This window comes from Thermobia domestica, chromosome 17, assembly GCF_964235325.1.
Source record: "Thermobia domestica chromosome 17, izTheDome1.hap1.1, whole genome shotgun sequence".
Taxonomy (NCBI): Eukaryota; Metazoa; Arthropoda; class Insecta; order Zygentoma; family Lepismatidae; genus Thermobia; species Thermobia domestica.
The window spans coordinates 125,559,467-125,703,645 of record NC_137470.1 but is presented as its reverse complement, the minus strand read 5'-3'; the positions used below and the strand labels follow the sequence as shown (position 1 = coordinate 125,703,645).

The window sequence follows — 144,179 nt, the reverse complement described above, 5'->3', positions numbered from 1 at the left end:
TTTCGAAATAGAGCATCTTAATTGTTGGATGTTATATCAAAGTTTAGTAATGAAATGTTGACATATAGTGTAAACACGTGTTTGTGTTTATGTGTTTACGTCAATAATTTGTATATGCGTTGAATGTTATGTTTTGTTACGGCTAGACGCTAAGTCGTCAGTTTGTATGTTATTGTGAATTGTGATTTGTAATGTTTTGGTTGAAGAATTGAAATGTCATCAAGATGTAATGCTGTAACATTGACACACTTTGACTGTGGCATAACTGTCAGGTTTGCAGAAATTTGTTGGTCTGAGAATTTGATCACGATGTAATTCGGGTGAAACCAATGTTTTACCAATAGCTGAGATATACAAAAAGTCAACAACGTGAATTCCAGAATGTCTGGAAACTGAGTATAAAAACCTATGGTCCGAAAGGATTTGGATCAGAAGTGGATCATCAGAAGTGGATCATCAGAAGTTGAGTATCAACAGAGAGAACGACTTGTACTCTTATCACAGTAGTCATTCAACTGTGAGTCCAGTAAAGGCGTAGATCTAGGGAGATCTAACATTATCCAGTACAACCATTAACTTGGATTATGGTTGAACAGTAGTCGGCTAACATAGACTATTGGCAGCACGAGGTATTCATCTAGAACTTCAACATCAGTCCAGGCGTCATCTACTAGAAGGTATGTGTATCTCAGCTATGTTCGAGTTATTCGTGATTGACTTCTTAGATGCTTAAGATATGTGATCTGACGCGTTATACACAGTCTACGTTAACAACATTAAGCACATGATATTTCATAGAATACAAATATCTAAATGAAAGTTAACTTTATGTGGTTTTCTTCTGTTCCCACTTCTTACCTACTCATTACAGATGGTGAGTAGTAGCGATCTTCAACCGTCACACATTGATTTATCCCCATGCAATTTAGGCACGACGGTTGGAGGTTGTTAATATATATATATATATTTGAAATATGTGGTTTCCTTTTTCTGCATATTTCTAAGAAGACATTTAACCTTTTTTATCATAAGAAAGAGAGTTATTTCTACTTACGTAATTTTGAAAGACATGCGACAGAAATTCTGGAAAGAAGTGTTGTTTCTTCTTTTATTTATACTCTATTTCTAGACACAGACAAAACAACTTTCCTCCATTTTATTGTTTCTTTAAACAAATCACGTAATGACCTGTACCTTTTTTTCGGTCTTACTTGTTTGCCCTAAGCTTCATGCATCTCGATTCGTTTGTTTTTTTTTCTTTTCTACTTGTGCTGAAGAAATAAAATGGTTCTGCGTGCGCGGGAATCCATCCGTGGACTACAAGATCTTCAGACCACCTTGCTATCGCATACTCTACAAGGGAGGATGGCCAGAGCAGAGAAACTATTTCTTTGTTCAAGAGACATACGCACATTACTCTGGCTTCGTCAACTCGATCTGTGTGCGAATTTAAACAAATAACTCGGTCTACAAATTTTACACGTGATTTCGCTAACAAGTTATTATTAGCTTCAATGCTACATGCAACATTGATAAAGCATTAAAGGAATAACACAAATTACAAATAGTGATCGAACTTACAACCCTAGTTACAAGAATAATTCTATTCAAGGTGTCACCTCACCTTCCTATCTAGCAAAGACACGGGCTCGCTTCCCGGCAGGAGCTCATATGTTTCGGATTCCACGTTAATCAGTAGGTCCCATCTCATATAGCCTTGCTGTTGAAAGGGACGTTAAACTCAAAATCAACTCAACCTATCTAGAAGAAGGGCGAAACAAAATTCATTAATGCTACCAGCTAACACACATTTATACTCCATTTTCTGTTGTCATAAAATGTTAATTCTATCTGTCAATCCATAAATGTAATAATATTATTACATTCATGTGTAAACCTAAAAAGAATCTGACATAAAGTATATCTCTTTTGTTCCTATCAGTAGCTTCGACTATGTTTCTCTTTCTTTCCTTCATTTGTCATTCTAATAATAATAATAATAATAATAATAATAATAATAATAATAATAATAATAATAATAATAATAATAATAATAATAATAATAGTGGTAAATGGACATTGTTTTCTTCAGAAACTTGCGACTTTAAGGTCTACAGTGTCGACGACAACACACTGGATATGGTTTATAAAAAGACCGAAAAACGTTAATCGCTAACTTATTGTCTACGGTTTGAACTGCAAGAAATGATCATATTTCTTCGCGATAATGTGAATACAAAATTGAAATGTTATGTTTCTAAACAATTTTCTTTTCCCGAATGACTGGATAGTTTTAAAAAACTTCTATTGTTGTAAAGAAAATAAAAAGTATGTCTTTAGGGGGAATCGATCTGAGAACCCCGTGAACTTCAGTCCACGGTATTACCGATTACACCATCTTTTTTTTTTTTTAAAAGATCAACCGATCATACCTCAGTTTCCTGAGCAACCCGGGTTTCCCCGTATACAAGGTCTCTTCGACCTGTACCATATTCGACAGGGACACGAACACATACATATCCAGGACAGTTAAAATTCCGACCTTGCTCTTCAGAGGGATTCGAACCCCCAGTGGATTGCGCCTCATGATCCGAAGCCGAACGCCCGAGACCACTCGGCTATTGCCACCGGCATCAAGACCTGCATGCAAGGAAAGCGCTACATTGAGTGATTTGTGGAAAGAGTCCAAGCACTTTACATCGTATTGTATTTTTTTCTTGTTTCGTTTTTATTGCGTTCACTCTGTGTTTTCGTTGAATGCACGAAAAAGCAAACACAATTTTCGCCACGATACCCAGGAATACTATTTTTACTGATGAGCAAATAGGAAGCTACTTGTGAAATTATATGGGGCAATGTGTAGTATTTTATTTTCATAGCAGCAAAGGGCAAGATACTATCTTTGAAAGGGCAAGACACTAGCAGCGAAGGCAAGATACTTACAAAATACAAGAAAACAGAAGGAAAAAATGTTACATTATATCCAGGGATGTAATGGAGGGTATACGCGGGTATACGGCGTATACCCATCTCTAATTTCTGGAAACTATCTTATTGCAACCTAAAGTTTAAGAAGTACGCCGGTATACGCTACATTCAATCCATAGTATATTCACTTCATTTCAACAAACGAGAACTGTTTTTCATTTACTGTATTTCAAAACAAAGAATCTCACGGCTGGTCGTCAGGGTGTTGCGGCAAATGATGTCCAAATTGTTTTAAAATGTTTGCGTTTTCGGAATGTGGGAATCTACTTTACCAAGAATCCCTTCTATAATGGAAAAGAGCACTCTGAACCTGCACTGTTTTTTACTCAAGACGTCACATACGCTGTCCTTACCTTCTGAAAGTTGACCTCTGATATTATTATATAAAACCAAGCTGTTTTCAAATGTTTTTCTTGGAAACTCTTAGAAACTCTTTTATTTTTAAAGAGCAGTGGGAGATAAAGTTGAGAGGTGAAGAGGGAGGAGGGTAAGGAGTAGGTACTATATACATGTGGTGATTGAACTTGTTCTGTTTTGAAGCAATGACCACAATGACCACAGTTTTCACGCTTTCCTTGATCCGAATTCAAAGTATGCTGATTGGATACAATTTGAACGAGGCAATACGAAAGGGGATCATTTCCTCTCTAATCGCGGAAGGAGATTCCGAAAAAATGGGGTATTTACTTTAGTTCAAGGATTAAGATGAAATTAAATGATTATGTTTGTGCCAAAAAATTGTTGACCTCCGCAAAAATAAAAAAAAGTGACTTATCGTCGGTCTAGTTTGAAGCATTCACCGTCATTTCCAATACAATGAACTACAAGAGCGAACCTCAGATTAGTTCTGTCTAGTCTACTATCATTTTTCATTGCTCGGTCTATTTTATACTTCTTCAAAAAATAAAATATTTATCAATCACTCATTAAGACAGATATTAATTCTAGTTGAATACTATTTGCTGTGGCAATATCTTTGACAAAAGTAACTTTAGAAAATTTACCCTTCAAAACACATCCATATAAATATTTACTTATCAGGGAAGCAAGTGTAGAATATGTAGAAATTGCTTCGTCAATGAATGGTAAATAGTAACATTTTTTTCATGTGGAACAAAATTGAGAATGTTCCATGAGCATTGCCAGAAAGAATGGAGAGATGGAGCGGGAAGGAAAATTGTCATTGTTCCTAAATGTTAAAGTAAATGTTTTTATCCGCATCTTCTCTCTCTCGCAAAAATTAGTAAAATATTATCTCTCTATGACTTACAGTTCTCGAGATATGGCTGCTTAAATATCTAGATTTGAACTTTTTGGCCAATATCCTGGGAACGGTGGCCAGTTGGCCAGTAGACAGTTAATCAGTGGGCACTCGTTACTATTTGGTATTAAAATGTTCACCATCCTCTTATATATTGATCAACACCAATATGATCTCTCTATAACTTATGGTCCTCAAGCTATGAATCGTTAAATATCTAGAAATTGGTCATTTTTTGGCCAATATCAGGGAAACGAAAAGTCATAGAGAAATGATATTGGTGTTAATCAATACCTAAGAGGATGATAAAAATTTGGTACCAATATTAGTTGGTGGCCACTGGGCAACTGGTTATTGGCCAAACCAGTGGCCAGTGGACAGTGGCCATTGGTTACCATTTGGTACCAAAATGTTCACCATCTTCTTAGGTATTGATCGACATCAATATCATCTCTCTGCAACTTATGGTTCCCGAGCTATGGCTTCCTAAATATCTAAAATTGGCCATTTTTGGCCAATATCACGAGAACGGTAAGTAATAGAGAGCTGATATTGGTGTTAGTCAATACCTAAGAGCATACGCATTTTTGTACCTATATAGGTACGCTTTTTTATACCTATATTAATTTGTGGCCACTATGCAACTGGCCATTGGCCAAAAATGGCCATCGGTTACTATTTGGTTCCAAGATGTTCTACATTCTCTTAGGTAATGAACACCACCAATATGATCTCTCTATGACTTACGGTTCCCGAGATATGGCTCCTTAAATCTTTGAAAGTCGGCTATTTTGGCCAATATCTCAGGAACGTAAAAATGACGCGAAAGATTTAATCACTTTCTCTGATAGTTTTTGAATCTCTATCAAATGCACGGTTCAAAATTGAAAAAAAATGCAAATAACAGACAGATGGACAGGCAAACACACAGATATAGAGAATTCAGTAACGAACTTTTTTAAGTTCGTTGAATATCAATTACAATTCTACTATTATTATCATCTAAACGAATATTCATTAAATTAGCATCGTTATTATTTGCGTCAAGTATTACTCTAGTTTTTTCGCTTAGCACATAGTCAGTTGCATTCTCACCTTCTCCAAATAATCTTTTATATAGATAGAATACGATAAAAACCTCGACCATTCATTAATTGGAAACACAATACACTCTTTAGTAATGTGTAATTTTACAAGTACATAAAAATTACAATCACTGCCGCATTTCAAAAATACACAAAGATCAGTGGAATTTTATCATAGTAAAAACACTTAAAAGCTGTTTTTATTTATAATGTATATTTATCTATTTACACAACTAATTCTTTTTTTTTTACAATAGTTTATTTCTCTTAAAACCATAAGTCACTGTAACGTAACTATCGCCAACTCTTTTACGTTTTGTATGTACCAGTTCTTAGGTTTTCGTTTCCTCCTTACTAATAAATCTGCTGTCTTTTGTACGAGCAATTTTATACCAGTTGGTCACAGTTACCGAAGGGGCATCGTTAAGAATCATATTTCTAATTTGATCAAAATTAACAATTTTCATTCTATCGCTGTTGAGAGTAATTCCACGTACCTTACAGCAGGTTTTTCTAGTGCCCTTACGAAAAGCTTCATAAGCATAATTTTTGTCCCGCCACTATAAAATTCCCTAATATATGCGTCGAGACCCACATTATGTAATTCTTCTTTTAAAACAATAAAATAATCGCCAAGCGGTAACTTTACTCCTCGAGGCCTAAGTACATAAATAAGGCTATCAATGTCTATGTATATGCATCTTTATCTACCTGTTCTAAATAGTTGTATAGTTCTAATCGTGCATGTGTGGTGGTATATGCTGCAATGATTACATATCTATTTTTCATAGGAACACTTGCGTCATCCTATAATTGGTAATTTAATAATAACGCATCCTCGTCAATAGGTATTACTTGTGTTACGTCTACGTTACTGTCAGTTAATCTTTCATACAATTTTGGTGGTTCTCGAATAATTTCGATATGACCCATGTTTTCATTTTGAGCAAACTTGCCTCATAAACAATTCAATGCCAGTTTACAAATCCTTTTCCGTGCTTTGCTTTTCTTACCCATTTTTGTACTGTCTAGCTGCACTGCCTCTCTCTCGTAATATTCCTTAATATTTTTGTTTCTCTCCTCTTCATTTTCGCACCATTTAGGCCAACCATGTGCCTCTGTTTTTAATTTCATAAACATATTTACATATTCTGTGAAAATGAACCCTTCTTTTTTAACAGGATCATGCTGCACTACTTTATACTCCCATACCTCATGCATTTCTAATACTTTATATCCTTTCTCTTGAGCATTACGGACCTCGCCCACTACCCACGTCCGAGTAAAGGCCTTCTCCTCTTCACTATGTGCACATTATTCTGTATTTAACGTTTCGACACACCTGCGACACAGAGGGAAGAAAAGTTTGTCCTTACTATGAAACGGCAAAACAGGATTATACAAATCCGAGGGTGGAAGTACTCTGCATTTAACGATCTCCTCGAATTTACGATTGGTGGACAATCGGCATCCACATAGATTTTTGGGTGACCTATAGAGTATTTTTTACTTTACAACAGTAAGGGTGTAAAGAAATGACATCTACATAGTGTACCTCCTCCTCGGGGTCTATTTTATAATAATATTTGACAGCAGAACACCGCTCTCCGTTTAGAGCATCCCTCGGTTTAATAGAATATTTTCTACACAGGGGATGATGTGCCACAAGTTCTGCAATATTTGCGGTTTCACGTAACTTGTTCTTCATATTACATCTTCACATTTCGTGTACTACAATACCTTATTTTTTAAATGATCTTTTTTTCTAGTAATGATTTCATATCGTACCTCAACTGTTGTATACAGATCGTTATATATGGGGTTATAACACCCCGTTTTATAGCATTTAATACAACCATGATGAAAACATCCTTCATATTCCCTTATATGTACTCGATTATCTACACTTGCGTATCCATCTACCTTAAAAACCCCAATTAGAATCATTTCCGTACCACTTGATGCATGCTGGATTGTAATACCAAGTCTTACTTTCTCGTGAATTAATCGCAGTGCTGCTTCGACGGATTGGAGATCAGCCCAGCGATATCCATTACAGGGAATAATTCCTATAGTTTTCTCTTTCTGAAAATTGCGTCGAAATACTAAATTACGTGCGGAACCTACACTAATTCCTTCGACCAGTGAATTACGGAGATATTTGCTGAAATTCTATCACAAAATTAATACATGCCTTACGTAAAAGTTCACCATCCATGCGACAGTAGCGAATCAATTCTTCTTTAAAATTGAATGTTTGTTTTGAGGAAATTTCATAACAATGCATAATATTGCCCTCCATTTCAATTCAGGTAGAGCAAGTACCATCACCATCTCAGATATTGTTGAAACTTTTTTATAGCAACTAGACATGTTTTTAAGAGACCCATATTTTTGTTTTGTCGAAAAAAAATTCCCGCCAAGTAATGGGCCATCAAAGACGGGGAGTACAATTTATGAACTGTAGAAGACATGGAAAGTGGTCAACTTCGGAGCCTCACCATTTGGCTATGGAGACAGGTAGAGTTATAATTCTTGTTATGGTATGTACATAGGGATATAAATAAACTATATTTTATATATGCGTCCAGAATTATTGGAAACCCGCGCCTGAAGTATTATAGCAAGTCCAAGTGTTGAAGATGATGTGTTTTATTTGTACGCAAACACGCATATTATCGGACTATTAACAAGAGAAAAATTTTATGATGCCTATGTGGAATTACTAAGTGATACAGACTATTTACCGGAATTACTAGAGATTATCATAAGAAAAGACAAACGGAAAGCGAATATTTCAGATTGAAAAAATGATTCGAATAGTGCTAGTGTTTCATGTGTGCTATGTACTGGTGAAAACATTAATGTGAACTGTGTATTAAAAACTATAAAAGTATACTTACACAACAATAATCCAATGGAATGCGTGGAATGCAAGTTAAATCTTTCTCATGAATGTAGACATTTTCATAATACTGGAACATTTGCAGTGAAGTATTTATCTCTTGACAAAACTCTTAGTGAACTCTTTGAAGTGTTTGAACAAGAAGATAGTGAAATCTCATTTCTATGCTTTATGCATAAAACTTGTGATCTTTTACAAAATACAGAATTTGTTGGACAGATAATTCCGTTTTTTATTTTTCATACAAATGAAATTTCACCATGTGGAAATGAATATATTATCGGTATTCAAGGTTTTAAAATGTCCGATAACGAATTTATTATTAGTGAGTTTTGTTTAACTGTATGCGATGATACAGTAAATTTCCATTGCTTGGTAAAATCACCAGTAGAATATAATTTATTATCACTAGGATGTCAAAAACAAATTGACTGGTTAACATTAAATTTACATGGATTGAAATGGAATAGCAAAACTGGATATACCGTATCATGCATACAAAACCTTGTATATCAATTATGCGCAAAGAATTCAACCTTTTATTGTAAAGGTTTAGAGAAATCTCTTTGGACTAAAAGAATATTTGCATTAGATAATGTCATTGATTTAGAAACAAAATATTGTCCTTCATTAAATGAATTATGTGGAAATACATTTAATGAATATTGTTCTTTTCACACAACTATTGTAAAGAAATCAGGATGTGCATATCGTAATGCACAAGAGATGAATTATTGGTTGAAATATGAAAGATCAACAGCATTAAGTAATGCATTATCAAGATTGTAATGAGAAATTGTAAATAAAATGCATGGGTGTAAGTTTTATAAATTTATTGTAAATTTAAAAAAAATTGTAAGTATATAATAAAATAAAAAAATAAAAAAATATTTGTGTTTTCTTTTTAAAATTTTGTTTACATGTTTATAAACGATATCATCATTTTTTCAAATTTTTCTTGTTAAACAAATTTAAACACTTTTCAAATGATTGAGTGCGAATAATATGATGCAGAAAATATAAAACAAAATAGCCACATAACACAGAATTATCATGTTGATATTGTTGAATATTTGTAAAGTACATTTTAGTATTTTTCGACAGAAAGTTTTTTATTTCCTTGGGAATGTCCATAGTAAGACTGTCAAAGTAGAAACCATGTTTTTCCTTAGTGATGTACACTGCAAACCAGTGGGAACCAGCAGAATCAGATGTATCAAGATTAATCACAAGTGCCGCAGGAGGTTTTACCGTTACAGGAAGTTTGTCAATAGGGTAAATTCCAGTAAAACTTGCACCAGTTACTTTATCACTTAGTAACACTTTTAATAATTCGTCACTATACATGATGAAGATTGTTATTATTATTTTTAGTTGTAGTAGGTATGTAATTATCACTGTTATTCACATGTAACACATAATCATAAACTTTCACATATTCACTATACAGCAATGCTTCATGAACAGTACACCTATAATGTCCGAAACGATGCTTATTATGTGCACACCGATGAACGTGAAAACTTAATGCAGTATACTTTGGACAGTTTATTTCTTCCAAATTCGTAACTTCTCTTTGAAGAATTTCTTGAAGAAACACTTTCTATTTATTCCGTATGTGTATATGGTTGTAGTATTTGAACAATATGTTTGAAGTATTTCCTTAAGATGTGAATATTCTACATCCCCTTCCTGGCAGGTTATGCCATACACATTCTCACCTAGATATTTGTTTGTACTTACGATTGGCTCAGCTAACTTATTTAAACGAAATGGTGGTTTAAAAACCCAATTTTGGAAAAAGGGAACGTCAGGATTTACAATGGCTAGCTCTTTTATAAAAAGTCATCTTCGTTATCATGATACGCCGAGAAGTGAACAACAACCCGCATTGTACTCAACTGAATAAATTAGAAGGTGTTATCAGTATAAATATTTCTGTCTTTGTCTACTTGTGCTAAAGAATCGAATTGTGCGTACACAATACATGTAACAGGCTCAGTTAAAGTTTCTGAAAATGATACTTTTAAATTTACAGGATAATCGCGTACTACATCCCACGTGTTATCATCTAAAGTTCCCGTTGGAGATAGAATAAAAGCATATGAGCATATCCGTTTGGATACTCATCAAGAGTAACAGTATATGAATAATTTTGATAATATATACCAGTACCTGAAATCAAAGTATAGTAACTTAGAAGGTATAAATTATTATTAAAATCAGGAGTAAGGGGGTTGGGAGGAAATGATTTTGAACCAACTTGTAATTGCAGTTTGTTAACGTTAAAGTTTCGAAATTCAAAGGGATTAAGATGTGATTTCCCATTGAAGGCTGTTTTGGAGATGAAACCAATAACCAGATCTTGAGGAACATTACCCAGGAAAAGATTATCAATGTTGTAAGACTTTACTTGTGCAGGTATAGTATAAGATCTTTTTTCCACTCTCGTCAGAGGTAACTTGACCTTTTCCGAACCCATTCGTGTATTTAATTGCATAGCTAAATCTGCAACTACATAAATACGTCGTACATGAAGAATAATTTCCTCAAGTGCAACTTTATAACTTGTATTTTCAGGAGACATTAAACAAAAATTATCTTTACTACGATGTAGTTTTACACGTAAACTTACTTTGTTAGGAAGCATACGATCTAAACTTACAATATCACTATGAAGACGTCCATACATTTCAAAAGATTTACTATTTTTCACCATATTAGCACGTTTTTGAAAACCAACATTTGTCTTATCTAATTTATTAAAATTTTTTGCAGTATCTTTATGCCACATGGCACATGCTAAATGTGTTTGAGAAGCATCATAAGAATAATTTAATAATGTTTCAATGTATGCACGATAAGGATAAGATCCTGATGAAGAACTAATTAATTTATCATTTAACGAAATATCAATTTGGCTAAATAAAGAATGTAAGAAATTATTTACGGGTGCAACAAATCGTCATTAGCTCAAGTTGTACCATCAGCTTTAGTAATTTTACAACTTACATAAAGATATAGATATGCGGGATAAAGAAATTCACCTGTTTCTCCCGGAATAACAAATTCAATAGGTTCTTCTGAGCTTAATGTGGAAATAGGACGATATTCAGCATTTGTAGTTGCTTCAATAGCTGTTTGTGTCATTGGTATACAAAAGAAATCAAATTCATTGGTACAACATTCAAAACTACTTGAAATTAGGAGCGCCATTATGAAAAGATATCGCGTATATGTTTACGTTTTGTTGGTAGTCCAAACTTTACAATTACAGGAGCTTTCCTTTTGCGTGACCGTCTCTTGCCGTTACCAGTTAGGAACTGTCCAACTTTATTAATTGGTTTTGTCTTTAAACTATTACCAGCTTCTTTTACACGCGCACGAACCGATTCTTTAAATGGTCGATTTTCTAATACATCGCCCGCAACTTGCATACCGGTTTGTAATGCTTGACGTCCTACAGTTTTTGCACCTTGTTTAAGAAAAGGTAAAGCAAAACGAAATAATCCTTTAAAGAAACTACCTATACCATGTCCCCTTTGATATACAGGTCCTGAAAAATATGGTATTCCACGTCCACGGTGATAAGTAACACATCTTTCTCTCATTTTTTACTATTATTATTATTATTATTATTTAGAAGATGCAGGAGAGCGTTTAAAATGTAGTGTTACGGTCATTGTCCCAGAACGAAATGGCACATTTCGCCCTGCATGATCTTTTAATAGTATTTCAATTGTGTTAAAACAAAATTTTGAAAGTGGCATATAATGAATATCTTCAAATGTAATTGTTTGAACTTTTTCGTATTTAATATCAGAGATTGTTGCTATACGCACTAATGGTGCTTTTGTATCACCTAAAAATTGATATTGTATAACATCTGTATAAATAAAAATTTGATGTGGATATCCGATATCTATGTATGGTTGTTTGAATCCATGAGATTTTTTACAAGATCTGATTTTTCAGAAAAACCTAATTGTAAAGCTAATGTAGGCGACGATGTAACTGATTCTACACGTTCATCGCATTCAGCATCTACAACATTTGAAAAACTAAATCTTATATAACTCGATATTGTATTTAATTCTTCTAGTAAATGATGAATGGATGGATAATATTCAACAAGAATTTTACTCTTCATAGGTTCTGCATTTTTAAATTTGTACCATATAACGTTTTCGCCCGCGGTAACATTATAACATGTTAATGGAATATGTACTTCACTTAATCCTACATGGCAATCGGATTCTGATAAACGAATATTATTTTTTAATTGATTAATAAAATGTGTTGGACTATTTATAGGATATACATCTACTCTAGCATTTGAAACTAATGTAATGTAAAAACTATCATCAATACTTGCAGAAATCATTTTCGTTTAAAGTGAAATGTTAGGTTTGAAGTTCCAAAACGAAATGGTAATTTTAACCCGTGTTCATCTTTTAAATTTGCTTCTATTGTATCAAAATATTTCTTTTCAACTTTAACATAATGTGGTGTGTGAAACACAAAATATTTTACATGACCGTGTTGTACATTATATACACTAAGTTTTCGAACTAACGGACCTATATTTTGTTGATGTTTTACAATATCAATGCAAACATTAATTGTATTGGGAATATTATAATCTAAATCACATGGAAATTTTCCACGTGCTAATATTAAATCAACATTTTTAACTTTTGTGTATATAACATTTTTAACATCAACCGTATTTTCATTAATAAATCCAAAAATCTGTTGTAATCCTGGTGTAACACCATTCATACATCGATCTTCTAATTTTAAAGAGTGTTTAATAACGACTTGATTTTTATATTTTTATTTTGTAAATAGTGTAACATACGAACATTTTCAGGAATTAATTGCAGAATCGGTTCAATTGATGAATAATACCCAGGTGTTATTGGAACATGGTAGCGTTCAACTTTATCATCGATAACAGTAGTAATTATAATTTCTTCATTTTCACCAACATTGTAAAAACTCCACGGAATATTAATTTGTGTTAATGCAACAGCCCATTCCCCATCACTTAAATCAATAGTTTGTGCCAATTTAACTCGAAATGATGATGTATTATTATTAAAAAGATCGCTACTAGCATTTGAAGGAAGAGTAACGTAAAAGTCGTGTGTAAAGTTCGAATTCATTTTGCAGACTGAATAGAATCTGATCGCAGACTGAATAGAATCTGATCTAATCCACGAATTCATACTTGATGGATATCCTAACCATTTTACATACATCCACCCTTTTTTACGTTTTAATAATTTTTCAATGAGATATGTTTTCTTTGAATTTATAATTACTTTTTGTAATTCTTGTGCATAAAATATTCCTTTAATTTCTTCACCGTTCCAATCTTTTAATTTGTAAGTGACAGGATCTGAATTAATACATTTGTCAAAAATAAATATTTCTTGTGACCATTTAGGTAAATATCCTTTTTCTAATATATATTTATACTTACTAACACGTACATAATCACCCGGACTAAATTTACATGCTATATTCTTTTTATTCTTTTTATTCCCGTATAATGCTTCCCACACTTGATTCACATTGGAATCATTTACTTGTGCAGGTGCCATTTTAATACTTGAATGGTATGAATGATTATAATTTTTTACAATGTGATCTAATACATTAATATAACGATAAGTATTTTTGCAGTAAAATAAGGATACAATCTTTCTTTTAATGTACGTATAAAACGTTCTGCTAACGCGCATTTAATTTCGGAATGAACACTATAATGATTAATTTCATATTCTTTAAACAATTGTTTTACATGACGATTATAAAATTCACCGCCTAAATCTGTTTGTACGTTAAACACGGGTAACTTGAAATTTTTAAAAATTTTTGTTATTGCTTTTACCATTTCAGGACCTTTCTTTGTTTTTAACGGAATGCAATATGCATAACGTGAAAAATATCAATACAACATAATATATATTTATAATTATTATTATACTTTGCAATATTTTGCATATCTTCTAAATCCATTTGTAATGTTTCATTTGGTGCACTAACATAATACTTTTTACGTTCAAAAATTTTACAAGCTGGTGCATGTAATGTATAAGCATTTCGAGAAGCTAACCAATTTTTAATTTTCTTTTTAGATAACTGTGTTTTGCGTTGTAATGTTTGTATGCTTGATAAAGAATCAGGATTTGAATAATCATAATATATTTTTGATAATTTTGTCATTTTACATACTATATTCTTTCCACAGTTTAAATAAATTAGCAACTACTGCAGGACTAGGAGATTTTCTTACTTTACGAATACGTTGTCTACTACTACTACTACTACTACTATTCACTTTTGATGCTGGTGTGCTAATAGGTGTACCAATAAATTCTTTAGGAACATTAAGATCTTCTAATAAATTTTTAAATTTATGAATACTTATAGGATTTCTTGAATATTTTCTTTTACGAACAACATCATTTACTAAATCTATGATATTTGAACCTGGTATTGTTTTTCCATGAATACGTACAATGCCAGACTTATCCCACTGAATTTTATCAAAACTTGTCAACTGTTTTAATAATAGATCTGTTTTTCTACGAAGTGTTTTCGGTACTGATTGTAAAATGTCTGATACAAATGATAAAATAGAAGTATTGCTATCTTGTTTGGAACTTGATGATGATTTTTTTCTTCTTCTTCTTCTTGAATAATAGGCAAAATAATAGGTTTATGTGAAGAAGATGTATACTGTAAATAACGATGCAAAGCTTGTTGATATAATTTCTACCTTTGTTGTACACTAAGATTACGACGTTTTAAGATATTATTCATTTCTTCATCTAAACGTGACTGATGTGAATCTATGGATTTAAGATTTGATTGAATTTCATGTACAGCATTTTCAGGAACTAAAATCATTTTACGTAATTCTGACATATTTATCGACTGAACATACTACTTCCTACTGCTGCAAGAAGTGGTCCCAAGATTAACGGTAGAAGCGCACCACCTTTTTGTAGTAACAACTTCTTCTTTTTATTCAATGCAGTACGCTGCTGAGATCTTTTTATTTCTACGTAAACGTTGCTTCTGACGAGAATTTAAAGGAATGTTTCCTTTTATTGTGTTTTTAGCTACTTGAGATATTGTTCTTATTAAATCCCCTGAAGCATTTTGTAAAATTTGTTTTCGTTTTGCATTCTTGCATTTGCACAGACCACGGAGCGTGCTGTAGTGTTTTTTCACCTTCAACATCTTGATGCAGACTAAACAAAAATTTCTGTATGCATGTCTATTACCTTAGCGTATACATGCATAATTTCATTCGGAAAAATATTTGTACGTATTCGCAATGCATCGTTTGTTTTTTGTGTCATGTCAAATAATAAATAAGTGTGAGGCTCCCGTGTTACTTCTTCGAACACAGTCACGACTTCTGTACTATACCGAGGCATAATTTGCCTTGCTAAATATTGTATTTGTAATTTATCACGTGGATTTTTAAATACTATAATTTTAATGTGCATTTAAACTAATATCACGTGCATGTTTTCCTTTTGGAAATAAATTTTGAATAATAAATATTACAGTTAACTTTTCATGATGTGCATACTTTGTAAATAAATTAGCAACATCACCATTAGTTTCCGACATTAAATCATCAAGTATTAATAATGAATTTTATTTAATTTCATATTTATTCATGTCAGGTATTCCCTCTACAAAACGTATTTTTGCATTTGCATCTAATTTTGGTATTACTGTACCATAACACCAAACAATTTCATTAAATTTTATACTAAACATTTGATCACATTTATTAAGTAAACGGTTTACAAAACAAGTTTACCAGCCCTTGAAGGACCAGCAATTAAAATAGAAGAGGGATGTTGAAACTTTAACATCTTGTAATCAAATGAATGCATACAATAGAGACTCTGCTTTATATACACACTCACACTCATACATTAAATATTTTCACAATCTATTTTAACGAGTTTGCACGGCAAACGAAATGAATAAAAAATCACTGGGATATAAAATTAAAGCTTGAAATGACTAGTTTATATATATATATATATATATATATATATATATATATATTGTTTGCACAGGAAACGAAAATATAAAAAATAAATTAGGAATAAATTAGAAATAAATTAAAAAATAAATATTTTTACAATCGATGATTGTTCGGGATTTCATTGCACTAAAGAGACATTCATACAACTCACATTCACTCATTCGTGTGTCTATAACTGTAAGGTACATTTGCGCGGTTTTGTATTGGTTCATCGTCAGTTATGTCAGGTTCGTCAATACGTTTTCGTTGTTTGTTGACCTCACGGTGTGTCTTTGTCTCTCTACAGCTAAAGATACGGAACCCCGGTCTACGAACGATGCTATTTGGGTTTTCTATTACTGTGGACTCTAATTGTCCAGACACTAATTTATAGAAACTCTCAAAGTTAATTTTTTGAGAGGTCCTATCATTTAGTGTTATCCCCCTAATTTTGAATATATCTCGACCATCCCCTTGGGCGTTTGTTAGCCGCATCGCGTAATTTTTACAGCCTAGACCTATAAAGGTTGTAAACTCCCAACCTTCAGAAATTTCATTTGTCAGATCACCCAAATAGTTTCCAAGTTTTAACAAGGGTTCCTCATCTTTTTTCTGTAGGTACATGATACTGTTAGTGTCACAGTAGATTACTCTCTCAGGTTCTACAGTCGTCAGTAGTTCGTAAAGTGTAAGTCTAGCCCACGAAGTAATAAATGAGGCTAGTATCACATTGAAAAACTCTAACGGAACCTTTTCATTTTCAATGTCTCTGTATGTGAGAATGAGATGGTCATCATCAATTGGTACCATACTTTGAATCTCATACCTTGCCGTAGTTAAATACCTAAGAAATGTGACCTCATCACTAACGATTATACTCTGTGACATGTCTGTGCGTTGCCCCCACTTTCCATACAATGAATTGAGGTATAGTTTCGCACATTGCCTCAATCCCGGGTTCATCCTAATATTGTCATAATTCAATCGTATGCCTTCACGGGCATAATATTCATCGATATATTTATGTTTGTCTTCTTCAGTGGTACAGTAAGCAGGAAAACCAGAGGCTTCCTGCTTCATCTGAAGGAAGGAAATCACATAGGTCCCGAACAGCCCACCAGAATTCCCCTCTTCAGGATCTAAGAGTTCAAATTCCCATATTTCATGTGTATCGATTATTTTGTAACCTTTTTTAAGATCAAGGTGTAACACTGTAGTGCAAAATGTTCCTGTGAGAGCACACTCAGCGTCACTATGGGTACATTCGTTAGTGTTTTCTTCTTCCATGTATGTGCGGCAAAGACCGAAAAGTAATCGACCTCCCGCAACATATGGGAGCACCGGAAAATAGAGGTCCTTTGCGGGCAGGATTGTGCATTTAACTACACCGTAAATACTTTCCACATCTGGAACGTCCGGCCCCGTGTAAATCTTAGATGATTTAACCGGCATAGGTTTACGTGCCATTACCCATGGATAAAGACTAGTTACATCGGCGTAATAAATTCGCTCATTACTCGCACAATTGACGTAAGAACGAAAGACCTCCGTGCGACCACCATTGTAACAGTTCTTAGGAATAAGAAAATCAGGTAGATTAGTACAAAGTTCTTGAACAAACTTTTGCACTTCCTTGTCCGTCTTTACCTTATTGTCCCAAGAACATTCCCGTATTTCACATAGGTTTACACCTATACTTTTCAGGTACCTACGACGGCGCATGGTTTGCTCATATCGTTTCTCCATCGTATTATACGAGTCTTGAGCATCGTGCAAAACCGCGTCACGGTTAAAAAGAAAACGAAGTCGACAAGCATGGAAATAGCACCCGTAATAGTCGAAGGCAGCGTTGAGTCCTTCGTGCCATCCATCGACCTTGTACCTACCAATATACTTTTCCCCATCTCTCCTAGCATGCTGGATTTCTATCCCTAATTGGTCTTCCATATACATAAGCCATTGCATAGCTTTTGTACTATACTTGGTCTTATGATGAAATCCCAACGCGGGAATGATAGGAATAGTATTTTCCGGTAAGTGCAAGGTACGATATGTACGCATTGCAAGACTTGCAATGGTGGATGATGTTATGAAACATTGCAAACCCTCCGTTTTCTCTTCAATGATATCGCTAAACTTAATGACCGCTTCTGTTAGAATTCTAACGTCATTTTCACAATAAGCGAGCATATCCTTCTGCAGGTTAAACTCCTCGCCACTTTACACACGTTCTTGGTGCCAGGCTTCCAGTTGTTTTCTTTCTTCCGTGCTTCGTCCCTCAGGGTCATAGTACTTAAGCGGAGGGTAGGGACCGACATAATTTTGATTGTCTTCAGTATTTAACAAATATGGGAAATCTCCCTTCTTTAAATTTTGACTAAGGCCTAAAGTTTTCGTTAATTTAGATAAATTCACACCAATAAAAAGGAAACAGTCACGAAAAAAATACGGTTACCTATGTTAATATTAAAAATTTTTTGACCCTGGATAATAACACTAGGTACAATATTCTGGTCTTCTATAGAGTTCTAAGACAGAAGAGGCCATCGTATCGGGATCCATTATGGGCGATCGCGACGATCTTTTGAAAGACAGGACGTTCTACTAACACGTGGTTAATAAAATCCGTCATTGTCTTAAAAGAAAACGAACGATTTCCAATATTGTCACCGCACGTTTTACAAGGCTCGTCAATACCTTTCCTTATACAGGCGTAACAAACATGATGAAAACACACAACTACAACTTCATGTTCCCTTTCACCGCGCTCATTCGGTGCCTTCAACATCGTCTCTACATCATAGGTGATGTACATAAACCTTTTCGTATGAACAGGTTCCTGTCTCTGAACAAAACATGTATGGTTTGTATCAACATACGCACGGCACGTTGAACAAAATGTTCACCACACATGTGTTCAGATTTTCGTCCCCTCTTATCAAAGATGATACCACAATCGATGCAGAGCTTTACATTATCACATACGGATTTAGCCGCTTTATTACGTGTCACATGATTGTCAAAACATATACCCTCAGCAAACTCTCTATTGCATGCATTACATTTAATTCTGTTTGCAGTTTAGTCCCGTTCGTGAGTATGTTCGCAAAAAGTACAACGAGTTTTACACTTGTGTGCACGTGACCTTTCATCATAAGCTTCCAAACAATAATAACAATACTTCCGTTTGCCAAGAAAACTTGTAATATTACGAATGGGTTCGAAATGACCAATAGTGTTACCTCTTTGATACAGGATAAAAATCTTATTTTCTGCATGTTCTCCCGGGTAACATACTATGTATTCCCCGTTATTCTTTTCAATCTCCTCATAAACTACGATTTGATACTCTCCTTTCAAATATGCTTGAAAGAGGTCAAAATCAGAGAAGTCACAACCTTGCTTACTTTGAACGTTAACTCCTGCCATCTCGCAGAGAACTTCTGCTTTAAAAAGCCACTTATTATACTCTCTTGTTCTTAAATTATTTAAAACTTGACCACTTGAGGTATGCTTTGTTATCCCATATATTATGGCCATGGGGAGGCAATACATATTTTTATTTTCAATGCGAATTAATCGCTTTTCCAAGTAATCTTGGTATTTGCAATATTTTTGAACAGCACTCATTGCATTAGGTCTTCCTTGTCCGTGCAAATTCTCAACTATGTGAAATCGAAACAATACTTCTTCCCCTAAAAGGAACACTTCATTCGAATTTAGTACTCGTTCGATTGAAGTGAGGACTGTTCTAGCAGTGAAATTGACCTTTCTTCTAAACGGCACATACACTGGCTTGTTATTAGTACTCTTACTGCTCTCTATGTATAAACCAATGTAATCCATGGGGCATGCATTGGAGATCACATGTTCCAACGCAAAATCAATTAAACTTTCAATATAAGCCTCTGGGTTATTAATATTCCTTTCATCACCCACAGGTCTGACGGCAATTTCATGGCCCGTAACATGAAACTTACGAAACCTTTGTCTGCTTTGTCTTACAACTTCGAAATTACTATTTCTTTGATTATCCCCGCCATTATTATTATCACTACTACTACCACTTGTACTACCACTATTAGGACTACCAGTAGTACTACTTGTACTATTCTTGTTCATGTTGCTATGTCCAACCATTGGTGGGACACTAGCATATGATGGGCCAGGCTGAGGAGAAAAATCATTTGATTCCCATAATCATGATTATCCTGTACACAGTATTGAGCTGGATTGTATACAGGATTTTCTCCCTGGACCTGTTGCGTGGGTATAACCACAGCATTGTCCTCATTTTCAACCAATCTCCTCATTTCTTCTTCAATTGATATTTCAACGGAATTTAGATTCCCAATCCCATCTGCTTTATCATTTAGAAAAGCTAAATCTTCATTAGTTAACAAATGTACATTATTAGGACTCAAGTTATGAGTTTCTTGAGGGGTCATGACTATGGTATTATTTTCAGATGGGATTAAGCACGGTTCTAAAACAAATCGCGAGCCAAAATCAAAAAACTCAGATAACTCTGTATCATTTATCCTATGCACCTGACCTTCCCCAAAAGCTAATAAATACATAACTTTATCTAGACCAGATTCATACGTTTCTTTAGTACGGAAAAACCCGTACACAAGTAAATCCAGTACGTCAGCACTGCTTACGCAGTGCTGGAGAAGTAGTGTATCATTACCTTCAAAGGCACGAAGGGTCCGCAATATGGCCTCGCATCTCACCGATCCCCTATAGCCAAGCCGGTCCATGATGGCTTTCCAGGTACTATAAAACCCTCGGGGTCGCTGAGACCGCGCAAGACCTCTTACAGGTAGATTTCATCTATCATGTTTAATTCTTCACCTGGGCAGAAGAAATCAATCTAAAAAATAAAACAAAGAAAACTATTTTGAGTAATCACCTCCACTTTAATAAAAAGATCAAATAAATACTTCTTTTTAAGAAACGGTCACATGATAATATCATATAAAAGAAAAAATTAATCATCTTTAGTTAATTATTGATATGTAAATAGAAATCAATCAAGTTACTTTATGAAAAATCAGTAAATATATACACTTATATTGAGTTGTAAACTATTTTATTAAAAATTTCCACACACACAAAAAAGTCTCTCTCTGTTCATTAATATTGGTTAAATTCAACTCAAGTACATTTAGAAAGTATATAATTTCTTTCTTTTTTTTAAAAAAATCACAATAACCATAAGAAATACACACCTTTCAAGGCTTAGTTGTTCGTTCACAAATCCGCAAAAAAAGAAGAAGAAATCTCGACTCTGCGTGGGTACTTTTAATGTCTGGGTGTTTCAATGTGATTGATAGCACCACACAATAATTAGCAAAGCTTCAATGTCTGTAATAAAACAGGCTTCAATAAATATAGTGATAATCCAATATAGTTTATTTAATACTATTAAAATAGGTTTAATAATCAGGAAAGCTTTTTCTGTGATCTTTAACGCACGCCGACGTAAGAAAAAATGATAAGCGTACACATCAAATGCAGGTTATATCATGTTCTACCAAGTGTTGTCCCACCACCACTAACAGTGACACCTGTCGGAAAAATTTTAAATTACAACTTAGTTTAGTTTAGCTCGTGTGCCGTGTTGACGTATTTCGTCGATGGTCCCGAATATATATATATTTGTATATTTTAAAGGTAAAGTATGATATATATTTCTTTTTATCCTTAAAAATACTACTGATACCATTAAATAAGTACCATGAACCCTTCTCGCAATTGTGTTCTGTTAATAAAACATACTTTGTGGGGCATAGCTTCTTCTATCAGTAATCCACCACACGTTCATTATGTTACAAAACCCTAGGGGGACCTACCTAGCTACCAACACATAGGGCCCTTCAGTTGAGCATAATTATCATCATGTTATTACCTATTCAGAAAAAAAACTCGCAATTGTAGGGACCCTAACTAATGGGGAACACGCCATCAGTTGGAAAAAACATGGTAGGGATAGCCATACATAATTTCCTCTTGCTATAATATATGTTCAATTTATTTTAATACTGTTAAAATCTAAGAGGAACCATAACTAAGGGGCAAAACTCCGCAATTGTAGGGGATATGCTACGAATAGCCGTACATAATTTCATTTTGCTCTAATATAATATGTGCTCAATTTATTTATAATATAATATGTGCTAACAGTATTTTTTAATACTGTTAAAATCTAAGGGGTACCATTAGCTACTAGGCAATACCCCTACAGTTGGAGGGACATGTTACGGATACCCCTTCATAACTTCATTTCGCTTTGAAAATGCAATATATATTCAATCCTTTTTTAATACTGTTTAAATCTAGGGAATCTATCTAGCAGGCAAGAGCCCCAAAGTTGGAGGGACATGTTACGGATAGCACTACATAATTCTTTTTTTTCACTTTGAGAATACAATATATGTTCAATCTATTTTTTAATACTGCTAAAATCTATGGAGAGCCTAACTAACTAACAAGCAAAAGCCGCACAATTATAGGGGACATGGTACAAATAGGAATACATAATTCTCTTTTGCTTCGAGAATACACACCAAGATCAAAAAACAGTGTTCAATAACTAGTGTATTTTGGGGAGGGCTTCACCCGTAAAATTTTCATCCTTTCTCTCTCTTTCTTAACATTAAGGCTATTGTTTGCGCTATGTGGCTACCACCCCCGCAAATAACGAACATCCAGTAATATTTAATATTAAAACACGAAAATTAAAAAAAGTACTAGGCATCCACATATAAGTTACAAAAACTCTAGGACAGTGCGCTTCCTCCCCCAAACTGAAACTTTTTTCTTTCTTTCTTTCTGCGAATACTAGTCTTAGTACATATATAAATATGTTCAAACATTTGCTTTCCTAAAAGATTATCAACTATGGTACCAAGCTTACTTGAATGACATCAAAAGTTACAAAATGATCTTACTAAAGCAGTTCAAGTAACATCCGTACGGCGTACATATATATCGGGTATAAGTGATTTTAAAGTGTAAAGTAATCATGTTTCAGTACACAATCGGTGTAACAGTTAAAATTCGTAATAAATCAATCAACATATGTAGTAGAAAATGGATTGATCTGGAACAACCTGGAACAGTATTGGCCAGCATTGGCCAACTCAGGGGCCCCTGGGAAATTGAGCACCTTACACCGTGAACCCACGGTCTTTTACGACCTCCATTTTCGAGGTGAATTTGTTCCCTTTTATGAGCACTTTTTAGGTGGTGTACTCGTTCTCTTTTATGAGCATATTTTAAGGGGTGAACTCGTTCTCTTTTATGAGCATATTTTTCAACCCCTATTTTAACGTAGCAGAACTAGTAAAAGAATATGACTTATTTTTCAACCTTAATTGAAGATAGCAGAGAATAAATAATATTCAACCCCTATTGGAACATAGCAGAGCAAGGGTGAACTCGTTCTCTTTTATGAGCATATTTTCCAACCCCTATTTTAACATAGCAGAACTAGTAAAAGAGATTACGAAACATAGTGAAATTAAAGGGTGTATTCGTTCCCTTTTCCAACCCTTATTTTAACATAGCAGAAATAGCAGAGACTACGTTACATATTAGGGGTGTATTCATTCCAACCCTTATTTCAACATAACAGAGACTATGAACTCGTTCCCTTTTATGAGCATATTTTTCAACCCACAGCAGAGCGGACTCGTTTCCAGCCCTATTTGAACATGGCAGAACATAGCAAATTCGTTTCACCCTCTATTTAAACATAGTCCATTTTAGGGGTGGACTCATTCTCTTTTATGAGCATATTTTAGGGGTGTACTCGTTCTAACCCTCTATAGCAAATAAATATAGTCATTTTAGGAGTGAACTTGTTCCAACCTCTATTTTAACATAGCAGAAATGACATAAGACTACGAACACATAGAAGAGCTAATAAAAGAGTATGGCTTATTTTCCAACCCTTATTTTAACATAGCAGAGAATACATAAGATTCGTTCCACCCCTATTGGAACATAGCAGATAATACATACGACTACGTAACATAGCAGGGTGAACTCGTTCTCTTTTATGACCTCCATTTTAGGGGTGAACTCGTTTCCTTTTTTGAGCATATTTTTCAACCCCTATTTTAACATAACAGAAATGACATAAGAATACGTAACATAGCAGATAACACATAAGACTATGTAACATAGCAGGGGTGTACTCATTCCAAGCCTTATTTTAACATAACAGAAATAGCAGACAATGAGCAAAGATTACAATCGAACACCCACGGTCTACAGATAGTCATTTTAGAGGGTGTATTCATTCATTCTCTTTGATGACCATTTTTTCCACCCCTAATTGAAATTGCCTAGCAGAGCAGATAATACATAAGATTCGTTTCCTTTTATGAGCACTTTTAGGGGTGTATTCGTTCTCTTTTGTGATTATTTTTTCAACCCCTATTTGAACATTTCAACATAGCAGAAATTTATGAACACATTCTCCACCCCTATTTTAACGTAGCACTGATTTCGTTCCCAACCCCTAATTTAACATAACAGAAATGACATAAGCATGTCCTCAAACTACTGACCATCGTGAACAAAGGTCAAACTCAAAAACGGAACAACATATCGAAGTGGTGTTTCCACATTTAGCAATTGATCATCAACTACTGACCATCGAGGTCAAAGGTCGAAATACTTAAAACCCAATAACTCGAAAACGGAGCCACATTTAGTAATTGGTCATCAGATACTACATGTCTCAAAATTAGTGGCCATCAAGGTCAAAGGTCAACATACTTAAAACCTAATAACTCAAAAACGGATCCACATATTGAGGTGGTGTTTCCACATTTAGCAAGAGGTCATCAACTACTGCAAGTTCCAAAAATAATGACCATCGAGGTCAAAGGTCAAAATACTTAAAACCTAATAGCTCGAAAATGGATCCACATACTGAGGTGCTGTTTCCACATTTAGCAAGAGGTCATCAACTACTACAACTTCCAAAAATAGTGGCCATCTAGGTCAAAGGTCAAAATACTTAAAACCTAATAACTCGAAAATGGATCCTCGTATTGAGAAGCTGTTTTCACATTTAGTAATTGGTCATCAACTACTACAAGTTCCAAAAATAATAACCATCGAGGTCAAAGGTCAAAATACTTAAAACCTAATAATTTGAAAATGGATCCATATATTGAGGTGCTGTTTCCAAATCTAGTAATTGGTCATCAACTACTACAAGTTCAAAAATAATGACCATCGAGGTCAAAGGTCAAAATACTTAAAACCCAATAACTCGAAAACGGAGTCACATATTGAGGTGGTGTTTCCACATTTAGTAATTGCTCATCAACTACTACTAGTTCCAAAAATAATGACCATCAAGGTCAAAGGTCAAAATACTTAAAACCTAATAACTCGGAAACGAAGCAACGTATTGAGGTGCTGTTTCCAAATCTAGTAATAGGTCATCAACTACTATAAGTTTCAAAAATAATGGTCATCGAGGTCAAAGGTCCATCTCGTAAACGAAACCACATATTGAGATAACGTTTACTCATTTAGTAAATTTGTGTGATCTATTCAATTTTGTACAAAGCAGAAAAAAGTGAAGGAATAAATTTGAGTGGCTTATTTACTTTTGTATTAATGAGAAAGAAATCAAAGAAACACAATTTTAACTAGCGCAGAATTTCTGTAACGCAAAAATTAATTTGGATGGAGTATTTATTTTTCGACTAACAAGAAAGAAAGCAAAGATATGCCATATTAACTAGCTGAGAATTTTATATCATCTTGTACTATTTAAACAAACGATGGGATAAATTTAAGTGATCTATTCCATTTTGTACGAAGGAGAAATGCCATTTTTATCTAGCTCAGATATTCTAGTGCATGTTGTATTATTTAAACAAAACGAAGGGCTAAATTTGAGAAAGCGAACATGGACCATTTTACTCAAATTTGGATGGGGTATTTAGCTTTTTATGAACCAGAAAAAAGTGAAGAAGGTCCATTTTAACTAGTTCAATATTTCTATACAATTTTGTACTACCCAAATAAACGAAAGAATAAATTTGGATAATTTATTGTTATTTTTTACCAATCAGAACAAAATCAAAGAAGGGTCATTTTAACTAGCCAAGCAGAAAAACGAAAGAATTAACACTTTGTATTAATTAAGTAAACAAAGGTATAAATTTGTACTGACCAGAAAAGGAGAAGGATCAGCATTCTACACTTTTTGTGTCATTTATTGGGGTGTCCTATTTCCTTTTGTATTAACGAGAACCATTTTTAACAGGCTTAGAATTTTATACCTTTTTGTAAAATTTGTACCAAACCGTAAAAAGCAAGGAAATACAATTTTTGTGCTAAGCAGAAAAAGCGAAGAAATGCGTTTTTAACTATCTAAGAATTTCTTGACCATGTTGTACTATTTAAAGAAGCGAAGGGATAAATTCAATTTTTTACCAACGAAAAATGCCATTTTAACTGCCTCATAATTTGAGTGGTCTATTTAGTTTTGTGCCAAGCAGAAAAAGTAAACAAAGGTATAAATTTGTACTGACCAGAAAAGCGAAGACATTTATTGAAGGTGTCCTTTTTCCTTTTGTACCAACGAGAACCATTTTTAACTGGCTTAGAATTTTATACCTTTTCGTAATATTTGTACCAAACAAAAAAGCAAGGAAATACCATTTTAAATAGCTCAGAATTTCTTGACCATGTTGTACTATTTAAAGAAGCGAAGGGATAAATTCAATTTTTCACCAACCAGAAATGCCAGTTTAACTAACTCAGCATTTTATACCATTTAAAAATTTTTAATAAACAAAGGAATATGCTTGTACTAACCAGGAAAAAGCAAAAAAGAACTTTTGTACCACTCCAATTAACGAAATAATAAATTTAGGCGTTCTACGTTTTATACCCACGAGAAAAAATTAACATCCATTTTATTTAAATAAACAAAAGAACAAATTTGTACTAACTAGAAAAAGCGAAAAAGGACCATTTTAACTGACTCAGAAGTTCTATACCATTTTGTACTATTTTCGAAGGGATAACTTTTGAATGAGCATTTTAACTAACTCAGAATTTTATAACATTTTATAATATTCAAATAAACGAAGAAAACAAATTCGGATGGATTATTTAGTTTTGTACCAGGCAGAAAAAGGAATCCAGCAAGGTCTATTTTAACTAACTCAGCATTTTATACCTTTTTGTGCTATTCAAATAATCAAGGGAATAAATTTGAGTAGTCTATTTTATTTTTGTACCAAACCGAAAAAAGCAAGGAAATACCATTTTAACTTGCTCAGCATGTTATAACTTTTTGTGCTACGCATTTGAGTGGTCTACCCAATTTCTTGACCATGTTGTACTTTTAAACAAACAAAGGAATACATTTGTGTGACCTATTCACTTTTGTAGCAAGTAGAAAAATGAAAGAACTAACATTTTGTACTAACTCAAACAAACGAAAGAATAAATTTGAGTGGCTTAAGCAAAGAAGGTCAATTTATAACTTTTTGTGCTATTAAATTTGAGTGACCTATTGAAGAATGAATAAATTTTATTAATGATAAAGCAAAAATGTTTATACCGTTGGATTTATGGTAAAATTTGCTATTAATAAGGTGTCACTGTTATGCGTTTTGTTTAAAACTTTTGTATGATTCAAAATGGCGGATTTCAAGATGGCCGCCGTCAGGTATACCCTTACTATATGACTTTTTCCTAGTCCTAATATGTACCCATACATTTGTTATTCACCTTTTGTCGTTACAGGAGGTCTTACAGGGCTTTTACCTACAACTGTATGCAGACTATTCTGTACTTCCATGTGATGTTCTGCTAGCTGTATCTCCTAAACCCCTGGAGCTTCGCACCCACAACTTCACTGAAATACTGACCACATTTAGTACTACTTTCTCATATGTGTCTCAGTCAGCAACTCGATTCACCCAAACGTAAGGTTTACTTGTAAGTCACTGAAGCACTCAGTGTCGGAACTGTCTCCACCGATATCTTCACGATCCAGGATGAAATCTTCGTCTTCACTCACTGCTGAACCATTATCATCATATTCTGGTGCAGAATCAGATGATAGCTTCCTCAATTCTTCTTCTATTTCAAGTCTCTGTAACTTTTTAGAAGCCATTTTGCCAAAAAATCTTAGAAGCTAAATAATTACTTCTAACAACGTACAGAAACTCTCACAACAACCAACAGCGACTAAGTGAACAGTACGCGCAAAGAGACTGACCGCCAAATTCAGAAAAGGCGGAAAACGGCTATTTATTATAGTGCCATCTGTACATAACAGTTTTAAATATGAGTCACGCCTACTACCAACGGGGGGTACTTTGTGCCCACCAACATAAAAAACGAATTTATGAGACAAACTAACGCTCAATTTTCACCAACGCAAGCCATATGCTTTAGCTAAACATGCTCGATAATAACTTATTTTTCCACAATTTTAAAGTAATAATCAAAATAGTAATTACAAAAAACATAATGTGGTGGGCACAAAATACCCCCCGTTTGTAGTGCGAGGGTTAAAATAGGGGTTGAAAAATATGCTCATAAAAGAGAACGAGTATACCCTTGTTATGTTATGTGTTCGTAGGGATTGGAAAATATGCTCATAAAAGAGAACGAGTATACTCTTGTTATGTTATGTGTTCGTAGGGGTTGGAAAATATGCTCATAAAAGGGAACGAGTTCACCCCTTAAAATATGCTCATAAAAGAGAACGAGTACACCCCCTGAAAAGTGCTCATAAAAGGGAACAAATTCACCCCTAAAATGGAGGTCGTAAAAGACCGTGGGTTCACGGTGTAAAGTGCTCAATTTCCCAGGGACTCCTGAGTTGGCCAATGCTGGCCAATACTGTTCCAGGTTGTTCCAGATCGATCCATTTTCTACTACTAACATATTGTACTTAAGCACACTATAATTAAGCAAATAAAACTCTACATGTAAATGATACGTCTTTAGCACTTGGTAAAATCACAGTAGCGGTTCTTAAGGGATAAAAAATATCTCATCTCCCCCCAAAATATGTACTCCTACAATAATAATAATAATAATAATAATAATAATAATAATAATAATAATAATAATAATAATAATAAAAATAAAAATAAAAATAATAACAACAATAATAATAATAATAATAATAATAATAATAATAATAATAATAATAATAATAATAATAATAATAATAATAATAATAATAATAATAACTTTAGTAATAGAAAATCGTAATTACATTTCCACTGGTCCTGGTCTGTGACAAACCCTAGCCCTCTTGCTTTTATTACAAAATGGTCCTAGGTTTATTTCCCGACAACACAAATAGTCCCGAGCTCAATTTCCTAGTACAGCTACAATGCGATTCAAAAATAATTAGTCAAAAACTTTCATTATAATTAAGTAAATAATACAAGCAAGTTTAGCATTTAAAAAAAATCAGATTACATTTCCACTGGTCCCAATTTGTCACAAACCCTCACCCTCTTGCAATTTATTACAAAATGGTCCTGGATTTATTTCCTGATAGATCTACAATCCAAATAGTCCCGACTTCATTTCCTAGTACAGCTACAATGCGATTCGTGTAGTTCGAAAATAACTAAGTGGGTAATACAAGCAAGTTTAGCATTAAAAAAAAGTTCTCACGTTAAAACTCAAACTTCCTTCTAACTGTCAGAATCAAAGACCGAAAACTTCAATACAAACACAAGAACAAATAAACTTTTTCAATATGCACTCGTGCACTATGTAAATATTAATAATAATCAACTTTATTTGGCTAGTATTTATAAGTCATTTCAATGTGTTCCCCCCTCTATCATCTTTTCATCATGTTTTCAAAAACCGTTTTTTCATTAATTATAAATAAAGTCATCATGTCCGACAACATCGTTCATCATGTTTAAAAATCGATAGGATCAAATTATTCAGTGCTCCACCAGGAAATCTAAAAATTTCTTATTTACAAGTTCATCAACCGAGGTAGGGTTCTTAACATTATATGACCTTTCAAGGGAAAGCTGCCATTTTTTTCCTCAATACGACAGGGTGTCGCCATTGGGTCCTGTAGGGATGTACGGTTCTGAAATATACACACTTTCTCAACTAATTAAGGAAATGGTTACAAGTAAAACTTTCACATTGCTAAAATCAGATATTGCCAAAAATACATTTATGTGTTTATCCATAACATCTTGTAAAAGGGAGGAAACATTAAATTTCTATCTATCTGTCTTCATCACTGCAGATAACTATCTCAGTGTCAATCATAGTTAACGGATGATATTTCAGTACATATTGGAAAGCGTAAATAAAATTAGAAAGTACATCGACACTCTATAATTATGTGTGTCGCCACTCAGACTTCTAACGGAAGCAAGGGAAAGCGTGTATAAGTCAATTACCCGGAAGTCAGTCCATTTGCAAAAATAGAACTAAGTGTTCATTCTAAGATAGTCTCTGTGAGAGACGGAAGAACAATTCAGTCTCTCCGCATTTTCAAAGTTAGAAACATGGTGTAAGAACTGAGTTAACTATAAGCCATGAGCAAATCAATAAAAATGAATATTCACAAATAAATAAACTATTCAATCCACACACATTTCCTATCTCACACATGAATAAATATTTCCCATCCATCATACATCGTTCACCTCTGGTGTTAAGGGTCCCGGGTTCATTCTCAGTACCCACCACATAAATATATATTTCAATACCTTTTATAAAATGGTTTCCTCCCAAAATAAGTTGCTACGACTAATTTATTAGGAGAGTATAAATAATTAGTATAGTCACATATTGTTCGAGTAATTTATTACGAAAGGTTAAATAAATAATGAGTTTGCACAGCAAACGATTTATTTTGCAAGTTCGCAATTTTTAAAATATTTTCGAAACAAGTTTCTCTTTATGAGATTTCATAGAAATCGATCCATAAAATAAGTTGCTCCGACTAATTTATTAGGAGAATATAAAAATAAGAAACGAACAAATAAAATAATCAATCACCCTCTCCTTTAGCCTAACCGGCATAACCGTGGGATTCAAATATTTCATTTTTTCCAAATTATATATATATATATATATATATATATATATATATATATATATATATATATATATATATCAATGTGAGTTTCTATTAGTCAAACCCATTTGTATAATACGAGATTCAAACCGGGGTCTTTATCTCATTGTGAGTTTCTATTAGTCAAAAAACATCTGCATAATACGAGATTCAAACACGGGTCTTCATCTCATTGTAAGATTCTATTACTCGAAAACCATCTGTATAATACGAGATTCGAACGCGGGTCTTCATCTCAATCTCAATAATGTAAATATATTCAATATTATTAATTTAATCACTGCTAGTGAAGTAAGTGATACAGAATAACGTTTCATCATATCTACCAATATTCTAATTAACTAACATATCAACAGATTTAATTCTAATCGAACCAATTAAAATTCAAATTTAAATTTCCATTATTATTTTTAAAAATATCCAGTATACGGCCTGTACATACACGTATACAGACTCAAAAAAGAGGGCACGACCTTTCCAACAATACACACACGTAATCACAGCCAAAAAAAGAAAACACGAACTTTCCAAAGCGAACATACACGTAATCAGATCATCAACCCCTAATGACCTACCCGACCGTCTGCCAACACATCCATTAAAGGAGGACACGCAGTTTCACTAATAAATTTAGAACATAACGGTACCCGTTTAAAATCTTGTCAGTTTCTACTCTGCTTTTGTCATAGGTGTCCAAACTAGCGAACCCTACGGTAGCGAACTCGACACTCGCGCTCAGCCGGGCTCGGGCTGAATAATTGAGCACGAGCCCGAGTGAGCCCAAGCCTCAACGAAATAAGTGAGCGGGAGTCCGAGTGTGAGATCAGTTGAGAGAAGTGACGTGAGCACGATTGAGCATGTGCCACTTAAGAATAGTGAGTTCAAGCTCGTGTGAACGTAAGCACATTTAGGATTAGTAGCGCGAGCTCATTCAAGAGAATTGAATGCGAGCCCGCCCGAGTGCGAACGCAGTTTTTGGAGGTGACCGCAAGCCGAGTGAGCGCGAGTAAAAGTGAACGAAAGCCCACTTAAGATTAGTGAGCGCAAGCCCATTCGAGAGTATTGAGCGCGAGCCCAGTTTGCTGATGTGGTCGAGAGCCCAGTTGAGAGAAGTGATCGCGAGCTCGAGCCATGTTGATGGAAGTGAGCGCGACCCGGAGTGAGTGCGAGCTCAGTTGAGAGAAGTGAGCGTGAGCCATTTAATAATAGTGAGTGCAGGTTAGTATGAGTACATGCCCGAGAGCATACGAGCCAAGTGGAGAGAGGTGAGCGCGAGCCCAAGTTATCGCGATAGCTAATGATTGCGTGAACATTCGAGGGAAGTCGTCGGGAGCCCTAGCCCAATAGCGGTAAGTGACCGCGAGCCCGAGTGAGCGCGAGCCAAGTTGGAATAAGTGAGCTGGAGAGCGAGCGAGCCTAGTGGAAAATGTTCATCTATGTTTTTTGTCCACACTATATTTGCTTACGCTGTTTTTGTATGTGCGTGGTTTTTGTCCATGGCCTGTTTTTGTTCACGCTGTATTTGCATGCGCTGTTTTTGTCCGTGCACGGTTTTTGTTCATGCGCTGTTTTTATCCACGCTGTATTTGCATTCACTGTTTTCGCTCATCGTCGTTGTTGTTTGCGCGGTTTTGACGTAGAACTGTCAAATATATTTACCTGTGTCGAACTTCATTTGAAAATAACGTAAGAAGTATCTAATGCTGCTTGTAGATGATCCAAGAAAGCTTGAACAAAACCATTCAATACCTCAAATTTACACGTTCAAAGGAGTATTGTTCGATACACTTGAACAAGAGTCTCGAATGGACTTGAAACAACTTTTACACGATCATAGAGGTATTGAATCTGTTTTATATTCTTGTTAATAGATGGCAGTCTAAAACAAGAGACTGTAAGTATGAAAACAAATGAAAGTGAAACTGTGTACTGATTTAGTTCAGACCTGAGCATGAATAGCTATAATATTAGCATATTTTTCGTAACTTTCTGCAGACATTTGTAATTTAATAGATATTATTAAATAATTTAGAAAACAAGTCAATTGATTTTGCAGCAATCCCACTGAATTTTCACTAAGTACATTGTCCCTTTTACATTAAATGTGAGTTAGATTAGCTGACGTTAAAAAAGTAAAGTGCTGTTTAGGTATAAAATCGTTCCCTATACTAAGCTTTTTAAAATCTGATTCTTCAAATGGCGTACTGATGACAGAACCACACTCAAAAATTAAAAAAAAAAACGAACTGTTTCCTAAAATTGTGTATATCATGAGGCAATGACTGGCTTTTGATGTTATTTATGCTTTGCCATCGAAGACTGTTTAAAGAAAAGGCTGAAATCACAGAAAACTAAACGAAGCATTGATAATATTTTTCAGCTACTGGACTTACCGCCCATATCTGCATCAAACTTTCTTCACAAATCTATCCCTGTTTTGGTACTGGTTAAGAATAACCCGTCAAACGAATAGTAATTTTACTGGTAAAATGTGTCAGTGTGTATGAAGGAGAATTATCTGAGATACCGTAATAATTCCCACTGTCGAAACATGCCTGTATAATGTAGGAAACCTGTATTTTGTCTTTAGAAGTTTGATGTTACCAGTATCAAATCATTACAAGAGCTATAGTTCAGTTCAAATGAGTGAATACGATGTCATGGGTTTCTTGCATTATTCTCATTTACACATGATTCTTATTATTGTACTATAACCTCCGTCGATAACGTGCCTGCTCCGTACGTACGTACTCTCCCGTGAACCCCCTTCAATTCTCCTGCCCCGACATTGTTAAATAGCATGTCGATTTTATTTATTTATTATTATTTTTGCACAGTCTTGTATGTAGCATATGTTAGGATGCACATTTGTATCTTACGGGATAGCACCGGTAAAAGCAACCTCTACCTTAAGAAATAACTTCTCAAATACTACGTGTGGATTACGTGATAAAATAATTAGATTACAATAGGATAACATGTAATCATTTCTAGGATACTTCAGTTTGCGAGCATATTATCAATCTGTACGCAATTATTTGATATTATCAGAGATTAATAACAGTACAAAACGTCTTATTAAATCAAGAAAAGTCCGTTATATATTTTTTATTTAATGGATTCTTCTTTCTTAATCTACTCCTGGTATTCTTGTATATTAAAATATCAAATTAATACTTATACTTCTCATTGCCTCAAAATTTAACAAAAGTTATGGGCATGTAAGCATTATAACTATATAAATCGTGAATATTATCAACAAAAAATACTAACAATATCTTCCGGCGCAAATATTAGCTTTTGCTCATTATTATAATGCACGTTTGGAATATCAGATAATTATGGAAAAGAGTAACGTAAAGATATTTATTCAACTGCATCTGTCTCACGATGCTATCATACTTGTTTTGTATTTTTCTGCACTCAACTCGAGCGCTGATTAGCTATTGAATGCTCTTGAATTGGATTGTTTAGAACAGGACCGAAACGAAATTTCTAGAACGAAACTATTGAATTCAAGAGAAAAATGACGTCAGTGCTGACATCTTTTTCATCAAATAGTCTTGAATAGTCTTGAACAAGAGTCTTGTTCAAGCTTTCTTGGATCGTCTACAAGCAGTATAAAATCAAGTTGCTAATTGGAAACGCGCTCTTTTGTTCATTTCTTGGTTTTGCTCGCGTCGCATCTCTCCATACGCTGTTTTTCTCTGTGCGCGGTTTTTGTCTATGCGTTGTTTCTGTCTACGCTGTATTTTAAAGCCCTGTTTTTGTGCACGCGGTATTTTAAAGCGCTGTTTTTGTCCTTGCACGGTTTTTGTCCATGCGCTGTTTTCGTCCACACTGTATTTGCATGCGCTGTTTTGACCGGATACTGCTTATAATGTTTCTTGTACAATACTGTGTTAGTATTGGCACCATCGTTGTCCTCTCCGTTCCATATCTCAGTTCTTCCACCACGACTTCCCTCCCTCTTACCTCCATTTTATGAGAGGGTTTAGGATTTAGATTTCTGGGCTTTCGGCATCTATGGACATTTAGCAGTCATGTTTGATGGATGACGTCCTCGGCGAGCACACTATCCGGGGAAAGGGAGGGAAGGAAGCGGCCTGGGACCTAGAAATTAGATACCACCCCAGCATTTGCCTGGTGTGAGTGAGAAAAAACCGGGAAACCCTCATTCAGAATGGCTGGCCTGAAAGCGATTTTTACACTTTTTCGACCGAGTGCCCCCACTTAGAATCGAACCCGGGATCGCTCGCACAAAAGGCGATATCTCTATTTTCTCCTCCACAACAGACTTTATATCCTTTCTACTCCTCAACGCATATTTCTCCTTCGAAAACGCACAACTCCTCTGTGTAATAGTGGTCTTGATGCTGGCACCAACAATCATCTCATTTTTTCGTCGTCTCTACCATAACATCGCTACCCATTTCTCTCCATTGTCCATAAATTTCTTGGTTCTGGCCCCTTTAATGTCGATTCGTTAATTTTCACCCTATCTCCATCTGTTCTCCACACCTATTATCTATATTTACAACGCTCTGCTTTATTTGTATCTTATAACCATTTCTAAAAATAAATCTCGCTCATCCATCTTTCCCTTTTGAATTTACCGCTTATCTTTGCCGGGAGTGCGATTTGGGCTAAGGCAAGATTAAATCGAAGAAGAAGAAGAAGAGGATCAACAGTGTAACGTATTACAACGTATTGAATGGTAATTGTGTACGAAATTACAGGAACATCAAGTATAATGATCACTCTCCGTACAGGAATGTGTTTCTTGTGTATAAAACCAATTGATTGATTAAATGTTTGGATACGATAATGAATCAATATGTAAATATGTTGATTCAGAAAAAGTGCATGTATCAGTCGTGATTGTTCGAGAAAAATCTGCCTGAGCTTTTGGAATGAACAGATAGATACATTTACTCTAGGTAAGATGGTGGAGTTTGTAAACAATTTAGCAGTTTTATTTGCGTACAGTACATTAGAGCTTATCTGGAGTTTGTTGCACAATGTCATAATCATATTTCTGCCATTCTTGCATTTGCCCACTTCCATAGATTTACAATGTTACTGTCTGTAAAGGCATTGTTTTCATTTTCTTAAACAGTTACGAAATCTACAATTAAGAATGGATATATTATTGTTGTGTCTTCCTAAATAAACAATGCAAGATGTGTATATATGTTTTATATAGCTATAATATAACATGTTTTCGTGAAGATTGACGAGCTGTAGGTATTAAATAGCCATACACTTTTTAAAGGTAAAACTTGTTACGCACCTGCAAAATAATATTTTATTAGTGCATACGTCATTGCATTATCATAAAGATAATGAAACAGTTTATATTTTAAGGGAGCGTTTCCGGCATTACTCGAGCAGACGGTTCTACCAAACTATGACACATTTCTTACATTTTCAGGTTAGGTTAGAGCTTTGTATTTCTTTTAGCAGAGCATGCATTGAATGAGTTCCATTACTCTTGCAGATTGACTTTAGGAGGGTTCAGTATAAATACAGTGCGTAAAACACGAATCTACTTCTACTAGGTGGTCACTAAAAAGCACGAATGCTATTTACCTGAGTCGGGGCAGGAGCAGGCGCGTCAGCGACGGAAAGTATATGCATATACGAGGATATGGTAGTGGAAGAGCATACTCACACAATCACTCAAAATTCATTTCAATATGCTGTAATGACAGTAATTATTTATATTCACACTCTCATTCCTTCACAAAAAGAGAAAAGAAAAGAAAAAAATCACACCGTACTTTACCAATTAATTTTCTATTTGGTACAACCGTCTGCCCGTGTGAACCCGCGTTTCCTTTTGTCGTAATAACGTTTATTAAATGTGTTACCTTTAGCTGCTTGTGATAGGTCGAGCAGTAGCGTGAATGGGGATTTTTCTTAAACAAAATGTGGTGCATTTAAATTTAACCTGCATCGCTGAATTTGATATGCCATATAATGAGTTCACTGTCGCAGATGGCAGCCCTAAATATGAAATCTACGAAGAAATTAACAGAATTAAAGGAAATGTCAGCATTAGGGTTAAAAAATTGGTAATAAAGGTCATTAGTGTATGGTGATTAATTAGGGAGAAAAAATAAGTTAAATTCTGGTCTATTATATGACTTCACGTATTGATAAACAGGCAATAGAGCATAATTGGCAGTATTTCAAACTCTTTGTCTTGTTAACTAACCTAGGACATGTATGCTGCAGTAATGGAGGGAAATATAGAAATGTAGATCGGAAACTAATAAGAAGGGAGTTGTATTTGAACGAAATGTAGTGAAATGGGGCAAAATTTTGGGTACTATCCGATTTTATACATAAATTTGTAAAGTCCACGGAAAAAATACGGTAATTGATTTCACAGTAGAATTTTACAAGTAATCGAAATATATTGGGATTTTATCTTTTACAAGGTAAAAATACGACCTGAAAAGTGTGACGTAGTACTCCATAAGAAAGACGTGATGAAGTGAAATGCTATACTGTGTGAAGGCAATGTATAAGATAATCATAGAAGTGTCGCAAAGCTGTACCACACCAAAGCATATGTTCTATGCCGTATAATTATTTTTCCACTGTCCTCTTTTATTCGTATACACATGGTCGCTGACGCGCCTGCTCCCTACGGACGCCCCTCTTCCCATGCTGCATTCTTGCTACGATTCGCTTAGATAGCATTCGTGCTTTTGGTGGCCACCTAGCAGGAGTTGGTTTGTGATTTTCCCAGGGACATGTGTTTGATACGGGGCTCCTCCTCCAATCCACCATCTAAACGTTTATTTACGTACTACTGTAGTAGGGTGTTGTTTATTATGCTGGTTGGAAACTTGAGAGAACAAGGAATCATAGTTTCCGTTGTTTCTAATTCGTGCGTGGTTTGCAACACTTAAAATTTGGATGGTACTAATTTTGCACAGTAATACAGTACAGATGAATACGTATTTAGTGAAGAGCAAAGAAGGCATGAAAATAAGAAAAGAGATATTTGTGATTGGCAGTTACGAGTGAATGACAAAATTGGAAGAGGAGTAATTCTAGGTAAAGTACATGAAAATAACAACAAATAAATAGTAATGCAAGGTTGAAAACATGTTCATGTGGGTCTAAACCGGGCTGCCTTCTGCGAAAGATTAGCCTATTTCAGCATACTTAACTCGTATTTTAAGGTTAGTTTCATGTACATTTCCGACGAAGACATTGAGCATAATATAGCATTTAGCCTTTAGCGTTTTCTTTTTGAATTTTCTTAAATATTTGAGAACAAACCTTTTCATATATCGTGTTTGCTCGCGTAATAGTCGGACTTTTTTGTACCAATTTTTAAATACTGAAATCCAACTGCGACTGTTACGCGAGGAAAGCTGCCATTCAATTATCGAAATTTATGCGGGGATTTTTTTCTGGCGAGCGTTTTCATTTCAAGCTTAAACTGCGACTATTATGCGAGTAAACACGGTATACTGAGAGACTTGGAAGAAGTTAATGGTAAGAGCCACTTCCGGCAAAACTGTGTTATTAGATGGAATGGGTTGGGATTGGACCACATAACATTATGTAGGCAGTTTGGAAAAATACCTGCAAATGGCAGGCAGAGGACGCTTATTTGTTGTGTGTCATTGCGTTGCACTGCATGGGAATGTTAAACTTTGTATTCTAGTTTACCGTACTCGAAAATCAGAGCAACATTGTTTACCATTATTTTCCCCGAACATTACAACACATTATTCTTGTTGTTGAGAAACGTCTTGGAAAGGTTTATAGTGTATTGTGTAGCACAGTTGCCACCGTGGCATTGCGCTTGGGTTGTCATCCGTCCAGCTTGTACACGCGTACCCTGCCTTTTATCGATGTTTGCCATGCTGGTAGGCGTTTAAATTGTTTTTGAATTTTCCTACATTTAATCAGATTTTATATTTGTTTTACACTTTGACTTTAAAAATCACAAGAAAATAGAGAAATTCTTGAACAATTCGCATCATGTGTGAAAGAGTAATCATGCAAATATTAGTGCTGTTCACATTTTATGACATTTTTCTGAAAAATCGAACAGCTGAAAACCGATTTCTTTAACATTACAATTCCCTTACCGAAACAGTCTCTATGTAACCAATGCTTGAAACGGGAAATGTCAAACGCTCATCTCTGTATTTTACATTTATATTTTCAAGTGAACTATCCAGTTAAAAACTTTGCATGAATAGACACAGAATTAATTGGTGTACCCCCTTCCGAAATAAGCACTGAGATGAGTTAGCTACATTGTACCTGCAAAGTTTGACAACGGTGTAGTAGGTTTTGTTACCCTTACATAACCAATATGTGTAGCAGAAGATATGCAGGCTCCATTTAGGTTTATTCTTCAATATATTGAAGTGATGTAATATTTATTGTATCAATATTTATAACTTCAGTTACGAAATGGCTCGTAGCGTAGTGGTTTAAGCGTCAAATTTGTAATTTGTAGATCTGTGTACAAATCCAGGCGGTGACTTTTTAAAATTTTTTACGCTCTTCCAAGGAAATTCAGATTGAATTACCCACGTACGAAAAATTCTATCAAATCTTATCCAGTTTTTTATGTCATGAATTTACTTTAAATACTAGCTGAATATACCCATTCTTTGCATGAGAGCTGTATTTGGAAGTGAACGCCTGTGGGAGTATCACCATTCATTTCAGTGACTGCGAAAACTAAGGATTTGACACTGGATTTGGGCTATTTTAAAATGTCTTGGTTTCCCCCCCCCCCCCCCGGCCCGCATACAATGGTAGCTGAATTTGCAAGTCATCGCTAATGGAAGTGTCACAATTGATCTCAGCGACCGCGAAAACTATGGATTTGATACTAATATCGATCATTTTGGATTACTTTTACATGTCTCAGTATCCCCCCCCCCTTCCGGTGACCCTCGGCCCACAACCGAATAGGGTGAATTGGAAGTTAATGCAATTGGAGTTTCATCATTGATCTCAGTGACCACGAAAACTATGAATTCGACACTAATATCGGTCATTTTCTACTACTTTTACTTGTCCTGGTAAACGCCCCCCTGAGACCCTCCCTGGTTCAAAATTTGAAAAAAAAACCGTCTGGACCAAGGCACCCCTGAGCAAAATTTGGTAACTCTCGGTCCACTCGTCTGGTCCCCAGGCCGTACACAGCAGACAGACAAACAAACACACGAACAAACTGTTTATTTTATTTATATTAGATTAGCAACAAAATCCTAAAATTTCTTTCTAAATATTGATTTTCTTACGTGGGAAATTTTCAATCGACATGTGCGAACAGCAAACTTCTTTGGCAGTTTTCCTGTATAAGCCATCAAATGAGCCCTGACAACAACCAGACAAATAGACCAGTGGTGAAATAATAGGAAAAACAAAACTCTTAAAGCCAAAGATTGGAGGTACAAATCCGCGCCAATGGGGAGTGTTTTCTTTTCTTTCTTCAGCAAAATTAAGAAATAAGTAAAAATATATATATATATATCTGATAGCAACATTTCATAAAAAAAAAGAAAGAAAAGAAATACAACGTTGAAATACTGATAGTGGCATCATGCACACCAAGAAACACCTCCCTTCATGCGAAAATATCACTTGTGTAGGAGAATAGCTATCAGCGTTCGTCAGTAGTTCCAGCGTAGATAATTCTGCGTTAAGAAGCTTTCATGCACCCTAACTTCTTCGTCTTCACTTATTATTTTTCTGTTTTAATATCATCCACCAACTGTAGTCTCTTTTCATGCATGCTACTATTACTTTCTAGCACGTCTATCATGCTTTAAATCATATGATTAATTTCGAATAGTTACAATATATTTGTAGAATAATCAGCATCTATTTATACACAAAGCCACTATGTATTAGCTTGAAGTTTTGAAAATGAAATATTTCAGTTTAACGTCCCACAAATATGCGTGTTAGGCTAAGAGAGACGGTGATTAAGGCAACCAAATAATGATGGAATGAGAAAGTAGGAGGAAACGGGACTACCGCGAGTAAACCACGGACACGATGTTGTCCACAACCTTACTTGGCCAGCTATCAAACCAGAGGAACGCCCAGCCATCCAGTTTGAAGTACTATTGGCTTGTATAAAAATATGCTTTATTTCAATCGAAGGTTTTACAATAAAACGAAACTACATTGCTCGTGGAACAAGAAATGCATTCAAAGGTGTAAATTTCTTAACATAGAATTATCTACGTTTTAACTACTGAGGGGGGGGGGGCGGTGGCTCAGTGGTAGAGCGTTCACCTCCGGTGCTAGGGGTCCCTGGTTCGATCCCAGCTCGCGCCGTGTGGACTTTGTGGTGGACAAACACCGTGCTCGTGGGTTTTCTCGGAATTCTCCCGTTTCCTCCCACTTTCTTCATTCCACTCTTTCACTCATTTCTCATTATCACCGTCTCCTTTAGCCTAACCGGCATAATCGTGGGACGTAAAACTCAAAGATTTCATTTCATTTTTTGAACTACTGATGAATGCTGACAGCTATTTTTTCACACAAGCAGTATTTTCGCATGAAGGGAGGTGTTTCTTGTAGATGATGCCACTTCAGCACTATTTCAGTATTGTGTTTTTTCTAACTTGTTTCACGTATTGCTGGCGTACGACTGTATTGCTATCAGTCGTTATTTATTATTATATTTGCTTATTTTCAAATTTTAGTAAAGAAAGAAAGAAAACTTCTCCCTAGCATGGATTCGAACCTCCAATCTTTGGCTTCATCAATTTTCTTTTTTCCCAGTATTTTATCATTTTTCTCTGTCCGGTTGTTGATAGGCCTCATTTCCTGGCTTATTTAGTCAAACCGTCAAAGAAATTTGCTGTTTACATATTCCGGTTGAAACTTTCCACCGTTTGCTTCATATATATGTAAATCAATGTTTAGAGAAAAATATTGGGATTCTGCTCTTAATAATTTCATGAGTACTAATCTATATTATAAAATTGAAAGTGACTATGTTTGTGACTCTTAATCTCTTGAACCACCCGACCGATCTTGATCAAACATTTATCATAGATGAGGTTCAAGCCTGGGATGTTTTTTATCATTTCTCTTTGTCAGAGCAGCGTAGGGGAGCAGGAGAAGGGGGAGATGTACAAAAAAAAATCAATATAAATAAAAGTAAAACGGTCATTCCATGTGAAATCAACCAATCAGAAACACTTCATGGTGTCAGATTTTAATGAAACGTGGTGTACATGTACCTGTGAGAGGTGATCATGCACTAAATTGTAGCCCTGTTCCCCGTGTAGTTTCATAGTACAGGGTGGTAAAAAATGGATAAATTTGATGTTTTCTGTAGAATCTTGTTAGCTTCAATTGGTCATATCTCCCTTAATATTAAGCTAGATAGAAAAATAATCTACCATTTTGAAGAGGAAAGAATAGACTACAAGTTATGTCAGGAACATTTATTTGAAAATCAAATACGATTTTGTGGGAAATCCCGGGAAAATTTTGGATCAGTGATATTGCAGAAAAAGCTCATTTGATTTCCTTGAAATTGGGTACTAAGATAGTCTCATATGTCCATAAGTGTCCCAAATGTCAACTTGGGCCAAGAATGGGCCTGGAGTCTACAATGATTTTCATGTTATCATGTTGGGAGAGACACCTGGGATGACGTCCGTCAAGCTGGCCCGCACAAATTTCATATTCAAACTAAAACAGTACCAAAAATTTGTACCCAATATGTATCAATTTGTACCGCTAAAATTAGAATTTGTACCCCCACCAATTTCGAAAAAATTGAATTTTTGATGGCGGGTCATCTTGACGTCAAGCTGGCCCGCACAATTTATTTTTCTTTCCAATTCGAACAAAAATGGTGCGAAAAATTTGTACTCAATATGTAACAATTTGTTGCACCAAAATTAGATTTTGTACCCCTATTGATTTCGAAAATATGAATTTTTGAAGGCGAGCCAGCTTGATGTCAATTTGCCCTGCTCAACACATTTTTCTTTCCAATTCGAATGAAAACTGTACCAAAAATTTGTATCCAACATGTACCAATTTGTACCACGAAAAGTAGAATTTGTTCCTTCACCCATTTCGAGAAATTTGAATTTATGTAATTTTTAAAACTATACCTTATCTTGGGCAAACCAGGAGGTAGTGAACAGTACCGAAAGTACAGTTCGAAAGTACAGTGAACATTACAGTTCGAAAAGCCCCCCGGAACAAAATCATAAATACGCCACTGGCCTTGATAATCATTACAGTCGATCTTGTCGCCTTTCTTGTGAATCGGAACAATGATTGATTCGTGGTGGACGAAATCGTATCCGTGGGTTTTCTCGGGATTCTCTCGGTTTTTCCCTGTTTCTCATTCCACCATTTCTTCCATCATTCACTTACAATTTCATCCGTCTCCTTTAGCACTTAGCTTGCATAAACGTGGAACTTTAAGCTAAAGAGTTCATTTCATTTTTTCGATGATTGATCCCTTCTAATCTTGTAGCAATTCCTCCCTTTTTCCAGGTGAGGAAAATGAGTTTCTGTAATTCGTTTCACAATCCCCCCCCCCCAGCTAAAATTAACGCGGAAGGAATTAAGTCTACACCCAGAGATTTGTATTGTTTCAATTCTTTAATCAATCTGTTTAGTAGTTTAGACGTGGTAGATATATTTTCTTTCCCTTTTCCTGATTGGCTTTATATTAGAGCGATATTATTATTTTTAACTTAGTTATTTTCCCAAGTTAAATGATACGTTCAATAGAACATGCGAAGTTATGCACAGAATACATAATTATTAGTATTAGAGACACCAGTCTATGTAAGAACATTCGGACATACTAACAGACACTGAGCAGTGTTTATTTCAGAAAATAATGTTCCGGGGGCAGGCTCAACGGTATTCGGAGGAGCAAATATTATTTTCACATGGTACTGTTCTATTTATTATTATATTATGGACGTATTATTCTGGTCTCCTCCGGAGGCACTCACAGAGCTCCGGGGGGCACTAGCCCCTAAAAACATGTCTGGAAAACATGTCAGCCCTTAAAAACATATCAGAGTTCCGGGGGACACTAAGTATCTAGTTAAAATTATTACAACTATTGTCGATACACTTCAGGTTTTAATTACGGTTAAAAGCAGTCGGGCCCCTGCTAAAAAACCGGCCCTCATAACCATTTCGTCAGGCCTGTTGATCGGTTATAAATTCTTTTTTGTGATATATTATACTAAATTGAAATTTTTCCAACTCTCAATTCTATAGTGTTAAACTACATCAAGCAACTTCCCTCCTACAACTTGACCATGATGATAAGACTTAAATAATGGAAGTTGTTAGCGGAGGTGATGGGAAACGCGTCCCCCCAAATTTTTAGGCAAAATACCAAAAAAGATAACGAACGCAGTAATATGAAATTTAGTGAACTCCATCCATCTCCCCCAGAATTGAAAAGTTAACAAAGAGTATGCTCAGAGGCCAACGTTATCTTTCATTTCACTCCAACTTCTTGCCATTGCACTGGAAACTGCCCTCGACGTTGGTTATCCGACCTGCGACGATAGCACGATCCATATAACTGGTTCGCTCCCTCTTTCGACTTGCTAATGCTAATTCAGAGACCTTTCGCATTTTTATTTAAATGGCTTTTAAGTTGACAGAAATAATTCACGATGCGAGTTTTCAAAACACAACTCTTTTCGCAAGTAAGTTGGTGTTTGTATTAATTAAGAGAATACGTATAATTTCCTCTTCGATATAACGGTTCTCAATAGAGGGTGGTTTGCATCGTTTTGGTTGCATTATGAATTCTTGGTTGATCTACTTCTATTCCTCTAAACAGAAATAAGAACTGGATACAAGATTTTTTTAAAAAAAAAGACAAGAGGGAGGAGAATGAAGTACGCACTTGCTAAGTCATGTGATGTATAGAAGCAATAAAAAGCTAAACTAACCTTATCTCTAAACTAACAATGGAAGACTAAACTAAATATTACACTATAGACGAATTATATTCAGATTGTGAAATCTCACAATGAACCTCAGCGCCGTAAAATTATTCCTCAAGACGGATGGGGAATTAAATCCAGGATGGGAAAATTAAACAAGTAATTGACAAAAAAGAATAAATAATGCTTTATTTTTAAACTAAATGTATAATCACTGAAGAGAAGAATTCAAACTTGTCCAAATTCAAATTTGTGAAAATTGGTGGGGGTACAAATTTTTGGTACCATTTTTGTTCGAATTGAAAAAAATAAATTGTGCGGGCCAGCTTGACGTCAAGCTGGCCCGCCATCGGAAATTAAATTTTTTCGAAATTGGTGGGGGTACAAATTCTAATTTTAGTGGTACAAATTGGTACATATTGGGTACAAATTTTTGGTACCGTTTTTGTTCGAATTGGAAAGAAAAATAAATTGTGCGGTCCAGCTTGACGTCAAGCTGGCCCGCCATCGGAAATTAATTTTTTTCGAAATTGGTGGGGGTACAAATTCTAATTTTAGTGGTACAAATTGGTACATATTGGCTACAAATTTTTCGTATCGTTTTTGTTGGAATTGGAAAGAAAAATAAATTGTGTGGGCCAGCTTGACGTCAAGATGACCCGCCATCAGAAATTCAATTTTTTCGAAATTGGTGGGGATACAAATTCTAATTTTAGTGGTACAAATTGGTACATATTGGGTACAAATTTTTGGTACCATTTTTGTTCGCATTGAAAAGAAAAATAAATTGTGCGGGCCAGCTTGACGTCAAGCTGGCCCGCCGTCAGAAATTCAACTTTTTCGAAATTGGTGGGGGTACAAATTTTAATTTTAGTGGTACAAATTGGTACATATTGGGTACAAATTTTTGGTACTGTTTAAGTTTGAATATGAAATTTGTGCGAGCCAGCTTGACGGACATCTGGGATGCCAATGTGGCAACTTGCCAATTTATCAATACTGGTGAAGCAAGGTGTAAGAAATATTTAGCTATACTGACTTGCTGGAAGTGATCAATTGTCAATGGTGCCTGTGTTGTTGAAACAGTCGACTGGCTTCTTCCATCTCTTTATTGCTGAGCGTGTATGTACGGCTAGTTGCAGTTATGGGATTAACAAGAGGGATGATGTCACAAGCAGGCAGTATAAGAGCTCATCTGGTATATCTGGATATACGAAAGAAGGTGCTGGTCCCTAAGGTTCCCGAAAACACAGTTTTACTGTTTCATGTGTCTCGTCTATTTACACAACACAAGCGAGCCACCATTGGTGCAAATAACAAAACCCCTGATTCTATCAATAGTAATGCCAGCTTGTGAGCCATCTGCTGCAATTACTAACTCTTCCTTAAAGTCTGATTTAGAACAGGATTACCTCATTGTGACCATTGTTTGAGACAGGAACAACAAAGTGAAATTTCCGGGTTCCAGGAGTCTGTCGAGCTGTATCAAATCTGTCCTTTAGGAAGGTGGCTTCCTCTTTATGTTCTCCCTTTGTGCAGTACACATACACCATTTTAGAATCCGTGCAGTCATTCGTGGCCCAGTTGTACAATTGGCGTGGAGTCATGATCTGATTTGTGTACGGTCTTTGAAGGCTTGCTTTTGCAGCATTCCTTTTCAGTGCGCCTGCAATACCATCACACATTCCCTTGCCATGTGAGGTTCCAGAATACTCCAGATGATTCTAGAATTTTCCAGAATGTTCTAGAACGATCTAGAATGTTTACATGTTTACGCAAATGCAATGTACTACGATTGATAATGGAATGTTCCAAAGATCCCCACAGGATTACTGAATTACAGATTGCACCAGAAAAACATTACTGCTAGGTCAGTTACATCTTACTTCACCAGTACTGATAAATTGGCAAGTTGCCACATTGGCGCTCCAGGTGTCTCTCGAGACATAGTCACACAAAACTCGATTGTAGACTCCAAGTTGACATTTGGCACACTTATGCCGAACATATGGGGCTACCTTGGTACCCAATTTCAAGGAAATCAAATGGGCACTTTCTGACATATCACGTATTCAAAATTTTCCCGGAAAATGATATTTGATTTTCAAATAAATGTTCCTGACATATCTTGTAGCCTATTCTCTTCTCTTCAAAATGGTATATTATTTTTCTCTCTAGTTCAATATTTACGGGAGAAATGACCAATTGAATCTAACAAGGTTCTACAAAAAGTATGAAATTTGTCCATTTCCTTACCACCCTTTACTCTGAAACTACAGGGGATACAGGGCTAAAATTTGGTGCATGATCATCTCTCATAGGGGCCTATAGAGGTCCGTCCAATTCTGAGACAGCGAGTTTTTTTTTTTTTTTTTCTGAAAATTTGGTTGATTTCACATGGGATGGCTGTATATGAATTTTCTAATTGACGAATAACGTGCCTTGTTATGAGGTTGAACTTGGAATGTATATGCGTGTTAGTTGTTTTTGTCGTTTCTGACCATAGACGTACTACATTAATATCCATAAAATAAATAAATGAAAAGCATTGTCAGGTGTACACCAAGTAAAGCGGTTTGGTTTACATGGCATGCTATTTTCTCAATATTGAATCTGGAAGTGGTAGTGGATTTCTTTCACTTCTTATTTTTGATAAAGAGTTAAAGATGGAGATAAAATTTATTCTGGAGATCCTCAATCGATTGCAGGAAACTGCTTCCCGCTATCTAGATCACATTCAACGACGAACTGTATCGTAAAATTTCCTTGCTAAAGCAGTAGGAAGAGCAATTAGCACAACAAAATTCTGACCTCCCACACCCTTTTATTATAGAAGTTTTGTTATATACAAATGCAACACAATTCACTATAATAGAAGTCTGAAGACAAATATAATGTTCTTTATGTATAGTCTTGTTGGGTAAACGGGTGTCTCTATGCCCGGGCATCCAAGGGAAGGAAGTGACAGAGCTCTAGGGAAGCTAACTGGTTGACGTTAGAAGATCCCAGTGCTCCACGTAAGCAAAGAGAGTTGTTAAGGTCCCATAGAGCTCTAAGAAGGCAGAGAAACCACAGTCCTCCAGACAAACTTAAGTGCTTGCAGTTAGAATCTCCCAGTGCTCAAGGTAAGCAAGGGGAATAGTTAAAGTCCTATGAAGCTCCAGTTAAGCTAGGTGGGCAAGGAACTTAAGAGCTTAAGCCAAGCTTAGAGGCTTGGGTTAGGTTACACCTCTCAGAGCTCAATCAAGCTAAGAGAAGGGATTTGGCCACCCAGAACTGATACCGATAGAGGTGCTGCAACGTGTTTTATACCATTGGTGGCTGTCGTTTGTTTGCTGGTAGTAGTAGTAAAGGAGCACGTGTTTTGTTTAGAAATAAAGAGCAGGTGTAAGATATAACAGTATTCTTTACTTTTGACTCTTAACATCCTGGACAAAATTGATGGTGATCCATCAAGTGGATCTTGAGATTTGGTTTCTCAGGCGGAGGGACAAATATATGAAAACACAAAGTAAGTGTTTTGGTTTAAAAAAGAGTAAAACCTCATACATCTCAAATATCCACTAAAAATAATGCAGCTAAAATTGCTTTATATCACCTGTGACAATGTAAATAGACCTGTTTCCCTGAATTTGTGCACAAGAGATCTTTGACTATAGTTTCATTTGCTCGGGGTTCAATGTCCATTTGCAGATCAGAAGCAGTGGACCTACGCTTCAGGATGTCGTCCGTTACAAACGGACCCGTAGCCTCCCCAGGGGGACATTTTGCAATCTGGGACTCACTTGGGTACAGGTTCATTATCCTGGAAGGGACTCCCGCTCACCAATCTTAATGAGGTTCGAAACTTCAACTTGTTCGTGCTCCCTCTCCTCAATAGAACTCACATTCTCCAGTGTTTACGCTCATTAACATAATTAAAACTCTAGTTTGCGTGGATGCCGAGTCAACATCTTCAAAGGAGCTCGCGCTAACTCAGATTCACATTTGTTATCCACTTATAACGCTCACGATCAATGATTTTAATTGTGACTATTCATATCCCATTTTCTAATATTGAAACAAAGGTGTTAGAAGGTACATATCGCATCGTGAAATGGCCATCTAGTGGCTGACACCTACCGGACGTAAGTTAAACTTCGTGTAAACCTTGTTAATAACTACCCAAGTTATTATTATTATTATTATTATTATTATTATTATTATTATTATTATTATTATTATTATTATTATTATTATTATATTACTTTAGTATCAACTACATTCAGGTCTATTTATTTTAAATAAAGCAATTTTGAACAAAAAATGATCATCGTATCTCTCGACCTCCGTTAAGTGGAAAATCAAGTGTAATCTATAATTCAGTTGATACAACTTGTCGCTTGTGACAGTTGCTTTCCTCTCTTTATCTTTTTTTTTTCACTTCCTGCACGTGGTCATGACAATCAGCCAAGAAGGACTGTTTCTATGGCAACAAGACGTTCAGCCAATTATAGTGGCTCATTTCTCTCGCTCTGGAGTGGTAAAGTTCAACCCCCTCCGTACGTTGTCAGTTTGTATATAAACAAATGCACATTGTTTTAGTCGAATGTCAAATAGTGGACCTGCTGGTTATTGAGGAGGGGCGGGAAGGTGGCTCAGTGGTAGAGCGTTCACCTCCGGTGCTTGGGATCCCTAGTTCGATTCCAGCACGCGCCGTGTGGATTTGGTGGTGGACAAACACCGTCCTCGTGGGTTTTCTCGGGGTTCTCCCGTTTCCTCCCACTTTCTTCATTCCACCATTTCACTCATCTCATCATCACCGTCTCCTTTAGCCTAACCGGCATAACCGTGGGACGTAAAACTTAAAGATTTCATTTCATTTTCATTTTTTTATTGAGAACATTCCTTTTAGTTTTCTGTTATTTAATTTTATAAAACTGAGATTTACTTGCAGTGAATAATTTCGTGTTTCGTGAATACAGTACTTAAGTGTTTAGTACATTATTTATTTCTGGCTGTTTCTCTCTTAATTTGTGTGTGTGTATATGTCCTCTGAAATTATGAAGCGGCAAAAAGTGCAAATCCTGTTCGTCGAAGACGGGGACGACGAAGAATTCACCCGCCCTTGAAGAAATATTAAAAAATTGGACACGGTATCGCTTTACGAGGCCAAGCTCGCGAGATGGTGTGTTCACTCTTCGAATACTTTGAGTGGGAAAGAGAAAATGGTGGTCCTCTTATCGATGTGAATCGAGTTACAGAAAGGACAGTAGCTGCCCTTAAAATAAGCAGAAAAACAGTGGTACGAATTGGGAAAGAAACAATAAGAAAAGAGGAGGAAATTGAGCAGAAGGAAGAACAAGAAAATGGCGAGCCTGGACCATCTTAGGTATTGCTTGAAACTCCAAGAAAACATCGCTGCTATGAGAAAAAGGTCACAAACTTCGATTCATTCCAGCGGGATGCCTTGCGTCACCATATTTACGCTTATTATATGCGCAAGGAGCATCCTACATTAATCAAGCTCCAAGCCCGCCTTAAAGAAGCGAACTTGTTCCATGGAACTAAGTTCTCGCTTAGAAGCTGTCTCATAGACCTGGGGTTCGAATTTAACAAATTCTCCAAACGCACAGCGCTAATGGAAAAAAGTGACATCGTAGCTTGGCGTTGTCAGTACCCCAGAGCCATGAAGAAATGTGATTTGGTTAGACGGGACATGGGTCAACGCAGGCCACACATTAGGAAAAGGCTGGACCGATCATACTGTGCATAGTACAATGAACGCACCAATAAGGAAGGGAGGAAGAATAATGGTTCTTCATGCTGGCACATCTCATGGTTTTGTCCCAAACTGCCTCCTCATTTTCAGATCTAAAAAAACTGGTGATTATCACGAAAAAATAAACTCTGATACATTTACGAAGTGGTTCCAAGAGTCTCTTTTGGAAAACATATCCCCTAAATCCATCATTGTTATGGACATACCATTCCGTTATGCTCGACAAGCCTCCAACAACTCAGTCACGGAAGTCTGAGGTCTTGAAGTGGTTAAAGCGCAATACCAGTATGCAGTTAGAGCCTGACATGAAGAAGGCAGAACTTCTAGAACTGTCGACCTTATACAAGCCCAAAATCTCTTTGTACAGAATCGACGAATTGGCAAGGGAAAAGGGTCACCAAGTCATGAGATTTCCCCCTTACCATGCCCACTTCAACCCTATAAAAAATATTTGGGCGCGAGTAAAAGGATATGTCGCGAGGGAAAATAAAAAGTTTACAGTGGCAGAAGTGAAAAGATTTACAAGAGAAGCAATTGATAGTGTCACTGCGGAAAATTGGGCTGATCTTCTTCAACATTCCTAGACGAGCAATGGGATAAAGAGGGAATTCTTGAACAGTGTGTGGAGGAAGTGATAATCTCTGTTGCTTCCATCTCCGAAAGCGACAGTGATTTCTCTGTGGTAATATTCCCAATCACACAGTAGACATAAGTGCATTTCTCTTTCTTCTTTACTACTATATATATTAACTTTTAAATTTATCGCAATAGAAGTGTCACGAGTTCAAAATGAAGACTTATTGTTTGTGATATGTGGTATATAACCATAAGTTCAGTAATTATAAACTAGATTTAATATTGATGTTAGTAATTTCGCTACAGCTATAAGGAAATTTCTGTTTCCTCCAGTGAAAGTAAACGTTTCCTTTAGAAATAAAGTGAGAGACATAGAGGAATGGTTGGATTTACCGTACTTTAACATCGTACCAATGTAATTTACAATAATATTTGTCTCTCTCATAAGTGTGATTTTAACCTTTTCAGGACGAACGGCTCAACCCTTGAGCCAGCAATTCAAACCTCTCTAGCTCAGCTCCTAATTAACCTAGAGATATTATTTTGGTATGTATCTCTTCAGAAAGGATGGAACTTTCTAATCCTGTGTATATCATTGATGTAATGGGTCCCTCCGTGAAGGGGAAGGGGGCAAAGTTGGGTGTTTATAGTGTTCCCTCTCTCCCTTCAGAATTTGGGGGGAGGTACCCCCCTGATGGAGCTACAAGGATAAAAAATGGCATCCATAGAGACAAATGAACATACTAACTAGCCATACCCAGTCCATGACTTTTGGGCTTGAGAGGGGTGAATAGGAGGGGTATTGAATTCACCCTTTTTCTTATTGTATATTTTCTTATAAAGACAAAAAAATGTATTTCAAATTTGAGGAACTCTGGCAACATTGTTATTCATCGTACGCAAGAAAAAAAAATCTCACATTTACGACAGATATTTGGGACAATGGTACACAAAAGTCAAACCCATCGGTTCAATACAAATGGAAAAAGAAATTCAGAAGCCCACACCTACGTGACACATCCTGTATATTATTCAATATCCACTGTAATGTACTCTAACGTTGACAGCCCTATCGACATTCCTAATTATCACAGACACACAAACCATACCTCGTTGAAAACCTTATAGATTAGCCATTCCAACAATATAACTTTTGTGTGTCTCGGGCCAAACCAGTAAAAGAAGAAGAAGACGAAAATCAAAATTTTGGGTGGAAAATCAAATTTTTCGAAATTTGTCGGACTATGGCAACTCTGTTATTTTTCGTACGCAAGGAAAAAAATCTCACATTTAGGCCAGACATTGGGAACAACGATATAAAAAAATGAATGGTGTATGTGCAATAGGAGTGAAGAAAAAAATTCGGAACCTCGAACCTACGTGAATCATCCTCTATTTTTTTCGATAGATTGTGGTATACGCTAATATCGGCAGGCTTGACCACGCTCCTAATTATCACAAGCATATCAGCTATACCTCGTTGGAAAGCTTATGGAACAAACATTTGAACAAGGTAACTTTTGTGTGTCTCGGGCCAAACCAGTAAAAGAAGAAGACGACGAAAGTCAAAATTTTGGGTGGAAAATCAAATTTTTCGAAATTTGTCGGACTATGGCAACACTGTTATTTGTCGTACGCAAGGAAAATAATTCTCACATTTGCGCCAGACATTGGAAACAACGATCTAGAAAAATGAAGGGTTTAGGTGGAATAGTAGTGAAGAAAAAAATTCGGAACGCCGACCCTACGTGAATCATCCTGTATGTTTTCGAGAGATTGTGGTATAAGCTAACATTGGCAGACTTGGCCACGCTCCTAATTGTCAAAAACATATCAGCTATACCTCGTTGGAAAGCTTATATAACAGACATTCGAACAAGATAACTTATTGAACAGACATACACACACACACAGAGAGACAGAGAGAGATCGAAAGGAAAACAGTTATCACCTCAGAACGCACCGTTCTATTTTTAGCCTGGTCAGAGTCAGCTGTAGCTATCAGTTGAATCTAAGGGTCGTAAATATGCATTTCTATCAACTCCCTCCTTTGACAAGTTATTTAGTTTTAGAAAAAAATCTTCCTGACGAAGCAAAAGGAAAGAAAAGCAATGATCTTGCGACGAACAATATTAGGTGAACCAATGCGAGTTTATTCTCTGCCGTTAGTAACAGTGCATTCCTACTGCACTTACACGGTTTATTTTTTGCACAATTGTTCACAATAACGGGAGTAAATGTGAGAATTATTTTTCTTGCATACGACAAACAACAGTGTTGCCATAGTCCGACAAATTTCGAAAAACTTGATTTTCCACCCAAAATTTTCATTTTTGTCTTCTTTTTCCTATACTAGTTTGGCCCGACAGACACGAAAGTTATCTTGTTGGAATGTTTGTTCCATAAGCTTTCCAACGAGGTACAGCTGATATGTTTGTGACAATTAGGAGCGTGGCCAAGCCTGCCGATATTAGCGTATACCACAATCTATCGAAAAAAAATACAGGATGATCCACGCAGATTCGGTGCTCCGAATTTTTTCCTCCATTTCTATTGCACCTACACCATTCATTTTTTTTATATCATTGTCCCCAATGTCTGGCGTAAATGTGAGATTTTTTTTTCTTGCGTACGAGAAATAACAGCGTTGCCATAGTACGACAAATTTTTAAAAAATGGATTTTCCACCCAAAATTTTGATTTTCGTCTTCTTCTTCTTTTACTAATTTACGGATTCCAACGGATACTGTTATACGGATTCCAACGAGGTATAGCTGATATGTTTGTGACAATTAGGAGCGTGGCCAATCCTGCCAATGTTAGCGTATACCACAATCTCTCGAACAAAATACAGGATGATTCACGTAGGTTCGGGGTTCCGAATTTTTTCCTCCATTCCTATTGTACCTAAACCCTTCATTTTTTACTATCATTGTTCCCAATGTCTGGCGTAAATGTAAGAATTTTTTTCCTTGCGTACGACAGATACCAGTGTTGCCATAGTCGGACAAATTTGGAAAAAATAGATTTTTTCGCAAAAATTTTGACTTTCGTCTTCTTCTTCTTTTACTAGTTTGGTCCGAGAGACACGAAAGTTACCCTGTTGAAATGGGTGTCTCATAAGGTTTCCAACGAGGTATAGCTGATATGCTTGTGACAATTAGGGGCATCATCAGACTTGCCAATGTTAGCGTATACCACAATCTATCGAAAAAATACAGGATGATTCACGTAGGCTCGGTGTTCAGAATTTTTCCCTCCATTCCTATTGAATCTAAACCCTTCATTTTTCGATATCATTGTTTCCAGTGTCTGGCGTAAATCTGAGATATTTTTTTGCTTGCGTACGGTATATATCAGCGTTGCCACAGTCTGACAAAATCTGAAGAATTGTATTTTTGAAAAAAAAAATGATTTTCGTCTTCTTCTTTTACTAGTTTGGTCCGAGAGACACGAAAGTTATTTTGCTGAAATGTATATTCTATAAGGTTTCCAACAAGGTATGGTTTGTTTATGTGTGACATTTAGGGGCGTCGTCAAGCCTGCCAACGTAAGGGTAGACGAAAATTTCTCGGGAAAATAGGAACAGGATGATTCACCTAGATTCTTCCGATTTTTTTTTTACCTAGCTATTCTACCTTTGCCCTTCATTTTTTGGTATAATTATTATCAATGTCTGGCCTACAGGTCAGAATATTTTTTCTAGCGTACGACTAGAAACAGTGTTGCCAGACTCACAAATTTCGAAAAAAATATTTTTTTCACTTTTTCTCTTTCTTTCTTCTTCTTCTTCTTCTACGGGTTGGGTAGGGTAGCCTCAAAGGTTATCTTACTAGAATCTTTGTTTCATAAGCTTTCCAACAAGGTATAATTCATACCCATGGAAGAATTAGGAGGGGTGCTAGGGCCGCCAAAGCAAAGGTCTAAGATTTTCTTGAAATCCCTGCCCGTCCTGAAAAGGTTAAATAAGCATTGTACATTTAGTAAATGTTAATATGGAACAAGAAACAATTCACTTGTTCTACTCGTGTTGTTTCAATACCCGACGCAAATGCTGGCAACACAGCATTGAGCACCACGTGCGCGCAGCGAGCTGTCACAAGGGACAAGTAGTATCAATTGCAGTGCACATAAGGACAATATATGCTAGATTCCAAACACATGGGTAGCTCTCCCTCATGTTATTGTTGTTTTCTATTTTTTTTCAAATTTTTTGTAATAGAAAATAGCAGAGAAATATTTGGTTCACATTTATATTGTTTGCTTGAACGTGTGATGGTTTAACAAATTACAAAATAATAAAAACTGAAACTCACAGATTTCAATTTTTTATAAAATGGTAAATATATATACCCGATCGAAAAATTCTGTAAATGCACTTCGTGGTTGTCTTCCTCACGTCTTTGTAAGTTGAGGATTTCTTGTGCAGGGGAGTAAGATAGTTACTCCTTTTACGTTTTTCTTTTTTTTTTCTTTCTTTTTTTCTTTCTTTTTTTGTTTTACAGTAATTACTTCGACAAAATCGTAAAATCTTATTCTTTATTACATTTTCTCAAACATTTAAAAGCAATTATTTGTTTTAAGCTAAAATCAATCGTTTGCAACTCTACTCTCTGTGACATCAGAATTGCTTCTCTCATTTTTGGGAAACCAAACGAGCAGAGGAGAAACCTTGCGTTGGCAGGCAAATGGAAAAGTTACTGAAAGAATCAACAAATTTTCAGTTATACTACTTATGATTCCATTATATCTGGTACAATGCAAACACATCTTTACACTACTACTCATACCTGATCTAGTGGCCAGTGGACATGCCTTTTGTTTGTTCCCCGGCGGGATAGCATTGAACGCATTACGGTGGCTAGATATCACTTTAGATTGAAGGTCGACGTCTTATGTAGCCTCGCTGCTGAAAAACGATGTTCAACTTTTCTTCTTCTACACCCAAAATATTTAGGTTCTTCCAGGAGCTTCACAATCTTATAAACATTTTTTGAGGTTCTAGGGTTTGCAGTGTAGCCAACAGAAAAAGTCCAAAATCTTAGGTTTTTGGTATTTAAGAGGGTTAGGGGAGCACTCAAAATGTGAGGTCGCTTGGAGCACCATGTAATATTATTAAATTGACCTAATTTTTTAATCTCTTTGTCTAGGCTTTAAAATTCCTCTATTGAAAGAAAAAAAACTTCTGATCTCACCATTAACTTTTCACAACTTTGCTTCAAGAAATTGAAAGGAATGCCACATAAGAAGAAATGTCCGTGTCTAAACAGCAAAGGGACGGAGGAGACCACAGAGCTCCATGTAAGCTAAGTGGTTGAGGTTAGAAGATCCCAGTGCTCCATTCAAGCAAAACCAGAGATTAAGATCCCGCAGCACTCTAAGTAGGTAGGGAAACCACAGCTCCAGGCAAGACAAGTGCTTGCAATTAGGATCTCTCAGTGCTAAAGGTAGGCAAGGGGAATAATTTAGGTCGTAAGGAGCCCCAGGTTAGCTAAGTGGGCAAGGAACTTCAGAGCTCAAGCCAAGCTAAGAGGTTTGGTTTAGTTTACATCTCTCAGAGTTCTAAGTAACTCTCAGAGTTCTAAGTAAGCTAAGTAAAGGATTTAACCAGCCGGAACGGATACTGGTGCAGATCCTGGAGCGTGTTTTATACCTCTTCATGGATAGCGGCGGAAGTGTTTCTCTTTGTCACGTGTCCTGATAATGGTGCCTGTCGTTTGCTGGCTCGTAGTATTAGTTGCAAAGAAACACGTAATCTTATTTACAAATAAGTTGGGTTAGGTTACATCTCGCAGAGCTCCAATAAAGCTGAGAGAAGGGATTTGATATGCCGGAACTGATACCGATGGAGGTCCTGCACAGGGTTTTAAAAAACCCGTGTTTTTAAAAAGCCCAACCCACCTGGGCCAATAGGGGTTTTTTCGGGTATTTTCAGGTTGTTTTTTTTTTCGAAATATTTCAGTGTCTTTGGGATCAAAGTGTTAAATTCTCTGATGTGATATATATTCCAAGATTATCATTGTCACAGCTTGCAACAATTTTGTATTCACTGCTGTTTGTTTCTAAATAGCCGCCATTTTGAAATTTTACGTTAGCCGCCAAAATGTATACAGCTAATTCAGAGTGTCTCGTGCTCGTACTCTGAAAATTTCAACTTAAAAGACCGTAAATTGCGCTTTGTGGTGTGGGTACCTGCTATTTTGAAAAAATGGCAGCCATTTTGAAATTTTACGTTGGTATGCCGCCAAAATCTATACAGGAAATTGCTGTCTCGTGTTTGTACCCTGAAAATTTAAACATAAAAGACCGAAAGTCGTGTAGTATGTATGATACAGGCAAACGAACGAACAAATGTAGATCGAATCATCGCAGTAGCCTCAGTGCAGGGCCGTAGCTTGTGGGGGAAGGGGGAAATTGTCCCCAAGGAACGTCTTACTCCCAGACGTTCGAGGGGGACCCACTTTAAGACAAAATTTTCCTATTTCCTATACGATACGATCATGAATTTTTAAATGAAGCATCAAACAGGTTCACTACATTACATAAACAGAACAGCACACAAGAGGTAAATAAAACAAAAATGAGTCATGGGCCCATTTCAGTAAAAAAAAAAAAAAAAAAAAAAATGTCTACTATTAGGGACCCTAGAAATAATATTTATTCGTATGGCTTTGAGATTTGTCAATATTGTTCCCTTAATTAATTTGTCATGTATGGAACGGCCCCATGGACGTAACTAACGGCCCCGCAGATCTAATCGTGCGGGAGGGCCCACAGGCTTCGGGGGGCCCATAAGGAGTAAGAGAAAGATGGAAAGAGGGGGGGCCAAGAATAAGTAAAACAACTTTTCCCAGGGGGCCGAAATACACGTATTAATGCTTGACTCCCAGAAAAAAATCTAAGACGGCACTGCCTCAGTGACGTTCGCCAAATATGAACAACAAATATATTAATTTAAAACAAAAATATAATTCATATTTATAAAAAAAAATGATTCAAAATATGATATACGACGTAAATATTTTCCAGCGTAAAATAAATGGTTTTATTGTTGAAGCTCACTTCCGATGCTTTGAGCGTTTTATTACGGGAATTTCCCGATCACTTGTTGCAAGATGGTTCTTTCCAGAAAATTAATTTAAAACAATATTAACGAAGATATAATTCATATTTTATAAAGTAAATGTTTAAAATATCTTGAATGATATTAAATATCTTCCAGCGTAATATAAATGGATTTACTGTGGAAGTATTCAGTTCTGATGCTTTGTGCGTTCAATTGCGGGAATTTCCCTAGCACTGCGTTCAACTGCGGGAATTACCGTAGCATTTCTTTTACGACGTTTTCTTCTTCTTCGAGCTTTTTTTACTGTACATCGAAATTTCCAGTAGTACGGAAATTTCAATTCAGCACTTGAAATATAAGCGTTACTAGTTTTCGAAACTCTGAGCATTCTAAGCTTCTTAAATTTGAATGAATTTTTAGGCTATTGCTGGTGTTGATTCTACAGAATACTTATTGAAAGAGTAGCAAAAAATAACTGAATTAAACTGTTGTCGTTGGAAAACCAAATATTACTGAAGAATACTTGTGTTACCATCAAAGGTAATCAAAAGTAATACTAATAGTTTTACGAATGCACTACATATTTACTGTTAGTACCAGCACCTATGGCCTTAAACCCGTCAAACGTATGAGGAATAACGTCCCGTAAAACCTTTGGGTCAAATAGACCCCCACGCGAGCACTTACGGGTTAAACAGGTGCAGAATATCAACAACAAGACAAAACCAAAAGACATCAATATAAAACCATTCCCTGACACACACAGCCATTAATCTTACCCTTTCACAAAAAAAAAAAAAAAAAAAAAAAAAAAAAAAGCATAGCAACAAACAAGAGATATGTTGTCGTGTGTGCGTGGCACAGACAAGGTGAGCAATACAGTGAGGACAAGAGCGAGCGAGAAATAGATGTAAAAAGGATACAAGAAAAACAGCGAAATGGCGTGCAAGTACAGCATCAAACAACTAACATTGTATCGCCACCATTGTATTTCTGATTAACTTCTAGCCCGAAGTCATCTATTGCATTACTCTATTCCCATTTAATTTTGTGCTGGTTAATGATAAAGCAAAAATGGTTATACCGTTGGATTTATGGTAAAATTTGCTATTAATAAGGTGTCACTGTTATACGTTTTGTTTGAAACTATTGTCTGATTCAAAATGGCGGATTTGAACATGGCCGCCATCAAGGCAACTCTTACCATAGACCTAATATTTATCCACCTGCTTTTTATTTAATTATTATCATTAACACAAAATTTACGAGGTGGGGTAAAGGACTAATACATATGCTGCGACAATTTTTAATTTCCCTGTAACTTTTTACCAGTTGCGCGTAAATCAAAATTAACGTCATCATTGTTCTTCTGATTAAATTTGCGCCTTAAATCATGTATCACATGACCCTATTCCTATTTTAGAAACTTAACCTTAATTCAAAATGGCAGATTTCAAGATGGCCGCCGTCAGGTATACCCTTACTATATGACTTCCCCCTAGTCCTAATATGTACCCATATATTTGTTATTCACCTTTTGTCGTTACAAGAGATCTTACAGAGCTTTTACCTCCAATTGTATGAAGACTATTCTGTACTTCCATGTGATGTTCTGGTAGCTGTATCTCCTAAACCCCTGGAGCTTCGCACCTACAACTTCACTGAAATACTGACCACATTTAGTACTACTTTTTCATGTGTGTCTCAGTCAGCAACTCGATTCACCCAAACGTAAGGTTTACTTGTCAGTTTTGTGAGTAATGCAGAGATTCTGCATAAAATATGTGACCATTGGACAGGTACAGTAGCCATGAGTATGACTTCATCCTTGTCCCAGAACAATGTTGCAAATACTTTCTCAGCCTACTGCTGTGTCTTGAACTTGGAGTGAGAAGGAAATTAGTTACTGACACTCCATTTACTGTTGTTTCATTTTATTATCATAGTGGTACAACCACGTTTCGTCCAAGGTTAGTGTTCGACATTGCGGTCAAAATCGGTGAAGACTTCCTTTGTTGCCGGCACTTTTTCACTCTTTTGATCTCGTAGCAGACTTTCAGGAACCCATTTTGCCGAGAGCTTATGCATGCTCAAGTCGTTATGAAAAACACCACCGACGTGTTCAAGAGAAGTGCTCACAATCTGTTATCTGTGGTAGAAAATTAAAAAAAAAAAATGTATTTTTTACAATAAGAAACAGGATGCCAGCACATTCTGGAAAACGAAATGTCTTCATCACCTAGAGACCTACGCCTTGAAGAATGACGGAACATGTTTCAACATGATGTTTGTCCAGGAGTTACTAAATAGATACTATTTTTCTAAAGCCATCGTAACCTGAGCTCTGACAGATCTAACATCGTGTATGTTGACGACAGTGTTGCGAACTGTCATAGCATAAAGAATCAAAGCGACCACTTATATTTACAAACTAGATATTTAAAAAATAATTGTACTTCACTTTACTCCTCAACATTCCAGCACAACGTAATTCCACTAGGCCTAACGTTATTGCCACAATAATGATTTTTTTTCTGTTTCCACTTATTGACACAACTGCTATTCTTTAGTCCGCCCTCTCTCTCTTCTTTCCTATCCAACTGTCACCTTTTATCCACAGAAGTAACAAGTAAGGTTGGAAGAGAGGCTTAAGCGGGAATCTTGCTTCTTTAGCTCTCTAGGGGTATGTTAACCCTTAACTGTGCTGGTGGGGTATTTAAATACCCCACCGCCTCCTTCCAGCAATGTACATTTTCTTATTGTCGGCAGATGTTTCTGTTTTTCAACGTAATTTCATTTTGTAGTGGACTTGTGCATATGATGCTGTTTGAACGTCCTTATGATTTTATCGATAATAATAACACCTTGCTGGGGTATAAAAATACCCCAGGAGCATAGTTACGGAAGTTTATTTTCTTTATTAAATTTTACTTTTGCTCTCAAAGAAAATTGTTGTTCTTTAAAAAAAAAAAAATAAATAAATAAAAGGTTGTATCTTCACACTGAAAGTACTACAAAAGGTTACGGTAATACTAAGCCTTGAGATGAGGGCGAAATCGCTACCATAAATCAGAACGAGTTAGAGTCAGACGTTGAATCAATACGGATAGTGAGTTTAACATTGAGAGTGACCATTCATGTCACACAGAAAAAAAGTGAACACAGTTCATCATCTGTCCCTTACCTCTGCTTCTAACCCGCGTATTAATAATAATAAGTGAATAAAAAATCTTCAGTAATACATATTAGGCCTAGAGGGAAGTGGTAAGGTAAGGGTAACCTGACAGCAGCCATCTTGAAATCGGCCATTTTTAAATGAAAGTGAAGTTTTGAAAAATGAAAACCATAGCATGTGACACCTCATTTTAATAATAAAAATATCTGTCATGACAAATAGTGCATGCATGCCCTCATCAGAAAAATATAATCATTGAAATCGGAGCCAGACACTTGAGTGATGTCCCTTGTAAGGGGTATTTTTACAAGTGCAAGAATTTGCAAGGAATATCATTTGTAGCTTTGTCCTGATTGTGTGTAATCATGTCTGCAACTATTACAAAAATAAATCTATTACTACAAGATTTAAAGTGTAATTTTTAATGTGGGGTTTTCAGATACCCCACCAGCAGACAAATGTGACTTTTTTTTTACCAGAACAGTTAAGGGTTAAGGTAATAAAAAGTAAAAAAAAGAAGCCAAGATTCATAGATTACAGGAGGAATACTTCCCCCTTCGTCGCCTCTCCAGCCTATCAAGGAAAAAAATGTATTCATAAACTAAGGTCGGCAAAAGAGTATCAGCTTAAATAAAAACCTGAAATTGCCCTGGAATAACTCTTTATTGACTAGTTAAAACAAAATATCTGTCCCGTGTGGTTACTCGCTCTATAACCACAAGCTCTCCTAAAGGCAGAGACCTCCACAGCTCCACTATTAGGCCTACTGTCTCCTAACAAGATCCTCTAATTTTCCTAAAGAACCTTAAATTATTATGGACTCTAATAGGAACTCAAGCCTCACTCCAGCCTTCGTGAATTCCCGAGCCCTTAAAATCATCCGAGAACCTCATTAAAATTCTCATCCCGGCGAGCATCTCATCCCAAAAGGTAACTGCCCAAGTCACTCTCTCAGACAGAACCAGTGCCAGCATTAAATCTAAAGAGAAACCCTCATTTTGGGCTACTCTGGCCTATGTCCCTATTAAAAAAAAAAAAAAAATAAATAAAAAATAAAAATAAAAATAAAAAAATAAATTACGAAGTCGCAGGCTTCATCACTTAGAAACCTGCTTAAAACTATCAGGAGCAGCTCATTCCGCCCGCTCCATCCAAAAATACTTAAAGTAAAAAAAAAAAAAAAAAAAAAGTACTTTATTCACCTATGTCTGGACATAGAGACAACTCTCTTACCGGAACAAGAGAGTCCCCGAAGAAAATCTTAAAGAAGTGAATCCTGGAAGAAGGGGTGGGTTGACTTATATAGTCTCAAGCCTCTCGCCAAGTGGTCAGCTTTCCACACAATTTCCCCCTTCTTCCCTGTAAAAGAAAAAAAAATAGAAAGTGAAGCTTCCCACGGCGTATAGAGGAATCAAGTCCAAGCCCTTTTTGTAACTTTCTAAAACTGCTAAATTAAAAAATATGTTAGAGGCATAACAAGAATTCATTTACACAAAATTTAGAACATTTTAAAATATATAAAAGCAAAGCAAAAAATTAGCACTATATACATAAGTACCTTGGCCAAGGATTTTTTTATACTACTAAAACAATACTAATATTATATTAAATACTAATTTAATTATAAAAAATATACAAATGAAACAGCTATACACCAAAGGTGCTATAGCACAACTCTGTTCTTCTGACAAGTTTGCTACGTAAATAGAAATGGGGTCCACCTCCCTGTCGCCGCAGGGAGTAGGTTATCGTGGAATTGAAAGCGAAGAGGGTAGCGAGTCTGTACGGCTCTTCTAAAGTTCAAGGGCAATGAACCATGATTTGGAATGTTAGGCTGAAATTAGCAGAATTTCTAATGGTCTTTGTAGGAAATTTGTTGACATCGAAAAAAATGTACACAGTCTATATATTACAAAGACCGTAATAATGAGCTTTTCATAAGGACTGATTTAGAAATTGAGTAGTTGGAAAGTAACGAACATGATCCAGCTATGTTTGTCTTTTCGTAGAAGACATTTTTTCACCAATATGTGAAGGGGAGGATAGGTTTAGACCCACAAAAGTACATTTGGAAACACTAGGTTGTTTCCATGGTAACAGGACATTGTTGTCGCGTTTATACCTACTCGTTACTGTGAAAGTTTTTGTGTTGTCAGGTTGTTTCGATTTTTTGTGCTATCATCTCGGTGCATTGGTGTGAATATTGTGGTGTAATCGTTGTTATTTTCATTCATCAGTAGAACATAGTTTGTATTCGTATTAGTCACATAGACCTAAAATATAAATTTAGTATGTGTATATGTGTGTGTTTGTATTTATGAACACAATGCCTGAAGTGCGGAAAAGGGGTGTCCTTGACAAGTCAGGCACGGGAATTTGTGTTTAATCTTAGGGAATATTTGGAAAAAGAACGTAACGACGGTCCTTTATTGCCAATGAATAAAGTGATTGAAAGAGTAGATTCAGCTTTATACATTAGCCCTACAACTGTGAAAAGGGTCTAGGATGTTTCGGTGTAGGACGCTTCAATGTAGGATGTTTCGGTGTAGGGCGTTTCGGTGTACGGACGTTATGGTGTTCGGGCGTTTCGGTGTAAGGACGCTTAGCTGTAAAGGACGTTTTGGTGTACGATTCAGAGGTATCCATAGGCGAGTTTTATAGAATAATACAAATCTAATTCAAAAATCAAATTTACTGCTAAATATTCAGCGTAATTTCTGAATAGAAATAAATACATTGCACAAAGTTCCTGAGATACAGTAATAATATATACAAACTGAATAATACATCAAAGGAATTTTGCTGAAAAAATAAATAGGCTATATAGAATCACTCAACTCAGAATCTAAAATTGTACGCAATTCCTTTTAACCCTGCGTTAGGCGCGTACGTTTTGGTTGCGCCATTAGGCGCGTGGGTGACAGGTGTCATCCACCTATTAAAATGTAACTGGACTAAGTAAAATTATCTTTAAATGACGATTCTTTCATTTATTTGATAAAATGTTAATCACAGGTTATATTTTTGGTTGTACACAGCGTTGTACTGAATATAACATACTTTTCTTTTATGACTACTAGACTGATTCCAAGTATGTTACACAAATGTTTTTGAGATGTCCTCCACTCAACCATCTCTTACATACCAAACACCTATGCCTTTTAGTTTTGGCTCTACTTGTTCCATAAGTATGTCAACATCCTCTGGAGCATGATGGCTTCTTAACATGGACTATTTCTTCTTCTTTAACACCAAATAACAGTCGCAGTCGCCCCTCTTCCTAATTTCAAATGTAATTTGGGGAATACATCATATTCGTTGTATCTGAGATTTAATCATTTCCCAGCCAATATCCTCCAAAAAAACTCCTTCGTGACAATTGAGGTGAATTGATATTGAATTTCAGGATACAAAGTGCATTAATATCACATATTTTTAGATCAAAATATTATACCATGGACCATCTTGTTCCGACTCAATGTTGTGGTCACTCATTCAGTTCACAATGTGTGTGAAATTTCATAATCACTTTCATCAGAACACACCTCCAACTCTTCGTCTTCCTCCTCAAGCCACTGCAGAACGAAATTCTTATATTTTGTCATCTTTGTCTTCCGGCGTTTTGACATTTTACTTGTTACGTATATAGGCGCGTGGTTGACAATTGTCACCCAAACACGCTGCTGCAGAGAGAACTTATTTCTTACAAACTGTACACGGTAAACAGAAGTGTACTACTGACGCCATAACAAACATCAACAACTAATGTTCAGCTACTGAAAGGCGCGACTCCGAATACCAACGCACAGTGTTGCAAATTTGAAATAAAAACCACTGGGTGACACCTGTCACTCACGCGCCTAATCTAGGGTTAAGAATGAAATTACATCAGATTTGTAATTTTCACAAACGTTGCTCAGTCTCTTCGTAACATCGGTGTATTTTTTCTTTGTTCTGACTTTAAGTCCGCCAATTATTTGTTCCATTTGAACAGCACTAACAAGGAGATTTACGGAAGTGTAATTTAATGATTTGAATGAACTTTGCATACTTGTAGAATATCAAAAAATAATTCCACACGTATTTTTTTACTTCGACAATGGTGAGGGGTTTAAGGGTGGAAACCACCCTTTGAATATTAGGGGTGGCCTCCAACCATAAACAAAAAATAATCATTAAATTAGAAGATTAAATGATACGGCCAGCTTACTGCCAAGGGAGTTTTAGGACAGATGATTCAGAACCAGACGTTAAAATTACCAAATTCAAATTGGCGGATCCAATATGATGACTACAATTACAAATAGTCCTCTGGTTTGAAATGCTCTGCAGTTAGAACAATTATAATTGGCAGGGGCTACTGCGAAAAGGTGCAGACTGATTTGAAACTCTTTCTGTACTTATTTTAACGGGACGCTTGATTAAAGTAAATCTATAGCCAAATTATTTAGAAGCCAGACCCAATGCATTTGTCGCGAATGTAAAGCAACACATGTTTGAAATAGAAAATATTTATAACTCTGATCAATACGGTTTAATTTGGAAATTCAAACGGGACGTACTCTAGTGTTTACAGGGACACAAACAGTAGAAAGTGTGGCACAGTCAGTAAATTCTATGTCTCGTAGCTACATCATACAGCCTTTAATTTCTGCAAATAGTGTTTTGTTATCACCGCTGTTAATTGTTTTGTAGGAAAACAATGGAATATTTGATCTTATAGTCCAAAACAGCCTCTTTAAATTTGAAAATATTCTTGTGAAAGCATCAAATTCGTAAAAATTAACATCAATTCTTATGAGAGCATGGATTCAAGACATTTTTCTTCAAGCATCTAATGAAAAGTCTATTTTGTTATTAGCTTCGTGGAGTGGTCACAATTCATCAACTTTGAACCTATTTTAAGAACAAAAGAGTAACTCATAATAGAAACCATTCCTGCAGCAACAACTGGTAGGATTCAGCCTCTTGATGTGTTATTCTTTAGGCCGTGGCAAAACTTCTTGAGACATTTTTCTGACACTGTCCTTGTCTACAACTATAGCATTAATTTATATCTCCGTAATAATATAATTAAGATCCCATCACTAATTCACAATCAGTTTTCTTCTCCTAGATTTGCTAATCTTATTGGGTATGAATGATATAAAAGCGGTTATTTGGAAGAAAAAACACCTTGTTTGAAAATTTCCTTTCAAAGATTGTGCAGCATTTTGCGATTCGTGCACAGTTATTGCCGTAATAAGGCGTGTGTGTGGTGTAAACAATGTTTATGCATCACACACGTTTTTTTTTTTTTTCTTTAACAAAATATCATTACCGTAAAACGTTTTCTCAATCAATTCATAATTATACCATTTGAGGATATATGAAGCTCTGACATAGAGTGAGGCGAGGGGACTCACTATAAATAAGCACTTCGAATATTGGGAGGTAGAGACTTACTTTAATCAAGCATCTCATTAAAATAAGTACCGGTACAGAAAGGGTTTCAAATCGGTCTGCAACGTTCTCGCAGTAACCCCTTCCAATTATAGCAGCATTTAATTTTTATTTTATTTATTAAATTATATTTTCTATTTCATGAATTTATTTCTCCGTAGCGAGTAATTTTCATTTTGAAGAGTGGACGTTTCGGTGTAAACATTGGAACTTTTACACCGAACCAGCCTCACACCTAAACATCCTTATACCGAGACACCCGTACACCAAAACGTCCTACACCGAAACATCCTACACCGAAACAGCCGTATCCCCTGTGAAAAGAATCACAAAAGAGGAGTGCCCGAAAGACCTCACTGAACCGACGGAAACTTCATCCACCCTAGGAAAAAAGCGTAGGATTTCCATAGTAAACAAAATTAAATTGTCTACAGTTGAAAGCCAGGCTTGTGTATAGCCCGCTCCCCCCAGTTCTTTGTCACCGGAACTGGAAGAGTCACTACTAATACTACTACCGCTACTACTGTTACTCCTACTACTAATACTACTACTACTACTACTTATATCGAGAACAGAACGCGTGTTTAGTGTCATACTAAAGAGTTGAGTTGATTTTGAGTTTAACGTCTCTTTCAGCAACGAGGCTATATGAGACGTAGACCTACTGATTAACGTGGAATCCGAACCACATGAACTCCCGCCGGGAATCGAACCGTGGTCTCCCATGCCAAAGGCGTACGCTAACCGCTTAGCCACGAAGAAGCTCGATGTCATACTAAAGAGTTCGACTAACATATGTTTCCATGCAGTAGTCAAGCATTTAGTATGACGCTAATCATACGCCAAAACGATTCTGCATAAGGCCTTATGTGTTTAGAAGTAACGGTTGTTTTCTTTACGATTTTGTAAACTATCTTAACGCAAACTAATTTGTTTGTTTCTTTTAACTAATACTTTCGTTAGGCATAATGTTAAATAATATTTTTGTTGTAATACATAGGTGATTCTTTTCCCATAAAATGTGCCCCTTGTTATATTGTATTGTTACAGAAGATAAACGTGGCAACCGCGCTTGATCGCACGTGAGAGTTGTCAGAGCTCTTCTTAGCGCGGCTTACTCTAATATTTGTAGAATCCGCAGATGTAGTAACAGTAAATTGGCCTGTAAGATAGCCAGATTTATTTTTGTGGAGATTCCTAAAAGAAAGTTAACAACAAATGCTAACAACTCGTGAAACTCGATCGAGTGAATCAAGAGTGTTTGCGCCTAAAATACAACAGACACACGTTTAAGATGTGCATAATCGTCTGAAGCGAGGACCAATAAACGTTTCGAAGTTAGAGGTATGAGTTTGGGCTATTACTGTAACTGAATGGGGAAAGACATAGGGGCTTACCGATAAAATCTCTATGTTGAGGGAAGATACATTAAGCAAGTTCCGTCATATCCACACTGATCAACAGTGAAGCACAATTCAATATAACATGGAAGTCCCAGCGAAAGAAACAAAGCTTGACTACAGTACTTCTCGCTAAACGTAGCAGCATCTACCACGAGGCGAGAAATACGTATTACAAATTAGTGGCAGTAGAGATGCAAAAAAGCCGGCTTTTTTGAATCGATGGTTTTTTGCACATAAAAAGCCGGCTTTTTTGAAAAAAAAAACCGAGAATTTTGGAAATTTTGGCTTATTTCATTTTCACGATTTTTCTGTTTAAATAGCTTTCTTATAGTATACTCTAAAGTTAAATAAGATTTCATGACCTGAATGCCATATTGCGCTCTGGAATTCACCATCATTGTGGATGGAGCACATGGTTTATGAATTAAAGTAAACATAAAGTACGTAGTATTTGAGGGCAATTTTAGAAGCTGTTTAACCTTGTTTTAACTTCTGAATCATCGACATTTTTTCTTCTCTAGATAATTTCTTTTTAGTCATCCGTGTTTCATATCTTGGAGCTTAGAATCCTAGCTTCTAGCACATAATTAAACTTACGTTTTTCAGTATATCCATTAGAGCGTACGTTTTTCAATATATCTGTCAGAGCGTACTTGCACATTTTCGTTATACTGTAGCTGTGCAATGATTTAACAATAATCTTCCGGACACAACCTTGAATACCATTTGATAGAAATAATCAGTATCGGATTTAGAAAATATTTGGAGGTTTTTTTTCTGAATAATGTTTGTTTTTTTCTAAAAATTCCTAACTTTTATTTAAGAGGAGCTTAAGTTTATGAGTACATGCATAACAAATATTTCGTTTCGTTTGTATATTTAGCTATAGTCTTCCAGATACAACCTTGAAGACCATTTTAAACTGATAATCAGGGGCGGATTTAGAAAAGTATTACGGGAGGGGCTTTTTTTTACTAATGCTTAGTTTTTTCTAAAAATTCCTATTTTTTATTTATTTTATTTTATTTTATTTGAGGACAGATTGAAGTTTATGAGTAAAGGCAAAAGTAATATTTAGTGTATTTTAGAAATTTCGCAATTTCGGGGTAGAGGCTTTAATCCGAAAGACATCCCCACCCCTAACCCTCTTTGCAAATCCATCACTGCTGGTAATTAGTAATAACAAATATTTAAAAACGATTAGAAAGGAAGCCGGCCAGGACACACAGTACACGTACTATATCTACATTCACAAATGGGATTAAGAAAACTTTTGTCAAAATGGTCGAATGCGGGGTTGAATCCCGGACTTTACGATAGAAGCGCGAAAGCTAACCACTCACTCATGTTTGTTGTGCTTAACTTAAATGTATTCTCTCTCTCTTTCTCTATGGTCACAAAAGTTCTCCATTGACTTCTGTCCTTATCCAATTCAATCCAGTTTCTACTCTGTATTCCTATTTGTGCTATATCCATCTTAATATTGTCCTCCCATCTGGGCCTAGGTTTTCCTAATGGACGTTACCCGATTTTAGTTCCAGTTAAAACTTTGAAAGCGTTCATACTTTCTTCCATTATGGCTACATGACCTGCCCACCTGAGCCTCCTAGACTTGATGACTCTAACGATGTTTGGTAAACCGTATAAATTATGTAGTTCCTCCTTATGAAGTTTCCGCCATTCCCCATTCCCGTTCCTCTTGGGTCCAAATATTCGTCTCAGAATTTTATTCTCAAGTAATTTCAGTCTGCGTTCTTCCCTTAGCGTAAACGACCATGTTTCACAACCATAAAGCATAACAGGCATGATTATCATTTTATATATTTTAAGCTTTAAATTCCTTGACAGAATTCGCGACGACAAAATATTTTGAACTGAATCGACATTTAATTTTTTGTGGGTATGATTTTGGTCTGGTAATACTGATTCAAGATATTTGAAAGTATCCACTGTGTCGAAAGTATTGATATTTTAACGCACTCATAATTTGCCGTATTACGATCCTTGTGAACTTCCTTGTATTTATATTTCTCTGCATTTCTTTCGATTGTTCTCATATCAGATTTACATCATCAGCATACACCATAACCTGGTGAATACCATTCAACTCTAGGCCCTGGTTCCTATCTTTGATTTTTCTTATAGCGTACTCCGGAACAAAGCTGAATAATAACGGCAATAACGCACATCCTTGTTTCAGGCCAATCTCGACGTGGAAGCTCGCAATTTTCTCCTTGGACTTTACTCTGGGATTCATTTAAACACTTAGTAAATCTAGCTTTTTCGGTATTCCAAATTCTGTAAGAATGTTGTATAATGTTTCCCCCTAACCGAGTTGTAAATGTTAAGCCTTTCTGTAATCAATAAACAGTCGATGTACTGGGTAATATATTCCCATTTCTTTTCGAGTATTTGTCAAATGGTAAATATCTGGTCGATTTCGACTAAATACACACTGACAATTTCCAATAATTTCATCTGCGTGTGGGGTCAATCTTATTAATAGAATGTTGAGAAATGCCTCGATAATTATTACAATCAATTTTGTCTCCTTTCTTGTGAATTGGAACAGTGATTGATTCTTCCACTCTTTTTAAATGTATTCCATAGTTTTTCTTTTTGGTTAAAAAAAAAGTTTCGTAACGATATGTTGAATTTTCTTGTTAAAAATTCAGATACCTTCAGGACTGGGTAAACCGTGATGGTGGTTATATATTCTACAGCCTAGGAAACCATATGCTTAGATGAACCGTCTATTACGTTAATGATCCATGAACAGAAAATTCGATACTTTCCGATTCTGAACAAGCTTAAGGAATAGTCAGAGCATTACAGAATTTGAAGCTTTACCGATTTTACAGATCCGATGCACCTGATAGGTGGTAACAGATTATTACGTTTGTGATCAATCAGTGAACTTTTTTTCGAAATATTCATACAATGTATATGAAAGTTAAAACTTAACTGAAAAATTTCAAGAATGTACAGGGCTACCCGAAACGAAGCTCTTGATGTGCATATTTCTCTCATGTTTTTTTCTTTATTTTCCTTCAGAAAGAGGGTGTGTGATATTTTGAAGTAAAAATACTACATACAATTTTGCTAGTTATTTATGTATCATTTTTAAGTACTTATTGTATATAAGAGGCTAAAATATTATTACATATATTGGTTTATCCTTTGACATTCATAATGTAAAAAAGTTAAGAATTTAAAAAAATCTTTTTGAAATTCATTGTTTATTTTCGAGATTTCATATTATTATCTGCATCAACCACTAATTAAATGAGTTTTTTTGTTGTAGAGAAGCGAAACAAAGCCTGCATTATCAGTTTAAAGCAAAATTTTCAAAAAAGCCCAAAATTTCCCAAGCAAAAAAGCGAAGCAGAAAAAACCGAGTTTTTTTTTTTCAAAAAAGCCAGTTTTTTTCCGAGCCCTTGCATCTCTAAGTGGCAGTGTTTATCTTATATTTATTCTTGAATGAAACGTGGTTATTCAAATTCAAGAAACGTTATTGGATACAGTTTTCACTGATCAAGTGCCATCTATCAGTAATGAAAAAAAAAAGTGTGGAATAAAATTCTTGTATTTTCGCCCGTAGAACCCGAATATCCAAAAGTCACGAGGTTTGTGACTTAATAACTCTTGAACCACCCGATCGATCTCAATCAAATTTTCAACATAGATGAGGTTCGAACCTGGGGGTAGTTTTTTATCATATCATTTTGACAGTAGAACTTAGGAAAGGAGTAAGGGAGGGGAATATATATATATATACAACAAACTCTTGAACCACCCAACCGATCTCGATCAAGTTTTCAACATAGATGACATTCAGGCCTTGGACAATTTTTAATTTGACGATGCAACTTAGGGGAGGCCGAAGAGGAGAGACACTAAAAATGATCGAAAATGACCGATATTACTGTCGAATCTATAGTTTTCGGGGTCGCTGAGATGGATAGTAACACTTCTGATGCCTTTTAAATCCAAATTCAGTCCCGCAACTTGGAGGTGGAGGAGATATATAAAAATGATCGAAAATCGCGGATATTAATGTTGAATTCATAGATTTCAGGGTAGCTGAGATGAACAATGACACTTCTGATGTCCTGTCACGTAACGTAGTGGAAGGGGAGGGGGATTATATATATATATAAATGATCGAAAATTATCGATATTAGTGTCGAATCCATAGTTTCTGGGATTGCTGGAAGGAACAGTGACATTTTCGATGCCATTTAAATTTAAATTCAACCACGCAACATGGGGTGGAGGAGTGGAGAGAAATATGAAAATGATTGAAAATGACTGATATCAGAGGGCGCTTTAGTAATAGTAAAAGTAACTAACTAAGGAACATATTGCTATTTTTTTTTTTTCTTAATTTAACCCAGCGAAGCGGGTTCTTCTAAATTCCGAAATAGTTATGTCAGGATCCCAAGAAATGCTACACCGTTGCCAAGCTTTGCAGATACAATATTAATATGAAGGTCCTCACTAGGAAGGAAGCCAATGAATTTCATCATGGGTGAACAATTTCACTATGAAAGTCCCAGTACGAGAAGTGTCGGAGTATATCATGCGTAGTATATGACCTTTTCCAAGCATTGCATAACATACTCACTGTCAGCTCCATTCTAAATCTCTTCGGTGCTCCATTGCAGGAAGGTATTCTTGGGGTCACGCAGTCAGTAAGTGGCCACAGTGGAGAAGGTATTTGTACGCCCCTCAAATTATAGCATTGTTTTGAACAATAACAGTTGAAACCTCATCTCCTTGTTCAGAAGTCATAACAACAGACCCCCTTGAATTCATGTGTATTCACGGTTGTCCGATTGGTTCTGCGGGCCTTTTTCCTTTGGTGGGTTTCCTAGCTCTCCATCTGAGAGACGAATGGGAAGACCATTAAAGCAAAACAGTTCGTCCTTCTAGATCTTTCGATTTCGACGAAGACATGTTACACAAATTGTGAGGTTACTAATAATTTATTGTGCTGTATTTATGATCAGCTTCGCCGTCGTTCCGCTCCCACATATTGCATTCCACTATTTCATTTATTTTTCATCACCGTCTCCTTTTGTCTACACAACATAACCGTGGGACGTAAAACTAAGAGATTCCATTTCTCAATCACCGCCAGAAACACAAATGTAAAAAAGTTTTTTTTTTCTTTTTTACACCAATTTGACTCCTGTAACCCAAGAACTCACAAAATATTTTAATTGTGCTATACTTGAAAATACAGAAAATGAACATTGTTGGAATAATAAAATATATCATAGAACAAGAACTTTTTTTCTACTCTTAAACACTTCTATTTAAATTCTTATTTGGTTATTTGTTTCATTTTCACTTTGTTCTCCTCAAGCTAACTTAAGTTTTGATGCATTACAAAAACGAAAATAACAGATACTGAGTATTCTTAGAGGAAGGCGACGAACTTCTGGTTTTAAGAAGTCTATGGCTAATACGTGTATCATGGGATGCCCAATTCCAGAAGGCTGATCCGATTATATCGAACGATTTTTAAATTGTACTCACCCTATAAAAAGACGTGCCGCGACTACCGATTATGTCCCATCTGATCACCAGCATTATGGACTATTGCCCAACATCATAACTGATTCCATCTATCGTCACCTATCATATACTTTCTTAGATTTAGGTTACCAAATATACTGGTTTGCAACGTTAATTGAATTTTTGTTGTAATGTATACGAAAATAATAATAATAATAATAATCCCATTTGGAACATTATTTATTTTTATGCACACAAAAATTCAATTAGACAAGGAAAAATAGTCAATTCTATGTTATACATTCATGTAACATGCAATTAAATAATGGATTGTCTATTTTTTTTTTAATTTTAGGTCTAAAATGACTAGAAACAAATCATGAATATTTACGTAGAAAGAAGTTGACAAGTTATCCTGTACATAGATGTCCATAGCTGTTACGGAAATACCATAGGCCGTACGTCGTATGTCTGTGCATCCCGTGATAATGATTGTAGGATGATACTCTCAACAAGGTATGGCAATAACTTACGAGTAATGAAGTAACTAGCTCAATCACCTTACATTAGTTTAGTTCTGTTAAAACTTAGTAAAATTTAAGGGCCCTCTGCAGTAATAAGGTAACTTAAAAAGAACGTTTTGAGTTACAAGCTTATAAATTTAACGCGCAACGTGCTAATTAACAGAAGTAAATCTGTGTATATATGCCTATAGAGAAAAGTAGTATAGCACCTAGTTTGTGCTTTGAAGCATAAAATGGCGAATACCGAAAATGCGGAATAACACGTAACGAAGATGGAAAAGTGAGCATTTACCTTGTTATTGCATAACCTAAAATAATGATGAAGCAAAAAGGACGGTAGGAACACATAACGACGTGTGTGACAACGTTTATGTATTGCAACACACGAGGATACAAAATATAAATAATCCGAGCGTTGTAGCAACAAAATCCGGAAATTACACCGTCCTGAGGCTTGTTTAAAACTTCAAATCTCATACGTCCATTTCAGATTCAGAATCCGGAAAAAAAAATCAGCACGTTTTTGTAAAACTGCTTCTTAGCAAGAGCGTCAAAGAAAATCAGGGTGAAATGCAGTGGTTTGCTTCTCTCCTCAATGTTAATATGGAAATTAAAACAGTGCTGCCAAAATCTGAATATGGGAATTATTTAGGGATGGCCAGATCCGGATACTTTTGTATCCGGATATCCGGACACTGGATCCGGATCCAAAACTCCGTGTCAAAAAATTCGCGTCTTCCGAATCAGCAAAGTTTTCGAAATTATTGACAAAGTGATTTTCAATCCTATGCTTAAAATAAGATTTTAAGACACTTGTGGTATGTGATCGTGTGACAGCCTTGCGTTCTCTTCATTCTATTGATATTTTGTTTTTGTGCCTTAATATGTCACAGTTATTCCAAATTTGACCGACTAAAACTGCCGACTTTGGTGAGAGCAATCTCACTGTCGGATTCGATTCTAGTGAAAATACTCGATCGAGAAGGTAGTAAATCTTTTTTAAAGCGGTCGTCCTGATGGAAATTTGCCCTTTGTTTTCTGTAACATTAGTCAAATGCTGGGATGAAACCTTAGTCTCAAGCCCAAGCTTCTCCATTAGGCTCAGGCTGCTTACTTTTCTAATTCTTTCTGAGTTATTGTGGTCACTGAATGAGGCTATTTCCTAGTCGTGATGGGCTAGGCCATTGCTAATAGAACAACCCATAAAATATGGATCAAATCAAATTAACGAGCAACTTCCTTTTCTTGCTCTTGATGAGCTTTTTTTCTTTATTGAACAATACGTTTCTCTGTGACTGTACCATCCCAGTTGGTATTAAGAATTGTAGTAGAGATAAAGTTCTAAATGTCAATTCATGTATCAAAATTAATGTATTAATGTAGCTGTATGTGTATACAAAATACCATATGCAGTCACGAGCAGTAACATGTATCTTTATAATTAGTAATCCACTACTATTAAGTCTGCATAGGTTGTATAAGGAGCTATATCATTCATGCAAACACATAGGCAAATCCAGGGGGAGGGCGAAAGATCGTTCGCCCCTACCCAGCGGCACCATTAACAGTGTACTTCAGTAGTAATTTGTGTCAATTTCAGATCTTCTAAGTAATTTTTCAGTGCTAGCATCCTCATCCGCCCCCTCCAGGAGTCCGTTTGGATCCGCCCCTGCGCAAACATAATATACAACTCATTCAAGAGTACATTTTTGTTGGCTTTTTAAAATTTTTATTTTAAAGGATTGTCATTTCTCTTGGCTACTTATGCAATTTTGTCCACAGGCATACATGCAATTTCCAGCCATTACGCAAATACATTGCTACTTACTAGACTGCGGCTAGTTGGGGGCTTCGACACTAGACTCCCGCTACTACGGCCTCGCACTACAAAAGCCTCTAATCATAATCAATTTAAAAACAAATGTCTGGGGATTCGCCCTTAGACTCTCTGATATCTCATTTGATCGGTCTACGGCCTCGCACCTCGTAAACCTATAACCATACCGAATCTCAGTTCAAATATCAAGTTGTATGTAATAACATTCCGATATCCTGAGAGATACCGAATTTCAGTGCGAGTACGTGGGGTATTTCCCCCCAGTCCACAAATTTGCTCGGTCTTTGGCCTCACACATCATACGCCTACAAACGTAACGAATTTTTGTTCAAATAACAAGTTTCATTTCTCTAACATTTCAGGATTCCGAGATATAAAAATATTTTCTTCCCGCCCCTTTTCTTCCCTTCTAAGACATACATCAAAAACGCTTAAGTACATATCTAATTATTTCAAATGAAAAGTCCAAATACCAAATTCTATGCTTCTAACCTTCAGAGGTTCCCAGATATCGACATGTTTTATAATAATTACAATCCCCACCCTCTTTCCTTTCCATCTCTTTTCTTTTCTCTTTTACTAAAACATCAAAAAACACTGAAACACATGTCAAATTATTTTCAATGAGAAATGCAAATACCAAATTTCAAGTTTCTAACCTTAAAGGATTGAACATATTAATGCAATAATTGTAATCCCCACTTAATTCCTTCCCTTCTAGGCCACATATATTAAAAAAAAAAAAAAAAAAAAAAAAAAAAAAAAAAAGTTGGAATACGTATCTAATTATTTTAAGTGAGGAATCCAAATACCAAATTCCATGTTTCTAACCCTTTAAGTTTCCGAGATATAGGCATAGGCTCTATTATTATACTAATTGCAATTTCCACCTCTTTTCTTACTTTCTACATCTTTCCTGCCCCTTCTAATTTAAATATCAAAAAACACTTAAACAAGTATCAAATTATTTTCAATGAGAAACGCAAATACCAAATTTGAAGTATCTAACGTCAAGGATTTCGGAGATATGGTCTTTTTTTGGAAATATTTTCCACTCCATTTCCCCCTTCCTCGTCGAATTTCCCAAAGTCCTTCCTTAGTGGTATCCTACGTCACAGATCCTATATACTGTCCAAATTTAAAGTTTCTAGCTTAAGCGATTTGGCCTGTAGGGTGATCTGTCAATCACTCAGGACTTTGCCCTTTTTATATAGAGAGATTTAAGATTTTATGGGAAAGCCATGGATTTTGTTCTAAGACCGCCAGTGTCTTAGATATGTAATAGCTTGCGGTAAACTTTAAGCAATCAACTGACTGATCTGTGTCTCTTTGTATTATGTATAATACCGCTTATGATATTTATTTTGCTCGTAATTAAAAAAACAAAAAATCAAGAAACAAAAACAGAAATGATTACGAAAATCCAAAGACATCCATGATTTTAGCGTAATGCTGCAGGAATTCAGATCATTGAATTAATCATAAGAGCCGACTGTATAAGATAGACTACATTAATTTCCAATGTAGGACAAAGAAAATATGCAGCATTACTATGCAGTTTTTCAACGTTATAACTCGGTCTGAAAATATTATCATAGGTCTCACAAACAATCGAATTTTAATCCTAACTCGATTAATATATAACAAAAGGCAGATCTATACAACTACTGACATGAGATGAAAGTGGCATACTCGTAGTACGTTTAAAGATATACTAAAGACTAAATGATGGGGTGTGCGCAACAGTGGTCTAACCCCGAAAAATGTGAAAATGAGATTTTGATGTCATCTCTTGTCATTTAAATTGAATTGTCTTCCCACTATCTGAGTTAGATAAAATTCACCTAGTAAATTTTATATATATTGTATACATATGGATATTTTAGTTCTGGGTATCAATCTAAGGCCTAAAATATTCGAAACAGGAGTCCGAATGTGAACTTCGAAATTTCGGATCTGGATCCAAGATCCGAAATTCTGGATCCGGATCCAAGATCCGAAACTTCGGATCCGGATTCAAGATCCGAAATTTCGGATCCGGATCCGTCTGGCCATCCCTAGAATTATTCCTATTCAATTACTAGTAAATTGACCAAGGTGGAGGGGGTGAAAAAGACCCACATGAATCTGTCAGTTTCGAAAACGTACAGAGGTATAGGAAAATAAGCCTGTTCGGTGCAGTCATCACATGACACCGTTGTTATTCCTCAATATAACAGTTAAACCGGGAATCAATGATTCAAAGAAGAATCATCTGGAAGCTCTGTTACGATTTGGTAGAGTTAACGATTTTTCTTTCTCTTTCATCCCTTACGTTTCTGCTCTTCCTTTTTGACTGCTTCGATTTTGTCCATTTCGAAACAAAATCGTCAAGAATGTTTCCGTACTAGTGCTTTCACTTGAACCGACCCTTGAAAACAAAGTTACATACACGTCGCGTCTGCAAGTGCTTGCTTCACTATCCGCAGACAACGGCGGCCTCTATTATCCACTTCGGGAAACGGCGACTCAATGCAGGTGAATTGTGTTTTCCTCACAACAGACGCTTCTAATATGCACAAGAGGCGACGGAAAAGGAAACCAAGTCCATACGCCTTCTTTATCTATGTTTTACCAGGAATCGAGGTAACTTGACTTACCTTGTTATTGCAGAGGGCCCTTCAATTTTTCGCTTTCTAGAAATAAGTAACATTTCTTCTTCTTTCTTTCTTCTGTTTTCAGCTGTTTCCAGTTCAATACACCTTCAAGTTTTCAGTCCACATTTTGCTAAGCATTATACAACACTATATACAGAGTGTCCCAATGAAATGTACACACTCTTTGAATGACAGAAACACTAATAATTAATATGATACGGAAAAGTTTTAGAATTCAAATGTAATGTGAACAAATGTAGAAACCAGCCATTTGTCAAAAGTGTTCAAATTGTTGGCCATTGTGGCCCATACACAGGTGATAACGCTGACGGATGGAATCCAAAACGTTCCTGATCGTTGCAATTAGTATTTGAGCACATTGGTTTACAAGAGCTGCTTTCAACTCATTGATTGTATATTGTCTTTTTATCTTGTGTTTTAAATATTGTGCCTAATATGCCCCTACGAAAAAAAAAAAAAAAAAAGAGTAGTAAAATCCGGAACGTGGAAGTTACTCGATTCTGCCTCTCTGTCCAGTTCATCTGTGCGGTAGATGTTCAAGCTAGACTCTTACGTCGCGATGGTACTGGGGAGGTGCTGGAAATACCAGTTACGAGCTGTTAAAAAGTATAACATTAAATACAAAATGTAAAAAAATGTTAAACAGCGTATACATTTTATTGGGACACCTTGTATATATTGAAACACACAAACCTTCTTCCAAGTTTGAGCAATGATATTTGAATCAAAGTGGCCCTACTGCTACTAAATACTTCGCGAATGTTAGCTTTTGCTAATTCCTCATTGTCAAGTGTGAGGTATATTTAAATGTGCCTAGATATTTCTTCATATTCACCTGACTTTTTATTCCCAGCGACAAGGAATTCTCAGCAGTGACACCCTAATCTCGTGATTAGAGTCTACTCTTCCACTTGTACTCGCACTGTCTCTTATCACATATTTGATTACGAGATGCTTTCGGGTAAATACAATACAAATGATATTTCGACTAATAATGTTGATTGATTACTGGCAAATGTACTGTTACAAACGTAAAAGTAATTAAAATTTTCACAGTTTTGTAGGATTTACAATGAAATGTACAAATTTAAAATTCTTTTGTCATTGTCTTTAAGTATAAGGAGTCAGAATATTTAAATAAAGAAAAAAGACACCTGAATTTTGAGTTGGTCAGGTTTCTGGAGTCTTGGTGCTTTGTGAGAAAGGTTAGAATGGACTCATAAGCATCATAAAATCAAGTAAAAACATTTTATCGAATTGTTAAAATAAAAGAAAATGAAAGAGTATTGACACTGGATTTCTGGTGGATTTCTTATTTTGGTTCTGTGACATTTGCACTTAAAATTTGTATCGATCTGTTTTAACACACAACTTTTCTAGCCACTCGATTTTTACGAATACTGTTACCGACGGAAGCAGTGTACAACTACATATTTTTAATACAAAACTGCAAAGCTCTTCGCGAGTTGCTTGAAAATCCTTTTTGTTTGTTGTTTCTCTAAAATGAAGCGGTTTCAGAGGATCAAAATAATATCTATAATAGAAAACATATATTTTTCACATAATAAACATAATCCTGAAAATTACCATTTTTTATCAAATTGTAATAACAATACTTTAGTAATGGGGGGGGGACACAGTGCCTAAGTCGTAGATCGCTTATCTCTGGTGTGTCCCTGGTTCGATTCCCGGCCAAGTAACACCGTGAGTTGGACAACACCCGGTGTGTGAGTGACACCGTGAGGTGATTCCCGGTGTGTGAGGTGGACAACACCGTGTCCGTGGGTTTTCTCGGAGTACTGCCGTTTCCTCCCACATTCTCATTTCACGAATTCTTCCATTATCATCATCATCATACACTTGCTTTTATCGTCGCCTTCCTTAGCCTAAAGGGAGACACGGTGGGCCCATAGGTAGAGCGTTTACCTCTGGTGTTTGGGGTCCCTCGTTCGATCCCCGGTCAAGCAAGTTTGTGGTGTACAACATTGTGTCCGTGGTTTTTCTAGGGGTACTTGCATTTCCTCCCACTTTCATATTCCACCAATTCTTCCATATCATTCACTTGCTATAATCAGCGTCTCCTTTAACCTACAGGCATAATCGTGGAACGTTAAACTGAAAGATTTCATTTCGTTTCATTCACAAGACTTTGTTCCTGTAATTTATTATTCTAGAACTGTAAATTTCTAGAGCACTAAACTTGGAGTGTAGTAAATTACAAAAATGCAGGGCCTTCAGGAGAAACGAGAGTTTCCAATTCCTCTGATTAAATAAATACATAAGTTAGATGTAAATTAAAAAAAAAAAAAAAAAAAAAACAGTTCAACAGATTACAGAACCATTATTATCCAAGCTGTGTTGTACAGTCAGCGACAAAAGTTCTTTCCGTTTAATGAAATTGGTTTCGTAAATAACTTCTGGATAAAAGGACAATTTGAGTATAGTTTTCAGTAAATTAAAAAGAATGTTATTTTCTGTACGTTCCAGCCTTGAAACTCGGTGAAACTGTGCACGTTCCACCGTTATTCCCAACATAAATTTTACCAAATGAAAAGAACTTTTGTCACCGACTGTACAAGTTCAACGGCTATCTTAAGAGAATATGAGGACGGTACTAGTGGCCGTATCAGTTTAATAGTTTTCGAAAGGTTAACAAATTCAGGCACTTAAAGTTTTTCCAGGAACACGAACTTTGTGGCGCTCTCTAAAGAGGGCAATGCCATCGCGGACTGACCGCGCACTCTGTGGCGTTTTTGAAAAGTTTTTCAAAATGTCTTAGGAGTAAAAAGCTAAGCGTTGCAATCTTGAAATCTTTGCACCAACACGGCGGATTTCTGAAACAACATCTATTTCAAAGTAATTTGTTTTCCCACTCCCTCTCCCGTTGTTGGGAAGGAGAACCGCAACCGGTTTCTGGTTTCAAAGCATGTGGTGAAGAATAGGAATACTGTTTGCGGTAAAAGTATACGAATGGCATGCGAATTGTTACGAACTTATGGGTCTTGTATTGTTCCTGTGCCACCGCCCAGCGAAGAGGAGAATGAGTGAGTCCTGTTAAGAGAATGCATAGTGCCTGATGCATAGTGCATAGTGCCTGATAAACATCGTTGCCCTGCGATGATGTACACCACAAAGTAGATGTTATTGGCAGTATTACTTATAATAAATACGAAATGAAATGAAATGAAACTTTAATGTCCCACGCTTATGCCGGTTAGGCTAAAGGAGACGGTGATAATGAGAAATGAGTGAAATGATGGAATGAAGGAAGTGGGAGAAAACGAGAGAACCCCGAGAAAACCCACGAGCACGGTGTTTGTCCACCACAAAGTCCACACGGCGCGAGCTGGGATCGAACCAGGGACTCCAAGCATCGCAGTCATGATTTCAGGGGGTGGTTCGGGGTGAATTTCCGTTTTATTAGAGTTTCCTTCTCTCTCTCTCTCTCTCTCTCTCTCTCTCTCTCTATATATATATATATATATATATATATATATATATATATATATATATATATATATATATATACGAGAGTCACTAAGAAAGTTTTGAGATACGCATTGTTGTGGTACAGTATTTGAATTCCTACAATTGCCTTCGGTAGTGGTATCCAGAGCGAAGAAGCGTAGCAAGTTTCAACTTGCCTCGCTTATCGGCGTGGCCGTATTGCCTTCACTTGTTTGTTGATGTGAGCAGTATTCGGCTGTTTAGAATGGAGCTCGAAAGGGAACATTTTCGGGCAATGATCCTTTACGATTTCAAAAGTGGTTTGAACGAGACACAAAGCCTTGACCGTTTGCAGGGGACATTTGGGGACCTTGCTCCTTCCCGTGCTACAATTTTTCGGTGGTTTGGTGAATTCAGAAGAGGATGGACATCGCTTAAAGATGAAGAGAGAGTTGGACGTCCGGCAACAGCTGTGTCAGATGAAAACATTGCCGCTGTGGAACAAATGATTCAAGAAGATCCTCAAATAACTTTCAGGGACATTGAATCTACAGTGAACATTGGATCGCCAGCAGAAACAAAAATTCTTCATGATCATCTTCGGCTCAGGAAGGTTTCATCTCGTTGGGTGCCTCACACTTTGACTGAACAGCAGAAACGCATGCGTGTGAAATGGTGTGAAAAAATGCTTGCAAGATTTGATGGAGGCAATTCTCGACCATCTCTGACATTGTTTACTGGTGATGAGACTCGGATCTATCAATTTGACCCTGAAAATAAACGCCAGTCTACAGTGTGGATTTTTCCAGACGAAAATCCACCCACGAAAGTGAAGCGACCGCGAAGTGTGGGGAAGAAGATGGTCGCAACTTTCTTCTCCAAATCTGGCCATGTTGCAACTGTTCCACTTGAAGAACAAAGGACTGTTACTGCTCAGTGGTACACCACTGTTTGCCTAACAAAAGTGTTCCAGAGCTTCGGGAACGGCGACCAAGAAATGGATTGCGGGGGATCCTGCTTCATCACGACAACGCGTCCGCACACACGGCCAACATCACAATTCAGTTTTTAGAATCTACGGAGGTCAAACTTATGACTCGTCCGCCGTATAGCCTTGACCTAGCACCGTGTGATTTTTTTCTGTTCCCCAGGATCAAAGATCGCATGCGTGGGAAGAGATTTTGCAGCCCTGAAGAAGCTGTAGTGGCTTACGAGAATGTACTTTCAACACTTGAAGAAAAAGACTGGCAACACTGTACCGAACTGTACCGTCAGATTTCTTTAATATATAAGCACAAGGTTGATAGGCTTTCTTAAATTCGCTGATCCCCTTATACATGTCCCGGATGTTTTTATTTTTACTATTCTCTTCAAGTTCCTTAATTTTAGCTTTAAAAAAATCGCGTTTCTTTGTTGTAAAAGTTTTGGAAGTTTCCCGCCTGGTATCTGCGAAATTTTGTGTAGTTATTTCATTCGGATTTTGTAGCCAGCGTAATTTTACCTGTTTTCTCTTCTCTGCTAGTTTAATGCATTCCTGGTCGAACCAAGGTTTGTTCCTACGTATTTCCCAATTTTTCTTTTGCTGAAATTTTAATACTATCTCTAGTTTCAATCCAGATATCCTCAACACTAGTGCACTCCGAATCTTCTAAAACCGAGAATCTATTCGAAACTTCAATCTGGTATTCCTCTCTTACCTGGCTCTCTTCTAATTTCTTTAAATTGAATCTCTCCGTTTACGGACAATGAATATTACCTTTAATCAACGATAATCTCTCTCTTATTATCACTGCTACCAGGTAGTGATCAGTGTCTCAATCAGCCCCTCTAAACGACCGGACATCAATTATGCTAGATTGCCTTCTTGTATCTACTAAAACGTGATCAATTTGATTGTTTTTCCGTCTGGTGATGTCCAAGTGCATTTATGAACGTTGCGATGTGGGAATTTTGTACTCTTCACGATTAGATTTTTGGATGTTGCAAAGTTCACGAGTCTAACACCGTTGTCATTACTTTCCTTATGCTGACTTTCGTTCCCTATAATAGGTTTGAAAATATCCTCTCGTCCTACCTTCGCATTGAAATCCCCTAATAGAATTTTCATGTGGTATCACGGGAGTTGGTCAAATATATCGTCATCCTTATCTTTTATATCGTCATCCTTATCTTCAGTTGGGGCATGTACAACAATATCATCATACAACCGTCCATTAAGAGTAATAAAAGAAAGTCTGTCAGTAACAAATTCAACCCGTTTAATTGCTGGTAATATTCGTTTGTGGACGAAAAACCCTGCTGTTAATTGGTGGTTTTTTATTTCCTTCCCCGTAAAAGAACTTAAAATTTCCGGAATTCACAGCTCCATTTCCTTCCCACCTAACTTCCTGAACTCCTACTAGGTCCATCCTGTATTTCTCTAACTCACTCGTTACGGATTTTAACGCGCCTGCCCTATAAAGACTTCTAATATTCAATGTTCCAAATCTCATGTCCATTTTCCTTTGCTGAGGTCGTGCCATGCTATCAGTCCCTGTCCAAGACTTTTGTGAATATTTCCGAACAAGTTTTTTTTTTTTTTTTTTTTTTTTTTTTTTTTTTTTTTTACAGGATAAGGTTGTTAGCCTTACCCAAACCCCCAAGCTGGAGGACCACTCCTAGTCGGCTGTCCGCGACTGCTTATTCAGTATATTCGCAGCTAACCTCTATATCTAGAGGCCTTCTCCTCGATCCGCAACCTGAGGACGCGCCATGCCGTGGTGACAGGAACCCACGTTACACGGATATATATATATATATATATATATATATATATATATATTGTGGCAATATTTGTTTTTAAATTAAAATATTATGTATAATAATTTTATTTTATTAATTAATGTTTATTTATTTTACAAATATTGCATTTTATAAAATAATAAAATAAAGGTAATTAATAGTTAAAAGTTAAAATTAATGCAAGCTGAGGAAAAGTTATTATTTAATGGTTAGCAAAATTATGTAAATAAAATGTTTTATTAAAAGTTTGCCAATGCAAAAAACAATGCATATAATGCGTTAATTTTTACATAAATTAAATTTTGTAAATTATAAAAAAAATTGTAAGCTTTTATAAATATTTTATACATTTATAAATATAAAAAAATTGCTTAAAATTAAAAAATTGGAGTGTGTTAAAAATTGCAGTTTTTAAATTTTAACACACAAAAAAAATGTTTTTTAAGTGAAAGGAGGTTACACATGCTGTTTAGCAAACAACCAAAAAAATTTTAAAAAATCAAGTTAAACAAAACCAGGAGATGGGAGGTTTTTAAAATAAGTTAATTATGAGTTAAAGAAATTAGTTAAAGTAATTAGTTAAAGCAACAAAAAAAGCAAAACAGTTAACAAACAGTTAACCAATAGTTAACTTAATATTTAATTATGTAAAATCACTTTAAATAATTTAAATAAAAACTTTAAGTTATTAAAAAGTTTTAATATTTTATTTACAAAAATCATCAATTTATCTATAGCATTTGGGAATAAACTAAACTCAATGCTTATTAACAGCAACCGTTTATAAAAAATATTAACTTAATAATACTAAATACAACACCAAGGTCATCAGCGAGCATCATTTAAAAAAATAAAATATATATTATTTCTATTCAAAACTCAAATACTCAATGCTCAATAAGCAATACTCAACTAACAAAATTTTCAAATATTCATAATCATATCACAACACTTACATTTACTACCTTTTATCAAAAAAATATAATTATTATTAAATAATTATAGTAAATATTTTATTACCAAAATTTAGTCCCCAATTAATATATATAAATTTAATAAACCTCTCGCACATATATATAAAAACATACCCACTCATTCTAAATGGTAAGTAAAAAACGCTCAATATCACTCAATTAACATCCCCAAATTAAACACAAAATAACGAAGTTGTCATGGTGGAGATGCTTAGGGTTCGATTCCCGGCGGAACTAACCAAACTCAATGCTTATCAACAGCAACCATTCATAAAAAATATCAACTAAACAATACTAAATACAACACCAAGGTCATCAGCGAGCATCATCTAAAAAAATAATATATATATTACTCCTATTCAAAACTCAAATACTCAATGCTCAATAAGCAATACTCAACTAACAAAATTTCCAAATATCCATAATCATATCACAACACTTACATTCACTACCTTTTATCAAAAAAATATAATTATTATTAAATAATTAAAGTAAATATTTTATTACCAAAATTTAATCCCCAATTAATATATATAAATTTAATAAACCTCTCGCACATATATATAAAAACATACCCACTCATTCTAAATAGTAAATAAAAAACGCTCAATATCACTCAATTAACATCCCCAAATTAAACACAAAATAACTAAGTTGTCTATATATATATATTACAGGAAGTAACTGAAAATTATCTTTTCCCACATTCTTTTCTTTCATGTAATACACGTTGAGCGTTCGTAATATATTCTGGGTCTCTGCAATGCATGTTGCGTGGTACCATGGGGTCAACAATCTCTGGCAACATGCATTCCTTAAAAAATCTTGACAATTTTGGAACCATTACATTACTCCACAAATCTTCATTTCTCTCCACAACCTCAAGGTGCAATGGTGTGGCCTCATCAATATAGACAACGAGGTAACACTTACTGATTTCTGAAATGTTTAACTGTCCTTGGATCTGGTAATAACAATCACTGTTCCGTTTTAACCTCAAGCTACCCTCATCGGAGATCTCTAAGAGGCCGTTTAGACGTTATGATAAATCATCAAGGGTAGAGATAAATTTCAGAAATCATAACGTCTAAATTAGTTTATCTCATGATATCTCTCCTGCATATGATACGATGCGATAAGTTCGACATGTTCAACTTATCGCATGCAAGCCAGGTATAGCCCCCCGTAGAGAAACAAAGGAATGAATAGGTCACCGCTTCCAACCCTCCTTGGCTGCCAGCTTCTTGGAAGGAAAGCGGGAAATATCTGGTTAAAAACAGGTTTTGTTAAGAATTTGCTTATACCTGTCGTCCAGTGGTTTGTTCTGTTGACAAAAAGGAAAGAAATATCTTTTCCCCGGTTTCTGTTTATGAAATGCGAGGATACTTCCAAACTACGAAAGCTACAACAAATTAACCGCTTCAATTTGGTTTGCTTCGATATCTGAAGTTTAACCTCGGCTAAAGCAAAGGTAGATCCATAGTTTAAAATGAGATAAAACCGACTAGCACCGGGAATTGAAACCTGGACCACATACATCAGAAGCGACACGTCCTTGATTGAAACCCTTTTCATGTCTTCGAAACAAGCCATTATAACCAACTAGAGATGGCCAACACATCAACCATGGTCTCTAGCCTACCGGCAATCGTGAGAGGTAGCCCGCGGTGGTCTGTGTCACACTATCTGTATCAATCAGTCTCGATGGACTGATTTCTAGTTTCTGATAACAAATGAACGTTTCTGAGAAAATAAAAATGAATAATTAGGTTTTTAAAAATATTTAATCTTAATTTTATTGTTCGTATTTACTTCTTCTTACTGTTCATCACGTCCTCATTATTAATCTATATTTTGATTAGTAGATCACTAGAGAATTCGGAAATGAGAAGTAGCCCTCAAACCTTAGAAAGCCTAGTCACCCCTGTTGTAAACCTATTCAATATTGTTTTATTTTCGGTTCTTACTCTGGTTTGTCAATCAAGCGCTTTAGTGCTTATCTCATGTTATTATAATCAATTTCGAATTCCAAAATTGTATATAGATACTACATAATTAAAATTTCGAATTTTGAATTTATGTATAGTTATTTCATACTTACTTTACTTCTATATAAATTGTATTTTATTTTAAATATCGTATTAAAATATTTGAACCAAAAGTCACCGCGTTAACCATTATGTTAGTCGGGTTAATCTTCTCCCTAGAACTTCTAAGATTATATGTAATAACATTATATAATATACTGTTCCATAATTCATGCAATTTCATGTCATAATATATATATATATATATATATATATATATATATATAGATATAGATAGATAGATAGATAGATAGATAGATATAGATATAGATATAGATATATAGATATATATATACAATGATTAAATGAGCGCATACAGTAAATTAGAAATTTTATAATGTAAAATTCAATTAAATAACAATGTACTTGTAATTATAAACCACCTGCCATTTCGTCCTCTGTCAAGATGTCCACTGGCCACTTCCTCCATTAGTTTGGGCTGAAATATTTCCTGCTCTTTTGACCACTCTCAATAATATGTTCTTCTGTTATTTTCTGTGTAAATGATAAGAAGTGACCTAGAAGAGGTCCTGATACCGTATGGTATGGTCAAATTAAGAAGCACTGAGGAATGATTTGAAAGAGGGTTGCCCAAGATGGAATGTTCTGGAGAAATGTTGAAAGATCTTTATCAAACATTGGATTGACAACGGTTGTAAATAATAATTATCATGATTTTATATAATATTTTTGATTCCCCAGATAATACAGATAATTCAAATTAAACAGAGTTGTTAGATTGATTTTCCATCTAGTATAAAATAACTTATAAATAAAAATTTATTGCCATTGCTTATAGCCTACCCAATTTGCAAATATATTACAGTGCAGTGTCTTCTAAACGACCCCCCCCCCCCAAGTTGTAGAATTCCTCTAAAGATTTTTGAAAATACCTGCAACAAAAGTTAAAAAGTCATGAATATCCCCTAGAGTGTTAGATTCTCCTCAAAATTAACAGAATTAGACAAAACACTGCTGGTGGTTATTTTACAACTTTATCTCACAACGCTTGAAGAGCTTTACATAGTTCATAGTTCATAGAAATGAATAGTCATAGTTCATTTCTATGCTCAAAGTTAATGTTCTAATTTGCAGTTATTCATTGAGAAACTAATACTGCAAAATTCTAAACTTCGGAAATGAAAAATCAAGTAAAATGTTTTGTTTTAAATAGATTATATCTATATCTATCTACATTATAACTCACAGCATTATTAATCTAATTAATGCGCTTATCGTAGCTCCAGTATTCGGTTGCAAGGGCGTAAATAAGGGGTTCGCGGACCCCGCATTGTGGGGGGCCCACACCATCAGGGAGCTCAAAATTGTGAAGTGGGACGTAGAGAAGGGGTCCCACTCCACGCTGTCTACGGGAGAGCCCAAGCTTTTAGACGCCACTGTTCGGTTGTGCCATTTGTTTGTATGGCTGGAGAAATCAAATTTATGTCAAGATAAATTTGACTTCCAGTTCTGGTTTTGGAGAGTCGCTTGAGTAATCAATCACATTGAAATTAAGATCAATGTACTAAATACTATGAGGTCAATTCGGAAAAGGACTGCCGTTTGATATCAATGGCACACACTCGCAGATACAAAATGTTTATTATACACATGGGAAAAATATCACATTACATTACTTTTCAACATATTCACCATTCAAATTGAGGCACTTGTCATAACGTTTTATAAGGTTTGAATTCCTTCTTAAAAAAAAAAAAAAAAAAAGTGACAACGTTCTTTCACAGCGTGAAGCTTAGGGTTATTGCCATATATATAGTATGATTTGTGTCTTATTCCGTAGCTCATTGGGTCCGTGCAAATTCCCATTCCCGCGACCAGTGTTCGAGTTTTCATTTTACTACTTTTTTATTTTTATTTTTTCATCGATCAGATAGGACTCCAGTAAAGAGGAAAATATTGTTACAGTTAAAGGTGTGATTCGATATTCTGCTAGTATTTATTTATATATTTATTGTCAAGCGAACAAAATGAAGTAGAATTTTACAAGCGTAAAACTGTTCTAGATTTTACTATTAATAAGTTTACAGCTCAAAAATAAATTGAATGCTCTTCAATTATAGTCCATAATTAGCTATGGTCAAGAAGATGGATTTAAGTTGTTTTGTGTGTGGTCCGCACATTGGCATCCATCATCTTTAATTCTGGAACTAAATATAACTAATTTTATTTTTCGTTTAGAAATAAAATAGTCACCTTTAGCTCTGAACGAAACAGAGAGCATAGTGCAAAAGGTCACTATGGCATTACATTTCGTTATATAAAGAAATGAAAAAAAAAAGTACATTTATACTTGAAAATGTCGAAGATAATTAGACAAATATTATGAACAATTCTATAATGGAATTAAGCAATAATTTATAATAAAATAAAACTGCAATGAAATCCAGGTGATATGAAGTTAACAAAAATGTTTGCCCCTATATGCTGAAATACAAGTTTCTTGATCAGATAGGGAAATTTCGCCTTGAAATATACACCATGAATTTGATTCTCGATAGAATTTGAAATATGTTAAGATCATGGGATTATTTATCGTAGGATCATAGTTTATACTTCATTTTCTTCAGCACAGTGGCGGATCGAAGGAGGCAGGGTGCGAATTACCGGGGGGTGAGGGGGATTTTCCCCCTCAATCACATTTTGTTTTCCCCCCCAAAGAAGTAAGCTGAAGTATCCCCACCGGGATGCTCGGTTTCCCCCTCAAACTATGCTTAGTATAACTCCAAATTTCACTGATTTTTGTTATTTCTTGTAAATTTAATCTTCTAGCTGTATTTCGAAATGATCGATGTAAACTGTTCAGTTTTGGTCATTTCTACTTACCACCAAATTAACCATTATTTTCAATGTTGTTTAGTTGAACTATATTATTATGACTACGGTTGTTAGTTGCAACTGTACCTTCGTACTCTTCAGTTCGTCATCGTTTGTGAATTTGAATGTACTAATTGCGTATAACAAAGCCACATATAGATTTATAAATGTTCTTAGCGGTTGGCCAAGAAGAAGTAAACAAATAGCTTCTTCTACCATACTTGGCGAAGTTCGGATATGTCATATTCATCCTCTATATTTGTATCGATTATCATCTTATTTTAATTTTTGTTATAACATGTTATTTCATTTTCCAGTGTACTCTTTGTTAGCACATGGTCTTCATTCCCTAGTAGGTTGTGTGTATGTAACTCAAAAGTTGCATTTAATTTGTGATAATTAGCATAATAATAACTGCTTTTACAGTTTACGGAAATGAACTTTTGAAACTGTACTCAAAATCTGAGATATAGGTATTCTCTCGTAAGTATATGTTAACGTACACGCTGGGGATACGCTCGTGGTGAGCAGACATGTTAATGAAGGTGATTTTTAGGTGAATAAGCGAATAATTCAAGATTTGTTTCAGCATTTGTTAATACGACTGGTTCTCCGTGTCATTGCCCGTGTCTGTATAAGCATTTCAACTGGAGCGTTTTTTTTTTTTTTTTTAAGTTAACCCTTCATTTTTCCATCTTTTCGCTGTACATTTTGCTGTCCACGCTAATAATGTTATCTGAAAAACTTCAATGTTTTACTTTATTTGAGTAACGTAGCCCATAGTGAATCAACTCATCTTCAACCTAACAGTAAAGTAATTTTTAAGTGTTGACTTTCTGTGCCCATCACGGAATCGATATTTGGAGAGAAAAAAAGTCGTGATGAGCACAGCTTTAGCTGGAAGTAGAAGCACAAGCTCGAAATTTGAATTGAGAGATTTTAAATATTTGGCCTTCGATTTGACCTTGATGTGAGAAATCGGGACCAGCAACAATCCATTTATTTGATAGGCTAATATCTAGATTTTCTAAAAAAAAAAAAAATGTCCGGTTTAACTGATAATTTTAGTGGTTTTCACAAGACTGAAGTAGATTTCTTTTCGCAACCTGTATGTATTAATGCAAAGTGGAAGCTTTCAATATGAGTGGAAAAATTAACATATGCTTGTGATCATGGCTATCGCTCGAGCCGAATTATTAATTAAATAAACCTTAGAGAGCTACCGGGACAAGAGTGAGTACAACATTAAAACACGTTCAGAAAGGTTTAGTGGGGTGTGTGTATGTCAGACAATATATATGTGCATAGTTATTGTCGGTAGATTTATTAAATTAATAAATCTCTTATTTATTACAGATGTCACTCACACACACACAAACACACACACAAACACACACACAGACAGGCATATATATATATATATATATATATATATATATATATATATATATATATATGGGGTAGGGCATTTATTGTCTCATTTTGAAATTTGAACCTTCAGACTATGTCCTTTGGCCTAATTTTATCTCCCCGAATATAGATTATTTAATTCGCACACTGGAAGGAGGGGCTATAGGGGCTCTAGCCCAGCCTTGACGCTCAGGTATACACTGGATAAAATGGGGTTCAATTCTGATTTACACTGGATAAAGCTACAAACTACGATTTAGTCCCTTTCTTTATCATATCCTGGATCCGCCACTGATAGAGCATCATTTTCAACAGTACCACTTATTTGTCTGTATTATACACCAGAAACTGTAAAAAATCGAGGAAAACCGGAAGATTTTTCGATTTTTTCGAAATTATTGCGTCCTTCTGGCCCGGGCTTGGGTTCAGGTAGGGATATGTTTTTTTCTTTTTTTTAAACGTAGTTATGTAGACAATACGTGTGCAATATTTCAATCCTGTATCTTGAAAATTAAGGTCGGGAAAAAAATTTTGCAATATATATATATATATATATATATATATATATATATATATATATATATATATATATATATATATATATATATATATATAATATACTGTTCCATAATTCATGCAATTTTCTACAGCACTGGGAGAATATGAATTGTTTTCACACTATTAATGTAAAATTTGGCACTCTTATTGAGAAATATCTTAATTTTTTGAATTTCTAAAGGAAATAAGAGAAAATTTCTGTTTAGCCTCCCTTTTGGGGGTGTAAACACAAAAGTTCATTTTCCTTATGGGAGATTCAATGTTAAATTTTGGAAGCTGTTTTCTCCAATAATTATTCGTAAAGATTTTGGGGCAAATGAATTGTATTTGTTACAAAATGCAAAAACACTCATTAACAAAGCTAATAAAGCTGTCTCAAACATTATTTTGGGAAGGCCCCCCTTTTGGGGGCAAGGGGCGTAAAAAGGTGGTGGGTGATGTGTTACCAAAATCCCAAAATTTATTTTCGGTGTGCCAGTAAGCGTCAGGTTAATCACGAATGACACATAATTAATGCTCCAATGCTCCTTGCATGTGCCAGGGACTTATATGGGGCTATAGCCCCCTCTCAGAAATATAAAAAAAAAAACTCCATAAATATCCTTAGTAGGGACATACAACAAGAAGGTATTTTTTGTTAATTGATGTGAAATTTGGCGTCACTGTAGCAAAAGATTATGCGTTTTTCAAATCTGGAATGATATTTTGGTAACGCACCATCTTAGGGGGGCAGAGGGGGCGAAGCATAATTTGGTGGATCTTTATAAAAATTTCAAATTTTATTTTGTAAATTTCAGGAAGCGTTAGATTAATCACAAATGATACAAAATTAATATTCCGATGCTTTTTGCATGTACCAGTGACTGATATTGGGCTACAGCCACCCTTTCAAAATTCATGTAATTTACGATAAATATTCTTAGCAGGTCTTAGGGGGGCACAGGGGGTGAATCAACAGATGATGGATCTTTATAACAATTCAAAAGTTTGTTCCGGAAATGCCAGTAAGCGTCAGATTATTCACAAATGTCACAGAATTAATATTCCAATGCTCCTTACATGTGCCAGTGACTTATATGGGGCTATAGCCCCCTTTTAAAAATAAAAAAATCACCATAAATATCCTTAGTAGGGACATACGAGAAGAAGGTATTTCTTTGTTAATTAATCAAAACTTTGGCGGCATTGTAGCAAAAAAGTATGCGTTTATGAAATCTGGAATGTTATTTTGATAACGCACCATCTTAGGGGGACAGAGGGGGCGAAGCATAATTTGGTGGATCTTTATAAAAATTTCAAATTTTATTTTGGAAATTTCAGGAAGCGTTAGATTAATCACAAATGATACAAAATTAATATTCCGATGCTTTTTGCATGTACCAGTGACTGATATTGGGCTACAGCCACCCTTTCAAAATTCATGTAATTTACGATAAATATTCTTCGCAGGGACGTACGGGAAGAAGGTAAATATGCTTTACAATTAATGTGGAATTTGTCATTATTGTAGAAGAATGTTTTGATTTTTTTTAAAATCTTGAATCTAGTGTAAATGAATATCGTCTGTCAGTGTACCAGATTGAGGATATAACTTTGTTGTTTTGTCATCACCGGAATATAATCAAAGATTTTTGCGTTTTTATAAAACAAATTGGACTCTTTTTATAGCATAAAATCACACATACAAGTTACCTGTATATTTTCTGCCCACTTCAGCAAACCAACTCGAACACAAAATGACAATGGAAAATGCCGCGGGTATCACGAACGAAAAAATCTTAATGAGAAGTAATATTTTAAAAGTTAAAAGTGTAATAGGTGACCTTTAAGTTTCAATAATGTTTTCTTTATTCATAAAAAAAAGCATATATTTTCCCTACTTCTTCCACAATAACTGTATGATCCCGCTTTCCACGCAGTAGCTTACTCGTATACTGCACTTGTAAGCACGTCAGGAAATCGTATACTACGGACACATGGTTCTTATAACCGTGTTTCTCTTTTCAATTTTTGGCTTTATCATTTCAAGTAATTCTTCAAATAATTTATCCGGCATTCTAAAATAGTTCGTGTACATTATACTGTCTTCAGTCCTGATTACCTGTACGAGGTTAGCATGAATCCTATGTCCGTATCGTCTTCTAATCCAATCTTTTACCCAGACTTTTCGATTTCTTTTCTTTTTTAAACATAAATACAATGATACCATTGCCACAGACGTGATAAAGCTAAAAGTTGCAGCATCCCTGTCTTCCATTCCAAGGTCTTTATCTCACTACGGCGGGAACAAATTAGCGAGAAACAGGAATTGTCCTTTTCTGACTGACACGGTGCTCACACATACACACCACACACACACACTCACAAACAGCGTGGTCATCTTTTGTTTGTCTAGGAGACACTCAAAGTTTCTGAAGTAGTTCGCATAATCTCCGAAAGATGTCAGACCCTATTGACCATGTGCTAGAGATATCTACGGAAAATATCGCTGTGTGTAAATAGAAAATATCTCACCTGCATATGATAAAAAAATCTCTACCCTTGATGATTTATCATAACGTCTAAAAAGGGCCTAATAGGAACAAACCTTTCCTCCGTCTTATTTCTTCTTCCATATTTTTGCCCCTAAGGGAAGGAAGACATTTTACCTCCACTAGGGCATTCTCTTCTACAATGAAACCTGAAGAATACAAGAATAGGATAAAGGATTAAGCACAGATTCATACGAATTGTAAATCATGTATGTGTTACAAGCAGCACTTTCGCAGTTATAAAAATAACTGATTGAACAAGTTTTGTGAACGTTTAATTTCTAATTACTAATTACTTACTTTCCCCTAGTACAGTAGAACGGCTGAATAGGCTTTGATAAGAATGTAAAGAGATGCCCATTTTCTCTAGGACATCCTCGCCCTCACACAATATTATAACCACCACAACCAAATATATCGGCAGTTTGGAGTTACCTCTGTCGTATCTTGCGGTTTTTCCTTTCCCTCCTCCTAATCTCCACTCCCACCCCACCCCCACCCCACCAACACAAACTTTGGAGCTATATGCATTGATATGAAGCGTAATCCCGTGAAGAAAGACAGACAGCGGCGAAAGAATTCCTTGCGCTGAACGAAAAGTTGTCTGAGAAGCGAGTGCTTCCTGTCGAGCCACGGTGAGAGAGAAAATATTTTCTGGGCAACTTCAGGTATATTCGTATGCCACAAAAAGCGCCGAACATTATGGTTAGATGATTTACTGATTCACAAATATGACGGCCACAAAAAGAAAGAAAAAAAAAAAAATGCCGCGAACCTAGTGTCGGTCGTGGTTTGTGGAGAACGGAAGGGGCATAACATTGTGTCTAACAACAAGCTTTCCAATATATTGTTTTGTATGAATATGTTAAAATAATGTTTGATATAGGAGGAAAAGTTAATTAGAAAACTTTATGTAAAGTCTATATTATTATGTAAAAGGTACATATTTGGTCTATACGGTATAATCTATAAGAGAAAATGTACTATTGCAAAATTAGGCAATAACTATCTATAACCTAAGTTCATGAAAAGAGTGAAGGAAAAGAAACAAAACCATTTAGATAATTTGTTAAGTAGGCCACAAGAGACATGTCATGTGGATAATGCATATATAAACCAGGGATCTCCACAAAGTGAGGCTCCTTCTGCCCTGGTCAGTAGTGCGTAGTAAAGCCAAGATGAGGTCCCTGCTGCAAGTATGACTTAGTTTTTCTCTAATGGTTGGCACGAATTAATCTGGAAATTTTCAGAAAGGAAATGAGGATATTTTCACAAGCTTACCAGAAGTGTTAGAAGAGGAGAGGTTGAAGCTCTCAACCGTGATCGCCACTGTCTTTTATACAAAGTAGCTCCCCAGTCGCATCACGATTCTGGGTGGGCACCGTTCTAGACCATCTCGCTTTGGCAGAGCCAGGAATCAAACCTGGGACCCCACGACCAGCAGTCAGAGACGGTAACCACTAGATATATATATGGTAAAGTGTATGCCCTCTCGAGGAAGATGCCTGAATTCAACACTGTTCCCACTACGTCTGGGAAAGTAGCCTACACGCATAAAGTATAAAATAACAAATATGAAATGCATTAATAGGAAAGACAAATCATGGACAATAAACGGCTCCAGTATTTGCAAAGGATTGTAAGATCAGATTAGGGCCGCTGCATGTTTATCATCATATAAAAATAATTGCAAGAAGTCAGAAAACTTACCATCAGGACTTGCTCCCAAGAAACCATGTTGGCGATCAATAATTAGTCCTCTTTTTTCTATTGTCCATCCCTTTTCATATGCAAGCCTTTGAAGAGCCACATCTTCGTTATTTTTGCCATATTCAATAGCTGTCGTCCAAATATTTTTTTTTGTAAAGTATTTGCTTTACAAGTGCGTGGCATGGTGTACTATCTTTTCGCTTCATCACTTTTCCAAACATCGAGGCAGTGAGTCTGTTACGCCGATGTTGCTCATATATCAAATTTCCATGCTGTCCTCTGGATGAAGATTCGATTGCTGCTCTCTCCTCGGCAGTAATCTAAAATACAATGAAAAGAGTTTTATACGCACACACAAGTAGACCTTGTGTACAAAGTATAACACTGAAAATCTGCATAATTTGAGAAAGGAAAATACAGGAAGCAAGGGTCGGTCCTGAAAGGAAGGCTCTTGTTCGAAATTCCCTCTGAGGGGTCGCCGCCACTCTCGCACATGCACAAATAAATAAATAAATAAATAAATAAAAACAAGAAAAATAAACCCTGAATAAATCCTAGTAAAACCCAATGAAACCTGGCAAAATCTGAATGAAAACGAATAACAACAAACCTCGTAGTCTATTTTTTTTTTATCTTCTTGAAAAGGAAAGAATTGAACATGATATGAAGTAACCTAGAATACCTCCCGTTGCTTGAACGAAAACCCAGAATTATGCAGTATTGGCGGCCAAAACAACGCAGATATCAAATATATGCATATCTGAGGGATGGAGGTCAGCGGCAGAACGCAAGTGTGGTATCCGAGGATCTTGGGATCGATCCCAGAGGCCGCCCAACCTGTCATCAGTTATCATGATATTTTGGCCATTTCTTTTCGCAAGGAAATTGCAGATCCATATAAATATTTCTATTATTATTATTATTATTATTATTATTATTATTATTATTATTATTATTATTATTATTATTATTATTATTATTATTATTATTATTATTAGCTGCTGCAGGTGAATAATGGTCATTTTTAAAAACGCTACAACTTGAAAGAAAACTGCGTTCTTACGTGTCCTGAAGCAAGGCAATTTCAGGAAATTAATTTGTACTCAAACAAAGCAGTGTTGATACTCCTACCACTACAACTACTATTAATAGACGTAGTAATGGATTACTTACTGTAAATGAAGAGAGTTCCCCTTCGCATGCCGTATGAAGAGATGGCGGTGACATTGGTGGCTTCTCTGCATTTGGCCCATAGTCTTTGTTGTTCTCAGGCTGTAACTCCAGTTTTCTTCTAACTCTCCGTGATGTGGATTTAGACTGCCGGTCTCTAGTGGCTTTTCTCTTCTTCATGAATTTTTTGAAGTACGTCCCAGGACTCTTTTTTGTTGCGGATTTCCATGGACTGTAATGCCACATGGCATTTTTTTGGTAAGCTAGTCCAGCAATATAGCACCTGCGTTGAAACGAACCTCTTTTTGTTAAATTCAATCGCTTTCCTGCATTGAACTTGCACAGTAAGCTCATAAACAGTTCGGCTCTATTAGTAGTTTCGTTTGGCACCAATCTATCAGCTTTGCGCACTAATTGCTGCACCGCTGCCATGATATGGTAATACAGACCAGATGCTTCGAGAACAGGCAACATATCAATGTCTTCTTTCTCATTTTTACAGAAATATTCTTTACATTTGTCGTGCCTTCCAAAAACATGCGATGGACCATTTTTTAAATCATCACGGAGTTCTTCAACAGTATGATTATTTTTGGCGTTGTACGTGATGGCTCCTCGAGCAGCTGCCGTTAAACGAGGAATTTTATTCCTCAAGATTGCTCTACTTTCAGGGGAAAAACTAGTTTGAGAGCGAAGTTTGTGCAGGGTACTTGTGTAATTCCTGACACAATGATTGGCGCACTCCACTTTGGTTACATAGCGCCCGTACGGAACTCTTTCAATAATTCTTGCATGAACACTTGAGTCCCCATCCGCAATGAATTTCTTATAACGAACGCCATGCATTTCTTCGCTCCTTTGGAAAGCTTCAACTATAATGTCAGCTTCCATTGACGAGGAAGATGAAGACCAATTTTTGTAGCATTTGTGATTGCTTGGCTGTTTTCTCTTAGATTCAGCTGAAGCGCACACTGAACAATATTTGTTCCTCACTCCAACAAATAACAGTTGCTTCGTCGCTTGTCCAACAACGCATGCCTGAAATATAAAAATTAGTTTTCCTATAGACCCTATATTGGAAATATTTTACAATATATAAAGAACAATAGTACTCTTCATTACAATTTAACACAAATGTCTAAAAGAAGAAGAAAAAGTATAAAGAACAGAATGTGTGCGGCTATATACATATTTCTTGTTTTAAAATTATGTGAAACATATTTCACCATTTTATTGGTTATAATACTCCTTTTAGCTCTGGGCTACAGAAGACACATAATTCTTTTAAAATGCCAAACGACTGTCATTTTGGTTTGTTGGATCATGCGGATTCTCACATTTAACTCAGATATTGTACATACTCACTTTTGTGCCAAGTTTGGTTTCGGTCGGTTAAAAAAATGTGAAAATTACGATTTATAAAAAGTTCCACCCGTTGTCCAAGATATATGTAGCGTGTGCAAGAAAAACAGTATGTCAGAAAACAGCACGTTTTTCAGAACATGCTTTTTTTTTCCTCTCTGACATATAGTGAAGCACATATACTATAATTTTCAAGACTCGATTATTCAATTCAGGTTTAGAATTAACATACAAAAATTGGACCAAAGTAGGGAACCAGTTATAGATATCAAACATCGATTTATCTCATTTTGGCGAATTTCTAACATAGTCATTTTCCTCCGTACGCGAGATGTATGCAACTAAATTTTACGCCAAATTTGGTTGTAACCCGTTAAAAATTACGGCAGTTATCTAGTTCTTAAAAAATGATATATATCGACCCTCTTAAGAAGGTGGTATCTACTTGGAAAGAATCCTGAGAAAATACACATATTCAAGAGAAATAAATATACCTGTTAGCACACTGCAGCAGCAAATGGATTTCTCAGAAAATTTTAAAAACAGACGCTATTTTGAACGTTTCTCGTCAGATAGGTTGTATTTCTTAAAATAGTATGACCGGTGTGAGTTAAGTTGATTTTGAGTTTAACGTCCCGTTCAGCAGCGAGGCTATATGAGACATGGACCTACTGATTAACGTGGAATCCGAACCACATGAGCTCCCGCCGGGAATCGAACCCGAGTCTCCCGCGCCAAAGGCGCATACGCTATGACCGGTGTGAGAATTACCAGGGAGGAAGGAGGGGGAAATATCTCTGTGCAGGATTAGATAACTTCCATAAGTTTGAATTTCCCCATGTTAATTTTCTCGGATATGCACTTTATCTCCTTTGTAAAATGTCCTCGCACACTGAGTCTGGCATGAAGTAACTATGTATATAATACCGGCCCGTTTTATCGATGTCCCGTATAATTAGGCCTACAATCTAAAATGTCCCTTATAAACAAACAAGAAAAATTAGTTACAGAAATTATTCTGCAAAACTGGATATCATGTTTTTCTTTGACAATCTTTATAGGACGGATAAATAATAATAATAATAATAATAATAATAATACAAATAATAATAATAATATGTCCGTGTCTCAAAAGCCCATGTAGGTAGTAAAGCTTTCCGCGTAATCCCATCACTGAGAAAATAGCTCACACTTTACTTTTCAATGTAATGCCGAAGATGATGGAATCATTTATCTGACCGCGTCGCAGGGACCAACAGAAACTAGAAAACAGGTCTCTGTTCTACTTCGTGGCAGCTGTTTGGACTTCAACGTTTGGCGAGGATTATATTTCTCCTAAAAATACACAACAAAGAACCCTTTCCTTGAAAGTTACAATGTCAGTGAATAGCTTGTCAAGAGGTCAGCCACCTTCCACCCCAAAAGAGAAGACGCCTTCCTCCCCCTCTTCACCTCGTTGAGAAAGGACACCTCCTCAGTAGGTAATAGTTTGTGACGTCACTAAGCATTTATTCCGGGGTTGAAAACAATTTCTTTATGTCTGACTAGGCCAGAAAAGGAGCTTTCTGTCACTATTTGTTGAGTGCTGTATATTGAGCAAAGCCTTAGCTAAAACTTTTACTGGAGTGAGGCTGTTTTTATTTGCGTAAAAACCAGCCGAACACTTGTTTCTCCATATCAATGAAATGTTTATACCTATATTATTATTGACTTGTCTCTAATGGACCTCACATGGATTCATTGCTATTAAAAGAATTAGGAAAGAAACGAAAACTAGTCCGAAACTGGTATGCAATAAAAGTCATATAATTCTTAACTTTGCAACTTACAGCAGCATGGCGAATATATTTGGTATTATGGTTCCATATTACAGCTCTAATGAGCACAGAGAAAGAAATTATGGTTCTTGTTACATATATACGGTACCATAGTATGGTGGGAACAATAATAATTCTTATAATATACCAGTATGCTATTACAAGAATTTTCGCACTAGAAGATGATAGTACCGTATATTTGTAGCACGAATCATAATTTCTTTCTTCGTAAAAGGACACCTCCTATTTCGCAATATTCGTACATTTAAACTTTTCCGATATCTCTTCTCGTTCTCGCTATATTCCACATAATCTCATTTTGACCCTATTTTATGCCCCTATTTGACACTTTCAATGTGCTTGTTGGCCGATATATATATATATATATATATATATATATAAATACGTGTCGCTTCTTTTTCAATGTTCTTTATGTCTGTGCAATCTTATCACAACCGGTGTGTTACACCTGGGTACTAGGGATGCGCACGAGACAAGATGTGATGCTGCCTCGTCTCGAAAATGTGCTGTAAAAGTGATGTCTCGACTCGAAAAATGTATTCTTCTCTATTGGAAGAGCTGTGTCTCGACTCGAATTTTGTCAGGAAAATGCTGTCTCGACTCGTCTCGTGCGCATCCCTACTGGGTACCCTGCCTTGTAAGTTAACGGTAGAACAACTTACCACTCCAGAAGCTGCATTATGTCCATGACCATAACTCCTTTTACTCCAGCCACCATCAACGTACACTGTTATATATGGAACACCATCGGGGTCAACATGTCCCTTCTCGATTGCGATTTGTCTTTCTTTTTTTCCATTTTGTTTCATTTGAGACCAAAGACTATCAGCCCAAACCTGCAGACAATTAGAAATAGAAAAATAAGGATGACTTCCTAGCACAAACTTAGTCGAAAGGTTTGTGACATAAATCCAAAATGTGTTGAAGCAATTTTGGTGTCTTTACTGAAAATGTAAAGTCAAATATATATAAATAAATACAAATAAATAAATAAATAAATAGAACAATAGTTTAAACTTTGGAACTACAATTCCAGTTTACCATTATAAGTTAAGAAATGTAAGTAATACAGATCTAAAAAGACAATTGCAAACGTAGTAATTATAATAAACTTTGAATGTTCAAATTTACAATGTTGTAGGCCCAAAGTAAAGTTTAAGGAAGTATTCTAGTTTTCTCCAGAATGAGCAGTGGCGTATTTAGGGGGAGGGCTCCCGGGCTTAAGCCCCCCCGAAATCTTACTTACTATAGTAAAGTATATGAAATATCTTGCAGAATTGTCACATTTTCAGGCAAAGCCCCCCCCCCCCCGAAAGTTAGCAAAGCCCACTCCGAAACAAAATCGTAAATACGCCACTGAGAATGAGTTATTGTTAGAGGGAAATTGTAAGCCTATTCTTATTGCATATCAAACAAATGTATTACTTACCGGTTCTAGGTGCTGTTCAGTTTTACTAAACAGATCATTACTCATACAAGGAATGTTCATTACACTGAGTAGCTCCTGAAGATGGGAATAACCAGTTCCAATTGTTAAAGTACCCCAAACTGCACTTTCATTTATTGTCATAACTTTTGACCTGGGAGTTTCTTCAGTTGAGTGGACTATTTCTCTGTTGCATACCCTGCACTTGAAATGGATAAAGCTACGGAGACCAACACGTCTTTCTTTGTGATACTGCAATTTCCCTAAAGTGCAGACTTCACGGTGTTTGTCTTGTAATGTCATCGACCACCGAAGGACGTGTCCCAAATCAACAATTCTGCGGCCACTTAATTCAGATTTCTTGGTGACTTCCGTTTCAGGCTCGATAACATAGAATGGTTCGGTTTCGGTACTGTGGAGAAAAAAGAACTCAATATGAGAATAAGAAACTTTTACAATTTTATCATAAAGACACAAAGTGAAATGTCTATAAGTTAATAATAACAATCCGAAATTTAAATTTTAAAATTATTTATTTTGATTACTTAATCTGCTCTTATACCTCCCCTCTATGGGCGCCCTAAGGGGGGACGGTCTTCCCCTGACTCACGAAAATGTATAATGTATAGATCCAGCATTGGGACCCGGGATTGCATTTTTCCCCATTTCACCAGCTTCAACTATACCCCCCCCCAGAAAATTTTCTTCTGGAGTCGTTGCTCCCCTCCCCTTGTAACAAAAAATAATCATATCGCAGACCCGCCCTCTCCCCTAACCTGACTACGTAATAACTCCTTTGTACGTACAAAACTATTCTGTGACAGTCCTTGTTCTTATACAAAGTTATTTTCTTGACAGGATATAGTTCTCAAACAGATATCCGAGTCCGGTGTGAACACCCCACTGTCTGCATATGATATGTAAAACGCAGTGTTGTAAATTTATTACATAGCTGTTCTCAGTAATATAATAAGCATATAATAATAATAATAATAATAATAATAATAATAATAATAATAATAATAATAATAATAATAATAATAATAATAATAATAATAATAATAATAATTATTATTATTATTATTAATTTTAATTATTATTATTATTAGTTTCTGAAAGAAACAATTCTACTCTGCTTTTTTGTGTAGAAGATATATAAACTATTAAGTAAACATTCTTACCTCATATTAAAACTATCTTCCTGTTGAAAACTTCTAGAAGAGCTCGTAGGTTCTTCACCGATGTCTTGGTCAGTCCGAAGGCTATTGTCTCCCTGTAGTGGAGTATCTTCCAAATTCTCTGTAACGGCATTTACCGGTACATTATCGGTTGTACCGGTAAGTTTTCGTTGTTTCCACGCTAGACGACGTGCTTTAGATTGCTTATTTCTTTTTCTTGTCTTTGACAGTGGTCGTTTCTTACTAGCCATTATGACGGATAGAAAATCACGCACCACCTTCACAATAGAAAAGAGCAGCAAGTGGTTAGTAACACTGATGCTTTCTACGCTTATGGATGAAGTATGGCTACAGTTCACATGGCGGCGCCACCGTACAACGGGAAATTCAAAATTATCGAATGTTGTAATAAATTCCTACTTTTCTCGAAATACGTACAAGTTTAAAAGGAAATAATTATTGCAAAAGAAAGGACAACAATCAGGCTATAGAACTATATATATTAATTCATAAACATGTTCACTATCTTAGTGTAACGGAAAGTGAAAATAGATGTTACTTTGCAGCGCGTTGTTTTGCCGAGAATTGTTGTAATTGAATTGCACACTTCTTCAAAGAAAGTCACATAAAAGTTAAGTAAACAATAACAAAACTTTGTAAAGTTACTAGATCTCTTAGAGAAAGTGTAGGGAGTAATATGTTTTAGTTTCACTGTTCTTGCTTTATTAATTTGGTGGAAAAGTAGGAATAGCTTATCGTTAATTAATTGTTAATTATGTCATAATTAATTAATTAATCTTCGGAAAAAATATTTAGGAACGATATAAATATCATCATTGTCAGTCTTCCAATAAAAATCAGAAATATTTTCCCATTATTTTACGAAAAGCTTGAACGTCGTGTATGCCCTTAATCCAATGTTCTCGGGATTGCTGCCAGAGTGAGTGTTGCTGTGCTGAGCTTTCGTTACCATACAGCGGCAACATCTTCAGAGCTATGTGTTGGAGTGTGCTGGTCGTACAATTTATATTGTAGTCTTTAGGAATTGCTGTGTTTCTATTGGTTGTTTTTGTTGGCCAATGGCGTGCTCTGATATTACTGGTGGAAACTGCTTTCTGATGGGCTGATGGTTCTTTTCGTACTGAGAAGCTGGATCCAGATGTCAGGTAGATGATAACCTTCGTCTCTGTTGATGGATGGCTTGTATGTACGGATGAATAGAGATTCATGTATTTTCCTGTCCCAGAACTGTTTGCTTTTCTTTAGTACTTCAATTTGGTCCCACATGGCCGTATGATTGTATTGTATGCAGTGTTCGGCTATTGCTACCTGACATCTGGATCCAGCTTCTCAGTACGAAAAGAACCATCAGCCAATCAGAGAGCAGTTTCCACCAGCAAAATCAGAGCACGCCATTGGCCAACAAAAACAACTAATAGAAACACAGAAATTTCTAAAGACTACAGTATAAATTGTACGACCAGCACACTCCAACACATAGCTCTGAAGATGTTGCCGCTGTATGGTAACGAAAGCTCAACACAGCAATACTCAGTCTGGCAGCAATCCCGAGAACATTGGATTAATAGTAGACGCCAGCAAAGCTTCAAAGATCATATTAAATTCAGGCACTGTTTTTAGTTTAGCACTTCGCATAGAACAACCACGTAACAAACTTTGCTCTTCAGGGTTAAAAAGATGTTCGCGAAATGTGTCAGAGGTTGAAGGTACCACAGGTCCAAAACATTTAAAGATTCGGAAATGCTGGCAAATCCAGATGTCGAGTCTAAGTCTACTCATAAAGTCTTAAGTATTAAATTTCCTCGCGGCTATATTGTTAGTGTGCTCGGTTTCGGCGCGTGACACCCCAATTCGATTCTCAATGAGAGCACATGAGTATCGGATCGGATCCCACGTTAAGCTGTAAGATGCGTGTCTTACAGCCTCGGTGCTGAACGGAAAGCTAAACTTGATATATAGAGTGGACACAAAGTCGCTTTCTCCAATATGGAATGAAATAAAAGAAATTAGGAGACTTGTCTATCTTTATTGTACTTGCAAATACTGTTCAAATTGTTTCCTGCCAGTTTCAGTGCACAAGCCATGTCTTTTCAGCACTGACTTGCAAATATCATGACACAACTGAGGATTGGCATCCAATCTCTCGAATGATTGTTCGATTAGCTGGCTCAAGTGATCCAAATCCTGCGATTGCCCGGAATACGCCTCGTCCTTGACAATACCCCACATGGAGAAGTCGCGTGGTATGAGGTCACATGAACGAGGTGGCCAGTCTGTCGTACCACGAAGACCAATTCGTTCATCGAATTGTTGATCCAAGAAATCCCTTACAATAACACCAAAGTGAGGCAGCGCTTCATCGTGTTGCTACAGTAACTGAATGTTTTCGTAACGAGGGTGATACTCAAGTTCTGGATAACAACTTCCTGCAACATCTGAAGTTATGTTTCACTAGTAACAATTCCTTCAAAAAAGAATAATCCTATGATACCACCACTCCAAATACTGCCCCAAACAGTGACACCAAGGATGCTTAACTGATCTGTCATAATTTCACATGGATTGGTATCTCTCTAATAAACACAATTGTATCTGTTTATGCGACCATTCCCTTGAATAAGGCCTCATTCGTCCACAAAATTAATTTCCAAAAGTCTATGTCATCTTTGTTCTGAATGAAAAGCCTCTCACAAAACTCAATACACCGGAACGGATCACATTAGTGCAACTCCTACAGAAGCTTTGGCCGGTACAGTTTCATCTTTAAATCCTTTAACATGTTTCCTAAAGAGTTACGGCTATTCCCAGGTCGCGTGCACGCCTTCTGGTAGTTTTTTTTCGGGCTAGATACACAAGCCTGAATTACAAGTTCAGTTTTTCCTTCATTTCATACACTTCGTGGTTGTCCGCTTTCTGGTAGATCATACACAGAACCTTTGGCCTCGAATCGTTTGTTCTAGTTTCCCATGGCTTCACGTGATGCTGGTTGCAGACCTGGAAAACTTCATCTAAAGTCTGCTGTCATCATATTTGTTTTCATGTGTTTCCACCAAGCTTGTAGCACGAAAACACGTTCCTTTATTTATTTCTGAATTTATCTGAACACCTGCACTACTTGGCACAACTTCACTCAGTGAACAACTCTTAAACAAAACATGTACGAAAACATCGTTATCAGTTGCAGCCACAATAAGAGAGATATTAGGGCCAGTTCTAGTACAAAACAGACGCTCGCTTATTTCTTTACTTGCTTTGGGGAAAGTGATTTTGGGCCCACTCTGTATTTATCTTGATATGCCCTTGTAACTTTTAAATGGTTGGTCAGAAAGTGCTGAAATTTTGTACCATGCACATATCAGCATGGGAACATTGTTTGGCATACTCTGTGATACCACAAGGTTAACAATGTTGCCTACTGAACATAAAGTTATATTTTTTGAAATGACATTGCATCAGGTTGTTATATATTTCAAATCTATATATAAAATGAAAACATGCAATATCACGTTTGTCATGCAGTGTTGCAAACTAAAGATGCTTAACTGACGGGGCATGATCAGTGGGTCTCAAACTTTCCGATAACTCTTACCTCGTGTTCATTCGAAAAGTAATCTGCGGACCCACTTGCAGTGCTATTTCAAATGTCACGTGGTATGAACAAAATAGAGAGTAAGTAGGATTATCACTGGTAAGAAAAAAGGTAAAGAAAAATAATATAATAAGTAATTTGTTCTAAAGAGATATAATCGTTGGCAAGTGAACGAAATTACAAGTGAAAATCCAAGTTTGTTACTTGTTAGTTTCAAGGCTGAAAATCAATGTGCTTACTTATTATTATTATTATTATTATTATTATTATTAAAGAAATAATACAGATTTATTAACAAAACATTTTCAAATGTGGGGTCATTAATGTGAGGAATGAAATTCTTTCTACTTTCCCATAATTTCATTGAAATCAGGAATAAGTTTTGTCATCATCAGTCTTCCACATTAAGACAATTACTTTTTGAGGTTTTAATGGTGCAAAGAGCAGAAAAAATATGCTCACATAATTAAGTCGTAGGGAAAGCCATCAATATTGCAGTGTCTTTTTAGATAACTCTGCATACTCACAGCGCACATGCAATCAGAAGTTATAAAGTTCATTTTCGTTAATACGTTTTTTGAAGAACTCTCACAAGACAATTCCAATAGCTGTTATTATTCTCTGTCAGTCAGATTCATACCTTGTATGTCATTGATTTCTACATTAGTGAAAGTGTTTTCAGTCCAACCCTTTCCAGGTGGTGGGGGGCTGGTAGTATTCTCGAAAACTTGCAGATAGTGTTGTCAAGTGTCCTGGAAGTGCTTTGTGCACTTCAGAAGAGTTTTTCACCTCAAGAATCAATGAAGTTCTTAAGCAGTGGAAGCAAGGATTAGTTATTGTGTTGTACTTGTACTGCCCACAGGTGCAGTTTCTTAATTGTAGCTTCAGCTCTATTCTCAACCTGGAAATTATTAATATATTTTCCTTGCAGACGTAAATTAAGTTCGTTGAGAAAGGAGAAATACCTACCAAATAGGCAGCCTTATATAAGCAATCGAAATTACACAATTTCTGGCTTGAAAGAGAATGTTGCCTGTCTGAAAGAAACAAGCGCATCTCATTACGTTGCTCAAGGAAGCGAGATAAGACGTTTGCTCTTGAGAACAAAGTACTTCAATATGCAAGAGAAGTTGAATGTTTTTACTGACAATTTCTTCACATAAAACGGGCACGGCGACTCAGCGGAAGAGCGCTTACCTCTAATGCGTGGGGTCTCTGATTCGATCTCCTGCGAAGTAAGTTTGTGGTAGACAACATCGTGTCCGTGAGTTTTCTCGAGTACTCACGTTTCCTCCCATATTTCATTCCACCAATTCTCCCATCATCATTCACTTGCCTTTAATCATCGTCTCCCTTAGCCTAAAAGGCATAAACGTGGGACGTTAAACTGAAAGATTTCATTGCAAAACTGTGAAAAGCTGGGAATTTAGAGAATGTGATTTAATGAAATTAGCAATTTCTGTAACTTCATCCATAACACATTTCAAGTTCTCAGGCATGTTTCTCGCTGCTAAAACTTCTCTTGTATAAAGCTATGAGTCCACTTATCTTCTGGTGCTAAAGGTTTCACTAGAGCCATTAAGTCTGTCCTCAAACCTGCAAAAACATGTGCTCTGTCCATGCAGATATCTACACATTTATCCCATCTAATATCTTTTACGATGGACTCATTGAGTGCATAACACACATTTTCTGCCGTTGTTCGAAATATCCCCGTTAAAGAACAAAGGTTTCTCACGAATTGTCTCTTTCTCTTTACACGCAAAACGGATGAAATCCAACACATTCGCTTTTTCATTAATATCTATACTTTCATCAAGTTATAAGGATTAAGATAAGCTTCCTTGAAATTTTGGAATTAGTTGTTTTTTAACATTGCAAGGCATATTGTCAATTCTTCTTTTAATTGTATCATTGGAAAAAGGAATTGAGTTTATTTCCCTAGCAGCTGCATCACTAAACATTTGCAGCTGCTAGGATTAGAATTTCCGCAACTTTGCGGGGTTTTCCAGATTTAGGAATTACAATGGCACATGATATGACGCTTAAGTAGATTTCATATTAGCAGTACCAACCGCTACAGTCTTTAACATTACACTTGTACTGCCTGCGTTGGTTTATTAATTAATCTGTCGAGTTGAGCTGATTTTGAGTTTAACGTCCCTTTCAGCAGCGAGGCTATACGAGATGGGACCTACTGATTAACGTGGAATCCGAACCACATGAACACCCGCCGGGAATCAAACCCGGGTCTCCCACGCCAAAGGCGCGTAGGCTAATCGCTTAGCCACGAAGGAGCTCAATAAATCTATCTACTTACCAACGTGTCCCTTGTGTTTCTTCTTGAGGTGTCTTCGAAGGTTAACAGGTTTCTTTCTTTCGTTGATCAGTACTTCATAACACAAGACACATTGAGGCTGCTGGCTGTTTCACTTCTTATGTATGTAAATCCATAACGAATGTAGTCATCGCAATACCTGCGTAGTTTTCTCTTCTTTCCTTCATGTTGACTTGCAGTAGCCTGCGAACATGAAGGCTCACTTTCAGAAGCATTGTCTCGATGTCTCAAATAGTCTTTTCTTTCACTGCAGATGATTGCAGCAATCAATCCATTGCGAACTTAACAAATATCTACACAAAAGAACGTGAGCGGCTCAGGAAACGAATGGTTGAAGGCAAATCAATGTATTTTTTGTTTAAAACTGTGGTGACAATAAAAAAAATAAATAAATAAAATTTAAAAAAAAAAAAAAACTTGAAAAGGTCAGGGCAGCTAACAGTTTTTTTTATCATCTAATCACAGGATCTTGCCAGTGAACGAAAAAGTTAAAGAACATATCGAATGTAGTTTATCTTTGTTGCTCAACAATACAACTAGTCTCAAGTTTTTGTGAAAGTTTGCAACATTTACTTGTGAAAGTTTTGTGAAAGTATACATAACAAAGAAACAATTCAATATAGCACATCAAAATATCAACTAGATGAATTTCTTTGAAGACACTTTGTTTTAAAAACAAAGGTAGGAAAAAGATGATAAAAATATCGATGTTGTCAACTTAGAAATTATTTCTACATAAGAAATAAAATCTTTTTACATGAAAAGCTATTCGTCAATTACTGTGTATAAAAATGGATTTATTAAAGGTATTTAACATCTACTTTCCAATAACGGTATGTTTTAATCTTTGAAAAACCAAAGACTGTATGCCTTCATCACTGAAAAACCAGAGGTGGTATGACATACCACCGCATACCATCTCACTTCGACCACTGTATGTACGATGTGTGGCAATTAAATAACGAGACTGGTGTCATAAATATAATGTATTGCAAAGAAAGTTACAATTGAGTGTTATCCCCTTCAATATACTCCCCTCCTCTATCTATACACCGCTGCATACCTGCCTTCCACTGTTCAAAGCAGTGCTGTAGGTCACCAGATGTCACCCGCTTCAACAGCTCTGCCGTTTTTCGTTTCACCTCTTCCACAGACTAAAACTGTGTTCCCTTCAATGCACTTTTCACTTTTGGGAATAGATTAAAGTCACAGGGAGTCAGGTCTGGGGAATATGGAGAAAAATGGTCGAGCACAGGAATGCGCTTGGCTGCAAAAAACTGGTTCACAAAAAGGGCATCATGACTACATGACCTGCCCACCTGAGCCTCCTAGATTTGATGACCGTAACAATGTTGGACAAACTGTATAAATTATGTAGTTCCTCGTTATGAACATTCCGCTATTCCCTATTCCCGTTTCTCTTGGGTCCGAATATTCGTCTCAGGATCTTGTTCTCAAATACTTTCAATCTATGTTCTTCGTTCCGAGTAAGAATGCATGTTTCGCAACCGTACAGAACAACAGGGATGATTATCGTTTTATACATTTTAAAATAAGCTAATACATTACACATACAATCAATTATAATGTCAGTGATATATGGTGTTCATTGGGCAAAACACTCCAAACAATAAAGATTCAACTTAACTGGAGAAATGGTTATCCTTCATTTTTCATTATAATTTGGCCATGAAACAAACACCTGAGAGATATGCAGCCCCTATATATAATTACATGGTGTTGGAATGTATAATAGGTAGGATATGATGTTTTTTTTTTTTTTTAATTTCAACACTTCCAGAGTACCCGTAAGAATGTAATAAATAAATAACGGCCATGGTTTTTTTTTTTTAATATTGAATTAGAACTGGACAATCTACGCAAAATTTGCAATCGATCAGTGAAAACGTCATCTTTCTAGAGCCTGTAGTTTCCGAGATCTTACTGTCGAGAGGATTGACCACAAACATATAAACGTCCACAAACGTATAGTTTAAAAAACTCCAGAGATGGCAGCACAATTCATTTGCATTTATTTCGGAGAAGGCTTATTATAATGCAAAAGTTTTGAACAATAATTTAAAAGGATAAACTTCGTAAAACAGATCTCTTTAAGTAATTTATTTAAAGTACACCTTTTTTTTAAAAAAAAAAAATGTCTGTGTTATAAACGTGAAATCACAAATAACCGTAAATCAAAGATTTGAAAGCTAAAGTTATAGGTGGGAACTCAGTCACTCTTAACTGCCATTGTAGTATTTTAATACATAGACTAGTTGAACCTGCGCTCTCTACACAGCGCATCATTCACATATGAGAAGGAATCATCTTGTCATTCCTCATAACATCTCTACATGTCCCTTTACAGACACAAGTGAAGGACGTCTTCATAAAAATCGGCAAGGGTACCATAAAGGGGAGATTTTTTCGATTATTTTTTTAAATATCTTGCACCATTTGCAAGATTTGAGCCTACTTCCGGTTGGAGTTTCTCATGTATGATCAGCGTTTTCTTCCTTCTTGAATGCACTATGTAATAAGCAAATATATCGCATACACAATGAATCATAATGTCAGTGATATATAGTGTTCATTGAGCAATACACTCCAAACAATAAAGATTCATCTTCGTTTTAGACTGTAGAAATGGTTATCCTTAGTTTTTCATTATCATTTGTCCATGAAACTAACATCTATGGACAACTTCAAAAAATATCGTTAAAACTGCTTTATATATATATATATATATATATATATTGCGCGTATGACCCAGTCTTATATTCACATTACAAAAATTAACGCAAAGAATGAGTCTCAATATTTTCGGATAACCTTCAGTAAATTATAAAGGAAAAAAAGGGATAGATAAAAAAAAATGTTGGAAAATTATCTCATTCAGAAATATATCAGGCAAATTGTGACTGTTTCAAATAGTACTACAAGTACACTGTTATGTGAAAAAAGAACATTGCTACCAGAATTAAGAACACGTTAAAGACACAAGGAATGAAGATATTGCTGTGTCAGGTCTCTGGAAATATCTTAATTCACCTAGACACAACATTAAAAAGGGTTAAGTTTTACACAAATCATCATCTTACTTTGAAAGAAAAGGATATGGATCTTTTTTATCAGAACAAGAAACCCAAGTCTGAATCTGGACTAGAGGAGCTTGGATAGGCAATGGCATTTTATCATCAATAAGTATGTTTAATATACAGGGTGTTTCAGATAAAACGTCCAGTGCTTATAAATCAGAAACAGCTGGAAATAAAAAGATGAAACAGAAACTGAGGCAGGAAAATGTCATAGGGCATATCACATGGTGTTGTTGTGGTGACCCCCAGGGCCCTCCTTGAAGGGGGCCCAGGGGCTAACTTCAAATTTTCAAATGGGAACATGTATTTAATCATACCTCATTCGATAGTCCTTGAAAAACAAAACAACTTTTGTAGGAAACAATTTTCAATTTGGGCCACCGTTTTCAAAATGGCCACAAAAAATGGTTCCTGTATCAGACAAAACGTCCAGTGCTTATAAATCAAAAACGGCTGAGAACAAAAAGATGAAACAAAAACTGAAATAGGAAAGTGTCATAGGGAACATCACATGGACCCACAGAACCTACTTTTTGCGGCCATTTTAAAAACGGTGGCCGAAATCAAAAATTGTTTCCTACAAAAATTGTTTCGTTTTTCAAGGACTACCGAATGAAGTATGATTCAATACATGTTCCTATTTGAAAATTTGAAGTTGGCCCCTGGGGTCGCCACAACAACAGTAGTAATTGCATGACTTGGCCGAAGTTTGGACTTTGACCCCGACCTTTGTGACGTCATAGGTCAAAGGTCAATGACCTTGGCCCGGGGTCAATGACCTAGGGGTACCTAGGACCACCCCCTCTAAATTTTGGCAGGGGTACCTTGGCCCACCCCCTAAATTTTGGCAGGGGTACATAGGACCACCCCCCTTAAATTTTGGAAATTGCCAAATTTAAAAATTTGGTATGGTAGCCTAGGACCATAGTATGTACCTCTATCAGTATTGGGTGTCTATGTCGTTCCCTTTTATGGGTAAAAAATTGCCAAAAATTTAAATTTCGGGGGTTTTTGACCTAATTCATACCCTTTGATGAGGTGTTATTACCCTATATAGTTATATGGGCGTATACAGGGGTCCATTACCTTTCATAAGACATGGGTATATTAATGCACCCCTTGAAAAATTTGGGAGGGGTACCATGGCCCACCCCTTAAATTTTGGAAATTGCCCAATTTCAACATTGGGTATTATAGTATAGGACCCTAATATGTATTAGGTTAAATTTGGGCGGTCCACCTCATTCCCTTTTAGGGGTACAAAATTGCCAAAATATAAACGTAAGCAATACGTTATACCACGTGTTTGGTTTTTGGTCGATTTTATCCCCTTTGATGAGGTGTTATTATCCTATATAGTTATATGGTCATGTATAGGGGTCCATTACCTTTCATAAGATATGGGTATATTTGTGCACTCCTTTAAAAATTTGGGAGGGGTACTTTGGCCCACCCCTTAAATTTTGGAAATTGCCCAATTTAAACATTTGGTATTATAGTACCGGATCCTAACATGTATTATGATAAATTTGGGTGGTCCACCTCGTTCCCTTCTAGGGGTACAAAATTGCCAAAAATATAAACGTAAGCAATACGTTATACCACGTGTTTGGTTTTTTTGTCGATTTTATTTCCTTTGATGAGGTGTTATTATCCTATATAGTTATATGGTCATGTATAGGAGTCCATTACCTTTCATAAGATATGGGTATGTTTGTACACTCCTTTAAAAATTTGGGAGGGGTACTTTGGCCCACCCCTTAAATTTTGGAAATTGCCCAATTTAAACATTTGGTATTATAGTACCGGATCCTAACATGTATTATGATAAATTTGGGTGGTCCACCTCGTTCCCTTCTAGGGGTACAAAATTGTCAAAATATAAACGTAAGCAATACGTTGTACCACGTGTTTGGTCTTTTGGCCCAATTTATCCTCTTGGATGAGGTCCTATTACCTTATATGGTTATATGGTTATGTATAGGGGTTTATTCCCTATCATAAGACATAGGTACGTTTGTGCACTCCTTTAAAAATTTGGGAGGGATACTTTGGCCCACCCCTTAAATTTTAGAAATTGCTCATTTTATATATTTGGTATTATAGTACTGGACCCTAATATGTATTATGATAAATTTGGGTGGTCCACCTCGTTCCCTTCTAGGGGTACAAAATTGCCAAAATATAAACGTAAGCAATACGTAGTACCGCGTGTTTGGTTTTTTTTTGTCGATTTTATTTCCTTTGATGAGGTGTTATTATCCTATATAGTTATATGGTCATATATAGGAGTCCATTACCTTTCGTAAGATATGGGTATGTTTGTACACTCCTTTAAAAAATTTGGGAGGGGTACTTTGGCCCACCCCTTAAATTTTGGAAATTGCCCAATTTAAACATTTGGTATTATAGTACTGGACCCTAACATGTATTATGATAAATTTGGGTGGTCCACCTCGTTCCCTTTTAGGGGTACAAAATTGCCAAAATATAAACGTAAGCATTACGTTGTACCACGTGTTTGGTTTTTGACCTAATTTATTCCTTTGGATGAGGTCCTATTACCTTATATGGTAATGTATAGGTGTTCATTCCCTATCATAAGACATAGGTACATTGATGCACCCCGGGAGGGGATTCGGTATCATAGTACATGACTCAACATGTATTATGATAAATTTGGGTGGTCCACATCGTTCTCTTTTAGGGGTACAAAATTGCTAAAATATAAACATAAGCAATATGTTGTACCATGTGTTAGGTTTTTGGCCCAATTTCTCCCCTTTGATGAGGTTCTATTACCTTATATGGTTATATGGTCATGTATATGGATTCATTTCCTATCATAAGACATGGGTACATTGACGCACCCTTTAAAAATTTGGGAGGGGTATCTTGGCTCATCCACTCGGTTTTAGAAATTGTTTAATATAAGCATTTGGTATCATAGTACAGGTCTCCAATATGTACCACTATAAATTTGGATGGTCCACATCGTTCCCTTTTCATAGGTAAAGAACTACCAAAAATCAAATTTCGGAGGTTATTGACCTCTATTTAGCATGTTATATGGATATGTACAGAGGTTTATTACCTTTATATGTTTATGTTCCCTTTTAAATTTGGGAATTATCAAATAACAAAATTCGGTAAACGTTTTCTAAGTCCCATTGTAGATGTTGATGTTCCTCTTATGGCCAAATATTCAAAATTTAAATGTTATTGACCGGCTTTATTATTGAATAAGTACAGGATTTATTACTTTTTTCATAAGACACAGGTGTATTTGTGTACCAATCTTAAATTTTGGAAGGGGTACATTTCTTATTGTCGTATCAATAATTGGTAATTGGATAGTATCTCATTCATTGGGTAAATCATTATGATCACGTGATCGGTTATTGACCTATGATGGGATTAGGAGTCCAGGACATTGGTACATTGAAACTTTGTAGGATAATTTGATAATGCGTCATTGGTTTTGATTATTCCCGCCAAATATAAACGTAAGCAAGACGTTGTACCACGTGATTGTCCTTGATGAGGTAGTGTACAGGGATTCATTTCCTTTGTTGTGGTACTTCTTAAGTTTGAGTACACACACACACACTTCTAGAAAACAGTTGGTTCTACTCAGGTAAACAATTGACGGACATTATTGACCTTATTGAACATATAATGATATGATTAACTCTAAGACTTAGGTATATCAAGAGAAGTATTCTTTAAATTTGGGAATGGTGATAAACAGAATTTTAACATAAGGTGTGAAATTTGAAACAATACATTGAACTTTAGTCACAGCTCATAGTCTAAGATCATTGGTGGTGATTGATTTGAAATCTGATAGCTAACCTTATTGAATCTTATGACTCATAGACGAAAGGCAATACATGCTACAACACTGGCAAAGTTATTGTTAATGCAATTTGATTGGTTGATCACTATCTTTCCTGCAATCTGATTGGTTGATCACTATCTTTCGTGCAATCTGATTGGTTGATGATTTTCAAATTTTTGCTGTATTCAGTTTTAAGTTTTGTTTAACATTTAAAAATCTTGGTTTCGTTCAACATTTTGCACTCACTGATAAATATGATCAAAACCGTTTATTTGTTAATCGAATAGTTAAAAACCGGATAAAGTTTGACGGTTAACCGTGAAACGTAAAATTTTTTAGTTTGAAATTTTTTTGCTTGAAATTTTTTGTTTGAAACTTTTCGTTTGAAATTTTTGTTTGAAAAAATTTTTGTTTGAAATTTTTTTTTGAAATTTTTGTTTGGCATTTTAAAAGTTTGTGCACTCATTAGTAAAGAACTGGAACTGTTTAGAACTAAAACCTCTGGCAACATTGTGGTGCACGTCAGAACATGATAATGCAACGTCATCAGTTTTGCATCATATATAAGTATCGTTCGAGTTAGTATTCATGATAACGTCATCATGGCTACTTGTCTGCAGTTTCTAAACACGCGTGATGTGATGAAATCATTTACCAAGATTACTGATTTACAACAGAATGTACCTTATAGAATCTTAGCTAGCCAAATGATGCCTACAAAGTTTGGATTAAGAATCGTAGTGAAGCTTGAAAATGATAAGAATATAATTTTACCAGCAAGATATTTACCCATGGAAGCATCAAAACAAGAAGAACTGCTGCGTTTCTTAAATTCTGGATCTGTATCTTTATGTTACAAAGGATTCTTGGGTCGAAGTCATCAACTTGAATTTAGTACACAGCCAGATTCGTCAGCAAAATCATGAATTCAAACGTCAGCACATTTCTTTCCAATGACGTCAGCCGTAGTTGTATGAATTTGGTTGGTCGGCATGACGTCAGCAACTGTGATGAAATCATGAATTCAAACGTAGCACATTCCTTACCAATGACGTCAGCAATAACTATAAACCAGCAAATACAGTGTCATCCCACGAAATCATTTGAGCAAGTGCTTTTCAGGAGGAAAGATGTGTACTTCTAACGATAAAGAATTCATCTTCGCAAGCTATTATCCAATAAATATATTTCAAACAAAACATGTGATGATTGGTATCAGTGCTAGAACATTTGAACCTGTGATTCGATTGGGCAAAGCAGAACAATTTGGTGTACAACTGACCTGTGAAGAATGGCAAATATTATGTTCACGAATCGACCAAATGAACGATTATTTTCATGATGAGCTAAATGTGACCATAGTCAAATCATTAGGCTCAAATCATGAAGTGGTGCTGCGTACAGTCCTCGAAGAGAAGATGGTGCTGTTACGTAAAAAGAGTACATTCCATGTCCCTCGCAACATGGTGTATCTAACACAAACTGAATGGAACAAATTCATCAGCGTATTTCAGTGTGCGAAACATGCAGTGGAAGTGTGCAACAAAACAAGTATATTCCTGAAAAAGTACTATTTTGAAAAATGTGTTATGCATATTGTACAACATGTATCTAGATATTGTGATGGTTGTCAACATCGTTCTTGGGTGCATAACTGTATTGATAAACAGTTTATTTGTGATCAAATGGACATTGAGTTTCCACCAATTGATATTGCATTAGACCTTAAAAGACTTCAATTGGAATTAAAATTATATGCTAAAGACAAACTAGTGCAAGAAGTTCAAAATACATTGTATCGACAATATCCAGAACCACTATCTGGTATGGATGTATGTGGAGTGTAATAAAATGATCCATTTCAATGAATTGTGTTTTTTCATTTCAAGTACAACCCCAGGTTCTAACGTGTACTATTGCACCACAATGTTGTCAAAGGTTTTTGTTCTAAACAGTTCCAGTTCTTTACTAATAAGTGCACAAACTTTTAAAAATGTCAACTCAAACTTTGAAACAAAAATTTCAAACAAAAATCTTTGAAACAAAATTTTGAAACGAAAAAAAAAATTCAAACAAAAAATTTCAAACGAAAAAAAATTCAAACAAAATTTTGAAGCGAAAAAATTTCAAACAAATTTTTGAAACAAAAAATTTCAAACAAAAAATTTGGAAACGAAAAATTTCAAACAAAAATTTTAAACAAAATTTTCGAACAAAAATTTTTCAAACAAAAATTTCAAACGAAAATTTTTTCAAACAAAAATTTCGAAACAAAAAATTTTAAACAAAAAATTTGGAAACGAAAAAAATGTCAAACCAAAGTTTCAAATTTTTTAAATGTTAAAACAAAACTGAATGCAGAAAAAGATTTAAAACTCATCAACCTATCAGATTGCACGAAAGATAGTGATCAACCAATCAGATTGCAGGAAAGATAGTGATCAACCAATCAAATTGCATTAACAATAACTTTGCCAGTGTTGTAGCATGTATTGCCTTTCGTCTATGAGTCATAAGATTCAATAAGGTTAGCTATCAGATTTCAAATCAATCACCACCAATGATCTTAGACTATGAGCTGTGACTAAAGTTCAATGTATTGTTTCAAATTTCACACCTTATGTTAAAATTCTGTTTATCACCATTCCCAAATTTAAAGAATACTTCTCTTGATATACCTAAGTCTTAGAGTTAATCATATCATTATATGTTCAATAAGGTCAATAATGTCCGTCAATTGTTTACCTGAGTAGAACCAACTGTTTTCTAGAAGTGTGTGTGTGTACTCAAACTTAAGAAGTACCACAACAAAGGAAATGAATCCCTGTACACTACCTCATCAAGGACAATCACGTGGTACAACGTCTTGCTTACGTTTATATTTGGCGGGAATAATCAAAACCAATGACGCATTATCAAATTATCCTACAAAGTTTCAATGTACCAATGTCCTGGACTCCTAATCCCATCATAGGTCAATAACCGATCACGTGATCATAATGATTTACCCAATGAATGAGATACTATCCAATTACCAATTATTGATACGACAATAAGAAATGTACCCCTTCCAAAATTTAAGATTGGTACACAAATACACCTGTGTCTTATGAAAAAAGTAATAAATCCTGTACTTATTCAATAATAAAGCCGGTCAATAACATTTAAATTTTGAATATTTGGCCATAAGAGGAACATCAACATCTACAATGGGACTTAGAAAACGTTTACCGAATTTTGTTATTTGATAATTCCCAAATTTAAAAGGGAACATAAACATATAAAGGTAATAAACCTCTGTACATATCCATATAACATGCTAAATAGAGGTCAATAACCTCCGAAATTTGATTTTTTGGTAGTTCTTTACCTATGAAAAGGGAACGATGTGGACCATCCAAATTTATAGTGGTACATATTGGAGACCTGTACTATGATACCAAATGCTTATATTAAACAATTTCTAAAACCGAGTGGATGAGCCAAGATACCCCTCCCAAATTTTTAAAGGGTGCGTCAATGTACCCATGTCTTATGATAGGAAATGAATCCATACACATGACCATATAACCATATAAGGTAATAGAACCTCATCAAAGGGGAGAAATTGGGCCAAAAACCTAACACATGGTACAACATATTGCTTATGTTTATATTTTAGCAATTTTGTACCCCTAAAAGAGAACGATGTGGACCACCCAAATTTATCATAATACATGTTGAGTCATGTACTATGATACCGAATCCCCTCCCGGGGTGCATCAATGTACCTATGTCTTATGATAGGGAATGAACACCTATACATTACCATATAAGGTAATAGGACCTCATCCAAAGGAATAAATTAGGTCAAAAACCAAACACGTGGTACAACGTAATGCTTACGTTTATATTTTGGCAATTTTGTACCCCTAAAAGGGAACGAGGTGGACCACCCAAATTTATCATAATACATGTTAGGGTCCAGTACTATAATACCAAATGTTTAAATTGGGCAATTTCCAAAATTTAAGGGGTGGGCCAAAGTACCCCTCCCAAATTTTTTAAAGGAGTGTACAAACATACCCATATCTTATGAAAGGTAATGGACTCCTATATATGACCATATAACTATATAGGATAATAACACCTCATCAAAGGAAATAAAATCGACAAAAAAAACCAAACACGTGGTACTACGTATTGCTTACGTTTATATTTTGGCAATTTTGTACCCCTAGAAGGGAACGAGGTGGACCACCCAAATTTATCATAATACATATTAGGGTCCAGTACTATAATACCAAATATATAAAATGAGCAATTTCTAAAATTTAAGGGGTGGGCCAAAGTATCCCTCCCAAATTTTTTAAAGGAGTGCACAAATGTACCTATGTCTTATGATAGGGAATAAACCCCTATACATAACCATATAACCATATAAGGTAATAGGACCTCATCCAAGAGGATAAATTGGGCCAAAAGACCAAACACGTGGTACAACGTATTGCTTACGTTTATATTTTGACAATTTTGTACCCCTAGAAGGGAACGAGGTGGACCACCCAAATTTATCATAATACATGTTAGGATCCGGTACTATAATACCAAATGTTTAAATTGGGCAATTTCCAAAATTTAAGGGGTGGGCCAAAGTACCCCTCCCAAATTTTTAAAGGAGTGTACAAACATACCCATATCTTATGAAAGGTAATGGACTCCTATACATGACCATATAACTATATAGGATAATAACACCTCATCAAAGGAAATAAAATCGACAAAAAAAACCAAACACGTGGTATAACGTATTGCTTACGTTTATATTTTTGGCAATTTTGTACCCCTAGAAGGGAACGAGGTGGACCACCCAAATTTATCATAATACATGTTAGGATCCGGTACTATAATACCAAATGTTTAAATTGGGCAATTTCCAAAATTTAAGGGGTGGGCCAAAGTACCCCTCCCAAATTTTTAAAGGAGTGCACAAATATACCCATATCTTATGAAAGGTAATGGACCCCTATACATGACCATATAACTATATAGGATAATAACACCTCATCAAAGGGGATAAAATCGACCAAAAACCAAACACGTGGTATAACGTATTGCTTACGTTTATATTTTGGCAATTTTGTACCCCTAAAAGGGAATGAGGTGGACCGCCCAAATTTAACCTAATACATATTAGGGTCCTATACTATAATACCCAATGTTGAAATTGGGCAATTTCCAAAATTTAAGGGGTGGGCCATGGTACCCCTCCCAAATTTTTCAAGGGGTGCATTAATATACCCATGTCTTATGAAAGGTAATGGACCCCTGTATACGCCCATATAACTATATAGGGTAATAACACCTCATCAAAGGGGATAAATTAGGTCAAAAACCCCCGAAATTTAAATTTTTGGCAATTTTTTACCCATAAAAGGGAACGACATAGACACCCAATACTGATAGAGGTACATACTATGGTCCTAGGCTACCACACCAAATTTTTAAATTTGGCAATTTCCAAAATTTAAGGGGGGTGGTCCTATGTACCCCTGCCAAAATTTAGGGGGTGGGCCAAGGTACCCCTGCCAAAATTTAGAGGGGGTGGTCCTAGGTACCCCTAGGTCATTGACCCCGGGCCAAGGTCATTGACCTTTGACCTATGACGTCACAAAGGTCGGGGTCAAAGTCCAAACTTCGGCCAAGTCATGCAATTACTACTACAACACCATGTGATGTGCCTTATGACAGTTGCCTATCTTAGTTTTTGTTTCATCTTTTTATTCTCAGCCGTTTCTGATTTATAAGCACTGGACGTTTTATCTGATACAGGACCAACTTTTTGCGGTCATTTTGAAAACGGTGCCCCAAATCGAAAATTGTTTCCTACAAAAATTGTTTCGTTTTTCAAGGACTACCGAATGAAGTATGATTCAATACATATTCCTATTTGAAAATTTGAAGTTGGCCCCTGGGGTCGCCACAACAACACCATGTGATGTGCCTTATGACAGTTGCCTATCTTAGTTTTTGTTTCATCTTTTTATTCTCAGCCGTTTCTGATTTATAAGCACTGGACGTTTTATCTGATACAGGACCAACTTTTTGCGGTCATTTTGAAAACGGTGCCCCAAATCGAAAATTGTTTCCTACAAAAGTTGTTTCGTTTTTCAAGGACTATCGAATGCGGTATGATTCAGTACGTGTTCCCATTTCAAAATTTGAAGTTGGCCCCTTCAAGGAGGCCCCTGGGGATCACCATAGCAACACCATGTGTGGTTCCCTATGACATTTTCCTATCAGTTTTTGTTTCATCTTTTTATTCCCAGCCTTTTCTGATTTATAAGCACTGGACGTTTTATCTGAAACACCCTCTATATTGGGTGTTCTAAAAATGGTGCCTACGAACCAGAGAACACTATTCTGCAGGTCAAAATAAAGCGAAAATGCTACCCTCCGGGATCTCCTTCAGCTGCCACAGAGAAACAAAAATTTCACTATGTGGTAACGTCGTAGATTAACTTTGAACCATTAGCATTGCTCTACGAATCCATCAAACAGTTAGAGGAAGCAACGGTTTCTCAGTGGTAGAGCGCTTACCTCTTCTGCGTGGGGTCCCTGGTCCGATCCCCGCCCAAGTAAGTTTGTGGTGGACAACATCGTGTCTGTGGGTTTTCTCGGGGTATTTCCGTTTCCTCCCACTTTCTCATTCCACCAATTCTTCCATTATCATTCACTTGCCTTAAGCATCCGTCTCCGTTAGTCTAACAAGCATAAACGTGGGACGTTAAACTGAAAGATTTCATTTCAACAAAAAGTTAACATCGACTGTCAGCAGATGGCCGTCAAAGCCGATAGGCACACAGTGAATGAAAATGTAAACACATTTTATTTTTTTTTTAAATTTTTAACTTTCTAACATTTTGAAACTATTATCAAATATAAAAAATGATAACAGTAAAATGAATGTATAAATATTGTACTAGTGATATAATTGTCATGTTAAGTTTAAAGTGGATGTTAGATGCAATTAGAAAAAAAAAAAAAAAAAGATCTTAATATTTATCATTTCTAAATTAGTATTGCAAGGATAATACTTTCTCTGAAGCAAAACCTTTAAAATGCCAATACCCACAAATTTTTCAATCCGTAATGCAGTTTTTCATTAGTGTAAACTGATTTTAGAAATATTTCTTTTGCGACATTCAGGAACTTTTCCACCTGTAATGCATCGTTATCATGAAATGCACTTATTCCTCGTTTTAGGGGGGGATATTGGTGTGATGTTGCCGATTGTCCGCCGTATGTTCGGTACAAAGTCTCTAGTGGCTAATATCTATAATTACTTTACGAAGACTAGAGGAACAGTACAGTATTATACTTTTAATCAAGTAATATCCAATCTCATCGTGTAAGTACTTCTATCCTGTAAATTGGAATAGTAGATTCGTCATTAAAATCAGGACTTTCAAACTGATCGGCTACACCAGATTTTCCGCATGCTTTAGCGGGTAGTCCGTTCAGACCGAAGGATTAGTGTAAGTAGTTTCTGTTATGAAAGTTTCTTTCTGTATGTCCAAACACGACGAAATAAGCATTAAAATACGAATAAATACAACATGGAACCTTGATCAAAGTACAGGTACATTGAACGTCAAACGACGTGATTACAGTAGGGAAAATGAAATGAATGAGTTTAACGTCCCACGATTATGCTCTTTATGCTAATTGAAACGACGATTATAGCAAGTGAACGATGATGGAAAAATTGGTATAATGAAAGTGGAAGGAAACGGGAATGGTCCGAGAAAACCCACGGACACGATGTTGTCCATCACAAACTTACTTGGGCGGGGATCGAACCGGGGACCCCACGCACCAGAGGTAAGCGCTCTTTCACTGAGCCACCGTACCCCCTTGATGATTACAGTAGTGTTGCACAATACACACTGTCAAAACTCCCTGCAATTTTAGTCAGCACTTTCCACACATTTCATTTTGAATTTTGCCTACTGAAAGATACACCAGGTGTAACAAATGTGAAGAATCGAACACATGACGTTAATTTCTGGAACTGAACTTACAGATGAATTTCTTTGGTGTAGCGCAAAGCTAACACGGAAGAGAAATGAAAACTTGCAATTTAAGTTGTAATATGAGTGTCGACTGTGGTTTCTAAGGACATATTCATTTACGTGCGTACCCATCGTCACCTCGTGGCTTCTCCCAGCGGACGCACCCTCGCATGGCCCCGTCAGTTTCACCCTGTTGTGGACAGGAATATATGATTCTTTCCCTTCAGTGACGACTGTTAACGTTATGTCGTCGAATAATAAAAATGTTGTAATATAAAAATGTCATTAGAATATCTTTTCTTAAAGTTCGTAGAATAATCGTTAGATGCCATTAGCTAACAATTTGTCTCTGCTAATGAGAACTAGTAGTTGCTAAATTCTCCGCTTCTAGCGGTACTAGTCCGATAACGTACTACCTATTTTCGAATCAGCGGTTTTGCTGGCAGTGAATTTCAGGTACTGTATATAGCAATAAATTACAAATTACTTGTAGGCTATCTTCAAACTTGAATAACCTAACCATTGGCTCGAAAGGACTAAATTAGGTTTAGGAAGGGGACAGATTGAAGGAAAAGGAAAAATGAGTGATTAATTTATGCAATTAAATGGAAGTTGTTCATGTTTTGCGAGTTGTTATAATTTTCTGAATTTTCTTAACATTTTCGTAAATATTGGTTTCTGCTGTTGATGAAAAGGCAGCCATTGTGAAGAGCACATGTTCTATATAGTGAGATTTGCTGGAACATCAGTATTAGCTGCAAAGAAACTGGTTTGGATATTTATTTTTACCTTAAAAGTTTTGCAGCAATACTTAAAAAGAAAATGAAAATGATAATCCTTGAGTTTTACGTCCCACGGTTATGCCGGTTAGGCTAAAGGAGACGGTGATTATGAGAAATGAATGAAATGAAGAAAGTGGGAGAACCCCGAGAAAACCCAGGAGCACGGTGTTTGTCCACCACAAAGTTCACACGGCGCGAGCTGGGATCGAACCAAGGACCCCAAGCACCGGAGGTGAACGCTCTACCACTGAGCCACCGCGCCCCCTAATACTTAAAAAGAGTTACGGAAAAGTTTTAATGATACCGGTACATGCCAGGTGTCTTTATAGTAAAGAGCTTTAATTGGGAGATTTTTATGCATATATTTTTTCTGTCAAATAACGGTTGCAAAAAAGAAATAATACTTGTTGAATTCATAGGTTATGAAAGTGTCTGTCAGACATTTATAGTAAGCTACATTATAATTTTTCCGTTGTTTTCGTTACCTTTATATTCTGTTCTAATAAAGTTGTATGGTATCTGTTAAAAATTCGATTTATTTGTTAAACGAGTAGTAAACTTATTATAACGTGCTACACAGGTTATATCTGGCTATATTGTGTCACTGTTACTTCAGCAAAAAGTGTGGGTTTTACCATAGTAAGTTGGGTAAATATATATGTGATTTTAGTAATTCTTCTCGGGCTATCAGCGAAGTGAAGGTATTGACATCCAACGTTTCGATGCAGACGTTGCATTCATCTTCAGGGATTGTAATGAAGATGAATCAATCTCTGAAGATGAATGCGATGTGTGCATTCGAAACGTTGGATGTCAATACCTTGACCTGGCTGTTAGCCCTAGAAGAGTTACTAAAATATACATATAATATGCATATTTATGTTTTGAATAATTATATGATGTTAAAGAAGTGCGTGATCGTCTAAATTCAACATAGAAATAACATTTTACATAGATTCAAGGTTATAATAGCACCTTTGCAAAGTTTTTAAGAGCACGATTTTTACGATCTAGCACAAAATTACGTGTCTTTCAAAAAATCTTCATAAGTTTATATATACATATATATATATAGTAAAAAGGTTATCTAAAAGTTTTAAGTACAAAGAATGTACATTACATTATCACGTATTTTTTATATCATTTTTAACATATACACGGACTAGTACTGGATGATCTTTTAAGAAATGAGCTGGAGTTGCATGTGAGTTGTCTAAGTCTTTCGAGGAAGATATCAGGGAACACTGAAACAGCACAATTAACTTTTTAAAATCCTCACATTAGTATTTGATTCATGAGTCTGTTGTCACATATCTGATCTTCTACTGTAGTGGATTACAATCTAGATGTGTTTCACTACATTATACTGTTGAGAAAGGACCGTACTATAATTTACATATGGAAACATTATCTCTTCTCTTCACTGATCTCCTTGGGAGTGGTAGGCCAGGGTTCGGATTCCACGTTGATCAGTAGGTCCACGTCTCATATAGCCTCGCTGCTAAAAGGGACGTTAAACTCTAAATCAAGTCAATTCTTCATTGTTCCTTTCTTTTTCCAAGTCATTTTAGCTACAAGAATTATTATCCTTGCTCTGGAAAGCTTTATATTTTATACCTACTAACCGCACTTGAATTAACTTGGTATATATATATATAAACTAGAATATGTACGAACCTATGACTTAAGATAATTATGGTATGAGCAGTAGCTTCCTAGTTAAATGTATTTGTTCATTTCTTTATGCACTTTACAAAATGTCGCAATTTGTTGTAAAAAATAGCCTTATCTTAATATATCCGAACTATATTTCAATGAAACTTGGCGTATGTACTCTAAGGAATGTAATCATTTTTGAGGTACCTGGGGGCGCGGTGGCTCAGTGGTAGAGCGTTCACCTCTGGTGCTTGGGGTCCGGGGTTCGAACCCAGCCCCCGCCAAGTGAACTTTGTGGTGGACAAACATCGTGCTCGTGGGTTTTCTCGGGGTTCTCCCGTTTCCTCCCACTTTCTTCATTCCACCATTTCACTCATCTCTCATAATCACCGTCTCCTTTAACCTAACCGGCATAACCGTGGGACGTAAAACTCAAAGATTTCATTTCATTTCATTTTGAGGTACCTTTAGCGTATGTAGGGTCAGTGAGGTTAATTATGAGACACTCCTTACTGATTATCAACCACTGTAGGTAAATACAAATTAACCCTGCATTAGGCGCGTACGTTTGGGCTACACAATTAGGCGCGTGGGTGACAGGTTGTCACCCACCTATTAGAATGCATCTCGAATAAGTAAAATAATCTTTAAATGACGATTCTTTCATTGATTTGATAAAGTGTTAATTACAGGTTATAGTTTTGGTTGTACACAGTGTTCTACTGAATATAACGGACTTTTCTTTCATGACTACTAGAACGATTCCAAGCATGTTACACAAACATCCTCCACACATCCATCTCTCATAGGTCAAGTACCCCTTCCTCTTAGTTTTGTCTCTTCCTCTTCCACAACCATGTATAACGACCACTAAATTTGTATTACTATGAAAAACACCAGTTTGTAATTAGCTTAATGCTTGTTTTTGCATATTTTGTGTCTTTATAGCCCTCAGTCCGTATATTTATATAAATTAGGTTATTGTTTTATCAAAATCCATCTAAACACTTCATTTAGATATTACCTTTTTTTATTGTAGTACGTAATAAATTAAACATTTGCACACTTTTAAAATATTGTACATGTACATATCACAAGATGGACACTCTATATATTATATGTTTTTCGTTGCTATGACGACTTACAAAACATATCATATCACTATCACAACAGAACATCAATCATAATAACAGAAAATAAATTACATCTATTTCTCTTTATATTTTCTTCTTCTTCCTTTTGAACAGCTTGTGCATATTTGAAAAGCACATTTTGCCCGTAAATACAAGTTATTATATAAAAATTACACAATACCGTTACACATGACAACGTCCTCTGGAACCTGATGGCTTCTAAAGATTGACCATTTCCTCTTACACAACACTAAGTCCCTCTTCCTAATTTCAAGTAGAATTTTGGGAATACAGCATAAATGTTGTATCTGAGATTTAATTATTTCCCAGGCAATATCCTTAAAAAAAAAGAAAAAAAAATCCTTTCTGACAACTGAAATGAACTGATATTGAATTTCAGAGTGCAAAGTACAATAATTTTACATATCTTTAGATCAAAAAATATCACCATGAGCCATCTTTTGGCTCCGATTCAATGTTGTGATCTCTTGCAGTCACGTGATAAAGTTCATAATCACTTTCATCAGAACACACATCCGTCACTTCCTCCTCAAGCCGCTGCAGGACAACACTCTTCATTTTTATAATCTCTGTCTTATGGTGTTTTGACATGTTACTTGTTAACGTATATAGGCGCGTGGTTGACAATTGTCACCCAAACACGCTGCTTCAGAGAGAATTTATTTCTTACAGACGGGAAACAGAAGTGTACTACTGCTACTACAACTAACGTTAACAACTATCATGCAGCTACTGAAAGGCCCGACTTCGAATACCAAAACACAGTATTGCAAGTTTAAGACAAAAATCACCGGGGGACACCTGTCACCCACGCGCCTAATCTAGGATTAATAGCACAGGCATTTAGTAACATCCTCCATAATGCTCTGTCTACATTTTTAAGTTTCAGTTTACAAAAGTTTAGATGTACCAATTTTTTGTAACAAACTCATTCAAAAAAAGAAAAAAAAGTTTCGAAATTTGAAATCCTATCATTAACTTTTATATCTACTCGTGCAGTGATATCACTGTTGTAAAACCAATGAGTGTTGGTGGAAGGCTGGTAGGTCGGCAGTTATAGGTTAAGTTGAATTTGTCCCTTGGGCTTTCGTTTCAGAGTTACAAATTGTTTTGTTGTTGTATCCATTTTGCCTATATGGAGGGTAATTATTAGACGCTTGCTAGATTAATGAAGTTGAGAAATAACTGGAATATGTTTCTGTATCCTGGTATGTAAAGTTTCAAAAGAGCTGTATTCTGTAGTTCAGGCAGTCCTATAATCTTGTTTCTTAGTAACTTTCAAAATTGTAGACCTACATTATTTTGAAAATTGCCTAGGCTTCATATCAATATACTAAAACTTAAAGAAATAGAAGCATCCCAAGTTGTTTTTTAGTCAGCAGCCTAAAACTTGGTCTAAATTTGTTTTATAAGCCTGTTTTGTTCCCTGAAACTATCTAAAATAGGCTATTAGCCTATAGGCCTCTTATAGTCAACTCACAAAAATGTTAGAATAACATCAGTAGGTATTTCCACTTTCTTAGTTATTTTCTTGTAACTCAGCCAATAGACTCCTTCATACCTCAATATCATACAGAAAGCTGGGGACAACAGGTGTCTCATAATTGCCCACCCGGTGTCTCATAATTACTCTTTTGGCGGGAAATTATGAGGCATCACAAATTTGACATTTATTCATCAACTTATGAGATGACAGGAAATTTCTTGGCAGCAAATTGTTACTCTGTTGGCACCATAAACTGCTGTCTAGATTAACTGCTTTCAAAACTAATGCAAGCTGAGTAACGTGGAAAAGTTTTGAAATTTGTCTCATAATTACCCTCACTGGCCCTACCTAACTGGAGTCTCAATAGGGTTAGATCATAGCTTAGTTCATGATTCCCGTTTGATTCAAGCCTGGTTTCCACAGGAACCCAATGTTGACTTAGTCGTCTGGGTACCTAGAGCATCTGACTTGAATTCGATGGAAAATGTAGGGGCAGAAGTTACAAGAACACTACAAGAAAATTGGCCCCATAATCCACCAAGAAGTCTCGACAAGGTGGTGAAACCCTTTGGCACCACTATGTTCGAAAATAAGCCTTGAATATTCCAACAGGACTCAGCACTAGCACACAAAGCGAAGACGACGCAGAAGTGGTTTCATCGCAACAAAATTGCGTTCATCACCACCGAAGAATGGTCTTCTTCCAGTTCAAACTTAAATTCTCTTGACTACAAGATCTGGTCCTATTTAGAGGAGGTGTGTTCAACCTCACATGAGTGTGGACCGCTTGTAGTCTGTTGTATTGAAAGTAGTGGATGACGTAGACATTCATATGATATTTATGATTTGTTTCTTAATTGCTCCTAAATTTGTGTATCAGTGAAACTGTGTGCGCTTCGTACCGAAGATTGCTTCGTTCTTAATACAATAAAGTACAAACAGTGAGGAATAAAAAGTAATTAGGGTACATGCTTCTGCTTCCGATTCTTATTATTTTGGATTTTCAAAAAATGAAAAATGAAATGAAATCTTTCAGTTTAACGTCCCACGCGTATAGCTTTAGGCTAAGGGAGACGGATGATTAAGGCAAGTGAATGGTGACGGAAGAATCGATGAAATTGAGAATGTAGGAGGAAACGGGAATACCCGAGAAAACCCACGGACACGATGTTCTCCATCACAAACGTACTTGGCCGAGGATCGAAATGCGGACCCCACAGTTTTTTTTTAAGATAATGTTTGTCAAATATGAATAGAAGATAATTAAGGTGTGAGCAGGGATTTTCTAAATTGTTTTACTATTTTTATTCCTATAACTCTATCTTATTAACACTAGAATGCCCGCACTTCCGACATACCTAGAATGCCCAGTGGAACAAAAATGTTCCACTTCTTTCGAGTCTATAGCAAATAAAAGATATTTTTCAAAATCTTAACATTATATGCCTTAATCCACTAAAAACTTTAACAGAGACGTATCACATTATTCTAGCATTGATGTGAGGCAGGGGAAGTGGGAAGGGGGAAGTAGGCTAGAGTGAAGAATATATGGAATTAAATTCAAGTGCTTTAATTTTGTATGAAAATGTTACGTTACATCTGAACTATATGCTCCAGCGCATTTATTTGTTTTATTCTCTTATTACAAAGTGTTTGCTAGGAATGATATGTTTTGAACTAATAAATGCGAGAAAATCTAACAGAAATTAACAAAAAAGGTTTGTGGAAAGTGTTCATTTGAATTGCTACACCACCGACCTCATGATGCAAACAGTATTATCAGTTTGCATGACATGCAACACATACAAATGTTTTCATTTCTTTCGCAGGACATTGTTTGCATACAACCTTGTTGCAAGATGTACAGAAATTGCATGATCGTCCACAACTCACTTTGCACTTCTTGCGTACCTGACAACGCCTTCGTGTAGTTTCCGTAGAGCTGGAAAATGTTGATGTTCCTGGTGTCTGACTCTCCTCTCTATTACTTCCTATCATGTACCTTTCTGCCAGTTCCTCTGCAAGTTCCAAAATGAATTTGCGACGTTCAATGATCTTTCCGGTGACCATCTTGAACAGCTCCCAGGAATTAATTGCTGCCAGGTCCAGTAAGTTACAAAAAGTGTGTACAGGCCATCGTCGGCTGGCAGGCTTCACAGAATATTTGCGAGCCATCATGTCAATTGAATCTACACCACTCTTTGTCTTGTTGTAATATATAACAGTTTCAGGTTTCTTCTTGCCTTGTCCTTGCAGTTCCACTTGTGGATGCATTGAGCTCAGTATCATGACACTTTTGTTCGCTTTTGCCTGGTAAACCGTGAGGGTAGTTTGTCCATGTTGCAACATCTGTGTGTAATGTAAAGGAGCCTTGGATTTTTTCACAGAAACTGGAATCTCCCTGCGTGAACGATTCATAGTTCCTACTAGACTAGTAGAAGCAGAACGTAGTCTGTTAGCAAGTGCTACCGAAGTAAAGTAATTGTCACGCGTGACATTTATTCATTTCTTCAAGAAGGGCTGAAATACGTAGTTTCATCGCAACATATTCTGAAAGTCTTTCCCCTGCCGGACGAAACTCATCCTTGCCCAGGTAGGGGAAGGCGTTTATGACATATTTTGTATCATTGTCCACGGCTACCCAAAACTTTTGCCCATATTTATCGGGTTTGCACGGCATACACTGCGTGAAAGAACATCGCGCTTTCGACAGGAACAACTCTTCATCCACAGTTATGTCTTGGTCTGGTACATAGCACATCTGTGAATTCTCCACGAACTTATACCATATTTCTGAAATATGACAAAATTTGTCTCTTTCCAATCTTGCGCGTCTCGTAGACTTGCCGTCGAATCGTAAGTACCTCAGAATCTCCAAGAATCTGTTCCTGGACATCGCCTTTTGGCAGAAGTGTACACCCCATTTCTAGGACCATAAAGAGTGTACCTTGAAACCTTTTGTTCCTGTAGCACCACGAACGTACATTATTGCAATAAATGCTTCTAACTCATCCAGTGTTATCGACCAACTTTCCTCTCCAGTTTGTCTGCGTGCTTCTTTTTCTGTGTATGTCCGTATTCTATTCAACACAAGATCATCAATTATTAGGCGCCAAGAACTGGCAACACTGTCATCAGCAATGTTGCGTATCGCGTGTGATATGGGACCTTGTTTTTCTTTCAGTACATTTTTCTTAGCAATCCTACCACTTGCAGGATTACCTGGACATACTAACTCCCAACGGGTACCATCTGGAGCAGTAATTGTCGTACCAATTTGTAAAATGGACTGTTCCCTTCCATTACACACACACGCTGAACCGGAAGCACAGTTTCTGACATGGTTTCGCTACCATCATCTCTCACAGAATCTGATATTTGTGTCTCATCAGAACACTTTCCGTCACTCACTTTTGCTACTTTTTTGGTCTGTTGCAACTCACCTTATACATCACAGGCCCGTTTATGTGAGAAACAGTAGTCAGAGATGTGGTCACTGCATGATTCATGAGATAAACTGCTATCACTTGACGACAGTGGAATGAACTCCTCGTCACCGCTCAGGCTGCTGTCTGACAAACCTCCCGGATCTCCCTCCGATAGCTCACAAAACACTTGAAGCATCTCTTCCGTGCTTAGTCCTTTCTTTCGTGATATTTTCAAACACAAATGTCGAAAAAGTTGTCAATTACAGACCACAATCGACTGAAACTAACTGCACAACAATGACACGTCCAATGTACCGTAAACTTTACTTCAATTATTTGCAGTAAAAATCAACGCGTCATTCCCATTGAAACTAGCTGCACAACTATGTCACGTGATACGAAGCTAATTACACAGCGCCACTAGTGATAAATTTGAAACACTATATGAAGCCTTTGTTTTCCTGGGTAGGCGGATGAGAGGAAGTGAACGAGGGATAGGTGGTGTTGAGGGAGAGGGAAGAACGCATTGAAGGGAGGGACAGGAATGCGAGCAGAAGAGGGATAATGAACGTCAATGTAAAAAATGGAGGAATAAAATGTGCGTAATAATGTATCTCTCATATACCTAAGCATGGTGGAACAAAATTGTTCCGCGGGCATTCTAGGGGTATGTGGTAATATCTAAGAATCTATAATTCCTACGAAGGTAATTTTCTCGCAATCGCATCATTTTTTAAAAATATTAAAAGTCACAGAATGTAATAAGAATCGTGCGGTAATTAATAGATAAGGACTGCAATGAAGATGATGGTGGAACAAAAATGTTCCGTTGGGCATTCTAGTGTTAACACTAAGGACATTTCTGTCGTAGGACATCCGTGTTATTTGTGAGATATCTTTCGTAGAAAACAAAACTATGAAAATTTCGGGAAAAAAATCCCCGAATTTCTCTTGAATTTGGAGTCGTGACACGTGCGTGTGTGTAATTCAAAACCTGATTTATTCAGTAGACTACCCACAGTGGGTTATTGTGGTCGAAAAGCTGGTCACATTTATTTATTTATTTCACCTGAGGACGGTCTTAAAATAGTTTACTTAATGTATTTGGAAATATTTTGAATGTTGGAACTTGACATTTACTTCGAATTATATATCAGCGATCTTCATCAAGAAGTTAGAAACGACTACTCTTGTAGTATCTGGATTGCGGTTTCTTGTTCCTGAAGATAGTTCATTTATGTTCGCAAAATAAAATTTAGGTTTCTGTTGAAAACGGGTTCTTTTCCTTTTTAATAAAAACTGCTGAGACTGACAAGCTGAGCAATAACCTATTTAGCACAACTATGTTGCAAGAAATTCTTTGAGAACTTACACGCGAAGTACAGTCGGTACTATCGAAAGTATTTGTTACGATCTTCAGCCGCTTCTTCAGAAAGATATCAAATTGATAATAATGCACGTTTAATAATTGATGTACCATTGTTCAAAATTTTATGACTAGCAGATGTTTTTCGATGCTGATCATAAAGAGTTAAAGCTTTTTACTTTATTTGCAGAAGATAGAAAGATTATTTTCTGTATTTATTATATGTGTACTTGGCATCACTTCTAATAGAATTTTAGTTCGATTTATGATTTCTATAATCACTAATTTTATTGTTGCAGCTGTCTCAGGATCCACAATTAAATTAAGGGCTTACAATATTTCGTAGTTCCAGATAGTTGTTCCAACATTTAGTTTCACTGTTTTCAGTACTGTGAAAAAGTTAGAAATGTGCTCTAAAATTCAACGAACAGCTGACACAAATTTATTTGAAGTATGTGTTAAATGAATTCGATAAATAGGTGCTTAATTTCTGTTACTAATGTCATTTATACTTGTCTTGTTGCAGAGAAACCCGAAGATGAATCCAGAACTGCTTGCAAAACTGGTGCCACAAGGAAAGGAAGGCATACGGGCAGCCTGCAAGAAGTGCGGTTACGCAGGACATCTAACGTATCAGTGCCGCAACTTTATTAAGGTAGATCCGAACAAGGATATAGTGCTAGACGTAAGTAGCACGAGCAGTGATAGTGCCGAGGAGTATTTGACACCGCTCATTCAACTACGCAAGGATGAACTGAAGAAGAAGTTGAAAAAGCGTAAGAAGAAAAAGAAGGCGAAGTCACGAGATAGTTCTCGGTCGCGGTCGGATCGCGAGAGTAGTGACAGTGAAGAACAAAGTGCCAAGAAACATCATAAAAAGAAGAAAAAACACAAAAAGAAAAAGAAGAAGAAGAAACACCACAAAAAGTCCGAGACTGAGAGCAGTGATTCAGAATCAGAAGACTGACAACTTTTAGTTTATTATTATTATTATTATTATTATTATTATTATTATTATTATTATTATTATTATTATTATTCACCCATCAAGTATCTTATAAATATAATATAAAGAATGAGCATATTTAGAAACTTTCAAAGCCATAATTTGTCTCGTTCACTGCCGTGATTAATTTGCTCGTATATAATTTTGAAGTGAGTGAAACCTATAGTATTTGTTCCACTGTTAATAAAAAACTAAATAATAATTACTATTTGGCTCCGATATACTTTCAATGTAAATGTAATTTGTGTGAATGTAGTATCCAATTGTGATTGATGTATCTTTTTCTTAAGCAAGTGGTAAGGAATGAAATAAAATACTCGACAAACGAGTAACGCCTTTGAAAGTTTTAATAAATAATATAAAGAAAGTAATATCTGCAATCACTCTTCAATTAGAAGTAGATCTTATTAATACTGTACCCAAGTATAGAAAACCAAATAATTTCTTGGGCACACGATGGTACGGGAGATTTCTAATTAATTGTTTTTGAGAACAGTCATCAAAGTTGTACTTCTAGAAATAATTTTTTCTCGTTTTTGATCTTTTTTTTAAAAAAAGAAACCACAGAAACTTAATAAATTACAAAATCGGTTTGTTAAGGATTTTTTTAAAAATTCAATGACAGTACCAGATAGCATTTCCTGTTTGTAATGTAGAAATTCATCAAAATAGAAATAGTTAATGTACTAACATGCTGGTTGGCAGAAAACATAGGTATATGGTTAAAAGCTTGTAGTAATAATTAATCACAATATTCAGTGTCTGATACGTTTCCATCTGAACAACTTCCGGGCAGCTACATTGTCAAATCTGGTTTCACTGAGCAATAAAACTACGCACACGTGTATCAATCTCTCAGCTATTATGAAGCAGACTGAAGTTGTATAGGGCAAAGTGCCATCGAAAAAATAACTTTTTGAAGATTTTTTTTACATGTTCACTGTAGTCTTTCCCGCTTAGTAGAGCAGTGTCGGAACAATGACTTTTGGTAGCACGGGCCAATGTTAGTGTTTTAATTAAACGTTATGCAAAGTAGCTTTCTCCTCAACCTACATCACCAATGAAATGGCATTTAAAGAGGACGTCAGTGAAACTCACAAGACCTGAGCTTGATGATCCAAGATATGGTGACCTGTGATAATCTATTACACAGCATGTGATAGCAAACTATTACGTGTAGTCCGATCAACAGTGAATCATGTAGTCCATTACCAGTTGATTTGCAAACTGTCCGCAAGGCCAGCATTAACAACAGACGTTTTACAGAGCGAAAGAGCAAGCGCAGTAGGCTGTGCAAGCGCCACCTAGCTGGTGACCACTGGTTATTTGTTGTGACAGGGGATGGAACACTGATCTACCTAAATGACTTCCGAATGACCAACAGAGATTCATAGAAGTGACCAATGTAACTTCGTGTGTCAATGCCATGGGCGGCGATTAGGGTGGGGGGCAAGAGGGGGCAGTTGCCCTCCCACTTTTTTTGAAGTGCCCTAATTTATATAATTTCATTTGGAAATGTAAACAGGGTGTCCATACAATTTAGAGAAAAGATCTCTCGACTTTTTCCTGACTTTCCATGACAAAAGTTGTAGATTTCCCTGACCCCTGAATAACTTTAAAATATAAAAGAAAGAAAGAAACCCCAGCCTCCACATTCCCCATAGTTGGCCTTGTTCTATTCCACTTCTGTTTCTTTCTTTTTCAATTTTCTTTCCAAAGGAATGTAAATTTACAAATATGTGCATTAGGCCATTATTGATTAGGCCTACATATTACACAAAATGTAAAGTTACAAACGAAAGTGTGCAATATACAGAGTACTTAAAATATGAAAAAAATTACACATTATAATGCCAATTACACAGCATTATAATATTGCCTATAGCAATAAACAGTTCGTACATGATTTTACTGATTATTAAAAAAAAAAAACAAAATACACACACATTATGTAACACATACTTTTGCTGGTGCAGTTGTTAAATGCAACAAATTTAGAAATTTGTTTTCATATTTTCTTGCATAGTTTTCTTCTCATTGATCTGAATGTCCTTGTCTTCGCAGCTTAATTTTCTTTTCTTCTTCCAGCTCCTTTAGTTGTTGCTGAATTTCCCGTTTCTCTCTCCTCTTCTCGTCTCCAGCATTTATTTCTTTTCTTTTCCAAATACACCTGATATTGTCTCATTGAACTTCTCACTGAATTTATCATGCCTCTTGTAATTATTAATCCTGATGATCCGCCTATTCTCATCATAGAATCATATATGATCCGTTGAGCCACCAGAGATTCTTCTTGTAAGTTGTCAACAATGAGAATTTTATTTATTGTGAAACCACTTTCAAAATATGCGTTTCCGTGAAAGAAGATAAAACACATTTCATAACTGACCATAAGTCAACGAAGTTCTTCCCATTTCCTAAGACTAACTAACTAACTAACTAACTAAAAAAAAAAAAAAAAAAAAAAAAAAAAAAAAAAAAAAAAAAAACTCATCAGGTTCAATACCATCTCTATCATTGGCTATGAATTCATTCGAGTGTTCCTTAAATTCTTCAGTCTGAGCTTTCACTGTAAGCTGGAGATACTATTTCTTCGCGTTCTCAGCCACTTGTCCAGATATCCTCTTGGCACCATGCAATTCTTCTAGAACAGCGTCACCCTTTTTGAGCAAATATGCCAGGATGTAGTTAGATGTGTTTCTCGCAGAAAATTAGTTTCAACGACTATATCAGAGAACACTGACTCCCTCAATATCACCATTGAGAACACCATGTTTTGCATCCAGTAATAGTAAAGAAATAGACCCTATTTCATAAATTCAATAATTGAACAAGGGACCTAAATCGATTTTCTCCTGACTTTCCCTGACCAATCTGCCATTTCCCTGACTTTCACTTATTTTCCAGAATGTGTACACCCTGGTAAAGGTTTTGTATGTATTACTGTTCCATAGAAAAAAATGGTGCCATATGATATTTGCCGTTGCGTGAGTACATATTGGTTATTTGTCTTCCCATGGAGTTAAGAAAGCTACAGGAATTGCTTTTTAATTGCAATTCAAAGCAATTAATATTGCAATTGCATATTTCTTTAAATGTCATAGCATATGCTTGCAGTACTTACTGTATTTCATTTTCTAAGACTGAAAACATTCATTTAATGGCCTGTATGGAATTAAAAGTATAAATTGTTCATTAATTCCCAGTTTCAATATAACTTGTGCAAAACAAGCGTCATTATTCATTACTATTATGATTAATATTATCCCTTCTATTTATTTATTTTGCAAATTTATTAAATATCTGATCACACAATTTTCCAGATGTTCATGAGCAAGAACTCAAATCTCTTCTTACACTTTCGCTGTTTAAGAGTATAAAGGGCTAGTACCTACCTGTATTGCTCTTATGAATTTACTTAATAAAATAGAAATATAATATACGGCATTTTAAGTGAAAAAAGATAGTATCCTATTAGTTATACATCCTTTCATGAAACAGTGTTAGAAACAATCAGGAAATCTAACACTGATATAAAATTGTTCAGATCATGTCTTGGCCCCCCACTTCTAACGTCCAACCGCCGCCACTGGTCAATGCTGCGATGAGTGTTGCTGGCTTCTGCTACAGGGGGAAACTCAAGATTCATAAGGTCCAAAAAAGTGTCACTACTATAACTGTTTATTACCAAAGTGATGTTCTATCTCCGGTTTACACAGACAAAATACAAGCATTATATGGCGACGACACCCATCATGTGGAACTGCGTCAGGACAAAGCTTCAAGCCATACGGCCAAAACATCGCTAGTCTTCTACCGACACATGGCATCTGCAATTGGCATCCATGTTATTCCGTTCGACGATATTTCCGTGAAGAGTTGTTATGATGGCAGTTTAATGGACTCCACACACAGCGACTTTCATCAGGCCGGGTTCGCATCTGGTAAGCCTGCAAGCAGGAGTATGATACATACACTCCTGGTATAACTGCAATGAAGTCTGTTGCAGTGGAAACTACGGTGTCATTCAAACGATACATACATGATCGAGGTGATGGGGTAAGCAACAACTTCAGTTTATTCAAATGGAAACGGAGCGGTCTGTGTACACTAGCAGAAATTATAATTCTCCCTCGAGTTTATATCTATCTGTTCAAAAGAAGTAAGTCTACTATTTGCAACATCTCCCCTCCCTCCCTCTTCTATAAATACACAAACTTAAAAGGCAGACAAGGAATGTAGAGTGTTTTAAAAAGCACAAAAGTACACAGAAGAGAAACAAAAAACGAGTAACGTAGTACTCGAATACATGAACCAAACCTAATACGTTAGGTAATCAGCCGATGAGGTTAAGGGAGAAAAGGACAGTTATATGTATACATATATAATGAAACTGCTGTAAACACCGGATCTTGGATAAGTGGATATTTGATCATATTTTAAACGAGCTCGCTCGTGGTTTAGCGGTTACCGTACGCGCCTTTGCTGTGAGGGACCCGGGATTCAGTTCCCGGCGGGAGCTTATGTCGTTCGGATCGCACGTTAAGCTTAGGTCCACGTCTCATATAACCTCACTGCTGAAAGGGACGCTAAACTCAAATCTGACTAACGAAAACACATGTGTCTCTTTGTGGCCAAGTGGAGCCTATTCTTTCTCTCCGATGCTTCCCGATTCAACTCCATGTGGAGAAGCCACTAATAGGCTCGTTGACTTGAAATTTAGAATCCCTTTTCAATATTCAATTCGCAAAACCATTATGCTGCCCCTCGTTTACCAATAGTAATAATAGTAAAATTCCGCCACGTTACTGCCCCGAACTGTAGTCTACCAAACGACTTTTTCCTGAGTATGTGTGGTCAGCACATGGATCTCAACGCGATTTTTACTAGATTTCTAGGCCTACGAAAATTGTTTTAGTTGAGTAACGTGTTGTCAGCACACTGACTCCAACGCAATTTGTCATTGGTATTCTAGGGCTACCAGACGGCCTCGGAAATTAAAGATATCCACTTTACACTGTCGCCATCTGCTCAGTTCAATGCACACATACGTGCCACTCTTCCTTACGCAATACAGTCTTTGCCCTAAGATCCGGCACCAACAATTCTGATGTTTGCCAACCCAGACATGTGTTATGTTTCCAACTCCAGATCTTTCAATTTAATTGATAAGTATACGAGCTCTTGTGTATATATGTATATTCTTCACATGAGATCGTAGGTCAGTTTTAGTGTTCTGAAAATAGTTCTGTTTACTTTGTAGACGTTGGGTATGTGTTTTATAGTTTGCCGTAAGAGTCAAACATGACCTGTCACTCCCAGCCTGCGCTAAGTGAACTTTGTGGTGGATAAACACCTTGTTGGATTTTATCGGGGCTCTCCCGTTTCCTCCCACTTAGTCCATTCCACCGTTATCATCCATCTCATTTCACTGTCTTCCTTAGTCTTGGTGTATAATCGTGGAACGAACTAAACTTCAAAACCTGACCCGTTTCGCCTTAAGTCCAAGTTGGTATTCCACTTCCAACGCGATAACCGTAGCCATTTACGAGGAATATCGTCTTCCTGACAAATGCAGTGAAAACCTCGAAGGATGTGTATATGTATGTTTCGTGGACGTAGCGAAGGAAGAAAACAATCTTTTTGATTAACTAATGGTTAATTAACTAACTTTAGTGTATCTTATTTCTCTTCATGTGGTTAAGAAAGAGAAATTCAGTGAAAAGAAAAAAAGTAAATCAACATTTTCAACGAAGATCGCTTCCAGAGTTATCAACATATGAAACTCGAAAGCATCCGTTCTTTAATCGTACAAGAAAAGAGCAGCTTTATGTATTACTTTATATCTTTCGTTAACTACTGTAGATATATTTTATCATGTTAATATACTTTATAACCATTTGGAAATGGGTCTTTGATAATACAATGTGATAAATCCAATACAAAACATGGGAAACAAACATTTTCGCCAACACAGCTCATTGTTTATTCTGGAAGGCGAATACATAAAACCACAACCAAACCAATGCGCCACGCCTATCTTGCAGTGTATTTTAAAGCTCTTATCCTTGAGCGAGTGCAATGTTGCCAAACGTATTTTGCGATGGAAAATAATATTTCTTCGAGTGTACAGTCAACAACAAAAGTTCTTTCCATTTGATGAAATTAGTTTCGTAAGTGACTTCCGAATGGGAGGAAAATTTACGTCCAACCTTGAAACTTGGTGATTCGTTGTACTACTATGAGCAAAATAAATGACGCGTCTCTTTATTTTGAAGTTTTTTGAAAATATCTCCGTTTTCTTTATATGTTCGAAATTTCGGAAGGTTTCCCCAGCAGGACAGGTTAATAACAAACCCGTTTTTAATATTTGTGTTAGATATTAGCTTAAAATAAAGAAATTAGAAGCAAAAAACATTAAATCGACAGAAATCTCGAGAATTACCAACTCTGCTAAAGTGGGAAATTTTCAAGAACGCGAGGGAATTCTGCAGTTCAACACGAAGCAGCGACATCTATGTCATTGAGAGAAGCGTGGATTAGATCTACAAACGAAAATTTTAACGAAATATTTCTAGTATGTCTTATTATATGCATTATCAGCGAACTCCAAATATATGAATCTATGCTAAGTATTAACGTATAGATAGTGCAAATAGTGGAAATTACCTATGGAAAAAGACGAATTGTTAGCCCAATCGTAATGAAAAATCGTCTTTACTGTAGAACAGGTTCAGCTTACGTAAGAAAGCAAATAGCTCAGTTAGATAAAGCAACGAGTTTGTATACCGAAGGTAGACGGTTCGAATCCCGTGGAAGTACTGTTGTCATTTTTATCACTAAGGTTATTTTATTTATTTTTTATTTGGGAAAGAATCAAAATGTAACATATGTGTAAAACTCATGACGATACCAAAAAAAAAAAAGTTTGGATATTTTGATAACAGATTTCCCTATTAAATGTTTAATTTTCTCTATAAATATTTGTCTTAAATTGAAATTGTTTTGAATTTACTACATAAGCAAAGTTGCCCGAAGGAGGAGAGCTCAAGTAATAGATATTCTACGTAAAAGCAACCTATTGTAGAATGATGATGCTTCTTACCTTCAGCACATAATCTTAACGTTAGAGAGTCAGAGAGAGAAAAATCCTGTTTTTCCTCCCCTATGACCACTCATCTTAAAGCTCTATCTATAATGATTCGTGTCACATAATTTCGGCTCTCCAAAGACATATTTATTATTATTATTATTATTATTATTATTATTATTATTATTATTATTATTATTATTCCTGAATATGAGCCAGAGCCCACTCTGAAAAATTGCATCTGGCGTTCTGAGTGAAAGTTCTATGGGACTATTAGAAAAATATATTCCCGTTTCCACGTTGATGGTAGATTTTCTTAAACAGTTATTGAATTACGTTCGAAAGGTAGGCGTAAATAGCGCCCCCGCAACAATGAGGCGTGGGGACCGCACAAGCTGCAAGGCCAAAAAATATACAGTAAGTACGCCGGGGTGGAGCAGGCCAAAATTTCACACGGGCAAAGTGACTTTTTGGCGCCCTTCCCCTAGTAGTAGCCTATATTTTACATTTTATCATAGTGTTTTTAATAGTTTAAACCAGGAGCGTCATTTCAGATTTTGCTTTGGGGGGGGGGGCAAGACCTCTTGATATAAGTAAAATT

The 144,179-nt window shown here is 36.0% G+C and overlaps 3 protein-coding genes across 4 annotated transcripts; 1 reads left to right on the top strand and 2 right to left on the bottom strand.

The window, feature by feature from the left end:
- Positions 1 to 36,099: 36,099 nt before the first annotated feature.
- On the top strand, positions 36,100 to 138,893 carry LOC145674321 (uncharacterized). Of its 2 annotated transcripts, XM_081744223.1 has the most exons (3): positions 36,101 to 36,380; positions 74,700 to 74,860; positions 136,009 to 138,893. In XM_081744223.1, the coding sequence occupies exon 3, from the start codon at positions 136,021 to 136,023 to the stop codon at positions 136,447 to 136,449; it is 429 nt and encodes a 142-aa protein (XP_081600349.1). In that variant the 5' UTR covers positions 36,101 to 36,380; positions 74,700 to 74,860; positions 136,009 to 136,020; the 3' UTR covers positions 136,450 to 138,893. The 2 variants fall into 2 exon arrangements, with proteins under 2 accessions (XP_081600350.1, XP_081600349.1); XM_081744224.1 differs by lacking the exon at positions 74,700 to 74,860 and having other exon boundaries at positions 36,100 to 36,380.
- LOC145674686 (uncharacterized) lies at positions 97,480 to 104,143 on the bottom strand. The gene is made up of 4 exons (XM_081744915.1): positions 103,495 to 104,143; positions 102,728 to 102,901; positions 98,869 to 99,903; positions 97,480 to 98,015 (listed from the first exon to the last, which is right to left on the bottom strand). The coding sequence occupies exons 1-4, from the start codon at positions 103,792 to 103,794 to the stop codon at positions 97,818 to 97,820; spliced, it is 1,707 nt and encodes a 568-aa protein (XP_081601041.1). The 5' UTR covers positions 103,795 to 104,143; the 3' UTR covers positions 97,480 to 97,817.
- Positions 133,174 to 133,584, bottom strand: LOC145674161 (uncharacterized). The gene has a single exon (XM_081743991.1). The coding sequence runs from the start codon at positions 133,582 to 133,584 to the stop codon at positions 133,174 to 133,176; it is 411 nt and encodes a 136-aa protein (XP_081600117.1).
- Positions 138,894 to 144,179: the final 5,286 nt, after the last annotated feature.

Coding starts and splice junctions, on each gene's coding strand:
- LOC145674686 (XM_081744915.1), bottom strand. CDS start 103,794: ATGACATTACAAGACAAACACCGTGAAGTCTGCACTTTAGGGAAATTG. Junction 102,902..103,494: donor CTGAACAGCACCTAGAACCG/GTAAGTAATACA, acceptor AATTGTCTGCAG/GTTTGGGCTGATAGTCTTTG. Junction 98,016..98,868: donor GGGAACTCTCTTCATTTACA/GTAAGTAATCCA, acceptor ATTGTATTTTAG/ATTACTGCCGAGGAGAGAGC.
- LOC145674161 (XM_081743991.1), bottom strand. CDS start 133,584: ATGTCCAGGAACAGATTCTTGGAGATTCTGAGGTACTTACGATTCGAC.
- LOC145674321 (XM_081744224.1), top strand. CDS start 136,021: ATGAATCCAGAACTGCTTGCAAAACTGGTGCCACAAGGAAAGGAAGGC.